Genomic DNA, 131,512 nt, shown 5'->3' with positions numbered 1-131,512 from the left:
AATTTTTGAATTGGTCATGCCCCTTCAAATTTTTATAAGACATAATTAAAGTAATCTGAATATTAAATTTTAACCCTAATTAATTATATTTTTTCTATATTTTCTCTCATTTTTTCCTCACTATTTCTCCCCCTTACTTTTTTTTTGGCCAACCTCTCATTGATTTACTTCCTTATAAATATAGGCATATTCAGGGGAAAAAAGACAAATATTTCTTATTTTTAACCAGTATTAATAGATTTTTTGATTAATGTGGATCATAATCCTAAAGTATTTTCTTTGATATGTCTAGCAATTTAAAGTATTTTATGATATGTTCAACACCTTAAAATATTTTTTCAGTAGCGTCTAATACTCTAAATTATATTTTAGTGCATTCAACACCATAAATTTTTTTTCAGATACCTTTAGCATTTTAATTACTTTTTGATACATTCAATACTTTAAATTGGTAAGTGCAAAGTTGCATTTAAAAATACTTCAAGGTATTACATAGCAAAACAAAACAAAATATTCAGAGTGCTAACTATACTAAAGAATATTTTAAGATATTAAATGTGCCATTAGCTTCACAAAAATCCCAAAAAAAAAACCGTTATTTTTTTTTTAAAAAAAACAACTCTTTATATATTACGGATACCCTAATTTTTTAAAGAGGAATCCACGAAAGTACCAAATGATTGTGGAGAGATGAGTGTCTGGGGAGAGAGAGACAAAGTGACACGCACGAGCGCAATCATGGGCCCACGTGTTGCCAAGTGGCGAATCATGACACGATGCTGCACGTGAAATCTTGCATGTTCCCCACGTGACCCCCTCTCTCCCTTGTCCCCGCAATTCTCTCCCCCCCTCCTTTTCTTCCTTATTATTCCTCACTCACTTTCTCATTTTAATTTTTATCTCCGAATTACTAATATCAATTTTTTTGGTTCCAAAAATAAAAATAAATATAGAAAAAAGAAAAAAAAATGAAGTCACGCCTTGTTTTGGGTATAAAACTATAAATTATCCCAACCATTTATTCTAGCGTTTACGGACAATTCACTGAAATTCTATAGTTTAGACAAGAATCCCCTCATCAGGTTAAAAAAAAAGAGACAAGAATCCTCTCAAATAACATGAGAATATTTGAGGAACGTGATCGGTAATGGTGGCCCACTTGAAGTACAAGTATTAAAAAAAGACGTGGGCCCACAATAATTCCAGGAAAGAATGAAGCGCATACACTCTTAAATACTTTGATAAAATATCAACGGGTAGGGCCTAACCCTACTTCTTTTACTTCTTCGTGAGGGTGTGAATTAATATTCAAATTTTTACTAAAATAAGTATTTATAGTTAGTGTTTGAGAATTATTTTTAATAAAAAATACCTGTACTTACTAAAAATATGTATTGATAAAATTATAAAAAGAATTAATATAATATTTGGCCTTTATATCTTGTTTATCATTTTAGTTTTGGTCCATGTTGATGTGGTTTTCAACTAAAAGTTTTGGCTCTTCAAGTTTTTTTCACAGTTCTTATATTTTAATATAAACATGTATTATTTTAGGAAAATCAAAAAAAGATTTTGGAAATGAAAAAATTGTCAATAAGAAACTGTTACAATATTAATATTGGTTTTGACAAATAATATATGAGCAAATAAGAATATTTTTTGTGAACAGGTATCCATATGCAACTTTTTAATTTTCAAAGCTTTTTTTGAGACTTGTTTTTATTATTTTACCCACTAAGAGACTAGAACTAATAATTTAAAGTCATAAAGAATAAAAAAAAATGAAAGTAAACTATAAAAACTAAATATTATATTAACTCTTATAAAAAAAAAATCAACATATGGAGGTCTCAGTTAATCATCAACTTCTAGCTTGTGCAAGCATAGCTAACGCTAAAGAAGTATAATGTAACTTATAACTCCGTTATTATAAATTTTGACAATAAAAAAACTATAATCTTTGATCTTATGTATAAGAAAATTTTTTTTAGAGATGATAACTTGCCTAAAATTTTTAATACAACTTTTTTCACTTTAATTAATTATTTTTATGTATTTATTATCTTTAATTGATTTTTTTAATCTACGTAATTCAATTTAAGTCTATAAGCATCTAAATTAATAGGTAATTTTTATTTATATTTTCTTTCGTTTTCCATAAATTTCTTTGGATTCTTCACTAAGTAAGGTTACTATTGGCTGGTCAAAAAAAAAAAAAGGTTACTATTGAACTTAAATCCTGTATGATTCATTCCAATTCCAAAGAGACTTTGTCATGAGATGTATTAATTTCTTTGACCTACTTATAGAAAAAGGCAAGAGGAGTAGTGCAAGTAAAGTAAAAGAGAAAGCTGATCCAAGGACAAGGTCACCATAAACATTAAATTTCAGTTCCCGAATTTTGGTAAAGTGACATGTAAAGCGAAGATAAGAGAAAGCTTGGGGGAAAGATTTTTTTTTTTTTTTTAAATAAACTCAAAAAGCTTGGGTCTGCCCTGCAGCACAAAGTACAAAGTATGACAAAATATATTTATATTCATGATAAACGCGACTGATTCTAAATTTTATGATATATAAAAATAGGAAACTAAATATGAAACCTGTAACCCATAAAAAAGTTAATTATTTAGCATTCACTTAGTTAAGAGTTAATTCTAGAACTTCAATTCAATTCAGCTCAATCTTTATAGTTTTCATTTGTTAAAATTTTGTTCTTAAATTTTGACTCAGTGTAACGCATTCATTATAATCTAACAATTTAAAATATTAGTCATTACATTTTAGAAAATAAAATTATATATTTCTTAAAATTTAAAGATAAAACTTTAAATAGTTTAAACTATAGAAATTGAATAACAATAAATTAAAATTTAAAAACTGAGTTACATTGAATCAAAAATTAATTATTAAACTATAACTGAGTTAAAATGATAAACATCAAATAATTAATTTTTTTAAAAAAATCTACCCAAAATTTTATTCCAAGACAAAGCAAGGTGGTCACGAGTTGGACTGAGTTTCCCTCGCCTTATAAACACCATAAGCTATTTTGTTAGGAAAAAACACCATAAGGTATAAAAATTAAAAAAACAATTTAGTTTATAATAAAAATACAATTATTTTAATCCAAAATATATTTCTTTGAGGAATGATATTGGGATCAAAGGTGACATTTTTAACATTTTTAAACAGTACGCCAGAGGTACTCATGAAAAAACACCCAATATTTGAATTTTTTTTTGCTATTATATATTCTAAAAGTTTTATTTTGTAACATTTATGTCCTGAACCTTTATTCGCCGTCAAGTTTGATTATTAAAAATACCGGTTAAACTACATAATTTAACCGTCAAACTTAATAGCAAATAATAATTAGGATATTTTGTTATGAAAATAATTTTTAGGGCATATAAAGAAAATTTTTTTTTAGTATTAGGTGTTCCTTTGTGAATGCTTCAGAGACATTTAAATACTTTATCCCTAAATAAGTATAATAGATTGGACTTAAAGAACGTGAAAATAATGACTACAGAATCATTTTGTTAAAAGAACAATAAGATCAATGAAAAATCATTAAAAAAAAACATTTAAACAATAAGCAAGTGTATATATAACATGTTGGGTCAGGATTATTAGAAATACGGGCTAACTTGCCTCAACCCATAGATACACCCTGATGGTTGGCTAAATACAAACTCGAGATCATCATGACAATTTGGCAGGCCAACCTATTAACCTACCTATTTATTAAATTTTTTTGGTAATAAATGTTAGCTTGCCTATTGTTTTATGCTAAGAGAATCACATACAGTATATTCACATGAGATTTGAGACTACTTAAGCACGACAAACTTATATTAGTGTCACCAACGTAACAAGCGCGTGTTCAAACTAGTAAGGAGTTTGTCTAACTTAACCAACGGTATCATGTTTGATCTCTAGAGATGCAATTGTATGTCCTACAGATGCTAAAACTTGTTGGGAGAGTTCGTTGTCCACTTATAGTCCTACATAACTCAATTCGAATCAATCAATTGTTTAGATACCTTATAATAGAATATAAAAAATGCCAAATACCAGGTGGGCTAAAAAATTACAAAAAAAACACCCATATTATTGTCTTACTTATTTGTTTTGGTAAATTGAAAAAGAAGCACACTAGAAGCAAATGGTTGTCACTAAAAACAGCTTGGTAAAGTTGAAACTTGAAAAGGAGTATTGTGGTAAATTTATTTCTGTAACTTGTCTAATAATTATTCAAGGACACGATTCAAAAAAAAAATTCTTTTGTAAAAATTGACTTTTTTTTTTGGGAAAAAATATTCTTAAAATGTTTAGCTTGAACAATGTGATTTATCTCATGACTTTTTATTTGAGACATATTTGTTAAGAAGGAAGAGAGATATAAGATAAAACGAAAATTATATTAAGAAACGGTAATAAAAGCGGGCTATTCTATCACAGCTTGCATATTAGGTGGTGCGAGCTAGCAAAACGTCAACCCTCGCTCACCACCACCAACCTGTGAATCCAATTCCCATTATCCATATAATGTTGGATTAGATTAAGCTATGCAATGCTTTGGTTCGATATTCCTATATGCTGACTAGTCAAGTGTAGAAGTTTTTTCTTCCAATTTTGGCCTTGCCTGCCTAGCTCAACCCGAAATGATTAGGCAACCTCAAACCAAGTGTAGGCTATTTCTCTAGATGAGCTGGTGGCATGAAGGAATAAGCAAAGCAAAATTCTTACTATATTGAAAAGCCTAAAAGATAAAAATGCTTTTAATATTCTGCTGATGACCACATAGTTTAATTTCTCCCGATATGTTGTGGGAAATACTGAATAGTAAACCTTTTCCAAATAGGTTGTTATTTACAAAAAGACATGGGATTTTTGAACATCCAACAACTACTTGCTTAGTTAAACAATGAGAGCTATTGGCTCTAACACCGGCCTGAATTGATGATGTTAATTGTTAACTATATTTATATGCTATCTTATTTGAGAGTATTCTAATCAAGTCTCAAATAAAAAATTACTAAAAGATCCCAATAATAACCTAAGTGACCTGTAATAACAAGTTTTAAAGTAGAAAATGATAATTTCTGAGACTTGTTTGTAACTTTCTTCTTTTTTGAAACCTTAATGTAATTCTCCCATATCATTTTTTTCTCTCCAGAGCTGTTTGGTACATTGAACTTCAAAACAACGGAAAGGGAAGGAAATTAATGCATTTGGTTGCGTTATTTTTCTCTCATCTAAAACGAGCTTCTTGCATATCCAAGAGAGAAATGAAATTAAAGGATAAAGGTTGATCAAATACCCCTATCCATCTAATGCTGTGAAACTCTTTGCTATGGTTTCAGTCTTCTTCTATTCTCCAACAATTATCTTGCTAATACAGCCACCTGGCTTTAGAGCTCAGTTCATGTATCCAACTGGCAATGAAAATGTTTGCTTCTATTATATTTTTATCGTTGTTTTCTTAATTGGGAAAGCAACAAAATCAAATAATACACGCACCCATACACACGCATATCTCGTGTACTCATTTGTTATATGTATAAGTTTTAGTAAAATGAATTTTAACCATTTAAATAAAAAAAAAATTCTTGAATTCGAGCTTTGGCGAGTATAGAAAACACCTTTTAAAAGAAGTTATTTCAATTAAATTTAATGATACTTGATTTTGAGCTATTAAAAAAGACAAGGAGGCATGGGTATTTTGGTCATAAAAAATCAATCCCATGATTGATTTTTCAGTATAACATCATGGGGACCAGGAATATGTACCCAACATTGCACAATCCTAAGCATTAATTAATGTGTCGTACTGAGCATGTTAAAATGATATGCGCTGCTAACCTCCTATGCGTCATATCAAATAACAAGGCCATAGGTTTTATACTTTTATTCTTGTCCCACTTCTTCTCTTAGGAGTTGTTTGGTATGTTGAATCTCAAAAGAGAAGAGAGCAAATAACAGAAAAATTAGTTTAGTTGCATTGCCTTCCTTTCTTATGGAAAACGTGCTGCTTGCATCCAAGGGGGAAAAATCGGAAAGGATAAGGGTTGAGAAACCCATATCCATTTAATATATGAAACTTCTCGAACTAATATAATATTTAGTATTTACCGTTTGTTTTCATTTTGATTTTGGTTTATATAGTTTTAAATTATAAATTTTGATTCCTTAAGTCTTGTTATTAGTATCTATATATTTTAATGAGGATTTGAATCATTTTGCCATTTAAAAAATCAAAATCCATGATTTAAAATTATAGAGACAAAAAACCAAAATAAATGCAAACTATGTAAAAATCAAATATTATATTAAACCAAACTTCTTTGTTGTGATTTCAATCTTCTGCTATGTCTTGCCGTCTCCACTGATTATCTTGCTGTTACGCCATCTAACTTTACAGCTCAACTCGTATTTCCAGCTGACAATGTCGATAGTGTTTACTTCTGTTCTATTTTTAGTGATACCGCTTCAACTTGGAAAGCGGCAAAAACAAACATGCATGCACGCAAACATATCTTGTATCCTTATTATTTATTGATAAGAAAACTATTTTTGACTAATATGTGGTTTTAGTAGACAAGGTTATAATGCCTTAAAGATGGTAAAAGGTCTAAAATTTGAATTTACTTGGATATAGAAAATGTTTTAAAAAATTATTTTTATTAAACTTGATAGTACTTGAACTTGAGCTGCAAAAAAGAAAGACAATTTACCGACTAGAATGTAAGATGCAAGAAGCATCTTCATATTGAACAAATAAGGGCAGACACACACATATTGAGTACTCATATTCTTAATAATCTATATATTTAGTCAAGAAACAAAAATGGAACTCACTATATTTTGTTATATTTTACTAATAGTTATAGTTAAAAAATATTATTTTCACATTTAGTAATCGTGATAATTATAATAGTTAACAAATCATTTCATTAGTTTTCTTAATATCAAAGTTATTACAGTCATTGACTAGTTATTCTTTTTTATCAAACCAGCCATCTCATCTTACCAAATATAAATTCAACTATCCAATTATTTTCTATTTATTGGGGACTAAATAATTATTATTTCCTCCCTTTTCTTTCCGTTCATTTTTATTAAAATACATTAGTCCCCCAAAGGCACATTCATGCTCAAGCTTTTTTTACTACCTTATCAGATACACTAGTATAACCTGGCTTTATAAAATAGGTTGATGAATGATAATAACTTTCTTACAAAAAAAAAAGGTTGATTTTTCAAGCGAACTTGAGAGTGATTTTAGTGATGCTAAGGGTGTGTTTGTACAAGGGAAATGGAGGAGAACGAAGAAAAGAAAAAATTTGAATGAGATTGTTTTAAAAAATTAGAAAAATATGATTATAAACTTTTAATAAAAAAATATAATATAAAAGAGTAAGAAAAATTAAATAAAAAAAATTTTAATCCAACTTTTTCAAAATTTTAAAATCAGCTCATTAAAATTTTTTTTCTTCTCCCCTCACCTCTATTTTCTCACACCAAATGAAACTTAAAGATATTTTGGATGCCCTTCAAATCAATTAAAACAATATTTTCACGTAACTCAAAATTTTTTATATATATTTATTTCACATCCTATAAAATTACTTATAAAAAAGATTAATCTAAAAGAAAAAGGAGAATGGAGTAATGTGGTTATAGAAATAAAAGTTTAATCTCACGATTCACGAGACATCTCCCCAGGTCTCTCAAACTAGAATCAAAAGTAATGGGGTCCCACTTTGAATGATGGCACGTGAGTCTCTCTCATCATCATGAGGCGATGATCAGGCGCGTCGCATCCTAGGCGCGTGAACTCATTAGTCAACAGTCAACGATTGAAAAAGCCGATTTCTCTCAACCGAACATCATAAAAAACAATCAGCCTTCCCTTTAACCGTGCTTCCTCCTTACGTTCCTGTTTTAAATTGACCGTGTCAGGAAATAAATAAATAAATAAATAAAAGTTGGCCTCTAAAAATATAGTAAACACTACAAATTATAAATTGTTCATGAGAAATTATTCTAAATTAGAGCTCCCTGTATCTAATATAAGACTTTTTTAATTTCCTATAATTTCACATCTTTAATGTTATTTCTCTTAAAAAAGTACTAATTTAAAAGTCTAAGAAAAGTGATTTTTAATTTATACCACAAAATATAAAAGCTAGTGAAATAATTTAAATAGATTAAAAAATTTGTTAAATTAGTTATTTATAATAAATTCATATCGTCTTTTATAGAATATTCTTGTTAATTATATGTATTCATTAGAATTAATATTTGATAGAATTTTTAACATACACAACTATTATAAAGACTACTTAAAAAATAAATATGAGAAAAAATAGATTATAATTTTATGTTTAAAATCAAATTAAAAATTAAATTAACTCTGATATTAATAATTGTGGTGACACTTTTCACATTTCAAATTAGAAAAGTGTTCTTAATTTTTCTAAAAATACTTTATGTACTAAATATGACGGAGAGTGTAGACCTTGTAAAATTCTTTATTGCAAAATATCTACATAATTTATCAAAAAAATTTAAAATATTAAGTTAAATCAGAAATATATTTTATATGCTCGCATCTTTTATTTTTTATTTTTGCAGTAAAATATTATTTTGTTGTACTCACTAGCCCACAAGCCAACAGGCAATGACAGTGGCCAGTGGGTAAATAATGAACTAAACCATGGTTAAAAACAAAGCCGGAAGCACAGTGAGGTAGGCTTTAAGCCTAGGAATAGCCATTTATGTCATCATTGAGCCAATTTCCCAACTCTGACACAAGTCATCATTATCACTCTCTCTTTCTCTTTCATTCTCTCTCTGCCTCTGCCTTCTGTATATATATCTACATATTGTGCCTGTCCTCCATACTTTTACTGTTCTGCAAAAAGCAAAAGAAAGGCTGTGACACCTCCCCACTGCCCCTCTCTCTCCCTTTACTCCGTTTTGCTTTCACCCCAGAAAATTTTTCGGACTCTTCACTCTGTTTGGTTTCCCGGAAAGTGCCTCTGGTTTTTTCCTCTCGCTTTCTCAGAGAAAATGGCGGAGAAAGACGATGGGTTGGGCTTGGGTTTGAGCCTGAGCTTGGGACTGGGAATGAATCCGTCTCAGAGTCTCATGCAGAAGCCTTCTCGGACTCTTCCGAATCAAAGAGCTTCCTGGAACGATATCTTCCAGCTTCCTGGTAAGATTCTTCTCCTTCTTTCTTGATTTTTCTTTTTGTTCATTCACCTTCTTTGAAACTTCTGGATTGATACATGCAAATCATGCAATAAAAAACCCAGGATTTTCTGCAGTTTTCGATTTCAGATCCATCTTCTGTTGTAGTTTTGTGACTCTTTGGCCCAGAAAAAAATGTTGAAAAGTTCTTTACAATCACAAAGGCAAAACCTTTTTTTTTTTTGTTTTCATTTTGATTTCCGAATCGTGAGGGTCCTTTTTAATTACTTGAATGCCATTGGTTTGGAGGACGTGTCTTGGGTCGAGTCCTTATCTCAGATGTGTGACACGTGGCAGATCGGAGCTGCGAGGCGAGAACGTTGCTTCGGGGAGTGGATGTAAATTTGGCGCCGCCGTCAACGGTTGTGGACTGTGACGACGAAAATGGCGTCTCCTCACCGAACAGTACTGTGTCGAGCATCAGCGGAAAGCGGAGCGAGAGAGAGTCTATTGGCGGAGAGCATGAAGCCGAGCGTGCCTCATGTTCTCGAGGAAGCGACGATGATGACGGAGGCGGCGACGGAGGCGGCAGAGATGGAGACGGAGACGGCGACGGCGACGGCGACGGCGACGGAGATACTTCCAGAAAAAAGCTCCGGCTGTCGAAGGAACAATCGATTGTGCTGGAGGAAACGTTCAAGGAGCACAATACCCTCAATCCGGTAAGAACCAGTGGCACTTCTGTAGATTCATTGACGAGTAAGGGTATAGTTGGGATTTCAGGACGGTGGTAAATTAGTAATTTTAACATCTGTCTTTGCCCCCGTTTGGTTATTATTATCTTCAGAAGCAAAAACAGGAATTGGCAAAACGGCTGAATCTGAGGCCGAGACAAGTGGAAGTGTGGTTTCAGAACAGGAGGGCAAGGTGAGGTCATAACAATTACTTCAATACTGACAATTTGCATCTATGAACTTGAATTAATATTTTTTTTTTTGAATGAATTAAATTATCGGATTGTTAACTTATCAAGTTTAAATATAAATAACTCTGGGGTTTGACTTTCCTGTTTTATGTAACATATCCTCTGTAATAAATACTTTAAATGTCATTCATGAATATTGGTAATGCTATTGCCATTCTTCAAACTGTTGAAAAGCAATGAAGAAAACCAAAGCATAACCCCAAAATTAATTATTCTTTTGTAGAATGAATTATGGTTTTGAAACTTCAAAATAGGAGTCAATGACCCAATGATCAAACATGAAAATGGAGTTTATGATAATTAATTTCATGAGAAAACAGAACACAATGAGTACTACCTAGAGAAACCAATTGGCCAATAATAATAATGTGACAATTATTGCTGATGATCTTAATCATTCAGTTAATATTTGAAGTAGGGGTTTGAAAAAAGTGCATCTTTTTCAATGTTAAATCTAAGTATTGTTTTGTTATGTTGTTGTTTGGTTGATTGTGATATGTAAGAACGAGGAATGAATGCTTTGTTTTGTGGTTTTCTTGAATAAATTGAAGGACCAAGCTGAAGCAAACTGAAGTGGATTGTGAGTACTTGAGGAGATGTTGTGAGACTTTGACTGAAGAGAATAGGAGGTTGCAAAAGGAAGTGCAAGAACTGAGGGCATTAAAGCTATCCCCACAATTCTACATGCACATGAACCCTCCAACCACTCTTACAATGTGCCCTTCTTGTGAGCGCGTTGCGGTGTCATCCACATCCTCCTCCTCATCCGCAGCGGCAGCTGTGTCGTCCAACTCAGCCCCATTGAGCTCTACCATTCAAAGGCCGGTGCCCCTCCTCCCCTGGGCGGCTAACTCGAATCGAAACCGCCCGGGTGACAGCTTAAATCCCCGGCCATGAACCCTTCTCTTGTGTTCAAGGTCATGGCAGCTCCCTAATGTAGAAGACAAGGTCATTTTTAGTTACTAGAGAGGCATGGATCAATGTGTTGAAAGAAAAGGTATGGAAAAAGGATACTAAGGCAGTTAGAATGATTTTGAGTCCTCCGTGGTCTTAAGTAATGTAGTTAAGAGAGGAACATGGGAAAATATGTATGGAGCTTATTATTTCTTTCTATGTATACCTTTTCTTTCCCCACCTTCATTTCTTGCTTTTATAATAGTATATGTAGTCGGTTATTGAATGAGACGGTTTGTTAACAATATATCCGAATATTTAATTGTTGATGTAACGTAATGATGCCGTGCAATTCATTTAGTTGTATTTGGTAGAATAAGGTTTGCTATTGTTTTTTTTTTGGGTGTTAAGTGAATGTATCTTTTTATTGAAGGTAATTTTGTTTAATGTATTTTTGGGTACTAAATGTTGATTTTTTTTTTAATGAGATTTAAGTTTTGGTTTGTCATGTTAGGAGAGATTTGCTATTTATTATCTACCACTGAGAATGAATCAAGTTGTGAGGGGTTAGTATTTGTTTTTTTGGTAAAGTATAGGTATCCTTTTATTGGAGGTAATCTTATTCGGGGTATTGTCGGGTACTAAATATAGACACCTCTCTCAGTGGGGATTTAAACCTTGATTCGTCACGTTGTGAAGTATTAGTCCCTTCTGCCAGATCTAATCCTGTTGGTGTTTGTATTTGTTATTTACCAATGAGAATTGAGTATAGGAGGTGCTTGCGTGGGGATTGGGTATGTGACTTTTTGTTGAGCTCTCTTTCAAGTGAGGGCTTACTTCATGATGGGCCAGGAACAAGTTGTAGTCAACTTTAGTGAGAGTGAAAGGAGTAGAAAAGACGATGGTGTTAGATATGTTTAATAGTGGTTTTGACTTTGATGAAGATGACAAGAGAGAATCCAAATCTGATCAAATTCTCTCACATCAGATTGTGATTCCATTTACAAAAGTGAATGGCATAAAAAGTGGACTTCTTGAAACATCGCTTTAATAAATTATTTCCATTATTGCGCCATTGATGGATTTGGATTTTTCTTTTCTTTTTTCTTTTAGAAAATGATTGTGATGTCATGTAATATAGTTTCTCTGTTTCTTTCTTTCTTTACTCTTCTCTTGTAATTCAGTTTTTGAGTCGTTTGAATTAAATATCGATGATAGACTACCTCCGGTCCTTAATATGAGATTTTGTTTGATTTTATTTTGATCCTAAATATAAGACTCTAATCCACCTAGTCTCTCATATTTATACATTTTTTTAAGGTGGTTATTCTAATAATTGTAGTTGTAACTAATATATTTGATTAGTAAGGATATTTAAGGAAAAACAACACCTATTTATTACAAATAATTAACTCAACTTATTTTTTTAATCTTCTCAAATTAGTCAACTGGCTCTTATAATTAGGAGTGGAGGTAGTATTTTGATAATTCAATCATTAATTTTTTCAAAACAGATTGTGTTGTGGACTTTTCATCCATGTATTTTATTGCATGCTTAACAAAAATTATGGTGGTATAGATTTAATTTAAATCGACCCGAACTAATGGAGAAGAAAAAAATGAATATAATATTTTTTTTTGTATTTATATATTTTAAAAAAATAGAGATTATATTTTTGTAAAAAAATTACATTTATTTTATTTGGTAGATGTCATATCTTAGTTTCACTAAGCTCTCAGAATCCAACTCATTTAAATTTTTATGTATAAGAACATAAAAACATCAAGGAATATTCATATGTGAAATGGCATAGATAACTATTCTCAATTGATTTTGACAATGCTCAAATTTAACTTAGTCAAATAGTTATAAAAAAAATAAAGTGCTAAATATTTATGATTTTAAAAGCAAGAAAAGTTATTAATTTGCTTAAATTCATGAATAGAACTGTGTCTACTTTTTGTGATGATTCTCTTTAAACTGTATAGATTACGAATTAAGCAGCACGTGAGCGTGATAATTGGAAAAGAACGATTAGTGGAGAGCCCACTAATCTCATCTCACCCATCAAATTTGGATGCTTGCTTGTGCCTTTTAAAGCTAAAAAGTTATACGTTTTTTTTTTTTTTGTTTTGTTTTGACCGAAAGCAAGAAAAGTTTCAGTGAATTTAAGAAGTGCCCACAGACTGATGAATTTGATGTTCATGATTGAATTTTAGATTTTTGTTGTTCAAGCTTGATTTTCCAGGAAGAGGGGGGAAATTATCTGCAGACATACTTAGAAATTATTTTTGAGAGCAAAAACATACTTAGAAATTACTTGCTAGCGAAATTTTCACATTGATAATAAGACTCAAAAGGAGACTCAATTTAGCCAATACATAACACGCACATATTAAAAGTTTTAAGAATATTGATGAATTTTATAGTTATTTTTAATTAATTCTTAATATTATATGAATATAAAAAATAATTATTAAGCATTCATAATTTTTTTAAAGGAAATACTTTTTTAACGTAATACTCCTCTGATTCTAAATATACGATCCTTTTTGTAGTTAAATTATACTACAAAAAGAGTCTTATATTTAGGACTTAAGGGAGTATTATTGATCAAAAACATCATTTTAGATGAAGGTAATGACATTTCTTTTAATAAATGAAATTAATTTTTTATTTTCTAAGTATAAACCCTTAATTCTCTCTGTCTTTCAAATTTATAGTTGTTTTTCCAAAATATTTCTATTGATTATATATGTTAAGGGGTTTCTACCCAAAGCAATTCCAATGTATATGATTAAAAAAAGTATTTTAAAAAAGATAATATGTATTTATTGTAAATAACTTAACTAATTTTTTTAATACCTACAAATTAGTTATCTAGTGCTTATGTAATGTTTACATTAGATCAAGAATTGGCCAAGCTTGGGCATTGTGAAACGTAAAGTGCATGATAGGGACAGTGTTTCAACTATCAAATTATTAAAATAAAAACAGAGATACTTTAGATTAAGGAAATATTTATTCGTCTTAAATCCAGATATACAGAGTTCATCATTCATCGAATTGATTTTCATCTTATAACAAAAAGGGTGCAAGAATCTTGAACGCCAACCAATCAGGGAAATGAAACCCCCCACATTACAAAGATGAGCCACCCACAAGCTTTTTAAAAGCCACATTCATTCAGAGGGAAGATAATTGTGGCCACTGCCATGTACAATCTAAGCAGTAACTGTACCAAGAAATATTTTTACAGTTCACGTTCCTACCAGAATCAATCATTATTGATTTACAGCACTTATTTTTGACAGAAAACGATATGCTTTTTCTATACAAGAACTGACCACAAGCAACTGTGATGGTATATAAGAGATCAGTGACTCACCAAGTAAACGGTCTTACTGGCCTTGGAATCATATTCAACTGAACTTATCTTTTTTGACCCGATGAAGTGAACTCACCAAGCTTCTTCCTCTGGTATGCGATCATAAATGATAGTCTCTTTACCATTTGGATCAGCATGATATTGGCCATATATTGCATAAACACCAACCATAACAACACTAAGAACGACAAATCTCACCCATGCTTCATGATGTAACTGTAGAAAGGATGTATTTGTCATCGCTTTTGACATATAAATCCATCAACATCAAATTTTTCATAGATATTACTTCATCACAGTTCCAAAGAGAGGTTGCAAACATACCTGTGCAAATAAGAACATGTTGAAGAAGATGCAAATAGCAGGCAGGAAGGGAACCCAAGGGCAAGAAAACCCTGGTGCTTCGTCATAAACCTGTTATGGCCAAGCAGAATTTATACGATATCAAAACTGCCACAATCATGAAATCATCAAGCAAGAGATTAACAGTGTTCCTGGACTCATGAGACAGCATCAACCCTTTGAAAAGCTGACATATGTAGATCAGATTGCCTTTGTTGAACAAGGCAGGGAAGGAAAACAATAGAACAATTCGAGATGGTTTCCTTCTAAAGGACAAGATCCAACTATAATATCAAAGAATTTAGCTACATCTTTCTATCACCAATTATTCAGAACTAATTATTAGGCGCATGAAAGCGAGGGTCCAGCTAATAAAGTTATTTATCTATATAAAGTAGTTCTAGTGGATGTTGGTCTTTAGCTCTAATTTATGCAAAATTATATCAACAAATTCAGTAGTTTTTAGAATGACATAATACACTGCATGAGAATCTGGCTAAACCTAGACAGAAATAAGTTTTAAGCCAGTTTATTTGCATAAATCAACACCATTCCCAGAAACTGATTATCAGATATATTCTCATCCATATTTCAACTGTAGATTCATCTTATACTCAACCTTATCCTTGATGCAATAGCTTTGATGTATCCCAAGCAAGAGGCAATAATATATTGCAGTGTTCCTTAAGGGGGGAAAAAAATGATAGTCACCTGCCGGAACCAGAGAGCAGCAGAAGCAGCGATTGCAACGACTAGGAGGATAATCAGAAAAATAATTGACACATCATAGCGGTATAAGATCCCAGCACCAAATCCACAAATAGCAACAGCAATTAGGCAAATGACTCCTTCCCTCCAAGATGAGACTTGACTGGCTGTCTTACCTCTCCAGCGAAGAGCTACTACACATGCTGAGACAGCTGAATAGCCAGTCTGAAACAAGAAAAATAACATGTAAACAAGACTATTTACAAACAAAGTCCAGTAGTATCTCTGTATAAAACAAAACTTGGCTGTATTAGAAAGTTCTGAGAACCTTAATCAGAAAATGCAATGAAATGCATTGAAAATTGTAAAGATATTGTAGGAGATATTATAAGATATGTAAATATCCTGTAATTAGTATATAGGATATGATGTGATATGATTTCATATTAATGAGCCATTAATACCTAGGCTCCTCTATTGTATATAAATACCCAATCGAAGTATCAATAAAATACACAATTTTCATTCTCTAAATTACATGGCATCAGAGCCAATTTACTAGGGTTAGAAGAAATTTTTTTCCGGCTGCTAGCGTCCGTGCACTGTTCACCAGCATCCGTGCACTGTTCACACGCTACCAGAGGTCCGTTCTCCCGCCATCTACAGTGCACACGCGCCGGTCAGGGGAGGTCGCAGGGTTCCGATCGGCCAACCACCGGAGTCTCGTCGCCGTCCGAGCAGCGCGTGGCCTTCACGCGCCGTCACCCCGTCCGTGCACTGTTCACGCGCCGTCGCGTTTTGCAGTGTTTTCCGGCGTCGTCTGTCATTTTCCGGCGTCCTCTCTCGGTTTCCGGCGTCTTCTGTTGTTCCCCGACCCATCCTTGCTACTTATACTTCGTGGGTCCCACTATTTGTTGTGATTCAGAGCAATTTTTTGGCTTCCTGAGAAAGCGTTGGTGCTCTGGTTTGTGGAATTCTGATCTATTTTTTATTTTGTGGTTCCTAGTGTGATCCATTTGACTGATTAGTGTTGTTGTGATCATTATTATCCTAATGGGTGATAACAAATCTGTTGTTCCTGAGGTGGTTCCAGTAGTCACTAAGATTACTGAACACAAACTAACTTGGAAAAATTACCTGGATTGGAGTAAGACTATTCGTATTTATTTTCGGAGTATTGAGAAGGAAGATCACTTGACTGACAATCCTCCTGATGAAAAGGATGCCTCTCGCAAGTCATGGTTAAGAGATGATGCACGACTTCTGTTACAACTTCGTAACTCTATTGACAGTGAGATCATGCCTTCTATTACTCATTGTGAATTTGTTAAAGAGCTAATGGATTATTTGGCCCTCTTATACTCAGGAAAGAACAACATCTCTCGTATTTACGAGGTCTGCAGATCGTTCTATCGGTCCGAGATGCCCGTTGACCGTTCCCTCACAAACTTCTTTATGGACTTTAAAAGCACCTATGAAGAGCTCAATGTTCTTATGCCTATTTCTGATGACAGGAAAGTTAATGTGTCTCACCGCGAGCAGATGGCCACCATGAGTTTTCTGACTGCACTGCCATCTCAATATGCGGCTGCTCGATCACAAATTTTGTCGGGAGCTGACATCCCCTCTCTTGAAGAAGCTTTCTCTCGTGTACTGAGAACTGAACAAAACCCTTCCTCAGCTCCCATTCCACCTACTAGTGCATTACTCAGTCGAGGCCAGAATGACAATCGAGGGCTCCCTAGTCGAAGTGGTCCGAAACCAGGAGGTGGTAATCAGGAGCCCAAGGAAGTAATATGTTATTACTGCAAGGAACCGGGACATACTAAACGCACATGTCGTAAGCTGCAAAACAAACAACAACGACAGAGCTCTGCCCATGTGGCTACAACAACCAGTGACATGGTTACTATCTCAGCTGCCGAGTATGCTCAATTGAAATCTGCAAATCCCCCCGTGAGCACTGCTAGTGCAACAGGTAATGAGGCTACTGCCCTTGTCTCTTCTTCCAACAAATGGATCATAGACTCTGGTGCTACTGACCACATGACAGGTAACCGTCATCTCTTCTCTAGCTATACTTCTTATGCCAACCCTTCTGCTATCACCATTGCGGATGGTTCCCACTCTCGTGTCCTTGGATCTGGATCTGTTAAACCTACTCCTTCTATTCATTTAAAATCTGTACTCAATGTCCCAAATCTGCTTTTAACCTTTTGTCCCCTAGCAAGCTTACTCGCCAATTAAATTGTTGGGTCTCACTTTTTCCTGACCATTGCTTGATACAGGATCTTTTGACGAAGAAGATTATTGGTAGGGGCTACGAATCTGGCGGGCATTACTTCCTTGATGATCAGGGGTCTCGTGCGGTGGCTTGTACTGGTGGTGTCACTCCATTTGAAGCACATTGTCGTTTGGGTCATTTATCTTTATCCTCTTTAAAAAAGGTTTATCCTCAGTTTCAGCATTTGTCGTCTTTAGATTGTGAGTCGTGTCAGTTTGCTAAACATCATCGTCTACCGTTAGTGTCTAGAGTCAATAAACGGGCTTCGTCCCCTTTTGAGTTAGTGCACTCCGATATTTGGGGTCCGTGTCCAGTTGAGTCCAAAGGTGGTTTTAAATATTTTGTCACATTTGTTGATGATTATTCCCGTACCACTTGGCTATATTTAATGAAAAATCGTTCTGAGCTTTTCTCTCACTTTTGTACTTTTGTTGCCGAAATTAAAACTCAATTCAATACGCTTGTCCACACCTTGCGCAGTGATAATGCTAAAGAATATTTTTCTGAATCCTTTCGCTCTTTTATGCTTCAACATGGCATTCTTCATCAATCTTCCTGTGTGGATACACCGGCTCAAAATGGTGTGGCCGAAAGAAAAAATCGCCACTTATTAGAAGTGGCCCGTGCACTTTTATTTCAAATGCAGGTTCCAAAACCATTCTGGGCAGATGCAGTCTCCACAGCTTGTTTTCTTATTAATCGCATGCCCTCCTCTGTCCTTGATGGTAACATTCCCTACACCACTCTCTTTCCTTCCAAAGCTTTGTTCCCTATTGATCCTAAGATCTTTGGCTGTGTTTGTTTTGTTCGAGATGTGCGTCCCACGGTCTCTAAATTGGACCCCAAGTCTCTTAAATGTGTCTTTCTTGGCTACTCTCGAGTTCAAAAGGGTTATCGATGTTTTTCTCCTACTTTGAATCGTTATTTGGTTTCAGCCGATGTCACTTTTAAGGAATCTGTTGCCTACTTTGCACCTAATGCTTCCGCTGCACCTTCTCCACCGGCGGAGGAGGATACCTTTCTGGTATATTCTGTTAGTCCAAGTTTACCACCAGCACCAGCTCTCGTACTGGCACCTGGTCAACCATCTTTGTCTTGGGTCTACACCAGACGTTTGAAGGAAACTACTCCTACTGTTGCGCCACATTCTGCTCCACCATTATCTGCTTCGTCATCTGATCCTGCAGCAAGCATCATGCACCCTGAGCCTGACCCTGCCCCTGCCCCAGGTCTAGATGCCGATCCCTCAATTGACTCTGAGACACCTCCTGTTCCAGATCCAGATCCCTCTCTTAATTTGCCCATTGCCCTTCGCAAAGGTAAACGTACTTGTGCCCATCCTATTTCTTCTTTTGTTTCATATAACCACCTCCCTTCTGTTTCTCGTGCCTTTGTTGCCTCTTTAGATACTATTTCAGTACCTAAGTCCCTTCATGAAGCCTTGTCCCACCCGGGTTGGCGTACTGCTATGGAAGAAGAGATGGCGGCTCTTCATTGTGCTGGCACATGGACCTTAGTAGATTTACCAGCAGGAAAGAAAGCTATTGGGTGTAAGTGGGTGTTGACCCCTAAAGTTAAGGCGGATGGTACACTTGAACGCCTCAAGGCTCGCCTTGTCGCAAAAGGCTATGCTCAAAAGTATGGTATTGACTACTCTGAGACTTTTTCTCCCGTGGCCAAGCTCTCTTCGGTTCGTCTGTTTATCTCCATGGCCGCTACCTATAGTTGGGATCTCCATCAATTAGATATCAAAAATGCATTCTTGAACGGTGATCTCCTTGAAGAAGTGTATATGGAGCAACCACCAGGTTTTGTTGCTCAGGGGGAGCGTGGGAAGGTGTGTCGCCTTAAGAAATCACTCTATGGCTTAAAACAAAGTCCTCGGGCATGGTTTGACAGATTTAGTACTGTTGTGAAAAACTTTGGCCTGCACCAGAGTAAGTGTGATCATTCTGTGTTCTATCAGCAAACAAGTGCTGGCATGATTCTACTGGTTGTGTATGTCGATGACATTGTGATTACAGGAAACAATGCCTCGGGGATCTCATCTCTCAAGTCGTTCCTTAACTCACATTTCCAAACGAAGGATCTGGGTTCATTGAAGTATTTTCTGGGAATTGAAGTCATGAGGAGCAAGAAAGGCATCTTATTGACTCAGAGAAAGTATGTTCTTGATCTGTTGAAAGAAACTGGGAAACTAGGGGCTGCCCCGACCAGCTTCCCTATGGTCTATAATCCTCTGCTTGATGCTGATGGTAGCATACCATGTGAAAATCCTGATGAGGCTGCTAAGAGCAAGCCATTTGAAAATCCAGAGAGGTATAGGAGACTGATTGGGAAGTTGAATTACCTTACAGTGACCCGTCCTGATATCACCTATCCAGTAAGTGTCCTTAGCCAATTTATGGTTGCGCCAACTGTCCGACAATGGGAAGCCTTAGAGCATGTGTTACACTACTTGAAGGGATCCCCGGGTCGTGGGATATTGTACAAGAATCATGGTCACACAGACATTGAGTGCTTTTGTGATGCTGATCATGGTGGGTCGAAAGCCACGAGACGATCGACTACAGGATACTGTGTTTTTGTAGGAGGCAACTTGGTGTCCTGGAAAAGCAAGAAACAGAATGTGGTGTCACGATCGAGTGCAGAAGCGGAATACAGAGCCATGGCGCAATCTGTATGTGAGATAGTTTGGATACACCAGCTACTAAAAGAGGTTGGTCTTAAAACCTCGTTACCAGCAAAGCTGTGGTGTGATAATAAAGCAGCCCTACACATAGCTTCGAACTCGGTCTTTCATGAACGAACGAAACATATTGAGATTGACTGTCATTTTATTCGAGACAAGCTCAAGGAAAACTTCATCTCTACAGGACATGTCAGATCCAGCGACCAGTTGGGTGATCTTCTCACCAAAGCTCTCAATGGGGTTCGAGTTGAATATCTTTGTAACAAGTTGGGCATGATTGACATCTATGCTCCAACTTGAGGGGGAGTGTAAAGATATTGTAGGAGATATTATAAGATATGTAAATATCCTGTAATTAGTATATAGGATATGATGTGATATGATTTCATATTAATGAGCCATTAATACCTAGGCTCCTCTATTGTATATAAATACCCAATCGAAGTATCAATAAAATACACAATTTTCATTCTCTAAATTACAAAAATCTTGAATTAAAGTACCCAATGTCGCACCATGAAAGAAACACCCCCACTGATCTAGAACCCATCTTCCTTTGATAAGTCATAGACAACATGCGGAGAAGAAACTAAATATATATAGAGATTAGTTGACAGCTTTAATGCCATGAATTGGTATAGGCTCTTACCAATGTACCGACAGAAAGAATGTGTGAGAGCACATGCACGTTGAATAGTCCAGCCAAAACACTAGCAATGGCACCAACCCAGACCTGAGAATGAACAGGAGTGTGGTGCTTGGAGTTTACTTTAGCAAATATTGAAGGCAGTAGACCATCCCTTCCCAGCCCAAGATATAACCGAGACTGCTCATGAGAAACATCCCATTAGCCCATGGTACATGAACTAGGCACATGAAATATCATAAGTTCTCAAGTGTTTAACCTGGACATAAAGACCAACTAGGAGTGTTGTTGTAAGTCCAGCTACAGCACCTATGCTAATCAGAACGGAAACATACTTTAAACCCTTTGATGTAAAAGCTTCAGCCAATGGAGCATCTTCCCCGATAAACTTGTATGGAACCATTCCAGTAATCACTAAACAAACTCCAACGTACAATAAGATACAAACTAACAGGCTTGTGATGATGCCAATTGGCAAATCTCGCTGAAATATTAGAAATAAGAGAAGTAATAGTTAGAAGAAGGTGAATGTATTGATGGGAAGTACCAATGCTATATGTGTATCAGAAAAGAAATACAGTATCCAGCTTTTTAATAAAGCAGTGGAGTGATGTCAACATATCATACCTGTGGTCTTTTAGATTCCTCAGCAGAATTGGCAACTGCATCAAATCCAACATATGCAAAGAATACTACAGTAGCTCCCGTAAATATGCTTTTGACACCATAAGGAGCAAAGGGAGACCAATTGGAAACATCAACCTCAAAAGCTCCAACAAATATGACAAAGATAACAATGACTACCTGCAACAAATAGCAGAATAGCTATATTTCTGTCTTGGTAAAGAGGTTCTTAATATCAGATAGATTAGTGGTAACTTGTAGGAGCGAAAGGAACCTTTGTCACAGTCATAAAAGAATTTACGGCCGATGATTCTCCAACACCCCAACAGAGAATTATAGTCAGAAGTATTAGGAGAATTGGAGCTAAGAGGTTGATTGATAGAACTCCTCCAATGTCTTGACCACGTCCGAACCAAAAGGGAATGTTTTCTTTGAAAACAGGAAAGATCTCAAGAATTGTTATTACATAATTTGCTAAGCTTCTTGCTATGCTGGCTGCCCCAAGATGATAGTCAAGCATTAATTGTGCAAAAACAAGAAAAGCAGTGATTTCATTGAAAGCCGTATATGCATACAGGTATGCCCCTCCAACAACAGCAGGAAAACGAGAAGCTAGTTCAGCATAACAGAGTGCATTGATGACACATGATGCTCCAGCAAGTATAAAACTAATTGTTACTCCTGCATTCAAGAAACAAACCACAAATAAGCCACCAAGTTCAGAATGGTAAGTTGAATGCACAATGAGCATTACACACCCTGACCGTTACTTTAAAACAGAAATAACAAGCAATGGCAGTACTCTACATCTGATTGCAGCATTCGACAATTAAGTTTCAGCTCAATAGAAATCAAAATAGAGAGAAATGACAAGAAAGTGTACGAAACCTGAATAAACTGTTAGAATTGAGTGTAAATAGTAGGATGAATGGCATAATCCTTCGTACCTATTGAATAGTCTTTCCTTTATTACAGATAATAGATATAATACAACCTGAGCTTATCTATTTAAGCTTAAGTAAGTACCCTCTCTTTCTACAGTAACATTGCAAGTTTGTTCCTTCCCAATATTTGCATGTATCTTTTAGATAGCCATATTTCTTATCGAAGAAAATTTGTAGGCATAAAGCTCCATATAATTGGGAATTATAAATTGGGAAAGCATAGAAACTGACAATTGGGAGCAAAAATCAAAAGATTTTGTCTCTCAAGACCTTTTTCAAAACATAGGTTCCGTCCTTAAATCTCAGACAACATCCTGTTTGGTCAAGGTTTTTGGTGAAAGAAGTTGCCTATTATTAAATAAAGTACCCATCCAATTTCTTCAGGTGCTTGGTCATATTATAGGGGGAAAAAACCTAATATAAGTGGAGGTAAAAATAGTTTTTCTGCTGTTGGTTGGAAGTGTAAGATTGGAGTTTTTCTTTGGAATGAGGCAGCAGCAGACCAGAAATCTTATAAGAAAGAAATAATCTTACTCAAAATCATTAACTATCCTTTTAGCCCTAAAAATTTTCTTATCTCGACTTTTTCCAGGTTCATTTCTGTTCTTACTCTAATATGCTGAAATTGATGAATTTCAACATTTATATCTTAAAATTTCATGTTACATGCGTGTCTTTAGATTAAAACGTTATATTCGCACACATATAGTGTTTTTTTTAATATTAAATGAATAAAAAATTATAAACTTTATAAAAATTAAACAAAATGAATATTTAAAATCACCAATTCATTTAAAAGATATTAATTGCAAACTCAGATCTGTACGTTCTATTTTTAGAAAATTTGACCATAAAAAGCAGTATGCATTGAAAAATATTTATCAAACGCAATAATATTGCTAAAAACGCTTGTTAAATGGATTATGCCAAACATAAGCAGAAGTCTAGAGTCATAGTAGCCCCAGATGAAACTGGCCCTGAATCCATATCATCCTCTGTAGATCCACACGACAATATTATTATTAGGAATACCATAAAAATTAAGAAACATAACAATCGGCTTTAGAGAACAAAATCAAATGAATTGATCTTTTAAGGCGTATCCTAGAAAAATACAGAAATATAGCTTCCTAATTGTCGGGTAAATAGTCCATACGATCAACAGAAGATCCATAATGTAAATTAGATTTCATCTCCTAAGTTTACAAAGCAATTTCCAAGATAACACCTAAAACTTTGCAGGTTGAAATGAAAATAAATAAATAAAGGGAGAGCAAGAATGAAACACAACAAAAAATTGATCCTGTGAACTCTAGATATCACAATAAAATGCAAATGCAAAACTTAGACGCTCTATCTTCATTCAATCCTTTTACTAAGAAAGCAAACAATGATCTTAACTTCTCAATTTTCAAACCTCATATTTCATCCGACCAACCAGACCGAAATCCTCTTGAGCTACTAACTAACCCTGAGCAAAAATTTTCTTTTGCAGCATTGAAATTCTATTTCAACAACTCCATTCAGAAAAAAAGGATAAAAACCGGCTAAAAATCGCGAATTTCTAAAAAGGAAAAGAAATAGCGACCGCCAATTCAGCTGGAAATGGGAAGAATAATAGGGGCACGAACCTGGTCCGGTATCTCGAGCGACAGTGCCGGTGATGACGAAGATGCCAGCACCGATGGAGGCGCCAACTCCAATAAGGATGAGGTCAAGCACGCCAAGCCGGCGGGAAAGGCCCTGGCTAGAATTATCACGGGCAGCTTTCTCCGCCGGCGTGGCCAAGCGCTTGGCTCTAAGTGCCGACGACCAGAAGCGACTACAAAACGAAGAAGAAGAAGAGGAAGAAGAAATGACTCCGCCACTCTCATGGATTCCCATGGCTAACAACGGAGATCAGAATAGGAATAGGGATGGCAAGTCAAGATTGTTGAATACGGTCCATTATATGTTGGCTTTGGGGGTAATGCTGCATCTGATTTTCTGACGGGAAATCACAAATTCACAACGTAAATTTCAGATCTTCAGGACTTGCATATTTTGCCGGAAATTCTTAGAAATAGAGGGGACTCACACAAAAATTTAGTATAAAATAAAATAAAAAAATTTTAAAAGGAAAAATTATTGAAAATTTCATTTTGCAATATGTCTTTACTTGTATGTAAATGTCTTTCGTTTTACTCATAATTGAAAATAAGTTGCATATAATTAAAAAAACAAATACAGTTGCCTCAATCTTTAAATAAATTTAAGGTATCTTTTGAGCAATAAACTAATTAATGAGGATTTTTCAACAGTTTTCTCTCGCAAAGACTAAATACTCGATTGAATAGTAATAGGTAATAACAATAGCTATTATAATAATTTTTTTGTTATTGATATTCATTTCCCATACACATTTCACATATATATATTGTTGGATTAAATTTGAATAATTTATAGTTAATATCAAACAATTCATAATTATATTGGAAAGAAGAGTACAAAATTTACCATATAAAATCATAAATTTGAAGCGTTGGAATTTAAATAAATCCATGAACTCAAATAGAAAAATAGAGACAAAATGGAGGCTTGAAAATGTGGAGAGAAACAAAATCCACGTGTTTCCCTAAAGACTAGAAAATTAGAAATTAATCGGCTCTCCAGATGCGAAGGGTGATGAGATGTATTGAGATGCTTTATATGACATGATTCATAGGTGGTATGTATGGGCTAAGCTGCTTGAGCCTAAACCTTTTGATTGGGCCAAACAGGGCAATTTGTCTGGCCCACATAGGTTGGCTGGTAGGCTACTTTTTCTTTTCCGAAAATAGTTATCGCATCCGATATCTTAATACTGCCTCTGAGTCTTTAATATAAAATTTAGTTTGTAATTTGAATTATAAACTATATGTTATATTAAGAATCAAAGATAGCAATTATGAATTTTAAATTTATTGAAAAAGTGGGTTGACCTATTATCTGTCCTTGGTGGGTGGGGTTGAGAAAATTCTGGTCTATAAAAAAAAAAAGGGGCGGCCATATGTATTCGAGAAAATTAGTCCGAGGTTTTAGAGAAGAAAGATAATTACTAAAAAAATTCTAATGATAAGAGAACAGTTGAAACTTATTGCCATTTTTTTCTTTAGAACTTGTTATTATAAACTACTCAGTTGTTCTGGGACCATTTTGTAAAATTTTTTTTGAGATCTTATTGTAATTTTTCCTATATATTTGGACTTTTGATAGGATAGCTTGATTAGTCCAAATTGGGTCATATACATATAGATAGATATATATATATATATGGAACTTAAATGGAAAAATAATTATTCTAATTGTTTTACTAATAAATTGAAAGATTAAAATGAAAAAAACAAAAAAAGCTTGAAAATTGCTTTGTCTCAAATTGGGAATTCTTACAAAAATGTATTGCCATTTATAAGTCAAGTAGTCAAGTAGTATACTCAAAAGTTGTTAAGGCATAGGAAATAAACTTGATTTGAAATATAGTCATTTTTAGGATTTTTTGTCATTTCCCCATAAAAATACTCACATATATTAGATTTGAATGCATAGAAGATATACATGTTAGTACTCAATATCCTGAATGAATATTAAGTTTCAAATTGTGAGACAAAACTGGTAAGAATATATCCAAAACTACTTGCCAAATATAATTCTGTGTGCACATGGATATCTCCATGGATACACTCAAATCTAAAAAGTCAAAAACCAAAACAAATGGCACTAAAGTAACCACTATACGTGGGGGGAAAAAATTCCATCCATTGTCTTATCCATCCTTTCCAAAAACTCTCATTGAATGGCCTTGCTTAATCGAGAAAAAAAAAAAAAAACAAGAAGAAAGAATTGTATTGGGGTAGGTGGGGATTTGGAGACTATTAAATTGAAGTTAATTGCATTAAAATAAATAAATTTCATTTATGCTTTCTCCAATTCTAAATATAGCATTTTTAATTTAGTTATTTTCTTTCTCAAGTTAATTAAAATTACTCAACAACCTCACAATTTTAAAAATCAAAATACAGCAAAGGGAAAAAAAATATCAATTTTCAATGAAGCTATTGGGAAGAACATAAACATCATCGTGAATGAGTTTACACTCTTGAACGTTACTTCTCACATATATAGCAGAAGAAAATCAAAGGTTCTACTCGACACACACGCATATATCCTCATTGTCTGAGAGAGAAAAGTCCATTACATAGGATGATCCATGAAACTAGGTATGTTCTTTCAACAAAATTGACGAAATCCACTGTTATTGTATGCCATTATTGTGCGGAATCTAGGATGGAAGGGCTGATCATATGTGTCACATAGTCTCTTTATTTTCTTGGAGGAAACAGTGTAATGAGTGAAAGAGCACAGGGAAATAATATTACCTCTGGTCTGGAATATAAAACCTCATTTGTAGATTAGAAACGAGGTTTTATAATTAAGATTGGAGTTAGTACATGGCAAGTTTGTTGGCGGGAAAGGTTCTCTGAAGAGTACAAGAAGAAGAGATGAAGAAGAAAATGGTGTACGATGTCTTCAAGGCGTGGGTAGCACTTTTCTTTAGGCTTAATTGGCCCCCATATATTTCTATTTTATAGGGTGTAAGTTAGGATGCTTGGCGAATTTCCTTCAGGATAGAATGAAGACTCTTGAATATAGATTGCAGTTCCAAACTCAAGCAAAGACAATAATGGCTTTCACAAAGTGATAATTTGACTCTGTCTCTGCGTGCACTCAAAGACAAAGGCAATGAGTTTGAACTTAGTGTTTGTGTTGTATTCTCTCCAAATAAAGTGATGGTGAAGGGTTTATATAGAGCATAGAATGATATCTTGAAGAGATACCTTTTAGAATAAAACTTATTAAATAGAAAGTCACGACCATATGTTGGTTTATGAACCAACATAATTTAAATAAATACAATGAATTTAGTATGTAGGTTCATTTAATGTTTTAACTTCCCACATGACCCTTCATATAAATATATTAATTTATATGAAGACACACACTGCCAGGAGAAGTAGTGGAGACGGCAAAAGAAGGGTAGTTTAAATCCCACACACTGCCATGAGTGACTCCAAAACAAGTGTTACTTTCTCCAGTTACAACTTGAAGCAATGAGTCATTGTAAACCTTGTCCACATAGGAAGTTGATGTAGTCGGTTTCATTAGCATCGTATACTAAACCAGGATTTAGTGCCTTGCATGGTTAGATTTATATGGCCAGAACCATATGCAATCTCAGCATCGTTCTTTAGAGATTTCAATGGTGTAGCTGTGATTTAAAAAAGAAAAAGAAAAAAAAATCTGAGTGTAAACGGATCCATGGGAAAACATGTGTTTTGACAGTCCATTACTTTTTCAAAAAGATCTTGTCTTTTTTTCCCCCCCGTGAATTAAAGATCTTGTCTTTTAGTATTGATCTGATGGCTATCATCACACCACTTCATCATCGATCTGCTCAGCAGGCCAAATAATATAGGGAAAAATCATTATTTGGTCTTAAGGAAGAAATGTAATTATCAAAAAGTCTCATAACAAGAGAATGATAAGTTTGTGTAGCAAAATGACAATCACATCGATGCTGATTTGTCATGGTTATATTTTTTTCCTCAGACTTCATAGTGATTTCCCTAATAATATATGCCAAACTTGATCTATTTGCACCCTCGATATGCCATCTACTTACAGCATATTATGTGACATGACAACAACAATGAACCGTCTAATTAAAATGAACAAAGAAGTCTTTTATGAATACTCCATCTAATTTTAAATGTAGGATCTAGATAACTGATTTAATTATAAAAATTACGAAAATTAGTTAAATTAGTTATTTGCAAGAAAAATATGTTTATTTTTCTAAAATACCCCCTTTAATCATTTGCATTAATTGAAAGTTATGCCCGATTGATTCAAATCCCTTTAATATATGCAATTAACATGGATAATTTAAGAAAATCTTGATAATTTGATATACAAAGTTGGATTAGGTCTTAAATTTATTATTGAAACAAACCCCTAAACTAAATCCTACATTTTGGGATCAGATGGAGTACATTAAATTAGATACTATGCAATGGATAACATGGAACCAAAAGAATGGCATAGAAGAAAACTTCTTAGTTGGGCCGAGTCAATTATAAATCAAGCTGGACAAGAGTAATGAATAATCACATACACACACCTGTGGTCATAATAGCAGACTTGATTGCTGCAGGAGACCAAGAAGGATGGAAGGATTTGATGTTAGCAGCTAACGCAGTAACATGAGGGCATGCCATTGATGTCCCTGGATGGAAAAAATATTCTAGTTGTCTTTTGTCTCCTTTCACTTGAGAAGGAGGTGAATTTGGAGACCATGCAGCCAAAATATCAGATCCTGGTGCTGCTATGTCTGGCTATACTTTATTATGATATAATCCAAAATTATTGTTTCAAACCGGCAAGTTAGTCCTCATAGTTATTACATGAATCTATATCACTCAAAAGGTACTTAAAGCAAGTAAAGAAGTCAATTTACTTTGAGAATGTCAAGTGCAATCAGGTTGGAACCCCTGGAGGAAAAAGAGGCTACAAAAGGAGCTAAGTATTGTTGAAATGGCTGCTCTTCAATATGGTTGCAGTTATGTTGTTGCCGTTTCTGTCGTTCGTTTCAAAATTTATGCATATTAGGGTTTGCTAATGGAAAAGAACAAGTGGTCTTTGTCAATCGCTTCAAAAAAATACTTTTGTGCTTTATGAGACAAAAAAGTTTCGCATATGTATCTTGCACCACACGAAGTCAATTAAACGTTCGTTAAACTAAAAAATAATAGGTTTGTGAGATGGTGGAAATTCTGTTACTTCATCTCGGGCATGAGGCGTAAGATATCACCATTCACTAGATTAATGATAGATGCTGGCAAGGCAAAAGCAAAAGTAATATCAGGAAGTTCTCCTTTAAAATTTATTAAGACTCCAGCAGAACCAGACGCAAGTCCAATTTTTTCGGGTAAATAATAGCCATCACAAACAACTATTTTTCCCTTCACTAAATTCTGGTCCATTGAGTCTCCTAAGCAAAGCCTGCGCCAAATATACTTTATTTTAAGTAGTTATGCAGACAAGGGAGAAGAGGCCTTGTGAGATTCAGATCAATGAGTCTGGAGTACCTAGATATAGAGCTATTATACCCTTTAAGGGTGTTAGGCACATGCCCACCATAGACTACAGCATACTGAATATTATTCAAGTCAAAGGTATTTAATGAAGTTCCCTGTAAAAATCACAACAACTGTCACACTCATTGTGAAGTAAACATGAAACTCCTCATCATTTCAAAAATGGGTATTCACATAATGAAAGGTTAAATGACTTAATATTCCTTTAGTTTTATTTGTAAGACATTTTCTACATGTTTGCTCAAAACAAAAAGGGAAAAATGACAAACAATACTTTTGAAAATACTGAATCACAAATGAAGGAGGTTGAATTTCAAAATACTAAATCCAACCCCTTGTGCTATTTTGAAACTTTTGAATGTTGCAAAATGATGCCATTGCACCTACACGATCAGTGATTACTCTTGTTTAGCTATTGACTGTATTTAGTTTCATTATTGACTACTTTTGTTTTTAGAGCTTCGATGACAACTTGTGTTTAGCGATTGGCTATTCTAGTTTTGTTTTTGACTACTTTTGTGTCTAAAGCTCTGGTGACTACTCTTATATATTTGGCTATTTATTACTCTAGTTTTATTATTGACTACTCTTATTTTGCAATAGTAGTAACTAAAGCTCTTAATTCTTTTTTGAATTCTTGGAATAAAAGTAGCCCACAATGATATACAAGAAGTCAATAGCCAAACAAGAGTAATCACTAGATTTGTTGAAACAAAAGTAGTTAATAGCAAAACTAGAGCAATCAATAGCTAAACATGAATAGTTGTCGAATCTTTCCAAACAAACGTAATTAATAATTAAACAAGGATAGTCACTAGAATTAGCTGCCAGAGGAGTAACTGGCGTTGAAGCCCTCACAGTTGGCCTCCTTAGGTGGCATTTTAAGAAAGAAAGGGGGGAAAAACGAAAGTGAGGTGAGTAGCATCATTTCACAACATTTTGAAAATACTAAATTGGTTCAACTATACTAATTTGGCGTGGTATTTTAAAATTCAGCCTCCTAAATTTGGCATTTTGCATTGTTTTAAAGGTTTTTTTTTCCATTAAAAAAAAACCCAAAACCAATTAATTTTGTATTAGAATTTAGTCTCATTTCAACTTTATTTCTATTTAATATACACTTTTAAGAAAATAACAACATATATATAAAAAAACAAATTAATGGGTAAAATTGTGCATTTGTGAAGTGATTTATATTAAGAGCAAAAAAAAAAAAAACCTTTTCTCTCTCTGCTTATAAATAAAACCAGAGGAATATCTTGTATATCGGTGAGAATTAAATATTTTTAAATTTTCTGAAGTTCAAACGCAGGAATAAGAAATCATGTTGGTATCAGACACGGAAAACAAAGGCGATTTAAATTTACCTCAAGAACAATATCATCCCCAAATTTAATCTTGGTGAGGAACTTTCTATCAATGGTAATGGCAGCCACACAAAGAGACCAAGGAGCCACATTACGCATGGTCGTAAGTTTGGGGCCACCGTTGTTCATCGCGTGAAAAGCTCCAATCGCAACAACATCATTGAAATAATGACAAGCTAATTTACTTCCAAGTGAGGCAGAGATTATGTCAACCCCATCAGCGATTGCTTCATCGAAAGCTGCAAGAATGTCTGCATCTCGACATCCATCGGACCAACAAACCTTGTACACTGCTATTCTTGCTGATGGCACACCTTCTCTTGCTGTTCCTAAGCCCAGACCATAGAAGCTTGCTGAGCTCACAGCTCCACCAGCAGCTGTTGATGCAGTGTGTGTTCCATGGCCTCTAGAATCTATTGGAGACATTATATCATTTTTACCAAATTTTTTGTCACTTCGGAAATATTTTGCCCCAGTGATCTTACTGCACACAATTTAATTTCGAAAATAAATACTTAATAGATATGTACCACGAAAATATAATGAAGATGCCTTCTTGTTGAAACATATATATGGTGAGACTCGCGTTATATGTGTGCCCACTCATATTATGTATATATCTTTCTACTTGCAGCAACAAAGAATAGGTCGGTAGAATCCACCTGACATATAAGATCCACCCACTTTTTAATATGTCTTTCTCTCTTCTTGTAGCAACACAAAATTGTTAGCATATATAACGTATACAAGACAAGCAGTTAATGAAAATTCCTTTGTGAGCCAACATGAAAATGCATTTATAGTAATATAAGAAGCTGCCTTGCTGTTCAGGCATAAGGAGAAATTCTGATTCCATCTCTATGTAAGGAGATAGTCATATGTGGTGGGTGAGACTCAACCTAATGTGCAGGCCCATCCGTCTCACATATCTATCTCACTACTTGTAATAATAAAGAATTGGTGGGCGGAGTCCACCCTATCTATACCTCTTCTTACAACACTATGTTGTAACAACAGATAATTAGGGTTCATAAAATTATTAGGCACATATATAGAGTATGAATGAAAATTTCCCAATGATCAGCCAACATGAATATGATATGAGATGAAGAGTTTTCAAATGTAAAGAAATAGATATGGGAAGGTACTTGTTGCAAGTGATATTATAGCAGGATCCCTTCCATTTAGGGGGTGGAGGACCAAATCCAGAGTCATTAAAGCTTGGGTAGTCAGGCCAGATTCCAGAGTCAATTACTCCTGTTATTATATCGCTCTCAGTGCTTGATCTTTCCACTTTTTCTGGAAATCCTATGAAGTCCCATGATCTTGTAGCGTGTAGATGCTTCTTTCCATTTGGGAATATAGCAATCACTCCTTCCATTGCTAACAACTCAGAAAATTGACTATCAGAATCCATTACAGAGAATAAAAATCAAATTACATCCCAGTTTTGATGATGACTCAGTTTGATATTGGACATCACTGGCAATGTTATGAATGCTGGATTAAGTCTCTCTTTTAGTTCTTTAATCAAGCCAACAGATTATGTTTCGAATTAAAGTTTTTGACATATAAATATCTAAATCTAGTTTAATTCACTATGTGATTTTTAGTTACCAGCAAACTTTTTGAACATCTTCTTTCTTGAGCGCCGCAACGAACCCTTTGATAGACCTCTTGTAGCTGTGTACAAGAGCATTTGCTGTTCCATCACTAACACATAACATTTGAAATGTAATGTACAAAAAACCATTTGAAACTTCACTCTTATAAATACGCACACAGATATCCTTCCTTTTGTGGCTGAGGTGAGAATTAGTTGGGGGATAGATTTGGTTGTAAATAGAAAAACTCAATCCATTTTGTCCCTGATATTCATTGCTCGCAAACTAATTTAGTTAATCACTTATAAACTAATGTATAATCTAAAGTTAGTTAGATATTCTTTGGGAGATCAGGTCATGTTTATTATAATTAACTTATTTATCTAATTTATTTAATTTACCTAAATTAGTTAAGTACTTTTTATACTAGGGATCAGAAGGAGTATATTAATTGGTCCATAAATATATTTAAATACATACCTGCCAAGGGCTTGTTGGAGGATCCTCATGTGAAGCATTGACTTGGGGGCATCACGAATTGGAGGACTCCTGACATATACTAGATAACTCTGCATCACCAAATAGATTACTATAAAATTTATAACGACAAGAAAAGTATTCAGATATACTACTAAAAGGAAAAGTGAAACTCATCATATATGTATGTATGTATTGCAAGGATCATCACTTAATTTTTGTTTCTCTCCATGAATAATCTATAGGGAAAATTTTGAAGGAAAAAAACTTGAAGTGTTACTGAATTTACAATGTTATCCTTTTTTGTTAAAAAAAAAAAAGCCTCAGGTCACCCTCTTTGGCCAGCTGGCTGCCAATACCAGAGTTCAGGTGGGTCGCCAATCATAGGAGCTTTGACGATTGGCTGTCGAACCTCCGACAGCCGACAACTATTCTTTTTGAAATTTTGCAACATTTGTAATGTAATTAATAATTTTCATAATGATATTCACAACTTCATTAATATCATTAACCACATGTTTTTCATGTTTTTAAAATGAAATTTTTTCAACATTTATAATATAATTAATAACTGTTATAATAACATTCATAACTCTATTAACGCCATTAATTAACCACATGTTTTTCAAGTTTTTAAACTAAAAATCTTTTTAACATTTGTACATCACATTATTAACAACTTTTATAATAATATTCATAACTCTATTAATGTCGCTAACTACTTTATATGATAGAGTTTTAAATTAATATTATTAATTTAATAAAATAAATGCATATTAAGTACTCCCTCCGTTCCTTATTATAAGAGACAAATAACCGAAATACGTTGATAAAAAAAACAGTTAAAATTAGTTAAGAATAATTAATGTGTAAAAAGTATAATTTATTTTCCAAAAATACCCTCATTAATAAGCAAAGAGAGTAGGAGAGAGAATAATTAAAATATTAAAAGAAAGAGAAGTGGGAGGGAGAGAGAGTGTGAGTTGGAGATAATAAATATGGGTAAAATAGGAAATCAACACAAAAAAGTAGAGACAACTTTTAAGTGTCTCTTATATATAGGAACATACCATAAGCATCAAATGTCTCTTATAATAAGGAACGGAGGGAGTATATCATAGTTTGGCAAGATTCCTATTCTCCTAATTTCCCCTAGTTTAAAAACATATCATGTAAAATGGTTAATAACATTAATAGAGTTGTGAATATTATTATAAAAGTTGTTAATTACATTAAAAATGTTGAAAAAAATATTTTAAAAACCTAAAAACATGTGGTTAATTGAGTTATGAAAATTGTTATATAAGATGTTAATCACATTATGAATATTGAAAAAAGGTTAAAACAAAAGTCACCAGTTGTCAAAGCTCCAACAACCGATCATCAGTCAGCCACCAAAGCTTTGATGCCGACACTAGTTGCTAGCCGGCCAATGAGAGTGACTTGCACGGCTTTAAAAAAATAAATAAAATATTGTAAATTTATCAAAATTTCAAAATTTTGAATTAGTCATTTTGGCTAATTTAGAATTTGTTAAATTCAAGTGATCTTTTCTAGTTTTTGAAATTCAACTATTTTTTTTGGGAATTTTCCCTAATCCATAACTGTCTAGCTAATATGAAAAGCATAAGGATATAGATATAGCAAATGAGTAAGTAAAATCTTAAAAGTGATATATGACAGACATATTTGCCTTTGTGTTTTCCTGAGAATCTGCATCAATTGTGAGAAACATGGCTATGAGGGTAATAAGAAGAATCAACCAACATGGAGACATTGTGCCTGCCATTGAAGAGATCAGATTAAAGCTTGTGGTATAAGGGGAAATATAAATATATATTTATTTATTTGCACACACAGATACCGCCAAATATAAACCTGAAGAGGCAATTTTGACTCCTCAATGTATTAAAAAGACGAACAAGAATGCATTTAGTGAAGACAGTACAGGCATGCGACTCTCTATTTTTATCAAAATATTTGTAATAACTCTTTTACAGATGAAATTTGATGCAAACAAAAGGACACTTTCCTTTGATGAAATATTGAAAAGAATATTTATTTTTGTTTTAGATTCCTGAAAACACGACGGAAAGCTTTCCCTCCATTATTACACTTCTCAGCTATTAGTTGATTTTTGAGTAGTCCAAATTTTATATTTTACAAAATTATAAAAAATAAACAAACCTAAGTTGCTAAAGTTTAATATAAACATTTAGAATTGCAGTGCAAAAAATGTAAAAAATTGATCCCATGATTGAAATATGTAGTAGAAATAAAGGACATGGATGAAAAATAGTTTAAAAAATGAAGATAACTAATACTTTTATTTGGGAGAACTTTTTGAAAAAAGCAATTTTTTTAATGTTTATTTTTTCTTAAAGAGAGAAGCCGAATTGTTTACCAATTACCATGGCACACAACAAGTTGTGATGATTTTGAGTTAAAAGACCAACTTACGACCTTTGGTTCTAGTTAGTTGGTCAAATTGTCCAAGAGGACAAGGTTTTGTTATTATTGTAAGTTTTTCTAATATACACCAAAGGAAATATCCATGTTAATTTAACTTAATTATAAAAAAAAATTCAGCAAGAACAACTACCTCTCTCAACCCCAAACAATAATACTACATTCTTTGTTGTAAGATATAAGGTGATTAGATGCTATAAATACAAAAGATACAATTTATTCTTTAAAATACGCTTGTTTATGAAGAGTGAATAGATCGTTAATGCAATGCACTAGTTAATAATTAATGGAGATAAAAATAAAAATAACACTAAAAATTTTAAATAAGCTATTAATGTCTTTCATGCATAGAGTCAGGGAGAGTAAAAATAAAAAGAGCATGAGAAAGTAATAAGCCAATAGAGAAGAGCTCGACGAAATTAGACTTTTCTCCATTTATTGTTAGCTAGAAGAAAACTTTCATGTGGCAGCCGTACAATGGAATATACTCATCGTTACTTCAAGAAATACATTTCTTATTATTGTGAATATTGTGATAATAATTTTTTCTTCCAAGTTAATTTTGTAATCTCCATGATCTTTGAATTGAATTTACCTTTCATTAAATACAAATTCAAGATGAACAAACATTTTCATTATCCCGAATGAGTTCACAACCTCGAACGTTACTTCTCACAAATAAATTTGCAGAGAAAGAGAAAATTCATTATGTAGACTCCTAAGATCTGTATCTAGCAGTTTGAATTTGCAGATATATAAAATAAAAGCTTCAATTTGATTTTAACACACACACACACACACACACACACAAAAGCAATAATTAACTTTAAGAATAATGTGTGAGGCTAAATAATGTCGTCGCATGGTATCAAAACCGAACGATGGTGACAATAATAAGACAAAAAACCGGTTTCACTACACACACACACACACACAGAGTTGAAAATTAGTGCGCATTTTATGAAGGATCAATTGAAAACTTTCTGTTAATTACCTTGCTGTAACAGAAATAATTTGCATTTTATTTAGGGGAGAAAGCATAGAAAATTTCATTATAAAGAACTCAGAAGAGAAACGATCACTTCTATCACGGATTAATATTGGAGAATTATATGACATCTTGCAGCCATATACTACATATAAAATCACATCAACGTTCGTGGAAAAAATCACAAGACCAATGCACATTAAACCGTAAAATAAACCAAAAGTACACATCGAAGCATCAAATCCTGAAACCTTCAACTTAATTATCATCAACATAATATAAAAACACTGCAATAGGGCTTCTCACTTGGTAGGTGCCATCATTCCAGACCAAAGAAGCAGAAGCTAAGGAAGTTACAAATCCACTGACACTAACAGTAAACGACAGCTTCTGTCCCAAGGAACTGAACGACAACCTTGGAGGGTTCACTTGTATGTCGATTCCTTCTGGAGCACTCACAGTGGCTTCGTATGTGGAAGTTGGTGACCCAACATTGGTGACAGTCCTTGTGAAAACTCGGGTATCGAATTCAGTAGAAGTAGTGGAGACGGCAAAAGAAGGGTAGTTTAAATCCCACACACTGCCATGGGTGACTCCAGAACAAGTTTTGCTTTCTCCGGTTACAACTTGAAGCAATGTGTCATTGTAACCTTGTCCACATAGGAAGTTGATGTAGTCGGTTTCATTAGCATCGTATACCAAACCAGGATTTAGTGCCTTGGTTGGATTTATATGGCCAGATCCATATGCAAACTCAGCATCATTCTTTAGAGACTCCAATGGTGTAGCTGTGATTTTTTTTCAAAAGAAAATTATGAGTCCAAAGGAATCCGTGGGAAAACATGTGTTTTGACAGTCCCTTATTTTTGTCAAAATTAAAGGATCTTGTCTTTCAGTATTGATGTAACGGCTATAATCACCCCACTTTATCATTTGCTCAAGAAGCCTAATAATGTAGGGAAAATCACTATGTAGTTCTAAAGAAGGAATGTAATGATCAAAAAGTCCCATAACAAGTTAATAACAAGTTTGTATAGAAAAATGACAACAAGATCCTTGCTACTCACTTATGATTAAGAATCTTTGGCGGTGACATTTTTTGCTTGGACCTCATAATGATTTCCTCAAAAACATACGCCAAGGCCTATTTAGCTAAGGCTTTGTCTAGCAGGCTAATCTTGATCTACTTTCACCCTTAATATATATGCCATCTAATAACAGCATATTATGTGACATGACAATAACCATCTAATTAAAAACAAATAAGACTATATTGACTACTTCCTCTAATTCTAAATGTAGGATCTAGATAACTAATAAAAATTAGGATAAAATTAGTTAATTAAATCAGTCATTTGTAAGAAAAAACCTGTTGACTTTCCTAAAATACGCGTTTTACCCATTTGCGTTAATTGGAAGTTATCCCCATTAATGTAAACCCCTTTCATATATACAATTAATAGGAATAGTTTACTGAAAATCTTATAGACAAAGTGGATTAGTTCTTAAATTTATGATTGAAACAAACCCTTCAACTACATCCAAGGAGACGGAGTGCATTAAATTAGATACTATACCATCGATAACATGCAACCAAATGAAAGGCATAGAAGAGATCTTCTTAGGTGGGCCAAGTAAATTATAAATCAATGTGAACAAGAGTAATGAATAATTATCTATATACCTGTGGTCATAATTGCAGACTTGACTGCTGCAGGAGACCAAGAAGGGTGGAAGGATTTGATGTAAGCAGCTACCGCAGTAACATGAGGGCATGCCATTGATGTCCCTGAAGCGATAGAATAATCTACTTGTCTTATGTCTCCTTTTACTCCAGAAGGAGGCGAACTTGGAGACCACGCAGCCAAAATATTTGATCCCGGTGCTGCTATATCCGGCTATATATTTATTGATATTATACAAAATTGTTGTTTCAAACCGCAAAGTGTTAGTCCACATAGTTATCGCATCAATCTTTATCACTCAAAAAGTATATCAAGTAGGAAAGAAGTCAATTTACTTTGAGAATGTCAAGTGTAACTAGGTTGGGACCCCTTGAAGAAAAGGAGGCTACAACAGGAGCTAAAGTATTGTTGGCCTGGCTGCTCTTCAATATGGTTGCAGTTATGTTGTGGCCGATTCTGTGATGTGTTTCAAAGTTTGTAAATATTAGGGCTTGCTAATTGAAAAGAATAAGGGGTGTTTGTCAAGCCGTTCAAAATTACTTCTGCGCTTTATAAAACAAAAATCTTTTCACGTATTTACACGAAATCAATTAAAAGTAATGTTAAACTTAAAAATAATAGGTTCGTGAGATGGTAGAAATCTCATTACCTAATCCCAATCATGTGGCGTAAGATGTCACTATTCACTGGATTGACGATGGATGCTGGCAAGGCAAAAGCAAAACTAATATCAGGAAGTTCTCCTTGAAAATTTATTATGACTCCAGTAGAACCAGATGCAAGTCCAATTTTTTTAGGTCCATAATGGCCATCACAAACAACTATTTTCCCTTTCACTAAATTCTGGTCCATTGAGTCTTCTAAGCAAAGCCTGCACCAAATTTAATGTATACTTTATTTCAAGTAATTATAGATAAAAGAGAAGAGGCCTATTAGACTCACAAAAATGAGTAAGAAGTACCTGGATATAGAGCTATTATAGCCTTTAAGGGTGTTTGGTACATCCCCACCATAGACCAGAGGATACTTAGTGTTATTCAAGTCAAAGGTATTTATTGAACTTCCCTGCAAAAATAGCAACTATCGTCACTGTTGTGTTAAAAAAAGAAAAAGAAAAAGAAAAAGGGCATTCACAGAATGAAAAGTTAAATAAATTAATATTCCTTTAGTCTTCTTTATAAAGTATTACCACTTGCAACATGTTTCATCAAGGCAAAAAGAACCTCAAAACTTTGTTCATTTTGCATTAAAATTTAATAAAATTTCAACTTTATCTATATTTACTGTATATACACTTTTTCAAAAAAAATAATAATATACAAAACAATAAATTAGGAATAAAATTGTGCATTCACGAGGTGATTTATATTAAAGACAAAAAAAAAATCTATCTTTGCTTATAAATAGGACCAGGGGAGTGTCTTGCATATGAAAGGGAATTAAATATTTTAAAATTTTCTAAAGTTAAAACACAGGATAAAAAATCATGTTGATATCATAAATGAAAAACAAAAGTCTTTTAAATTTACCTCAAAAACCGTATCATCCCCAAACTGAATTTTGGTGAGGAACTTTCTATCCATGGTAGTGGCAGCCACAGAAAGAGTCCAAGGAGCCACACTAATGGTGGTCGTAAGTTTGGGACCATCGTTGCCGGCAGAAGTGGAGGTCAAGATCCCATTTTTCATAGCATGAAAAGCTCCAATGGCAATTGAATCACTGAAATAATGTTGAATTGATTGACCTCCAAGTGAGACAGAGATTATGTCGACCCCATCAGAGATTGCTTCATCAAAAGCTGCAAGAATGTCTGCGTCTTGACATCCATCGGACCAACAAACCTTGTACGCTGCTATTCTTGCTGATGGCACACCTCCTCTTGCTGTTCCGAATCCCAGACCATAAAAGCTTGCTGAGCTCACTAACCCACCAGCAGCTGTTGACGCAGTGTGTGTTCCATGGCCTTTAGAATCTATTGGCGATATGATATCATTTTCACCAAATGTTCTGTCACTTCGGAAATATTTTGCTCCAATGATTTTACTGCACACATTTTAAGTTTGATCACAAATAGTTATAATAGATATATACCATATTATGAATATGACGTGAGATGATGTGTGAAATATAAGAGTTTCCCAACGTAAAGAAATAGACATGGAAAAGTACTTGTTGCAAGTGATATTATAGCAGGATCCCTTCCATTTGGAGGGTGGGGGACCAAGTCCAGAGTCATTGAAGCTGGGGGAGTCAGGCCAGATTCCAGAGTCAAGTATTCCTATTATTATATCACTTTCTGTTCTTGATCTTTCCACTTTTTCTGGAAATCCTATGAAGTCCCATGATCTTGTAGTGTGCAGATGTTTCTTTCCATTTGGGAACACGGCAACCACTCCTTCCATTGCTGATGACAACCCAAAGGGAGTTGATTATTAGAATACATTACAGAGAATAAAAATTGAACTACATCCTGGTTATTGAACATTTGCAATATTATATATACTGGATTAAGTCTCTGTTTTAGCTCTTGATCAATCAAGCCAACAGATTATGTTTCAAATAAAAGGGGACAACGTGACAAAGTTTTTGACACAAAAGATCTGGATCTAGTTTATTATGTGGTAATTTATTACCAGCAACTTTCTGAACATCTTCTTCCTTGAGCGTCGCAACGAACCCGTTGATACACCTCTTGTAGCTGTGTACAAGAGCATTTGCTGCTCCATCACTGACCGCACACAACATTTGAAATGTAATGTACCCAAAAAAAAAAAAATTTGAATCTTTTCTCTTTACTTCCTCTTGTCGGGAAAATGGGAGTATGTTAATTACTCCATAAATATATTTATATACATATATACCTGCCAAGGGCTTGTTGGAGCATGCTCATGTGAAGCATTGACTTGGGGGCATCACCACTTGAAGGGCTCCTCATATACACTATATAACTCTGCATCAACAAGCAGATTAGTAGAAAATTTATAACGACAAGAAACGTATTCAGATATACTGCTGAAAGAGGCGTATTCGAACCAAATGCATTTGGAATAAACTTGTTTCTTGGTCTCACATAGAAAATTCAGATTCTTTATAATCGCAAATCATTACAGTCAGAAAGGCAAAAAGAGATGGGAAAAGAAACTGATAGATATATATTAGGGGGGTGGGAGTGAAACTTATCATATAAATATACTTGTACAGATCCCTGTACTTCTTTTGTTTCTCTCCTTGAACAATCCATGTAAACGTCTAATTTGCAAAGCACACAGATACAGATCATCTAGCTAATGACGAAGTATAATCTTAAAAGTGATGATAGAGAGATATTTGCCTTTGTGTTTTCCTGAGGATCTGCATCAGTTGTCAGAAGCTTGGCTATGAGGGCAATAATAAGAATCAACCAACATGAAGACATTGTGCCTAACGTTGAAGAGATCTTGGACCAAAACTGGTAGTAAGCATATAGAGTAGTACTGAGGTTGGAAGGACTCGCCAACGTGTGTGTGTGCAGAATTAATATATACGAACGAATATAAACCAGAAGGGGCAATTTTGAGTACTGCAAGTATTGAAAAGGCGTTGAAGATTGCATTTATAATATTAACTTGGTTATGAAACGAAGACAGTACTACACGCATGCGACTATCCATTTTTTTCAAAATATTTGCATTAACTCTTTTACAGATGAAATTTGCTGTTAGCAAAAAGACACTTTCCTGTTTGATATCGATCAGCATTTTGAGAATATTTATATTATGGTTTTAAATTACTAAAACGCAACCGAAAGCTTTCCCTCCATTTCACATATCTCGACCTCTTTGGTTAAATTTTGAGCGGTCTATATTTTATATTTTACAAAATTATTATTATAATATAAATTATAAAAAAAAAAGTAAATCTAAACTGCTGAAACTCCATCTAAACAATTTAAAATTGCAGTAAAATTTTTTTTTTTTAAAGAAAAAGTTGATCCTAGGGTCGAAAAGCGCAGTAGAAAGGAAATGGAGGGGAACTTAAAAATGGAGAGAAGTCAATTCTCTCTAAGATGATAGATGAAAAATAGTCTACGAAATGAAGATAATTAATAATTTTAATTGGGAGAACTTTTTTAAAAAACAATTTTTAATGTTTACTTTTTTTTCCCTTAAAGGAGAAGCCCGAATCATTTGCCATGATACAAGTTATAATGACTTTGATTGAAAAAACGATTTCTGACCTTTAGTTCTAGCTGGTTGGTCAAATTATCAAAAGGACGAGGGATTATTATTATTGAGTTTTTTTTTAAATACACCAAAGGACATATATCCATGTTAATTTAACTTTAAAAAAGGAAAAGTCATCATTATCCTTCTATTGGAAGCAACCATATTCATGTCATTGTTAGATATTAAATGTGAGTAACTCTCTCCTAGTAGATATTCAAACATTTATTAGTCATGTCATAAAGAACTAGCTCCTTCCATCAAATCCAACCTGTTAGTTTTTAGTTAATTTTATAAAACCTTTTAGAATTTAATTTATAACAAGCCGGCTGAATTAATAACTGAAAATTTGCTGCCATTAATGATGATTAATTAAACATCCAATACCCAATCCAAATCCAAACTAAAAGACCTAAAACATATTATTCTATTAACTTCTGTGAGTAGAAACGGACATCATAACTGAAATAAATTCATCTGGTCTCTAATTGAATTCTCCTTTCATTCAATCAGTGACTGCGCAAACCATATCAGTGAATTACTATCAACAAAGCTAACTGTATACATGTATAAATATAAGAACATAATTTAATAATTTAAAATGAGAAAATTTTCATTGACATATTGTTTCTTCGTCAAGTGCAATGCACATGTAAGGATTCTTTAATTAGTAACTACATATAGGCGGTCAAATTAATTAATGTATTTAACTGTTTTCCTAAGAAAAATATATCTATTATGAAAATAAAAGAAAATACTCAGCAAGAGTAAGAAAGAGTTATTATAGAATGGAGAAAAGAATTGGAGAGAGAATAAATGAAAGAGAATACTTTTCATTCACTTTCAAGTATCAATTACATGTACAGGCCTCTATTAAAAAAACAACCATACAATTAATGATGCGTAATATATGAAATATAGTGGGACATAATGAAGATATAAATTGCATGAACGTAAGTAGGGAAATAAATTACAAGACTCCGGGGTTACACATCCTTTGAGGATTTTGAAGAGACGTGGAGAGATGCATATGGACGTCTACGCAAAATATTTTATTCATATTTAGATTGGATGTTCATGACTAAATATGTGCCTCATAAAGAAACCTTAATAGGAAAAACTTAATGGGATAAAAACATAATAATAAACGAGTACACAATACTTCTCTAAGCTGCCTTGTAAAAAAAAAAACAAGAAGAAGAAACAAAATTGCTTAAAAAGCCCATGGGAAACATACGGCATTTCAGGATTAATAGATTCATTAGTTTTAGTACATAATAATGAGCTTAAAAAGAACACTACACTTCTTGTGGTCCCAAAAAAAAAAAAACACTACACTTCGAGTACACATGCTATATTTATAAAACATTATAATATTACTCATTTAAATGAAGGTGGATCTCACAGAAAACTCAGTTGGTTAGGCATTAAATTTCTCTTTCATTTAAGTTGAGCAAGACACAATTGAACTGAAATTGAGTGAATTGAAATGAAAATCAAATAATCAAAGATTTATCAAATTAACTAGAGCAAAAATAAAAAAGGACAACTTAGAGTTATTACTCCCTTACCAGCCTCTCAAAACTTGTTTCCACTTAATTAATTAACTCTAATGTCAATTTTGATAATCTAAAGTTCAGCTAGCTATAAATACCTGTTGGACCACTTATACCCCCACTCAAATATAAAATATTATCTCTAGCGCAATTACCCTAGAGGTTAAACCATTTTATCACGTTTATCAACAATTTTATGGGGTAATTAGATATATTTCTATCATAATTACAAATTAGATGGCAATTCAATCCCATAGTACTTAATCTAGGAGCTTAATTGAAATTTCTGTTGTCAAGTTAAATCTTAATCCTCAATTTCGTACTTATTGGTAGCTAGTCATTAAACGGAGAATAAAGGAATAAGATTAAGTAATCAAAATAACATTAAGCATCCTTGGTCAGTGAAAACAAAATTCAATTAACTAACAAGTTTATAGATCGTCTAGGCTGCAAAAGCAAACTAGCCACACATGCTCAAAATCAAATCTATCTCAACAACAACAGGTTCAGCATCAAAAACCATGGAAAAAGAACAAGAAAAGAGAATCACAACAGTATGATAATCCTTTTTCCTTCCAGCAATCCTTGCTGTCGGTTGAATCAAATTTCCACAGTGACTGACTCGACGAGAATTAGAGAAACAAACACAGCACTCACCCCCAGCTCTCCTCCCATCTTTGCCGAAGAAGAAGAACAGGAAAGCTCAAGGCATCCTCCACCTCTGGTCCAGCCTCCGTCGAACAAGAGACAGAAGAAGGCGTCCTCTCCCTCTAAGATCTCTCTAAGACGATGAACCGGTACCCTTTTCTCTCCTCTCTCCTTGAACCAGTTCGGCGTCTCCTTCCGGCAGAAGAAGAAGTGATGAACAGTTCCCAGCTCGATGAACAGTGAAGCTGCCTCCACTTGATGAGCAGTAACTCGACGGAAAACCATCAGCTCCTCTTCCAATCCAAACGCTGTCGTCTTTGTGGCTGCTGCCTGATTGATTTTGAGGTTCCAAAGACTCCCTCAAACGGTGTCGCCGAAGCTGCTGCGCGGACCGGGGGGGCGGGGGGGAATAAACTGCAAATAAAAGTAAAGGAAATATAATAAAGGGAGAATTACAATCAATTTTTACAGAAGAGAAATAATTATCAAAAAGTCCTAATAACAATTTCAACAGTTTATAATGACAAGTTTTATAGTGAGAATGATAATCTCTAGGACTTGTTTTTTAATTGTTTTCCTTATTTGGGACCTTATTATAATTCTCCTTATAATAAATTGATGTTAAATTTCCAAGGCTACACTACTTTCTCTAATTAACTCTTAAAAACATCTCAATCTGTTTTTGTCCAAAATATAAGACTCCAGTCTACTTTATTTTCATTATTTATTCATTTTGTCTTCAAGTAATTTCTATAGTGGTTACACATGCTAAGTAGTCACTATCAATGGGTATTTCAAGTACACATTATTAATAAGAATATTTTAAGAAAGATAACATCTATGTATTACAAATAATGAACTTAATTAATTTTTTTAATCTTCCTAAATTAATTAATTATGTTTTATATTAAGTACTGGAGATAGTTTATTGATAGCTGTCCAATATATACTCAAAATGGTCTTAAATCTATCAATTGAAAATGGTGAGCTATTATGCATCCTTTTCTTTTGTATCCGGCAACGATCTTTTTGTTTATATCTATTGATGGATTTTTATACAAGATCCTTTGTTTGCAACTTTATCTTTTTATTTCAATTTTTTTTGGGACATACTTTAAATTGAAATCTTTTTATTATTTTAAGGTACTTAAACCTTTTATATAGGGGTCTTACAGACAATTATGTCTTAGTCTCCTCTAGAATTTTGTTCCAACCAACCATCCTCTCATACTGCAGGTACATGTCTTATTTTTATTTATATTGATTGGAGCTTTTTCATATGGAACATGATATTTGAGAGTTCTCATAATTGGTAATTGCTTTTGATGGATATTTTTGCAATATTTTATGAATGCAACATTTCTAATCTACATTTTTAGTTGTGAGTACCTAGTTAAGATAATAATAATGCATTCAATTTATTTTCTTTTCCAGCTAATCTTCCCTTGTGTTGGGAAAATTTATAACAATGACAATCAATTAATTATGCAATATAAATCTTCTAAATTTATTTGTCTCCTTTTAAAAATGTCCTTTTGTTTCATCAAGAGGCAAATAAGAAAACGGGGGATCTTGTTCACCATTTATTCCTAACTTTCTTTGAATACTTATCTACATGGATTGTGTTGGAACAATAAGAACATATACTGTATATTTAAAATTTCAAGATACAAATTATTTGGCTCCTAACCAAAAACCAGTTATAGTTTGGAAAATTTATAATACTTCATTGGCTTGATGCAGTATGTAAGATCATCAATTAACCCAACACTGGAATTAGAATTTTGTTCTCATAAATATTGACATAACTGCACTTACGAAGGCTTTAATAAATAACTCTGTTAAATATGCTTTCACTGAACATGTGGTCATTGAAAAGTTGATGTATAATCCCTAGCAATTTCAAGAGATATCGTCTTGATCACATTATCTGGAGTATGCTTCCCAATGATATAACCACTAGGCCCAATGTTTTTGGGATTCCAATATGGTTTTCCTTCCACCATGTTTTGTGAGGATTTTACAAAGTATACATATTTTAAAAAGGGGTTTACACAAAGCCCTCCTGCTTCCCCTCCATCTTCTACACCGTTAACCCCACCACCAGATCGAAGTCTGCTGCCACCGCCGTCAACGTCACCTCCATCTTCTACCCCGCACTCTCCTCCCTTGATCTGTCATTCTTCAGCTACAGACCTCAGCGCTTTGCCTTCATCATCCACCGATCTCTTCTTCCTCGTCGATGGTGGAGATTATGCTTTGATCTTGTCTCTCCCTCTTCTGTCACTTTCGTCGCTCCCTCCTCCGTAAATTTGGCCTTGTTGATTCTTTAATTGATTTTGTCGGCTTGTAAAAATTTGATGATGCATGATAGCTTGGTTTAAATTTCATCGAGATGATTTTGTTAAGGATGGTTGATTTTGTTGGTTTGTTTTTGCGTTTGAAATAAAAAAAGAACAAAGGGTTGGTAAGAAGACGATAGAAGGGATGCATTTTAGTTTTTTTTTTTTCCTTTTTTTGGTAAAGTACTATTCAGTGGCCTTGTGGCTCATTGTCAATAATATTCTATGTATTATTCAGCATCTTACTGTGTTTACACATAGCATGCAAAACCCTTCTCAATGCAGTTTTTTGGTCCTTATTTGATTTACCCATAAAACAATTTTTAGGGTAGAGTTCATTCTCTCTTTTTATTATTTTCTCTCTCTCATTTTTCATAAATTTCCCCCTCCCTTCTTTCCGTCTCTTTCCTCTTCTCCTAACCTTCTTTCTTTTAGTCATTCATTTTTCTTGTTATCACCCCTTCAGCGATTTGTTCTTAGTATATCACAATATCGGCCAAATTCTCAGAACATCATGGATGACCATCTTTTAGGCACACGAGCAAGGTTTTTCTTTTTCTTAGCATCCTTCTCTTTCTTTTCTTTTTCTTTCTATATAGAAATTCAACCTGGCCAGCTCTTCTCAACCCGCTTCGGTTCTTGTCTGCTTTCCAGTTTGCAGCTTAAAGCGGCTCATTCCGGCCTAACATATTAAAAGGTATAACATTACAAAACAGATCGTCACTCTTGCAAGCGATGGCTGAATCGATCCGACTGTCCTGTCTAGTCCGGCCTCAACAACATTAGGTTTAAGTTTTGATTTAAAAAAAAAAAAGTCCCCTTAAATCTTCAATAATTTATATATTGATAATATAATTTAATTATGGAAATATGAAGTATGTTCCCCACCATTTTGTTAGAAAACAGCCTATTTAACCATCTTTTCGGGTGATAAAGGACTCAAACCAATTTTCTTTTTTTTTTTAATTTAAATTTTGGCTAATCAAGCCAGATTAAATATATGAACTGTTTTTGTCAATTACGTATGTATATGTCCACCTATTTAACCATCTTTTCGGGTGATAAAGGACTCAAACCAATTTTCTTTTTTTTTTTTATTTAAATTTTGGCTAATCAAGCCAGATTAAATATATGAACTGTTTTTGTCAATTACGTATGTATATGTCCAATTTGATGTGGAAAGAAAAAGTCATTCAGACTATAAAGACTTTTCACATGTCGACAAACTACAACTACCCCTCATCATTTGCGTACTTGTAATTCATTTGCTGAGTCGAGATGAGAATCGACATCAACTGTTTTTTTTTTTTTTGTCTCTCAAATCTCATAGTCATGTACCAATTATTCAAAAAACATGTTCAAATAAATTACCAAATGGTCAATGAGACCATCAAAATTGCATGCAATCAATTGTATTATAAATTTTGAAGTAGACCACTAGGAAAAAAAATCAGGTAACCCATTTAGAAATGAAGTTATCCTCTAATAGTTTTTCAATAAAACTAGAAATTTCTCCGCCATGCAATATACAGATTAGCATATTTGATTAGATTTAAAATTTTAATAAATTATATTATCTAAGATAGCTGAAGATTTACTTCTAACAGGAGTATATTTTTTAATTTATTTTAATAGAATTTGAATTAGAGATGCGGAATTTAGGAGGAATAGATGAAAATTTGAAATTAATTATTTATTTATCCATTTAAGCCTCCAATTGACGTACTATTTAATTATGATATTCTTCATTTAATTTAATATATTCAAATTCCAATTAAGATATTATGCAAATTCAAAATTAATTATTAATTTCTTCATTTGAGCCTCCATTTGAAATTGCATTTATTTCTAATGTTTTCCATTTAATTCAATCTATTCAGATCTCAATTAAGATGTTATTTAAATCTCATTAATTGTATATATTCAGATTCCATAATCTCATACCTGATCGATTTTCAAACGAATCGGGTATTACAAGTTTTCAAAAATATGATTTATTTCAATAATTGAGAGTATGTGATTAGAAGTAATAGTTGAGCGCAGGATCATTAATTGTGATTTTTCCTTTCTGTAATTAGGACCGGAGTATATTACCAAAATTATTCAAATAACATCAAAATTCCAATAAATAATTCTGATAAGTTAAACAATTATAAACTCTAAGTACATATTTTCAAATTTCATGGCAAAAAAAAAAAGTAACTAACCTTTTTTTAAAACCATTATCTCTCTCCATCCATATTTTCTCTCTTTCATAAATAAGAGTATTTTAGATAAAAAAAACTTTTAATTTTTTACATATTTATTGTCTTTAACTAATTTTTTAATCTACCTAATGGAGTTGAAGGTTGCTTATAAAATAAAAAAGATGGAGCGAATATAACATTACGAAACAGATAGTCACTCTTGCAAGTCAATGGCCGAATCGATCCGACCGTCGTCCTGTCTAGTCCGGCCTCAACGACGTTGGGTTTAAGTCTTGATTAAAAAAATGTCCCCTTATTTTGTTAGAAAACAGCCGATTGAACCATTTTTTCGGGTGATACAAGGACTCGATCCATTTTTTTAAAAAAATTTTTGGCCAATCAAGCCAGATTAAATATATGAACTGTTTTTGTCAATTATGTATGTATGGGTCCAATCTGATGTGAAACGAAAAGAAAAAGTTATTCAGACTAAGGGGGTGTTTGGCTCTCTCTCCAAACCATGGTTTGGAGAAAAATTTGCCAAACACCTATCAAAAATTTGAAACCATGGTTTTGGGGGAAACCATGGTTTTGGCCCCCCAAAACCTTGGTTTCGAAGAAGGGACGGAGGAGCTGCTTCTAGGCTGATTATTGACTGCTGGTGGGCCCCGCAAATATCAATTGTTTCCTTCCTCTTTTGCTCTACGAGGCTCCATGCTACAGCTTTCACTGGTGATGCTTTGCAAAATATATTACTTGGTGTCTGCGGATCCTACTTCCACAAACATATGTTTTGTTAATCATTTTCTGAAATAATTAATCATATTTTTTGTTGGCAAAGTAAATTATTTTACAAAAAACATATTTACTTATTTTATTAATATATATACGTTTTAATTTTTTTATTTATATTATTTATGTCTTATTTATTATGTTGCCAAAATATATATTATTAACAATAAGCATATATTATGAAATATATCTTATATGTAATTATCATTTAAACTTATGTCCTTTTTAGTAATTTCTACATATAAAAAAGCACTTCTGACAATAAATATCCAAACACTCTCACTTTATCAAAATCACTTTTTCAGACAATCTATTCTTCCAAAATCTATTCTCTCCAAAATCTATTCTCCAGAAGCTATTCTCCAAACCATGGTTTGGCTTCATCCAAACACCCCCTAAAGACTTTTCACATGTCGACAAACTGCAACTACCCCTCATCATTTGTTTACTTACAATTTATTTGCTGAGTCGAGATGAGATTTGACAGCAATTGTTTTTTTGTTTTTATGGTCGCTCAAATTTCATAGTCATATACCAATTATTCAAAAAACACGTTCAAATAAATTACCAAATGGTCTATGAGACCACCAAAATTGCATGCAATCAATTATATTATAAATTTTGAGGTAAACCACTTGGCAAAAAAAAAAAAATCAGGTAACCCATGTAGAAATGAAGTTGTCTTCTAATAGTTTTTCAATAAAATTTCAATAACTGAAAGTTCGTAATTAGAAGTAATGGCTTAGCGGAGGAACATTAATTGTGATTTTCCCTTTCTGTAATTAGGACGGGAGGGAGTATATTACCAAAATTATTCAAATAACATCAAAATTCCAATAAATACAGATAAGTTAAAACAGTATAAACTCTAAGACCATATTTTCAAATTTCATGGAAAAAAAAAGCAAATATTTTCAAATTTATAAGTTATAAAAACCACATTAAAAATTGAATATAAATGTACGGATAATTTTCTCGAGTGAATGCACCTGTCTCCCTCTCATGTAGAAAGGATATGATTGCATCAACTTGGCAATTTAAATTCAACGTAGGCCTATTCTGCCAAATATTAAAAGAGAAAAAACAACAGAGGTTGACCAAGTTTGTGATAAGGTTAGGTTTATAACACAAACACAGTATACTCTTGCTCTGATCCTCTTCCAAACATCCATCGATCTGAGATCTATGAGCCATGGCTCGTTGGCAGCTGGTGGTAAGAAGAACCATTGATTCATTCAGGTCTTTCAGGTTTCTCAGAACAAGAACATTTTCTATCATTTTCTCTAGGCTTGAGGGAGAAGCAGAAAATTTAGCACAGAGATGGGATCAACTTCGTCCCATATACTGCTTAGCGAAGTTAACGATAGAAGCAGCTGGGTTTATGATACCAGATAATGGGCCACGCAGTGGAAGAGTCCGTCGTTGGGTTGAAGCTGTTGATCCCATGGAGCAGGTTATTTACCTTGCTATTGATCTCTTATATTAATTCTTGTGATATCAAATATACTACCTCTGGCTCTAAATATAGGATCTGCACAAAAAATTTACTTCGATTTTAAATATAAAATATCAATCAATTTTATTTCTTAAATTTAGAATTTTGTTTTCAAAATATACCAGTTAATTGCACATAATAAGGAATTTTCTATCAATAACTAATTACAATATACTACCTCCGGTCCTAATTATAAGAGCCAGTTGACTAATTTGAGGAAATTAAGGAAGTAGGTTGAGTTAGTTATTTGTCTTAAATAGGTGTCGTTTTTCCTAAAATATCCTTGTTAATCAAGTGTATTGACTAGAACTCTTATTATTAGAAGGGCTACTTTAGAAAAATATATATAAATATGAGAGACAAAGTGGATTAGGGTCTTATATTTAAGATCAAAATAAAAGTCAAATAGGGTCTTATATTAAGGACCGGAGGTAGTACATGATTAGAAAAGATACATGAAGTAAGCTCGATTGGACTATATTGCTTGGGAGCTCTTACATGTCATACCTCGAAAATCTAGGTGTCGGCGGCTCCATTTAGTACAAAATATCAACCAAGACACGTTTGATTAATATATACACACATATATATAATTCTATAAACAAAAATCTCAACCATGGATAAACCACATGACCACATTCTGAGTGTCTGTTTAGTATGAGGGAGATGGAGGACAGGAAAAAGGAAATTTTAATGAGTTTGATTTCAACAATTAGAGGAAATGAGATAAAAACTTTTAATAAAATTTTCTTACTCTTTTGTCTTATGTATATTATTTATTAAAATTTTATGATCTCACTCCTTCAATTTCCTAAATCAAACTTATCAATTTTTTTTTCTTTCCTCCATTTTTCTTATACCAAATAGACAGTTAGAAACATAAAACACTCATGATTCTGTAAACTCCCGTGTCATGTAAACAATCAATTGCATGCATAATTTCATATAACTGATTAAAGGTGTCAAGCTTTTCTATATTAGAAATTTTCGTTGACTCTCTCTAGATCGATATGAAAATGGTGGCCTGGGCAATATAGACGTTTGAATCTAGAAGCCTCAAACCTCCGAAGCCTTCCCTTTGAAACAACTAATACTTACACATAAAAATATAAGAAACAATCGAATGAGACTTCAAGTCTAATCCTCAGTCCAAGCAATAAATCCCCACCAAGATAAATGTAGTTTATAAAATAAACACACTAAACGAAAACAAGTGGCAATAATTAGTGGTGGTCATCCCGGCCGCTGATAGATTAATGAAATCATGGTCCAGCCATTTTGCTCAAAATTAAAGTCAACACATTAATTTTTGTTTCAAAATACATGAACATGAAAGATTCAGCCCAAAAAGTTATTTGTCAACCATAAAAAGCTTTAGAAAGTGACTTTTTTATTTAAAATATAATTTATTTTAGAAGTTAATAGTTTTAGTATTGATGTTTTTATATATTAATAAACATATAAATATGATAAAAAAACATAAACATATAATTAAAATATGAAATCAGAAGATCTATGAGACCTCACAAATTGAGTCTTAATTAGCTGGACTCTCAGTAACTAAACTGATTATTCCATATGTACTTAAAAAGACAGGATGTAATAATGAGAAAGGATTTCATGTACCATTAGCTTGATATATAATTAATTATCTTAAACTCAAATTTAAAATACACAAATACCAAATGGAATGGGTTTAAACGTTGATCTCCCCCCCCCCTTTTCCCGTACAGGCTATCATGGACATTTTTATGCGCATAGGAATAATTTACAGTCAGGCGGCAAGCTTTTCCGTTATGGGCTGGCACTCGCGCTATTGGCTGGCAAGAAATGTTCTTACGACATATAAGCTCGTAAGAGCTTTGGGAAACAAAATACAAGGGCTTAGTGCTGCTGCCGATAATGATTTTGAGAGGCCACTTCTGCTTGCGAATGAAATGCCTCTACCTGACACTGTAGGCATGGATTCAAAGCTAAAGAAGTTGATAGATTTCACTGGAGAAGACAATTCGGGTATTGTTGGGTTGTACGGCATGGGCGGGTCAGGGAAAACAACACTCATGAGAAAAGTATATAATAGTGTGATCGCTGATGTAACTACCAGACAAGATAATGCTCTGGTGATCTGGATTGACATGGCTGGAGGCTGTGATATAGAAAAAATTATTGATGATCTCCGCGAAAACTGCAAAATTGATAATGTGAATTGGGAGGGCAAAAGTAGAGATTACAAAGCGAAAGAAGTTTTCAATGAGCTGAAAGGGAAAAAATACATTTTATTTCTGGATGGTGCAGGTGGAGCACTAAATCTGGAAGACATTGGCGTTCCGCCTCCAAATGAAGCCAATCGATCAAAAATTTTTATCGCAACACGCTTTGAAAACGTGTGTGACCAAATGAAGGCTGAAAAGTTCAAAGTGGAATGTTTGGAGGAAAAAGATGCTCTTGATTTGTTGTGCAGAAGTGCAGGTATAAACTCAGAATCTGCTCTGGGCATGGTTGCACGTGAACTTAGTCAAGAATGCGAAGGATTCCCGCCTGCATTGGTAGCAGTTGGACAAGATGTGGCTGGCCTAAAGAAACTACAATCATGGAAGCATAACCTGAAGAAGCTCAAGAATTTCCCTTCCAAAGTGAAAGGCATGGAGAAGGATGTGTTCATTACTCTGAAGTCCAGCTACGATAGCCTTCCCACTACCATAGAAAAGAACTGCTTCTTGTATTTTGCTTTGTTCCCAAAGGGTGAAATCGTTTCTGTCCCTGATCTTATACGTCTGTGGATTGGAGAGGGATTACTTGGGAACCATGATAGCATACAAGATGCCATCAATCATGGCGTAGAAGTGGTTGAAAACCTAATGGTAGCATCTTTGTTGGAAGATTATGGAGATAATAGCGTCAAGATGCACAATGTGATTCGACAAATGGCATTATGGTTGGCTCGTGACCAAGATCAGAGGAGAGACAAAGTTCTGGTGCAAGATGAAGCATTGAGATCATCACAGGAATGTGATGGTGAGAAATGGAAGACTGTAGAGAAGATTTCAGTAAGTGACAACCATGCTCAAGAGGTCCTAACTTGGGATGGTCCTGTCTGCCCTAATGCTGAGACCTTAATAGTATGGTGCAACAAGGTACAGATAAAAGATTTCGAGAAGGTGGGATCCATGAGCAAATTAAAAGTTCTAAGTTTGAGGCACATTCAGGGGATAACCACACTGCCCAAAGAAATAGGTCGACTAATTCACTTGGAATATCTGGACTTGTCATATCTCAATATTCAGGAAAATCTTCCGGTAGAGATGATCAACTTGACGAGATTGAGAGTGTTTCTCCTAGAACACGTTCATTTCAGTCTTGAAGTCATCTCTAAAGAGGTTATATCTTGTCTTAAGAGTTTGATGGTGTTCTCGTTTTGGCGAGAGATAAGGTCCTCAGAAACCACAAATGAGGACCCTTCGTCATCCACCTCGTTCACTTCGCCATATTTACAAGAGAAATCATTTCTGGAGCGCTTAGAGCAGCTACCATTCTTGGAGGACATAAGCCTCACCTTAGAGACTCCCTCAGGCATCAACAAATTACTTAGCTCAGACAAGTTGCGGCATTGCATCAGAAATGTTGGATTAATTCATCAACAAAATGAGGAGACTACTGAAACTATCAACGCACCAGTAACACAATCTCTGTCAAAAATGGAACTTTTGGAGGTGATTCATCTGGTTGCATGGCGACACTGGTTGGAAGAGTCGTCCCTTGTTGATCATCAGATTGATATATTTCGGCAGCTTAGTGAGGTCCAAATTTTGGACAGTTTTTCAGTAACTCATTTGACATGGCTCAGGTTTGCTCCAGTCCTTCGTTCTCTCAAATTAGTTAATTGTCTTTCACTCGAAGAAGTGATTATGGAAATCGAAGAAGATGTGGATAGCGTATTTGGAAATTTAGATTCGATGGTTTTGACAAGGCTGCCAAGACTATGGAGCGTCTGCAAGAAAACGTTGCCTTTTCCTAAACTTATTGTCATGGAGATAACTGGATGCAATAATTTGAACAAGCTTCCTCTTGATCGTAACTCTGCAACAAATACTTTGAAGCATATAAGAGGAGAAACACGATGGTGGGACAATTTAGAGTGGGAGGACTCAATGGCAAAGGAATTTTTTCAGGCTAAATTTACTGATATCAACAATTCTTAAAAGGTAATTAATTGCATTTCTAGCTTATTGGACTTTCCATATTTGATCTCACTGTTGTGTATTTGTTGGTATGGTTTTCTCTCAAGGTTTTCATCTGGAAGACAGCTGGTAACGTATCTCTCAATTTATATGACTTGAGCAGTGCTGCCATGGATGAAAGAATTTATCTCATGATTAAATTTTACTTCTCGTTAAGAAGTATTTTAGGAAGGCACTTTTGATTGTCGTGATAACTAAAACATATGTTCATTGGGAAATAAAATTACATGACATTAAAAATATTAAAAATAAATATTTTTTATAATATAGGAATATATGATTTGTTATTTGATAAAAAATTATATATGAGCAAAAGACGAAAATAGTAAGTAACAGAAGTAAAATTAAAATTATATGTTTCAATTAATGTTTTATTTTGTTTAATTATCTTCAAATGAATTTAGAGCCACACATATGTACATTGCTGGTCAACAAGAGCCGTGTGTGTGTGTGTGCTGCCATAAATATTAGGTTGTGTATTTAATTTTCAAATATTATTATATAAATTGGGTTATATTAATTTTTTTGGCCAGGAAATTTTTTTACGTTACTTTGTTTGGTTACTTGGTGGTAATAATTTCAGTGCGTGTTGAATTTTCCTTTTCGGCTGTCGACATGCGAAACTGATTTAATATTTCTCTCTTTTATTGTCTATGTATGACAGAATGCCTATTGAGAGAAAGAGCTTTCATTTTGATTCCTCAGAGGTAAGATTCTCCTACGTGATAACAATACATAGGATTTAATTCCAAACTGTTTTGTAGTAAGTGAATTAATGAATTAGGAATTAAAAAAACAAGATATGAAAGCAAATCCAATCTGAGTATATGGCTCTATATATATTCATCAGATGTCGAAGAAGCGTGCATCATGCGCATGGCAATGTACTAGTCTTTCTGTGGAGAATGAGGCCGCACCGTGGATATGATGGTTTATTGTTTTGTTCTGTTTCGTTTTCAGCTTCTCATTTGCGTGTTTGATATGTTTGTAAAAGAACAAAGACAATATCCCATGCGTGAGGGTAGAATAAGCACGGTTTATCTTGAATCTGCCGGTTGTATGCATTATGGTATTGTTGTGAAGTTGCTGTGATTTGTACGAGGACGATTCGTGTTGCATCTTAAGCTTTGATATTTCCTTTTCCAGTACTACAACCTTATGTGGTCTAATAAACTGGACCAATTTAAGATAGCATGAGTTATGAATTCTTATAATTATAATCTGCTTGTGTTTTAATATAAGCCAAAGTACACATTTGAGACTAATCTTGAGACTAATCTTTGTCAGGTTGGAAACGTTAATGTTAAAATCTCTCCAAAATTACTTATCATCTTAACCAACAATTTGTTAGTAATTATAATCTACTTGTTAACAATAATTGGGTTTTATCATGAACAATAAATTTTGTTAAATTCCTATAAAAATGTTATGAATTCTTACAGACTTCTTTATAGGGTTAATATTACTTTTAGTTCCTGAAGTTTAATTGAGTTTTGGTTTTGTTTCTTGTAATTTTAAATAGTTGGTTTTTGTCCCTTTAGTTTCATAAGGATTTGATTTGATTTGATTTTAACAAGATTAGTATACACTTTTATAACCAGTTTTGATTTTAATTCTTATACCTAAACTTGGATCAAATCCTTATGAAATTATAAAAATCAAAACCATCTTTTGAAACCATGCGAATCAAAATTAAAATTCGATTAAATTGTAAGAACTAAAATCTAGAGTTATTTTAAGAATGCTGAGGTCTTGGGTAATGGGTAGGGCATTCTACTTGGGGATATAGCTCCCGCACCTGGCGACTGAGCTATAACTGCTGAAGGTGGCTCCAATGCCAATGAGGGGGAAGAGGATTTTTACTTGAAAAAAATGGATTAAAATAAATGCACTTTGATTTTTAACTTAGGATAATACTTACGTCAACTTTCTTGTATTCAATATACCTAGTTTTGTAATTACTCAGGACTACGTGTTATACTTTTTGAAATATTAACATTAAATAATACTTAATTATAAATTCATATGAAAAAAACACATGGCTATATGTAATTAAAGAACTTAATAAATGTAAAAAACTTGACTTAAGTATTTTTCTCTTTAAAATTATGATAGGAAAACAATGGCATTTCACCGTTTTATAGGATTTACCGATTTAGTTGTCAATATCCCTCTTCTGGAGGATGACAGTATGCAATAGTGACCCGTCCGATTCAATGTCATAGCATCAAATTTTGCCAATTCAAGTGTTTGGTTGGCAGCATACATTAAAGTTTGTTTTTCTTTTCCCCCCAAGAATACAAACCCAGACTAAAGAATGGAAATTCAAAGAGTCTCCAAAATACAAGAAGTAACAAATAATACCAAAAGATGCATCATTGAGACCAACCATAAGCAGCTTTTCAAGATTCGGAGGTCTCATCACCTAATCAGAAGAACATAACCCTCCAATTAACGAAATCTTAGTACTCCAATATTGGCTACCAAATTTGCTTCCTATACAACAATGATTCCTCACAAAGTTGCTTACAGCAAGGATGTTCTATATCAAAGTATCACATTTTTTTCATTCTGGAGACACACATTGATTCTCTATTTACACACTTGACCAAATTAAAATCTGGTTGTCAATTTCTAACAGCACGTCGCATAGCTAATTAATTATGTAATGCATATGGAAAAGCTTCCGACATTGCCGCATGCAGATTCTGCCATCAACAAGGAATCTATCTTGATGTTAACATGGAAAAACCTTCCAGCAACCAACTATTCGCATCTCTCAACAAGAAGAGCAATCATCGCGAGAGGTATAAAATAACATATTACCTCTGATTCTAATTATAAGACTTCATTTGTAATCTAATTAGGACCAGATGTATTATATATGATTCTTTTCAGCAGCTCTATCCTTCATGCATATGCCATCTATTGGCTTCCCAAAATTGTCTTGCGGTAGTTTCCCCGCTTGAGTAAAGTTATCTAATACAATCCCGATTGTAGCATGACATGTATGTAATCCTCATTACACAACTTTAATAATGTTATGCTGCCTCGTATCCTCTTTTTTAGTTAACAAGCAGAAACTTCATTGATAAAGGAAACAAAGGTCCAACAGCACAAACGGAGCATAATTGAAATAAATCATTAACCAACATTCCTTTTCTGAACTGCAAAATTGTTTCCGTTTGCAAAACACTGATTGTTCTCTCCAGTGCAAATATTAACCTCCAAAATTTGTTGAAGAACATCCCTCTTTTGTCACAAAAACGTGTTTAGTTCTCCCCAAAAGTACTTTTTACACAAGTCGAGATAAAATTCTTCTTACATACTTATTTTATATATTGTAAAATTATTTTTAAAATCATAGTTAGTTTTTATACAACACCTTACAAAATAATCTCAACATACTGCTTTGTGTCCGACAAAGAGAGGATATTTGACAATAAATAAACACACTACCAACTAGGGGCACGTGGTTGAGTGGTAATGACTCATACTCTTTTAACTAAGGTTGGGGGTTCGATTCCCGCTTGGGTATATAAAGTGTTAAATCCCCTGACCAGCTATCCCACCCTCTGAGCTTATAGAATTGGATTCTCTCCACTACTCTTCTCATCCTCTTCCCCTCCATTACCCTCATTTTCTCTTCACAACCATTGGATCAAAACTCCAATGGTTCAGATTTAATATTTTATAACATTTTATAAAAATAAATATTATGATAAAAAATAGATAAATAAATTTAAACTGTTAAAATCTAATCTGAACAGTTCATAACTACAGACTGTTATTATAGAGCAAATTTTTTTCAAATTTTTTTATTATAATTGTGAACTGTTCAGACCAGATTTTAATAGTTTAAATTTATTTATTTATTTTTTTAATAATATTATTTTATAAGATGTTAAATCTGGATCATTAGAATTTTGATCCAATGGTTGTGAAGAAAAAAGGAGGGTAGTGGAGGGGAAGAGGATGGGAAGGGTAGTGGAGAGAATCCAAGTCCCTGAGCTTATCAACTTGATGAGCATCATAAGCTTATCAAATCTAGACGGTCTATATCTGATTTAAATAGTCTAAATTTAAAATTTTCAATTAATTATTTTTAAATAAAAAATTATTTTTTGAAAGAATGATAGTTAAAAGATTATTTTTATTTTAGATTCTATATATATTAAAATAATTATTTTAAACAAATAAAAATAAAAAAGAAATCAAATCTGAACCATCCAAATGAGATATGAACTATCTAAATTTGATAAGCTTAAAATGCTAATCAAAGTAATAGACACCGAAATTGGTTCCCAAACAATATCATACAAAAACCAATTGATTAATTTGAAATAATTAAGAAAGTCTGACAAATTATTTTAATATATTATTTTATCGTCTTCCTTTAAATCAATTTATTGGGCTTATAAACTAATATATAATATGATGATGATACACACACACACATGTATTTTATAAAGATCATATAATACTCCCTCCGTTTTTTATTATAAAAGACATTTGATACTTATAGCATGTTTCCATATATAAGAGACACTTAAAAGTTGTCTATATTTTTTTGTATTGATTTCCTATTTTATCCCTATTTATTTTGTCTCCAACTTATACTCTCACTCCCTCCCACTTCTCTTTCTTTTAATAATTTAATTATTCTCTCTCATACTCTCTCTCCTTATTAATGGAGGTATTGTTGAAAAAAACATTATACTTTTTACACATTAATTGTTCTTAACTAATTTTAACTGTTTTTTTAATCAACGTAATTTAGTTATTTGTCTCTTATAATAAGAAACAGAGGGAGTATATATTACAATTAACTTTTTATTTTTTTTTAATTTATCAAAACTATTCATCTATTAAGTCTTATATTAAGAATGTGGATGATGTAATCCAAAATTACATTAATCAAAATATCGATATACATATATAAATATATACTGCCCACAATCATGGTATCAATATTTATATCTTTAATGAGTCAATTTTTAGACATTTGTAATAGAGTTAAAAAGACCATTTCATGTTTATTTTATTCCAAATAAATACTGTATAATTATTCATTACTACATTACATTCCCTGCTGTTTCAATTTTTTATGATCCTTTGAACCAAACTGCCTCCTTATAATTACCATAGTTTAGGATACTGCTGGCCTATAAAAGGGCTAAAACGCCCTTTAATTTTTTTCCCCTTTTACTGGTCCATTTTATAAAAAAATTACTTTTTTTTTGGCCAAAATTTAAAAAAATTACTTGAAAATCCCTAGGGTTTTAGGAGATAATAATTTGGGGTTTTGAGTTTCTCCTGTTCAGGAATTGGGAAAGTGAAGGCCATATAGGGCCGAAAGCTATCCATGAAATCAAACACTGCCTCGCACCATGACCGACCGCGACCGAGCTCGCGATCGAGACCGAGATCGAGAAAGGAGACGAGACAAGGAAGATCGTGACCGTGAACGAGAACGGGAACGCGAACGCGAGCGAGACCGAGACCGAGACCGAGATCGCGATCGAATACGCAGCAAGAGATCCCGTTCTCGCACACCTGACAGGGGCAGATCCCGCCACACGCGCTCCCGCACGCGTTCTCCTGACCGTTACCGTTCTCACTCCCGTTCACGTTCTCCCGGAGAGCGGTCCCTCCGCCGGCGGCACCATCACCACCGGACACCTTCGCCTGAACCTCACAGGAAGCGTCATCGCAGAGAATCCACTGCTGAAGATAATAGGGATACGAAGAAAGTGGTCTCTGATTTTGTGGATGGAATTGCGAAGGAGCAGCAGCAGAAGCACAAGGATAATGACAGTGGCGGTGATAATGGCGGAGCGGAGGGAGAAAATGGGATGGACGGGGATGAGATGGAGATGATGAAGAAATTAGGGATTCCGATCGGGTTTGATTCGACCAAAGGAAAGCCCGTGCCTGGTGCGGACGTGAGTGGTGTTAGAGCAGTGACCAAGCGGCAGCCTAGGCAGTACATGAACCGGCGAGGAGGTTTTAATCGCCCATTGCCTGCGGAGAGGAATCGGTAGATTAACTCTGTTTTTGAGGTGTGTTGGGTTTCTCTCCTTCCTCCTACTTTCCATTAAATAATGACGTGGATTAGGGATATCTCGTATTTGAAGGGTGGTAATTGCTGTTAGGTTTAGGATATAGTACGACTGAAGCCTCATCGTAGTGCTTCTTTCTTCGACTTTAGCTAAAGTTTGAATTGCTGCGACTGAAGTAATTCTTAGCTGGCTATTTTTAATGCTGAACTCTCCCTCGTTCAGGGATCTATAAATCAATACTCTCGTTTAATTGATTAGTAATCCTGGCCACCTGACTATCTTTTTTCTGATGTAGCTGACACCCCGTTGGTTGTAAAGCTGCATAAGGTGGCTAAATTTTCAAGTTTCATTATTTAACAATGAAACTTATATCCCAGTAAATGAAAAGCAAAATAATACCTCTTCGCCTTTTCGAATTTTTTGAGCGAAAGCATCGCAAGCTTCATCATTCTAATCCAGAGTTTTTTATTGTATTGTATATATATATATATATATATATATATATATTTATATGATGAAATGTAGCTCAATTTAATTGTGGAAAAAATATTGCTTCTAAATTCAAGAGGATTTCCCAGAAGCTGACCCGCCCTGGCTTTTTTTCCATTTCTTCTTGCAGCATTCTGTTATGATATTATTAGCAGTTTTCTGGTTCAGCAAACGTGGGGTTCATCGATTAATGTAAACTCAAAAGAGCCGTCGAAAGTAATAAATGAAACTATTTTTAACAGTAAGTGCACCGTGCGGTTTCAAATTAGGGCTTCTGTATTAGTTGTAAAGTGAAAACAAACAAGGTGTGAAAAACATACATTTAAGTTTCAACGGATCCAACTTCAGAACCCATCAGAAATGCAGCTGCGCTGCAGAAGCGTATATAAGTCATTGCTAAGCTTAATTGTCACAATTGAAGTGTTCATGTCATATTCAATGCTTTCTTGAATGTCTTGGTGATTTGTATTGCTGGAAGGTTGTGGAACTATTGAAAATCTCACAATTTGAATCGTGCCATTTTGATAACTTTTTTCTGATATTTTTTTCTAAGCTTTTCAAAGTATCTTCAGGCTAGTCTTAGCCTTAGTAAAAGCATGAATAACAATGAGGGTTAAGGTTATTATTGCATCTACGGTTTTCATATTGCATGACTAGTGATATTTGGTGGTGACTCTTTATGTTGGTTGCTTGTCTCTTGGCTACAATAGATGAAGAAAATGTTTGTATTATTATCTTGTTACCTGCTGTCTTTTCTAAATCATCTTTATATTTCAATTTGCAGATGGCAAATCCTTCTGGGATGGTTCAATTATGGAGAACCTTTGATGACTGAAACCCTCGTGGGTGCTTGGTAGGAACCAAAAAAGTGTGTAAGAATTTGAGTTGTTCCTGTGGCGCATTTAACATCCTGTCCTACCTTGAGCTTAACGTCCTGTGTAGTTGTTATATGGCATCTGATTTTTTCCCCCATACATTTCCATGCTTGAAAGTGGCACTCAAAATTATTGAATTTTTCAGCGTCTGGGATCAATTGCTTTATATCATAATTATGCGGAGAGATGGGTATGACCAGGAGGTTCTGAAAGTTCATTGGTGCTTATTCACATATAAACCATTTCCTTAGATGTGTAGGTACAATCCTTAGAAATTTAAGGGATTAAATTTTAAATGGAGCTAATTTGTGCTGTTGGTTGATTTCATTTGATATGGAAAGATATCATGAATTGTGCCTATCTTAGAAGAAGCGTAGGCTTGCGTGTATTTGGCTTCTTCCATGTCTATTTTGGTTACATGAGCAAGTTATTGGATCGGGTCTTCTTTTCTCAAATACCGTTAGTTTTACTATTGGAGCTAGCATTCTTTATATCTTTTTATGTTCGAGATATATTACTATCAGCGCATTCAGTGGACTTTACCTTGATCTGGAGTTATCGTTTAGAGTTGTAGAAGTGATGATGGCATTGTATTTGTTGTGGGGTTGAAAGGAACTGTGATGGCAAAGGTGAAAGTAGAGATCCCTTTCTTTTCATCAGACTCTTTACAACGATAAAGTGTTGGGGGGGTGGGGGGGTTGCTAATTTCAACCATATCTATCTATCTTTTATGGTTTGGTTAAGACTTGTAAATAGGAATAGAGGGTATGGTAACTATGGTGATCGTTATGACCCGGTTAATGATAATACTGTGAAAGTCATGGTTGTGGCAGTGATGTTGGCTACAGTGGCGATTAAGTGATGGTAATGGTTGCATTATCAACATTGGTGGTGGCAACCACAGTGGTGGCCGTCCTCATTATGGCAATGGCGGATCAGTGATAAAGAGAAATATTAAGTGTGTTCTGTGGATAGTATCGATAATAATGACCCTGACTGAATCTTAGCAAATGGTAGTAATTTTTTTCTTGGGTGTAAAATTTCATATCATGATTTTGATTGGATTGTATGGCCATAATCGAAATTAAAAAAAAAAATCTTCATATAAACTTATGGAATCCTTTGTGCGTCGCAGTGGAGGGAGAAACGTAACGATATTAATTTATATTATCTTTGACCATTTTCAATGCACCAAATGATGACGTGAATTGTGGGGGGAAAAAAGTCGCATTAATTAATTTATAGTATGCGAAATTTAACAAGCATCGGTGATACAAAAAAAGGGGCAGCCATATTCGACGATGGCTTTGTCAATTACCCTAAGGGCCTGTTTGGTTTGAGGGGAGGGGGAGGGGTAGGGGAGGGAAGGGGAGGTTTCATCCTCACCTTGTTTGGTTTGATTAAGAAGGAGGAGAGGAGAGGGTATTTAATGATCCCTTGTTTAGTTCATGGAGGGGAGGGGAGGGATAGTAATAATCAATTTACTATTTTATTCTTACATATTAGTTTATGTTTTTTATTGATATATTATATAAATTAATTTACATCTTAATTTAAATTATATAATTTAAAAAAAATTCAGTCTTATCATGTTAATATGTGTATTAAAAAATTGGTATAGTAATTTTTTATTCTAATTAATATAATAATATATTTAAAATAATCAAATTAACAAATTTTATATGCTCTAAGAAAAATGAAATTTTATTTTCTTTAGGCTATCTTTTTTTCCAGCTTTAAAATATATTTAATAAATAATATATTTATAAAAAACAATTAATTTTATAATATTATAATTTTTTATTTAAATAATTTTTTATTTTTAAATAATTTTTATAATATATTTTTAATTATAATAATGTACTCCTCCGGTTCTAATTATAAGACCCAATTGACTTATTTGAGGAAATTAAGGAAGTAAGTTAAGTTAGTTATTTATAATAAATAAGTGTTGTTATTCCTAAAATATCCTTGCTAATTAAGTATATTGGCTAAAACTATCATTATTAGAAGGATTATCTTGGAAAAAAATACATAAATATAAGAGAAAAAATGGATTTGATCTTATAATTAGGACCAAATAAAAAGTCAAATTGGGTCTTATAATAAGGACCGGAGGAGTATATATTTTTTATTTTATTTTACTTAGGATAATATATTTTTTATTTAAAATAAATATTATAATAATATATTTTATGGGTAGAAGTGGAATATTAAAAAAACCATAAAAGCATAATGGTCCAAAATTTTGACTCCCCTCCAAAAATCCCCAATTTGGAGGGAGCCAAAATGGAGGAAGAGAGGGGACATTTTAGCTCCCCTCCCCTCCAAAATTTTTAACCAAATGAGGAGAGGGGCTCATTTTCCCTCCTCCCTCCCCTCCCCACCAACCAAACACACTCTAAATTGGGAAAAGACAGAAAGTGAACTTCATATATAAAAACAATTGTTGGGCGTTTTTAATTAGAGAATTAAATAGATCACAAAAGAAATATTTAGAACGAAGTACTATTTTTCCTTAGTGAAATTTTAATTAATCTCTGCAAGTAATTTTCTTTTAATGTGACCTTTGGATTATTAAATTAATTAAAATATGATTTTCATTTAATGTGTACCCAAAGCTTGATAATTTATGAAAGAAAATTAGCAATGCCATTCAACCAAAACCATGAGAAAACTTTATCACTTGAGGACACATTTAATAAACAAACTTTTTTTTTTCTTTTTTATAATACATGAGAAAAAGTAACCAACTTATATTATAGACCAGGTAGAGTATATTTTATACATTAAGGACCGGAAAGACCGAAAGAGTATAAAATTAAAAATATCATCCAGAGTGGCAGATCACACTTCAAGCATTCCATTTGCCTCGCTGTCTCCGTCAAAGACAACTCTCATGAGTTCCTGGGAAAAAGAAGGCTGGAGTTTCAAATACCTAACCCACTAACCCAAGCTTCATTTATGTGAAAGGGGGGGGGGGGTCCAACTTGATGATTACACTAAATTTAAACAACACAAAACTATGGGCTGTTTCACACATCAGCAACATCAAACCACTTCGAAAAGCTAAATCAGATCAGATTTGTAGTCCCCTCCAACGAGTGGAGGCATGGCATGACAAGTTCTTATTCTTCTTCCAGCAAGACCAGTGAACACCAATTATTTTACTTCAACCAACAGGAAAATTAAAAAAAGAAAAAGGAAAATGAAATGAAGGGAAAGATGACCATCAGAATATGGAAGCTCAAGTGGTGGTAGGTCTCTGGATGATGAAGGCCATCGCCTGCATGTGGCGCTTGTTGTCAAATGCCAAACAGCGAATATATGCATTTGGGTATGTCTTCTTACATTCATGGATCTCATTCAGCACTTGAGATGGATCTGTACACCCAAACATTGGTAGTTTCCACAGTGTCCAATACCTTCCATCATAGTACCCTGGCATCTGGCTGTTCTCTCTCCTAATACATCCCACCTTCCATGTTCCAACACAACACAGACTTTCATGTTACGCAGATGTATATAATACAAGTCTTTGAAAATTGAAGCATCAATATCAATATTCATAAAATAGAATGAATATCTTGTTCTCCAGTCCATTCGTGGGGATTCTGCTCAAATTAGTTAAACCATAAAAGCAGAGATCATACGAATAATGAATGAATATTAGGATCACATAAGTTTCCCTTCCACTTTTACAATCATGTAATCCCTCTTTGAATGTTGGACAAATTATTATATAGATCTCTCAAACAGTATATCACACAAGGAAAAATTAAACAGTCGCATGAGCAATCATAATACATCTATTACTTTTAAACTAAAAGAGGATGAGAAGAAATCTGATATATCATCCTTGTTCGTTTGAAACATACCTCATCAAATTCAAGGCAAGGTATCCATCCTTTCTTAAGCATGTAGTCAATCTCCTTTGCCACGGATTCATCGGAGAGTGGAGGGAGGTAGGAGAGGGTTTCGAACTTCTTGTTGTTGATGGGATTCCATGTCTGTTTGAACACACACACAGAATCATATAAGAAAGGAGGGGGAAATTACTAATTCATTTCAGTCTCCTATCAATTACAAGATCGTTCACCGGATCACTTCACCTTCATGCAGTAAGCTTTAGAGCCATTGGAGACAGTTTTCTTTTCCCAGCCAATGGAACCAGTACTCAGACAGAGATTTGAGGAATTAGATTTTAGACCAACAAAGCCAGTCCCAGAAATTGGACCTGTAAAAGTTGCAGAAGACATTTTTCACAAGTGGGTCTTGACAGGGAAGTTGATTGGAAGAGAGAGGGTAGATTCAATTGAAATAAAAGTGATTTGGGTTGATTGAAAGAGAGGATGGGATCAATAGTAGTATAATTCTAATATTACTTGAAGATTTAATCTTGAATGAGGTAGAATCAGTTGGACAAAGCGACAACCGGATTCGGCTAGGGTGATCTAGAATGATAAATGAACTATTTGGTGAGAACGCAGTTTAAGAAAACAATGGGTACTGGGTGGTGGTAGTATTTCAAATTAGATTCATTTACCTAAATCTTAAAAGATACTTCACATCTTCTCTAATAATATTATAGTACAATAAGAAGAAAGCACAAGAATAAAAAGGATATGAAATTATTTCAGTTTTTTATTTCTTTTTTATTTATTTTTTAATCTCTTTCCGATAATATTATATGCATAGAAATAATTGGAATCTAGAAATATGCGTTTTCAAGTTCTGCTAGCAGAACTAACATTTACGATGAATGGAGGGGCCCACCAATCCCTGGTTTCACCGATGAGTTTCCGCCAGCAAGTTGAAAGACAACCTAACCATTTGAATAAAACATAGACAAAGGAGTCCTCCTTTTTATTTTGACTTTGCTGATGCATTTGGCTCAACGTGGACATGCTGATCTCAAACACCTTCTTTACAGTCCAAACAAAGAATGGATTTTTACCGTGCTCAGAAGCCAACCTCATTGCTGAATTCACCAAACCACAAGACATGTTAACTCTTTGAAGGATTGAGCCTTTGTCATCCAAGGAGAAAATTTTAAAGTTTGCCCTGGACATGTCTTGCAGGCATGTGAATTTCCAGTCTGAAACTTTTTGCCCAAAAGACATTGATATTTTAAATAAAACTTGCATCCTCTGCGACACAAAAATCCTCAAGTTCCTTTCCCAATAGACTCAAAACACTATAGATATCCCCTAAACAAGAATGAGACTTATCATCAACTACAAATCTGTGGACAATTTGATCAATCTCTATGAAACTCCAAGCAGAGATTGGTAGTACTCCTCGGTCTTTCATCATTTTCCTCATCTCAGAAACACTCTCCCATTTACCCATACCGGCATACATGTTTGCCAGAAGGACGTATCTTCCACTATGTTGAGGCTCTAATTTAATCAAGAGCTTCCCAACTCTCAGCCCCAACTCAGTATCACCATGTATCAGACACCCATTGAGAATTGACCCCCATATAGCTCCATCAGGTTTCATTGGCATGGTTTTTATCAGTACTTCAGCCTCTTTAGTTCGTCTAGCTCGGGCCAACAGATCAACCATGCATCCGTAGTGCTCAATGGATGGTAATATGCCATAAACTTTATACATACGCCCAAATAATCTCCATGCTTCATCCAACAGAAATTTGTGATTGCAAGCATTAAGAACACCAACGAAAGTCACGGCATTTGGTTTGGGTCCAATCGTTTCCATCTGCGTGAAGAGATCAAGTGCCTGCTGATTCCTTCCATTAATCCCCAAACCCAAGATCATAACACTCCAAGTAGTAACATCTTTCTCCGACAGATTACTAAATATACGTTCTGCTTCTTGAACGCATCCGCATTTTGCAAAGAAATCAATCAATGCAGTACCAATTTCAAGTTCATGTTCAAAACCATTTTCAACAATGTAAGAGTGAATCCATTTACCATCTTCAAAGGCACCTACAGCCGCACAGGCAGTAAGAACACTCACTAAAAGAGACTTATTCGGCTTCAGATTTCCGGAATTCTTTATCTCGCGAAAGAGCTCAATTCCCTCATTGAAGAAAGCATTCTTGACGTATCCAGATACCATTGCACTATAGGAAACATCATTTCTTTGAGGAATTGCGTCAAATAAATTCCGAGCTTCATTGACCAACCCATTGTCACAATAACCACTGATAAGGCTGGTCCAGCAAACCACATTTTTATGAGGACTTTCATCAAACAATTTGCGAGCACCTTGAATTGCTCCTTGTTTAGAATACATATTTAACAAAGAGCTAACAACATGAACATCAGAGAAATTCCCCAACTTTACTATCTGAGTATGAACCTGTTCAAGCAAAGACAAGGAAACGCATGATTTGACCACAAAAGTGAAAGTTCGAGCATTAGGACGTACGCCAAGTCCAGGCATTCGGTTGAAAATAGAGAAAACCTTGTCGAACTCTGAATTACTCGAGAAACCCATTATCATAGAATTAAAATCAAAGACATTGGGCGTCATCATGTGATTGAAAAGCGTCTCCGCATAGGGCAAATCCTTGTGTTCTGATTTAGCACAGAAAGCCAGAATTTTGCTAGCGATATAGGCGAATCGAGCAAGACCGTGGGTAATAGCAGAAGCATGGATTTGCTTCAGCTCTCTCATACCCAGACATTCTTCTAGTAGATGTGGAAACACTGTACTTGCCAATTTTTTGTTCATGAGAGCAGTCTGGAGCTCCCGCGTTTCGGGATTCAAGGCGCCTGCGAAGTACCAGTCAGACACCGTTAGCATTATTCGTCCTTTCTTTTTTTTTTGGGTGAAAAGTTAGCATCATTCGTTCTTGCATGTGTCTATACCGTGCTTATTATTAGGATCTTAAAAGCAATTTTTGATCAACTTATTAATCACTGCATTTCAATTTTACTCTTAATTAATTAAGTTTTAGTTTTAATAAACTTATCAAACTCTATTTCTCTATCCATATCATTTAACTTAGGCTAAACTTGGGGGAAAAAAAAGAATCCAAAACAGATTTAATGTTTTAATTATCATTCCTTGTTAGATAAGAATTACTACCTCCTATCCTTAATATAAGAACTTATTTGACTTTTGTTTTAATTCTAAATATAAGACCCCAATCTACTTTGTCTCCCATATTTAGTTAATTTTTTCCAAAATAACCCTTCTAATAATTATAGTTCTAGTTAATACATTTGATTATCAAGAATATTTTAGGAAAAACAACACCTATTTAGGACAAATAACTAACTCAACTTATTTTTTTAATCTCCTCAAATTAGTCAACTGTTTATAATTAAGAACGAATAGTGCTTGAGAATGCCTGGCTGACTAGAGGAAATATGTTCGCGCGCGCGCGCGCGTATCGCCGCCTGGCATGATGCGTTGGCCTTTGAGAAGATTGCGCACTGAAACCAGAGCACTAGAGTAAAAGGAAACAGTGCTCCATTTGAATGAAACAACAATCGCTCGTGGGAGAAATGCAAAACGCCTTGTCGTTTTTGCGTCTCTGGAAGTGAAAACAAGATCCTTCCTTACTACAGTATTCATAGACTAGAATGAAGATCCAATAAACTCGAAAATGAACGTATTTACAAGTAAAAGGGATGGAAAAATATCAAATTATTATAGGGCTGATGCTCAAATTATTCTAACATAGACGAACAGGATGTTATTTGGATATTAGTCAACTGGGATGTTGTGCAGTCATCTTGAGAGAAATATTCAAGCATGGAGAAAAGGGATAGAAAGATATCAAATTCATGCTATGGATACTCAAAAAAATGCATCAATCTCCTTTGCAACGTTGTGCAAAATCTTCGTTTCCAGTGGGATTGAAGTCCTTGTAAAGTCATTGGCAGAGCCAAGACCCATTGCCAAATGGGGCACATAATTTTTTCCCCCCAAAAGACTTGGTAGCACTGGATTTCTTAGAAAATTGCATATTGAAGAGGACCCAAAACGTTCCCACTTTGTCAGCCTTCATGAAGCCAACCCTTGTTTCAATACTGACCAGCCGGCCTGACCAAGCGTGAGATGCCGCGTCAGCATGTGCTGAACTAGGCTGTGGGTCAAAAATGCTAACCCAGTGGTGTTTCAGGCTGGGCAGAAGGCAAAGCTAATGCTGCCCAAACCGGCCTACCCTGCTTATAGTCTAGAGATGGAGTTGTTTGATACAAATTATTCAAGTCATCTACCAACATTTCAACATTCATATAAATGCTAGTTAATTCACAAATTGAAACTGTAACCGTTCTCAAAGAGTGAATATATCATCTTTACATCATCATATGAATGACCATGGTAAAATACAGGCAACTGTTCAAAAGAAAAATATTGATGATCTAAAGAATTACTGCAGCACAAGCCAGTTGGGGCTTAATCATCAAGCAAGTAGCAGGACCTACAAAATATGGTCAATGCCAGAGCTTCATGCAGAACCCAGCTGGCACAACAGATGGTCTCTTGTTTGATATGCATTCTGAGAAGGTGTCCACAAGCTGCTCAGCAAGAGAAGGTGGATCATCAAGAAATGTATCAATATATACTTTCACAATCTTTACTTCCTGTGGCGTGGCTCTCAAGCTGTACCAAGTCAAAAATTTCTGTCTGAAGTTCTTTTCTATGTGTCCTTCACACTCAAGCCATCTGATCACTTTCACGTAATACTCAAAATCCCGATCCGAATACCCATTGGCAACAAAAACCTCATCTTGCCTCTGTTCAGCTCTCTTCTTAGATGTGCTTCCATCCTGAGGACCCTCTCTCTTCCCGGAACCATTCTCTTGATCCTTGCCTGAGGACTTGGATCTACCACTTCTTCCTGGCCCGTCCTTAAGTATTTCCAACTTGCAAGGAGTAATAGGCAAGCTTGCTTCCGAGCTACGCACCAGTGGCACACATTCCCTCCCAATCTGAACAGGGGAATTCAACCCATCGTCAGTGCTCAAGTCCTCAGTGATTTGTCCCTCTGGTGAATGGTTGTTTTCAAGCTTTAGCATTTCAGAACCAGGTATGGTTACAGCCAAGCCTCTGCCACGTTGCTTTTCTGACAGAGAATCTGCATCAGCAGGCAGTCCACCTCCAACGGTGTTGGAACATTTAATAACATCATTGGATAAATTTTCAGAAGCAAGCTTGTCAGCATCCTTGCTATAAGCAAGATAATTATCTGCCCGATCATCGGTCTGATCACTAAATGGATTGCTGTTGTTGGTTTCATCTTCCACTGATGAAGGATTGGAATGGCTGCTACAGTTGGTTACTGGGCTCTGACTTCTTTCCGTTGCTGAACAGTTAGGAACTTCATACTCGCCAGGCTCTGTTGAGATTTGTACCTCACACGTACCCATCTCCCTTGTGCCATTATAGGAAACAACTTTGAAACTATATTTTGTAGCTGGAATTAAACTCCTTATATTGAAACTTCGGTCAGGTAGAACCAAAGTACAAGTAGGTTCAACTGGATATTCCACATCAAGAGCCTTGCGATGCCAAAGGGAATAGCCACTGATATTTTCTTCCAAAGGATCTTCAGAACCCAAAATCACAGTCAGGGATGTATCTCTGACATCTTCGAATCTCACCATATTTGTTGCAATCAAATTTGCATCTGAAAAGGTCAAATGCAATCACAGAAAGCCAAATAAATACGAATTTAATTTCAAGAATCCCTATCCAAGGGAAAAGAATTACCTTATAATTGTAACGTGCTTTGCTATACTGTATTCATGTCAATAGAAATAAATACAAGAGTTTCAAATAAAGTACTGTCTGATATAAATCATTGTAGAAAATAAATGAAAATAAGAACTTACAAACAACACATTTAGTATGTTAATAAGCACATCACCATCTTATCAGTAGGTGAATTTTTTCTCACACACATATATTACGGTATGCATGAGGATTATACTCCACTGGCTACAAAGGTTATTCTCCCCCAAGATACTAAGGAAACAGAGTAGACCCCTCCCAACAATGTTTATTAAAAAAAGGTCAACATACCCTCACTTGGGCACACAAAATAAAAAGATGAGTGATAACCTTGAGTTGTTGGATTAGGTGATGGAGGCACAACCCCTTTAGAAAGAAAAGAATCTAATGATTCCAAAGCCAAACCACATAGTTTCTGAACCTCTGGCCCTGACGAAAGTCTGTTCACAATGCCCCTACCAATCTTCACTGGTGAACTAGTTAATGGGCCTAATTCAGGTTCAAGTTTCCTCACCGCCTCGTTAACAATTTCATAAAGTTTTTTATACTTTTCAGTCCCTTGTAAAATTCTTTGGCTCAAGGAAACACGGTAGCATAGTATGTCAACACGTCTAGTATCCTTTGCCACCATCAGTTGCTTTCTCCAGCATCTAAATGCATTTTAAAAACAAAACACAGGTGAGATTGATCTTACACTAGACATTTAGAAACATTTCATCCAGAAAAGTGTAACAGATATTCCGTCTATCTTAAAAACAATCACAATATATTTAATGTATTATTGACTGGTATTCAACAGAGCAAACAATCCTGGATATATGTCCCCAATCCCCCACAAACGCCTCCCCCCCAAAAAACAAAGGAAAAAAATGAGAAGTTTCGATGGATCCAGACGCCCTCAACTAATGCACAACAAATTTCACTGATAGTAGTAGCATACTGTGAACCACCAAATAACACCACAACTCTATTCGCAATCATACTTAAAAGTTGTTGAACTCAAAAGAAATAAAAAAGGAATAGATGGACAAATGAGTCCAGTACTCGGTCACTAGGCTTTAAAACAGCTATTTCAACCCAAAAGCTTAGGCAGTCAGGAGAAGGCCTTGAAGACAGTTTTGACATATGTGCATGCACACGTGCTTATGTAGGTTTGAATGTGCATATTGGATGGTGTATGTACACATAATTTATGAAGTCCATAGAATCTCAAGAGTCTCAAGGGAGATCCTGAAAACAGCTTACCATAAATAAATAAATAAACAAATAAAAATCATCATTCATATCAATTGACTTGCTTAAGAACATTTAATGAAGAACTCCTGCACACAAGGATTAAAAGAGAAACAGAAGAGCAGCAGCAAATTTTTCAAATGGAGAGCATATGTAATCTAAGAAACTGAAAAACATACATGTTAAACATACACTATTACCCGAGCAAATCATTCACTTTCCCACATGAGATGCAGTAGAAGCTTCCATCAAGCTTGGGACGTTTTCCATCTTTGGCAATGCCAGAATTATCATGCTTTAAAGCACACTCAAGATGACATGACAAGCCACAAGAAACACCAAGAAATGGAGGCTCAGAGCCACATATTAACCAAAGGCTAGGATCTTTGTTGTCATCATATTTATGACAAATGCAGCATGAGCATCTTTTACAAAACACATCTGCTTCACTTAAGGCGGCTTTGCAAGCTGTGTTTTTGCAGTACGAAATACTAGTTACATCTCCAACTCCATTGTTGACAGAAACGTCATTTACTGGAACAGGTAATCGAGACGGATTCTCATTTTTCCTTTGCCTTTTAGCAGGTTTCTGACCATGTGAAGTAGAAGAATGTGGTTCAAGGTCTGTTGCAATTTCCTGGCCTCCAGATTTCTTTTCAGAAACAATTTTCAGAAGGTTTTCTATAATTTTCACCTTTGTTAATCCAGTATACTTCCTCTCTTTCCCCATCTCAGCACAAAGGATTTGTAAGATCTCTTGACGGCTCCACGACTGTAGCATTTCCAATGCATCATTTGGCCACTTAGATATTTCGTATACAAGTTCTCTTTTTTCCTCCATACTCAACTTACTGCATTTAGCAGGATCAAGTGTGAAACCTAGAAACAGTAATAGGAAAAACATATATTAGTGCGTTAGCTATCTAACTTTCCATGTGGTGCTGTAAGCTGAGATTACTTCTCCACGCTGATTTGCTTCCCCCCCTTTCTAGTTGTATGACCAGGCAACATATGTGGGGAAACAACACTAAAATCAGACCAACCACGAAATTTGTATAAACAATGCTGTGTGCTAGACGGGTCTTGATAAAATAAATAAATAAACTGAAAATCAATTAGGAATCTTGGATCAATTACATTACATGCAGCTACTGTGCCATCATCTTATCCTCACTAAGAATCTGTCAGTCAGGTAAGCATATGAGAAGTTTTGAACTATGCTTAACTGAATACAGTGAAATTAAGAACAAACTACAGTATTGAACATAACCAATTTTCTGGCTCTAGTGAGAAGGATGTCTTAACCACATAAATCTGAGTAGGACTGGGAATACAGGGGAGCTCTAGTAAGGGACCAATAAAGTCAAACAAACAAACAACTGACGTTAACTTCCTTTGACTTTTATATACAACTCCGTTCTCTCCCGAGACACATCACAAAGACCACTAATTTAGACCTTTCCGCCTGACGCACCAACCTATTATCACATAATAAGAGCTTAATTATCTAGTACCCCCTATAATGCACCAATATTTTATTTTGTCGAGTACAGGCACTGCCAGTTATGAATTAACTGGCCAAAAGCAGGAGACAGCATGGGAATCAACACTATAGTATAGTTTAAATGAAAGCTGCAGTCCCAAATTCAACAAAAGAGACAGAGTTGGTAGACCTTTATGTGGCCAAAAATAAAAAAAATAAAAGAAATTAAATATTAGCCAAGATTCAGAAAGCAATCAAAGGAAGACGGGAAAAGTAAAAAGCAAATCAATAACCCATGAAACCATTCATGGCACAATGCCCCAGCAGCAGCAATCAACTCAAAAACATTAGAGACGAATCAACCGCTGGACAGTTCAATTAGGAAGCACGTTATATCCCTGCAACTTGACTCTCACGGGAATAACAAAACCCAATTCAGTGACTAATTTCAAAAGACCGACTTGGAATCGGAGAAAATTTGAATGAAATCAGACACAAAGAAGTAAGGCGTTACCCTCGAGAGACGAATCCGCTGCCATAGCTGTTCAGCAATAAGAAACCATCCACCCCACCATATCAGAACCTAAATCCCAAACCTTTACAAATCTGGACAAAGTGATATCTGCGTCAGAAGATGCTATACATGGCAACAAAAATAGAAGCAACAAAAGGGGTTAAATTTATGGAACAAAGAAAATGACCCAAAACAGAAATAGAAGAAAAGGGGCGAGGGAGATTGAAAGGGAGTGAAAATGCGGAATAACATAGAGCAAGAAAGGACACTTGCCGCAAGCAGCGAATCCATGAATTCGCAGTCACACCCACCGTCTTCCTCTGTGCGTTGGCTATACTTCCCCCGTGAGAGAGAGAGATAGAGAGAATTGGTAGGAGAAGAGAGAGAAAGCTTGCAAGTTGTCAAGAGAAAGAGGAAGAAAAGCGTTGGTGTATGAAATAAATAAGGCTTCTGATGATGCTAATCGCCGGGACAAAAGCGGCTGCATGCTCACTCAACAATGCTTGCTTTCACCTTTCTGTTAGCTAGGATGGGCCCGGGCTCAAATTACCAAAATAACCTTCTTCCAACACTTATATTTATTGATTCATTGGGAGAATAACATTATGGTGATAAGAAGAAAAATAATTGCTAAAAAATTTCAATAATAATCTAAGTGACTGTAATGACAAGTTTTAAAATAAAAAATAATAATTTGTTATATTTATTTTATACTCTTTCAGTTCTACATATAAGATATAGTATAAATTACACTACAAAATAAGTCTTATATTTAGGATTGGAAGGCCAATTGTTTTTTTTTTCCTTGAGATATTATTGTAACTCTCCCTTGTTCATTTAGATATAAAAATTCGCATAATGCACGAGGTTTAGGAAATTCTGGCCAAAAAAGTGTTTAGGAAATTAAATATGAATTTTCTTTATTTGGAGAGGTAGGTAGGTATTAATAATCAGAACATAAAATTATAAATAAAACATAGAATATACAAATTTTTATATTAAAATGAAATTTTACATGATTTTAAACACTTGAAACCTCTGAATTAATTTATTTATCAGAAAAAAATCTATCTAAGCTCGATAAATTAAAAAAATTTTCTACATATTTTTGTTCATATTGCATAAATATTATTGTTTTAATACTTAACACAAATGTATTACCGACTAGAATGATATAGGTGTTGTTTATATTTTTAACCCTTATATTGTCTTTTTTGAAAACAGAGAGATTAAAGTAAAAACAATTAAAGAATTCACAATTCATGGGAAAATAAAAGAGTGCATTTACAGTACACCCAAAAAAAAAAATCTACAATACGGGTAAGGGAACATATATGTGTTTAATTTACTACTCTCTCCGTTTATTTTTATAAGCAATTTTGAATTTCATCATGTAAATCAAAAAGTTAGTTAAAAATAATAAATATGTAAAAATTAGAAGTTCTTTTTTCAAAATACCCTTATTTATAAAAGAGAGAGAATGTGAATAGAGAGATGATGGTTTGAGAAATGAAATGATAAATATATTAAGCATTAAAATAAGTAATTAATGGGGTCAAAATAAAAAATTTGTTACAAAAATTTAAGACAACTTACAAATATTACTTATATTTAAAGATAAGATGATAATGATAGTTGTTACTTATAAAAAGAGAATGCAGAATATTTAGTTGTGTAGGAAATCCATTTAATTTTATACTCAATAAAAATAGTTGTGTAGTTTATTTTATTCTTCAACTAATGCTCATTGATTTAATTATGTGAAGGGCAATAAGACATCTTTATTATAATTATCTTCATTTCGGATGTAGTTCAACGTATTCAAATTAGTCGGAATTCATCTACAAAAAAAATAGTCGGAATTCAAAGTAACTTTAAATACTAAAAGATTTTAGGAAAATGTATTAATAATCCAAACTAAAAATTAAAAAAGCTAGAATACTTCAAGTAATTGTCTTATCTAATTCCATTCATGTCAAACTTACGTCTGTTTTTTAATATAAAAACTAGTTAGATGATCAATTTGATTCTAAATATAATACATCAATCTATTTTATTTTTAATGTTTATTTATTTTTCGCTCCCAAATAAATAATCTCTATGATAATTGTACATGTTAGAATAAATTCAATATACATAATTGATATAAGTAGTTTAGGAAAAACAACGTTAATTTATTACAAATAACTAATTTAACTAATTTTTTAAATATTCTTAAATTGGTTAACTCTAAGATAGTATCTAGTTTAACTCAAAATTAAGAGAATAAATATTATATTTATAGGGACAAAAATTTTTGGCAAATGATGGATGTAATATCTATCCATATTTTATGGGTGGAGACGATGCGTGAAATAGGAAGCGGTGGCGAGCTATCCACACGTCCTATCTCATCCACAGCTTATTTCGGCATTTGCACATGCCTTTCAATTCCAAATATCCATTTCTTTTTCTTTTCTTTTTTGAGTAAATATCCATTTCCAATCATTATTTTTAAAAAAAAAACAAGATCATAAAACCAAGCATTTTAGGAAAAATTACACCCAAATTCCAAAACGAGAAATTTAATTATCTTAAAGTTCATCGATGAGTGAAAAGTAAATAATTATAAGTTCTATAATAGAAAATAACAACATATTCAGATTGGTTACTTTTTAATAGAATTTTTTGGTAATTAAATTTCTTCTTTAAAAACAAAAATCTGAAATGAGGAAATATATAAGAATTTGTGTATATAGAGTATCTAACATCTTTCAACACTTATTCTTTAAAAACTTTAAAATGAGGAGATTTTTATTTTATTTTAATATATTCTTGAGTACAATTCATTGCCAATTAAATTTATATTATATGTATTGTCATACACTCAACTGCTCATGTTTCATGAAATAGCCTGTAATTAACAAAAATAATTCTGGCCAAAAAAATAACAATAAAAGTCGGCATTTAATCGCCCCAAATTTCTCATCAAATCAATCAATGATCTTAAATACTCTAATTCCCCAGAAGTGAAGGCGCAGTGAGAAGCAGGGGCATAATAGTCAATGTACTGAGATATAATGCATTGGATATTAAATATTGGTCACCGCCATGATCTGGAGATACGAACACGGGCAGCGTCGAGATTTTAGGAAAGAAATAAAAATAAATAGAAAGGACAAGATGGTCAATTCTCAAGGGGCCCCTCAACCTCAAGCTACTGTCTGATAAAACAAAAAAGTTGAAAGTTACTGTACATATTCGCATGAAATTTCTGATGCAGTTATTCACCAATCTTGTCTTAGCACGGGATGTAAGAAAAACAAAAAAATTATTATATTATTTATGATAATTTAATTTATTATAAATTTTTAGAAAATCAATATACGTGTTTAGATGAAAACAACTTAATATATTGATTTTTTTTAATGAAATAGTCAAATTATATTATATGTAAAAAGAGAAGTAACAACAACGCACAAGACACTCACTTAAAAAATGGTTTAGAGGATATAACATAAAATTTTTTAAATATAACTATTAAAACCTCCCAAACTAATGGTTAAACTTAAATTAAAGTCTAAAATAAATTAAGGGAGAAAAAGATATTATGATCAGCTTTCAGTAGCATGAGCAAGACCATGGCAATAAACTCAGGCGAAGAGGCATGTTGTAAAATTAAAAAATAATAATATACTGGCTATTATTGTAGTGGAGAGTATTTTTAATGAAGTAATTAGAATATTGGGAATAATTAATATTTTTCATAATATAATATTTTTCATAAAAACAAAAGTTGTGGGTCCTTTACCCCTGCTACCTACCGATTGGGCATGTCCCTTTAAGCATCATCATAGATCAATTCAAATTGATGGCGTTATTATTAAATATTTCTTATTTGATTTTAAAATATTTTTTATTTATAATTTATCTAAAAATTTGATATTTAATAGAACTTAATAGGCTCGTGCGATCTATATTATTAATAGCGAAAAATACAATAGGACTTTGTTGTTGTACCTTCTTCTCCTGGAATGAGTCTATTATTGGCTTCATATTAGATGGTATCCAAACATGTTATTAACAATGTTTCTCTCTAGTATCAATTTCGTGAAAAAGAAAAAATCAATAACAATCCTAAACTAGTTGGTCGTTATAAATATAAGACCTCAATCTATTTTGTTTTTCAAATTTATAATATTTTCTAAAAAATATCATTATAATTGTAAAATATTTTCACTCAAGTATAGTTTCAATGCACATAATTAAATAAAAATAATTTAAGAAAGTCAATATACATTTGCTATAAATAACTAATTTAACTAATTTTCTTATTAAGATCTGGAAGTAGTAATTAATTACAACTGTACCTACTAAAATGTTATGTTCAATAACATCTCACTCAATATATAATTTCAATAAATTAAGTAATTAGTTATGCTAATTTATACGAACCTTACTTATATTGTAGCTGATCCTCCTTCTAGTTTAGAAAGCATATATAATTGCTTCCTTAAACACACACACACACACACCACGCAAGCATAAATTTCTCTTCAATTTCTTTTTATTAAAAAAATACCATATACTGGAAGCTATTTTTAATAAAACAGTGAATGCAATAAAATTATACTAAGCAATATTGTATTTTATATTAAAAAAATTTAACACTAACTTCAATGGATAAAAGTTAGAAGTAATTTTATGAAGGAAAGTCAAGTCAAAATTTTGGTGTTGATGAAAATGACATAATGCTATTAGACCGAAGACATTATAATTTAAGGAATATTTACTGATAAACAATGGATGGATAGAAATGAGAATAGAGATCAGGTGGCTGCACTAATTGGCGCCCAAAAAATGATAAATTGGGTGAAAGCTTACATATGAACATAGCACTCTTGCTCTCTCTTTCTTGAGGGGGAAAAAAAAACATTTTTCATTAGCTTATTTAAATCTCGTCATTAGGGGACGTGGACTTTTAAATCATATTAACAAATAAGTTCGGTTTTTTCATCCGCATAACCCGTTTTTATTTGATTAGCTTTTTTTTAGTAATTATTTAATACTTTCTATTTTGTTTTCTAAATTTACATGCTTTTTAATTTATTTTTATCGATTACATATATTAAAGAAGGGTTTTTACACCAGTTTACTTTTCATTATGGTAATATATATATTTTGGGCAATGATGTATCAAAAACTTGATGTAAGAAAGCCAGAAACTTTTTAAGGACGTATTTAATACGGACCAAGTATTTTCTCAGCTTCTTATTATTTGGTACTTCAAATTATGGAAATGCAATTAAGTCATTAAAATTATTTTATAATGAAATAAAACTTCAAATCTATTTTTATTTAAAATCATAAATTAGTTCAAAAGAAAAATTATACCAAATTTTAAATAGTGACCATATTGGAAAAATGTAATTAACACCACCTAATGATTTATAATAAATACTACTCATTCCTTTTAGAAGCTATCTTATTATAGGATTGGAGGTAGTAGGAAACTCTTTTAATTTTTAGACCTAGTGTATGAATTTCTTAATTTTTATGAAAAATGTTGGAAGTAATATATAGATAAAATCGGGAGGAGTATATTTCTCTTACATTAATTACCTCTATTTAATATTGTTATAGCTTTTCAAATTTAAATGATTTGAGTCTAAATAATGACATAGTATTGAATTTTTATTATTTTTAAATTTTTTTAACTTAAATGATGATGCTGGAAAAATGATTTATAAAAGAGAATAGGTGGAGGAATAAATAAATAATAAAAATCATGACAACATTAATAGCACCACATCATTCATTGGTACAATTACCAAACTGCCCTCCATGGGATTGAAAAGAATATTTATGATGGCAATATATATATGTAGACGGAGACCCCCACACACACATATAAATATAATACTGCACATATGGCCATTATTGATTGATTGAAGGGGGATAATGTAATTAATTAATTAAGAGCGTAATTAATTAGTTTTGGATGGTTGTTCCAAAAAGATTCTCCGATTAATAATATATTATCATGAATCTGCGGTGGTCCTTGGTCTCTTTGTTTCATATTATATTGTGTGGTTTTCAGGTGGTCCTTCTTCTTCCTCCTTCTCCTTCTCCTCCTCCTCTCTCAATCATGACATTGAAAATCATTGCACCGCTTCTGCCTCTCTTAAGTCTTTAACTAGTATCTTCCCTTTTACCAAGTTGCTTTTATGGCAAGCTTGATTCAACAGTTAGAATAATGACTTTTCTTATAAATATAATTATAATTGGTTTTGTATTGCCAAAAATATGATAAATAAATAATTATAAGATGTATTAGTAGACTATCTAACCAAACTTTTGAGTATCCTTTTTTATTTTTGTCCCCATTAATTATTGGTTAATTTGGTTGTGTTAGTTAATTACTTACATGTGAGTCGTTGAAGAATTATTTACTCACCCTCTTTTCATAAATAAGGATGTTTTTTAAAAATAAATGGCATTTTTGACATATTTGTTATTTTAACCATTTGTTTTTAATTTACTTAATATTTTATAAATAGGATTTAAGGAAGCATTGTGTCTAAAGTATAATAATGTAACTTATTATAAAATTTATACTGTATTCAATCTTAAATATAAGTCAAGGTATTGAGAGAAAAAAAGATTACAAGCATTTGGACACTTTAAATTTATCGCAAATTGAATATATTTTTAAAATATGTCTCCAATTTAATGATAATGAGATTTTATTTGGTTCAAAAATTACACAGCTTCCTAAAAAATATGATGAAAAAATTACTTCTCCCTGGAAGGTTAACCTCTCAGATAATTGTATATAATTAAAACAACAAGCAAGGCCTTAATTGACATCTCTTCTTATTTTCCACTCATTATATTTTGTCTTCCAAATTAATCAACGAAAGGTACGAGAAGAATAAGGAAAAAGTAATTTGAAGGTGCTTATAGTTTATTCTCATTTTGAATGAAGTTCTTAAATTTTTTTTCTTTTTTACTAACTTCTTTAAATTTGCAACATCATGTTCGTTAATTCTTTTTCTCTACGTTGCTTTTATTTAAAGAGGTAGGCAATAACAACGTGAGATTACGAGCTAAATCAAACACGCAACTTCCCATTATAAGGACAGCTTACATGTTATTAGTCTACAATAAATTAAGAAAACAAAAAGGCACCCATTGATAATTACTCTATCATAAGAAAAAATGAACAAACAACCAAAAAATTACAGCAAACATTCTAAACTCAAAACTCAGTTTAGTTGCTCCTCACAGCATTTCTCCTATAATATTCCCTTCTTCAGCAGGTTGGTGTTTTGATTTTCCAAACATGAAGGTGGACATATTTTTCAAGTTAAAAAAGAACATATTTTTTATTTTAAGAAAACTTAAATTTTATATTTATTTCTGGTATCTATAACCTTATTTTCCACATTCTTTTTTTAATATATAATTTAGAGTACCTTCAAATCACTTTAAACTTGAGAATAATCTCTGTTAGGTTGGGAGTGTAACGTTAAAACTCTCCCAACAATGGTACTTTTCAAAATTTAAACTTGTATTCTCATTCTTACAGGAGGTGAAATCACTTACTATCTCAACTAACGATTTGTTAGTCGAAAAAAAATATTCTAAAGTCAAACTTTCAGCCAAAGGAAGAAAAGGAAAGTAATAATTTCTAATCATGCGTGGAATTATGTGTATAATTACTTTAACATCTAAGACTTGATTTTTTATAATCAAATGTCAATTTTATTCAACAGCAAAACCCAACATAAGATAAAGGTTAATTTACATTTAGCATTCTAAAATATTTTTTCTTAGCAACACTCAATATCTTAAACTAATTTTTAGTACACTGAGCACTCTAAATATTTTTTCAGTAGCACCAATATCCCAAATTAAATAGCAACAATAGCATCCTAAATTTAAAATATGAGTGCCCTGCAAATATACTTGAAAGTATTGGATGAAAAAAAATTATTTTAAGATGCTCAGTGTTCTTGGAAAAAAATAGGCTGGAGTAGTGCTGTCAAAAATTAATTTGGGAAGCTAAATACTACTGTAAAAATATTTTAGGGCAGTGATGCTGCTTAAGATCCATTTGTAATGACTTATAAATAGTTTTTCAATCATGATTTAAAGAACACGAGACAAGTATGTAAAAAGAGTTTTATCTCGATTTACATAAAATATACTTATAAGTGATTTTAAACGGGTTTTAATCCTAACATCAAAGCTTCGGAATTTAACACGAGAACTTCCATTTAGTCAAAAAAAAAAAAAAAAAAGAGGATATGATTTCTATCTTTGAGTGTAAAAGCAGCAAAGGTGCCAGCGAATTCAAAGTTAGATTTTGGGATTATTTAATTATTGCCTATTCAAACTTTTTATATCCTATTTCTAATTTTTTTTAATTCAACTTTATAGGAAATTCCCACTTGTAATTTTGAGGGTCCATAATCATTGAGTTGTTACTGCTTTTAATAATGGTCAAAATCATATGTCTTTAACACGTCTCATATTTATTGAAAACAATAAATTAATATCGAAAGTATATTGCATGCATCATGCAAAACCAAAACCTTTAGCTGGAATGCACAACCACAACAAGGTTCATGTCTATATCTGTCATATTTTGAAGTAAATAATTTGTAATATTTTTCTTGAGTAAATTACATATATTTCTCATAAATTTTCTTAACATAATATATATGTGCCTTAGATGTTATACTACCTCCGGTTCTTAATATAAGACCTTATTTGACTTTTATTTTAGTCCTAAATATAAGACTCCAATCCACTTTGTCTCTCATATTTACTCAATTTTTTCCAAGATAGTCTCTCTAATAATTATAATTCTAATCAATATATTTGATTAACAATGATATTTTAGGAAAAACAACACCTATTTAGGACAAATAACTAACTCAACTTACTTCTTTAATCTTCTCAAATTAGTCAACTGACTATTATAATTAGGACCGAAGGTAGCATATGATATGGAATTTAAATAGTGAGCTGCACTATTTATTATTTATTTAAATGTGGCCATTTGAGGCAAATTTTGATGACAAATGTAAGACGGAGGTAGAGATTAATTTAGTAAAAAAAATTCTTTAATTTTTATTAAAATTTTTGCAAATAGTTACTCTACTTTTAAAAATACGCAAGTTCTCCTAATGAAGAGGAAATTATACAAAAGAATCACTATTTTGTTTGATCTGAATTACTCAAAATAATTCCCTTTTATTTTTAAAACACACATACTTTTTCTAAAAATAAAAAGAAAAGCGAGCTTCTAGAACTTAACTCGTGAAATATTTTCTTTGCCTTAATATAGAATGATAGGTATGTTTCATTCTTATATAAATTTTGAAAATAGAAAAGGTTGTTTATGAAATTTTAGCAAAAACCATCATATCGAAGTCTATATATTTATTATTTGCAACGTTAATCTGAGTATGTTTTGGAAATAAGAAAAAGGCGGTCAATAAAATATCAAAAAAGTAATGAGAATATCTGTAATTGATTTTTCTGATTTGATTTTGATTTGAAATAGAATTTGAATATTTCAAATCCAGTAAATACTCGTGTTTTTAATACCAATGAACCAAATCAAATTGATAACTTCATGGTAATTTAACAACATATATTTGATTCTACTTATATATAAATTAATTAAAGTGGATCAAATCAAAGTTCAGGATGAGATATAGTGTTCAAACATCCTGTGGATAACTCTTTCTATTTTTTCCACTGTTTTATATTGATGATAACGATTATATGTTTGAAGCTCTTGTTCTCTTATATTTTAATAATTCAAAAATTATTAGAAGATAAATAAAATTCAAAACGTATTGTGTATTGGGAAGTTTTACTATTGAACTAATTAAACTTTTGAAGAAAAGGAAGGCAGCCAGAGAATCCCATGTGGAGAAAAATTGGCACTTTTGACTCTTCAACATTTAAATAGTTAAGAATGCCACAAAATAGTCTTTAAAATAAATTATGCATGCATGCATTCACATTGTATTGACTCTAACAAATTCAAAAGTTCATTCCGGTAGCTTCATTCTTTATTACATGCCAATTTGGATTCGTCCAGGAAAACACTTTCACAGATAATAAGCAAAATGACTTTTGTCTCATAAAGTATTAAAATAATAAAATATAAATAATCTACGAAAAAATAACATAAAAATACTTGTTGAATTTCACGATGACAAATATATGATTTTGATTGATTTTGAGTAATAAAAATCATTACAAGTATAGTCAAAAATATTACAAAAGCGATCGTAATGACTCACTTATCTTTTTAAATTTTAATAGGTGTTTTCTGTCTTCCCCCCCCCCCCCAATCTAACCTAACTTGAATTGTTTAGGCGTTGAAAGTTTTTAGTTTAACTTTTTTAAACAATGACAAATAAAAATTATCTCCATTTTAAATAAATTCTGCATTTATTTTTTTGAAATAAAAACATTAACTATATACAAATAATAAAAATTGAATATGAATTTTCTAAATTGTAAATTTAGACAATTGAATATTTATTATGTCTAATTCTCTAATAACATTTTTTCATATGTCTTTTTTTTCCCCATATCATAATTTAATGCAAAACACACATGAAACAATATATAAAAAAAAAAAAAAAAAGAAGAGAGAGACTGATGGTAAAATATGATTAAAAAACTTCACATCAGAATTATAAGAAACTTAGACTTAAGTTTGTATCCAAGGGGGAAAAAAAAAACTTAGACTTAAGTTTTGTCCCAAGATCTAATGCCTTCATCATAGCTGAACTTATTCTAATTGAGAATTATTCCAGCAAACTTAAAAATTTAGGAGTTTTTTATTGGAGTTTTAGAAGTTGAAATTTCAAAACACTACCTACAAATTTTCAGAATTTAGGATGATGGTGAACGAGAAACAGTTGAAATTGAGCTGGATGACCCTCTCTTTATGTCTATCTATGATCTATCTATTTACAAACACATATGTTTTGATTATTTTAGTATATATGATTTGATTAGGTAAACTACTTTTCGAGAGATCACCGTCAAGGGATCAACTCGTGACATATTAGAAAGTGACGTGTGTAAAATTAGTGTTGCTTGCGTGCAAGTATTGCCAACCAAATTAATGATGAAATATGATTAATTAACATTAATAGTAAAACCAATAGAGATTAGACAGAGACGGCAATAATGGAGGCATCATGTAATTATAAACAATTTAAAAGGGCACCCAATTATTGCTCATGACCAGTAACATGCTGCAACTGTTGAAGAACCACCCAATTAAATTTTGGAAGGAGGACGAATCTGTGAATATTTCTGTACTTACGTACTTTTCAAGTCCTACGCTTGCCTTAATTTTGATAAGCTTCTCACACTCAACGGACCTGGATTTTACACGTATGAAGGTGACCGATTTTGTCTAAATAAAAACAATACATAAGTTAAAACAGGGTTAATGGTTGTTATGTTTGATTTCAAGATATTCACCAAAGTTTTGGCCAAAAAAAATATTTCACCAAAGAATTATGGTATAAATATATGGAATTTTCTTTCACCAACAAAAAAATATATGTAAAGTTTTTTTTAATTTCAATGTCATCTTGAAAATTTTAAAAAAATAATATTGTTTTAACCACGTTGACCGTGAATATTTTTAATGACGAAGACGGTATTGCTTCTCTTTTAATACTTTCAAGTTGATATTGAATTCAAAAAACAATTTTTTTTTTTGGATAGCCACAATTTCTTTTTAAATACTTCCAAAACAAAGTGAACTTTAGCTCATAAAGACAAAAAGATACAACATAACAAACCCCATTGTATAACATGGGGTATCAAAGTTTGAAAAGAAAGAATTATGGTTCGATATATATATATATATATATATATATACCAGAAAAAATAACTAGTCAACGCAATATCTCAATGACATTTAAATGGATAAGAGATAGCTTGTTATGGCAAGGAACCTTTTTGAACCAATATCACTTTTACCAAATCCCTTGGCAAATTCCTCCAAAAGTTATAATTCATTATCCAAATCAATCAAGATAACTCGCAGAAATAAGAGGTAAAAATCCTAATTCTACGCATATTCATTAACACAGCCAGAAGGTGAGCTGTACAAAGTATATTTTGATATCAAACTCATGTTTGTGAAACAGAAAGTTGCAGAATCTTCGACTCACATAATTCACATTCCCAGTGCACAACTTCTTGTAGATCCACTGACCAAGGGCCAACACAAAGAAGTTTTTGAAATCATGTACTCCTCCTGTTCTTAATATAAGATCCGTTTGATACTGTAATTTGTACTATAAAGTGAGTCTTATGATAAAACCAGAGGGAATAGCTTATATGGGCCTTGCGAATTCCTTTGACGCTCTGTTTTAGTGGGAATTTGAGAACTGTTTGGTATAATTCATTATTTGCCTTTGCATTATCTGCAAGTTTAGTTATTAAGTCAGTTTGACTCGTTTATATCGTTTGTATCTCCCAGAGGATTCTATGATTTTGCTACGATACGCCTTTTGTTTCCTCGTAGGAATCAGTGATCCTGTATTGTTTTCTTACAATGAACTGAGTTTAGAATAAAGCTATGCATTCTGTTTTATTGAGATTATGAAACATTATTATATTTGTGTCTAATATCACTTTTGAGAGGCTTGATGATAGTGTCATTTAGTATTGAGTATGACCTAAGTTCCATATTTCAAGAAGTGAAATAAATTTTAAGTAAAGACATTTTTTCATCAAGACAAACAATAATATTTGAATATTTGTAAAATTGTTAGTGTGCAACATAAAGTAAAAAGAAGATTGTTTGCTATGAGGGAACTCATTATAGGGAGGTAATATCTCCTATATTATTGAATAGTACTTTCCATATTTTTATGATGCTAATGTCTATATTGAGTTGAAATATTATTAGAATATTTTGATTTTGATATAAGGAGAGAGATATATAAATTAGTAAAAGAAGTCAAATAGCTGATGTAGGAAGAATTTAGTCCATGAGCAAGTCTCACATTAATATCAAGTTGAGAATATCATGATCTTATTTGTATTACTTGATTAGTGGGAGTTGGGTCATCTATAATTTGCATGTGGGTGATCCCTAGACATTGCTGATGTTTAATGACTCAAAATATTATAAATGACAAGAAAGTCATTGCTCAAAAGCTGTGATATAATTGGCATAAAAGGAGTTTTTTTTTTAGAATACATAAATAGAGTATTCTCAAGGTAATTAAGATTATCATGAGTAACACATAATCACAAAAACTTGAACATTTATGAATAGATGACATTTATCATGTATAACACACTTGATATAAGGATATTATCAAATTGTCCATGTGTCTCTAATATGATCATCACGTAAAGAAGATAATCAATATTCCTTCTAATTTAATTGTTAAAGCATGGTCTTATTTGAATGTGCACATAATGGGCAATGCCATTGTACTTTATTGTAGGAGGATTTTCAAGAAAATTAATGCTTAAATGATAACTAAAAAGTTGTAAATTGTGTAGTACATTGCTTGAATGATTGAGTTTGTTTAGTTTAGCTAGATAAGTTAGCAACAAATTGTTAACATTATGAGACACATTCATGCTTACTAAACAAGTGTATCGTGAAAGAGTGCATGATTGCTAAATAGTTATTGATTGTTCATTTCCACCATGGAATGTCTCTTTTTAACCATTCATCATAGGGTTTTAAGTTATTGAATTACTTTCAAACCCATTAAAGGTGTTCTATGACTATGGAGTTAATTTGTCATAAATCACATAAATCATAGATCTTTTGAGTAAAGAAGCATGCTATTAGAAAGATTAAATTATCAATATCTTATCAGAGATAGATCACATTTTGGTGATCTAAACAAGGCATTCTCAAGTGATGAAATTCAAATTATGGTTTGTTGTCTCCAGTTTAGTACCTGAATTAGGTGAGATTAGCAAACATTCAAGTTGGAATCAAATAAACATTTAAGATTTATTCATAAAGTTATAACCCATTAACTAAGAATGTTACTTATAATCCATAAAAGGTAACACTCGACTTAGGAGGACTTACCGTCATAATTGTACTAGCATAGCCTTAATTAACCTTGATATGTCAACTGACATATAATGTACAGGCCAAGTGAGAGAATGTAAGCTATTTTAATTATATATATTATTTTATATTTTATTTTAATTAAAATATCCTTAGTGTAACCCATTAGTCAATTAGACATAGTTTGGGTAGGGTTTTAGACTCAATCTTTTTTAGTCATTTTATAACATTGATGATAGATTATGTTTTTTACGGTCCACTAAGTGACCATTTAAGAAAACCTAATATATGGCTCTTAAGGTTCCCTAATTGGTGACGGTTCCTTTTAATTCTATCATTGTGCCTACCTCCCAGTCAGAAAAAAAATTTTGCCATCTTTTTTTGCTAACAGGCTTTTATGTTTTTAGTTATTCGAATCTAGGTAGATCGAGAGTATTCTAGATTGCTCCTTCAGATCATCTATCACAACAAGAGGTATTTATAAGTTTTTTGTCACTACTTTGATGATTATAGAATTTTCTGGATAAATATATTTTTTTATATGGTTTGTTCTAACATTATTATCTTTGTGTCTGATATCACTTTTAAGAGGCTTGAAGATTGAATTTGCTTAATTAATGCAATCTAATTGGGGGAATGTTAGAAGATTTTGTAAATTGTGGATTTGCATTAATGGGTTTGAAGGTTAAGCATACTAGTTAATTAGTCCATAACACACTGGCCACTGTGATTTTGTGTGGACTGCGATAGATGGACCACGCAAGTAAACCCATTGAGTAGAGGCCTAACCTATAAGTCTTCAGCGGTCAGTTAGTCCGTTATCTTCCTACTTGGGATGATCTTTTGCATGCACTATAGGAGATGGTTGGTTAGACTAGTAACCTACCTAACTTGAGCTAGCTTTGGTGTCTGTTATAGTGAAATACTCAGTATTCTTTGAGATCTGCATTGTTTAAATATGATTCAAATTTAAAATTTTTAACTAATAATTTTTAAATAAAAAATTATTTTTTTGAAATATTGACTTTTTTGTTTTATATTTTGTACACATTAAAACATTTTTAAAAAAAATAAAAAAAACTGAAATTCTCTTTTTTGGATACTCATCACCTTTGCATAGAAACCACTTTCCCCAACTTATACATTTTATCTTGGGAAAATCCCAAAAAAATGATGGTTGAATTTCAAAATTCCAAATCAGTATTGGTTACTACACTCACAAAGAAAATGACTATATTTAAAAAGCAAATGACAACATTCTAAGAATTTTGAAATTCAATAATATTTTTTTTTTAGATTTTCCCTTTGCTCTTTGCTTTTGTTTAAATTTTTGTAGAGTTAAAAAGGCTTGTGTTTATTTGGACCTGGTTTATGTTAAGTACGCATGGACATATTTACGTAAACCAAAACTATTTATCTCATATTCTATAGTTAGTGAATTGTCTGCTGTTGAGGTGATCAGAATACTTTCAGCAATATATAGTTTAATTTAACTATTTTCCGTACTACATCACCATCGAGGGTTTTATCACTTAATTAAAGAGAAAAGATGTTCATTAATTTTCGGTAGCTTCCAACTGTCGCCAAATTTAAATTATAAAAAAATATAATGGTCTCCAACTTGACGCCAATATATATTCAAATTGCTAATTCCTGCATCGAATGGAGTTTGATGACATTCAAAAGCCACATGTCACTTCAACTTGCCGACCACCAAATTTACAAAAGCCGATTGATATTTATTTAGTACAGTCCCCATCAAAATATCAACTTGACCCACAAAAGTCTCCCTCTCACACACACAACACACACACACGTGTTCTTTTTTTTTTTTTAATTCTCCACTACTGTGGGATTGGACTTAGGATCAGGTTGTGTGTGGAATTTCACCACAAGAAAATGTGCTGAGAGATTTTTGGGTGCAGATTTTATACTGCCACTGTACATTCTATTAATGGAAAATGGGGAGGACAAAAAAAATAAGAAGAAGACATTCTGGTCAGCCTTATTATTCTTTATTGATGCGCACCATCTGACTACTTGCCTTGGCCTTTTGAAATTCCTCATATTGCATACAATCTTATAATTATAAACTAGGATCAATTTTTTTTTTTTTTGGATATAAATTCTTGTCATTTTCTGAACCGTACTCAATTTTGTGGTTGATTAAGATGATTGATTCATAAATCGGGGAAAGAAAAATAATCTGACATGACCCCAAAAGGGACTCTCATAGATTTGGCAAATTATTTGACAAGATGTCTGAGTTTGTACTCAAGCAATATGCAAGTGGAGATCGCCCACTATTGAAGGGAATTATTGCTGCTTATTGATCATCTAATTATAGTATTCTAAGAAAATGATCCAATTGTATTAAACCTTAAATTGTCTCCGTTTCCAAACGCAATCAAGAATATACCTTCTCAATACTCTAAAAATTTTCAGGTAATTTTAGCTCTCGTCATTAAAAAGAAAAGTAAGATTTGGGGGAATCATTTCTACTCAATGGAAAGGGTTTCAGCTTCAACTGTTTGGACAGAATGGGTCGTCCTTTTCTTAACCGGTTGTTATGTGATTTATTCATAGCAGATTGTAATGTGGGCTAGAATTCCTATTAGGCCCCAGTACTAGCGCCCATTAAATGAATCCAATATGGCATTCTAAGCCCACAATTTCAACGTTTTGTTGTCATGGTGGACAAGGTTGCACGGGGCAATTGATAGCTGAAATCGGCAAAAACGTCCAATGTTTTTTTCTTTTTAAAAGGTAATTGAATTGATGTGCAGAGATATTGGGAGTTCTAAAAGGTTGGAAACATTAATTTATCGCCACATCACAAATCTATATTTATTACTCGTAACGTCCCCTTGGTTGTCTAACGGTGGCGCTAAATTTCTTCCTATCTCAATCCATGCAAAACAAACTTGTCAATATTATTAAAGAATCAAGCATTTTATATCATATTTTTGCCAAAAATCTCGTAACACATAGGAACAACCAAAAACTAATCTTATTCGTGAGTTGTATGAAATAGCAAGGCATCTCAGCGCTATGCGTAGGATTCAATTTTAACATAACCCGAATCGATGCCTGCAAATGGATTTTACCAATAACGTTCTTTCAGAATTCCTCTAGCAATCCATTCAGCTTCTATAGGCTCAAAAAGTACTTCGGCTTCTCACTACATAATATAGTTGCAAGATAACTACCGGTCCCCCAAACAAAAGCCCCTCAACAAAGGTCCTATCATTCATGACAAACCCCTTTACAAGGCAGGTTAATTACATATCATTTAATCTGTACTAACTCATACCATCATTAGTTAGCGAGTAAAAAGAACACTAGAAACAGTAACATCAAGGTCTGGTACTAAGAAGGTTTAGCTTCTCTCCGTATTTAACGCAGCTGCTCCGATGATACGGGGTTAAGCAGAGTCAACTATCCAATGGATAATCATTACCAGACCGGCTCAGATAAGGATCAAAGTCGTTGACAAGATGTCAACCATTGATGATTGACTTGTAATGATCAGCTATAGCTTCATATATGGCGCCTTCCTCAATAAGATTTTTTATGGATAACCTGCAAAACCAGAACCTGCGTCAACATAGTCCTGCTAAGCAACATGAGAAGGGGAAGGAGGGAGGATAAGTAGACAGACATGAGCTTATCCAAAGGAAGTCCAAGATGCTGTGCAATAAGATCCCGAGAGACACCCTCCTCTTTTGCCCTGAAGCAACAGAAAGATAAAGTTGAGTAATGGACCAAGTTTTGCAAGTGAAAATTTTAACAAAAACTATATGTGCATAATAGGATAATAACACAGAATATAATGATAAGGAAATTTTGAAAACCATAAAATGTCACAACCGTATGCACCATAGGAAGCACTGGAGGGCACACTTCAATTTTGAGCAAAGCTTATGCAGATCAAACTTGCAATATATGATAAAATGTATTGCCTCACAGCTTACTTCTAATTCTTGTCTAACCCGATGTAATTCTCATGAGTTGATATTATATGCCATTGTCATTTTTCTTTTGTTTGATTCGAAAGGAAGATTTAAATTATTTTTAAGCAGTCACACGGAAAAGCCTACAATCTAGAGATTAGTCTTTTTGTTCTCTCTCTTTTTTTTCTTTTCTTTTTTACCATAATAAGAAACAAAATCAAGGATAAATCCATCCACCCAGGAGGCACCAGAGTTGGCCACATGTTCCATAAGATTAACTACTAAACATACACAAATCACATTCTAGAATTACCTGTTCGAGGGAAGATGCAAGATATCCAAGACCATATCTTCAACACTCTTCTGACCATTGTTGTGCTGACCAGAGAACTAGGAAGGACAAAAAAAAAAAAGATTACACCAAATAAGATATTAATAAAGTGGTCAAAAATAAACTTATCATTTATAAATAGTCCTCTCACTTGAGTTGAAGGGGCAGCTTGATAACCTCTTGTGGGATTAATAGGTAAGGAATTGTTCATAGATTGCTGATTCGGCACACTATTCTGTCAATTTTATGGTGTACGATAAGATAATTTAAAAATAAAAATAGCGGACAGCACAATCTTGCAAGAATCATATATGCACATTTATGTCATGTCAAACCCAGATATAATTTGCAATATTCTAAACTATTACCCGTATCCTGGTATTATAGAGATGGACGTATATACAATCGATGAAGTGACTTGCAATCTCGTTAAAGTCGCTCAAAGGCCTGGAAACAACACCAGAGCAGATTTCAAAAGTGACAAATATGGAACAAACAAATACAAGCAAATACGATAGGACTTTGCTAATGTGAAAAAACTAGCAATCAACCCATTATAAAAGTATTCATGGAGAATCAATGATAACCCAGGAAATTCATTCAAATAAACCTTTCCATATCAAACAAATGTCAATAACTGGAATTTCGAATGAACCGGGGGGGAAAAAGAATGCATAGAGAAATCTGGGGAAGTGATTCGAATGAAGATTAAACTATTAACAAAATAACAGCTTGATCTCATCGTTTACTTGATGACATGATCATTAGCCCACTTACGCTTATAATAATAGGACTAGTCATCCAAGTCACATAATTTTGTAGACTTCAAGCAGAGGGCAAAGTGACATAAACAAGGTGTATTGATTGGACTATTCATCCTACCCAATTTATTACTGCTGTAAAGAATTGTTCCAAAAAGAAAAAAGGGTAGAAATAGGGAACTAGAGCTGAAACCAATAAACTGGCCAATTGTACAAGAGTCTAATGCATGAAGGGTCAGAGGGTGGTTGAGGAAGCGGCTGGAAGACACTATTTAAGAAGGAAACCTGACATGGGAAAACGGGGAAGAGAACCTTTAAGATAAAAGTTAGGTAGTGAGCTAGACTTTCGAATGCTAGCACTGGTCTTGTGTATTAATTTCTTCTCTTGTTCTGTCTGCTCTTAATAGTGGAGATTGTTCTGCTATGTTACTAATTTCTCGTGCTGAATGAAGGAATCTTGCCAGCTCCTATTTTAGTTTCTGGTTTGCATTTGTGATTGGTCTGGAGGTGTGTAACTGAAGTGTGTGCTTGGTCAGTTGCGTTTTACTGAATCTTGTTGGCACTGGCATGTGTCTGTGTGAGACAGTGAATTGGTTTCTGTAACCTGTCCAAGGAGTACTTCTGCTTCAATATCAAATATAGGTGTCTTGCAGTGTTCTTTGTGTTATTCTAGCAGAATTTAGCAAGGTTCCTATTGTATGCATTTCTCAAAACCCAACCATCTTCACTTATAGGCTGGCACTCTGACGGTAATACATATAGAAGAAAATAAAAAAATATTGAACTGCTAAACTTGAATAACTAGACTTGATATTAATGACACACCTAAAAGAGAATACGTTTAAGGTCCTTTTTCCCTGAAAACCTTTCAAGTGTCCATGTAAGCGCACATACATTCCATCCCTGAAACCAAAAAAAGAAAAGGAGTTACTATATTTCATGGAACGAAATAAACGATACGTTCAAAAAGAGTTGGCTACTAGAAACATTAACTTTATAAACCATCTCACTGCAGAATGGCAAATAATGTTTGGACACGTAATGTTCTGAAATTCTGATTAGCAAGAAAATTACCAACTCATAAATCCATATTCTTTGTGTCAAGTTACAACGCTAGAAAGTTTGATCGCAATGATCACATAACCGAGAAAAGTTTTTGTTTAAAGAGAAGACTAATGAAAGAAATTAAAAAGGTTATGAAACTAAGAAATCATTAAAAAATAGATCACCAAGGGAATACAGCACTAGACATAAGCAGCAAAATTACCTGAGACCCTCCGCTTCATTGGCGTCTACATCTTCCTGGAGCCTGCAGATGCAAAATTACCTGTCACTGTGAACATGTAAAAGACCAGAAAAAGTAAACTCAAAAAAAAAAAAGAAAAGGCAAAACACCAACAAATAAAAAAGAAGAAGGAATTCACCATTTACTGCACTCAATTCTTCCAGTCCCATCATCTAGTACAAATGTAACATCAGTAATCCTTCCAGCTTTGTTGCACACCCTTCCTACAAGAGTGACCTAGATACGATTTTAACTCAAACTATCAGAACAAGAGAAAAGAAGACCACAGCCAGTGCAATTCAAAAAAAACTCACATTATTCACATCCACGCCGTCGATAATCATATTAGACTTATCATCACTTGACTGAAAAGCATCATTTATCTGCTTGACCGTCAGAGGAAGCAATGATTGAGCATCACGATTCTGCAAAAGCGAAGTATTAAGTCGGTTCAGAAGTTAACTTTCAACACTAACAAAGATAACTCAGCCTATAATTTTCACCAATATTCCAATATATAATCAAGCCAAAACGCAGCAAAATTACGTGGTTGCTAATTGCTCGGAGAAATTTAAAATAAATAAAAATAAAAAGAATAGAGTGAATCAACTATCGCAGTTCAGTTATTAGCAAACCAAAGCAGTAATCGCACTTGCTAGAACATAAAATGAGAGAGCAAGCGAGAGAGAGAGAGAGAGAGAGAGAGAGAGAGAGAGGTATGCGAAAGATATGGACCTTGGAATAGGAGAAGGAAGGTTCATGGCCTTGAGTTGCCTGAGACGGCATAAAGCCACCACCGGAGAAGGCTGCGGCGCCGTCGAACTCGCTCGAATGCATGCTTGTTCTCGCTCTGTGTGCAGTTCAGAAATCTTAACCCTAATAGCAGAGAGCAGCGAAACAGAACGCACTATTCCAGAGATTTGAAACTGAAATTCTGCAGAGCATCTATGACTGGCGTGGTTTCAAATTTTCCGGTACGAAAATGAATTAGTTTCGCGCCATTCTTCTTCCACTATCCTCTAGGCTCTAGCCTGAACTTGCCCCGCTTGGTCTTACATTTTCGTCTCTCTTATTTGGTTGAATTTTTTTTTTTCAAAAAAGGATTAAAAAATTAAAATGAGTTTTTTGTTTTGGTGTTTTTATTACAGTGGTACAAGTAATATGCATATTGATATTTTGAATCCTCTTATTGTAAGCTCAAATTCTCTAAATTAACTTTTTATTTTATAGTATTTTATTTTAGCCTTAATTCTGAATCAATTAAACTCAATCTCTAATATAATTTATATATATTGTTATCATATTTTACTTTTTTCTTTTTATTTCAAATTTTATAACTTTCACCTTTTTTTTTTTAACTTAGCTCCCACATCATTGTCATTGTTTCTATTATATTTATTTTCTTTTTATGGCAAATTCTAACTCAGTTAAAAGTTAAAACTATAGGCTACTTTAGAAAAAATATGAAACTATTTTAATGACAAAAATGGTCATACTGAATAGTTGATGCTCGTATCACAGATTTATGAGGTGGAAATAAAACTAGCAAGTACACCCTTAATTAAATATTTCCTTTCAACCTTTCAAAACTAGCTTTTCTGAACGTTTCTAAGCAATTTCACTTGAATTTTTTTTTGTGTGAATTTTTTTAATAAAGCTAAACAAGTTAATCATAAAAAGCATTTTAATTAGCGCAGTTTAAATGGCCAATGACCAGTTAAGAACTATTAATATTTGGTTAACTCAGCACAAATAAGTGTCATGGCCATCTTTATAATATATATATATATATTAATTTTTCATTTTTTAACAAGTAATAACTTAATTTTCATGAATCAAAATCCCTGAATTTCAACACAATAAAGTGTGAAAAGACCTTAGTCTTGGGATTTGCATGATGATCTGGATATTGAGAATATTTCAACACTAGAACCCATCTTTCAAATATATATGTGTGTGTAGTGAGCCCCCCATATATATTGCAAGAAATAAATTCAATTAGATTTGTAATCCAAATCTGATGAGTTATGTAACTGAATTTTGATTAAAAAAATAAAAATAATTAAAAAGTAGTACATTTATCAAAATCAAATACTAATACAGTATGGATTTTTTTTTTAAGATAACCTAAGAAACATTATAAACAGAAAAAGATAAAAAAATTAATGATAAATAAAAAAGATAAAATAAGCATTCAATCATTTATTGTCTATGCGCTATGACACCACTTTACTGGATTCTCGAGCTAGAAGTAGAAATAAGCCAAGCGACTTGCCAGAGACTATAACTTGGCTTGCATTTGGCTTGACCTGTTTGGCGAAAGAAGCAGGCTCAGATTTGTTTGAAGGTGTGTTTAACTTAACAAGTTAGGTTTAGGCTCTTGAAAAGCCTATAAAGTTTGTTAGATCAACCTAAGCTTGTTATAAATTTATAATTATAATATATGAAAAAATTAGTTAATAATACTATTGTTAATATGCTCTTTTAATTTATTTTTAAATTTTAATACATAGTTAATGACTTAATACTTCCTTGGATTTTGAAGTTTAGTTAATAAGTAAAGATAAAAATACAATTTAAAACAATAATATCAATAAATAATGTGATCTTTAAATTTTAAAAATATAAATAGAAAAGAAAAGAAAAATTTTGTTCCAAGAATAATAAATTAATTAACCTATGTGTTATATTAATTAAATTATGATTCCCTCTTTATTTATTGTAAACTTAATAGTTTTTTCTCTTTATTTATTTGCCTTGATTTTAATTTTCATTTTGTACTTCAACGTACTCTTATTCATAATTTTAACATATAATTATAACTAGTTTTTAATAATATTTTTGTAAATTGTAATTAAGATATAAAATAATACTTATGACACTAAAATTTAAATAAAAGACAAGACTAAAAAATTAATTATTATGTACGTTTTTTTAATCTTAACTTTTTTTAAAATATCATTATGTAATTTGATTTTTTTTTAAAATACAAACCTTTTCACAAGCTTCAGGCCAGACCAGGCCTTTATACAGACCAGACTCAAACTGAAAAATAAGCCTATAACAGGTCACAGGCCAGGTTCAGGCTTATAAGCTACAAAATAAGCCTAATTTGTTAAGAGCAAAACCTGACCTATTTCCACCCTTATCTGGAGCTTTGCTGCTTCTCCTTCCCAAAGCAAAGGTTTCTAAAAGGTTGTTCATGTTTTTTGTTTTTTTATTCCCAAAACAATTTTATAAAATTGTTTTTTAAAACAAGTATTGAGAATAAAAAAAATATGTTTACATAGTTATTTTAAAAATATCACACTTGAAATAAAAAAAATTTAAAAAATCATATTTGACAAGTGGTGACCATCACCAGTGATGATATGTGGCGAGCGGTCAGTAAAAAAAGAAAAAGATTTCTTTAATTTTTTAAAACAAAAAATAAAACAATATAAATACCAAAAGAATCTAAAAATTGTCTTGGGTCTTATTTTTTAAAAACATATTGCTGTTTTTACCAAAAAAAACATATTGCTGTTTTTTTAAAACAATCAACTAAAAACAAATTATCAAACAAATATTTTTGTTTTTTTGTTTTTGAAAATGAAAAACTGTTTTTGAAAATGTGGGGATCCTAACGACAATATAGATATTTATTTGACTCTTAAAATCTCTTAAACAATAATACAAATTATGCAATGGCAAAATAAGGAATTAAAAAGAAAAGAACTACTAAAGAATTACTAATTAATCTTTTGTCGCTTCCTCCTTCTAACATAAGTCTGCATGTTCTTCTTCTCAACTTCTCTACCTACGAAAACAGAGAAGCAAAACTGTTAACCTTGAAATCTTTCTAAAGAACAAGGTAACTAAAATTAACAATAATCTATTAACTCTTTTCCCCGCTTGAAACAAAAACTGTAATCGAATTTAACTCTTAAAAATTGTGCGAAATAAGATAGTTTCAAGAAGCTAATAATACTTGGTAATGGTGGATGCTCTATCTGTTCATCAAATGACTCGTCGTATTTTAAGTAGATTGTTGTCCTTTTCACAGTGAATCCATTACCAAAAACTACCATCACCTCCACTTGGTCATCTGAGTCTAGATTTGATATTATTTTCTTCCACTCAGCTTCTTCAAATGAAGTCAGTGAATCTTGCCTGTAGCACAGAGTGGTTGTCTTTGTATAATTTATGATCATTACACTAACACAAGATTCACATGCCTTCTTACTCAAATCACTTGAAGGGAAATATGCACAGCAAATAATCATCCCTTTCAAATCATGACCGCTAATCCGAGGCACTTTAAACTTCACAGAAGCTCTTTCACCCTTAAAACATTGCCAATAGGGGTAATTGTCGCCAGGAAGGACATATGCATCACTATAATTCCTGGGAGTCAATCCCTGGTTGATAACACAAGTAGCAACTTAGTTCAACTATATAGCAAGGCAAGCAGAAAGGTCATTTCCAATGTTATTAAAGAATTGCATATAATAGGAATGAATATTCTTTTAAACCAAAAAATAAAGAAAGAAAAAAGACGAATGAAAAAGAGAACCTGTGAGATATTCTCCAGAAGAGTAGCAGTGACTTGGTCATTCTTTCCAATTTGAATTAGAAGATGCCTCAAAAAATTTTCTGATCTTGAGATGTGAACCTGACTATGATGACCAGTTAACACAGAAGATTCAATCTCAAAGATTTTTGAAGTATTTGGTATTGTTGCCATGTCCATGCAAATTCTGGCATGAAAGGATTCCCAAATTTTTGCAGCACCTCGAATTACTTCAGGGTCATTCTCTGATATGATTCCCAACAAAAGGCTTCGTAGCTTTGCGAGGTTATTATAGACAGATGAAGGACTAGGGACATTGCTATTCAATATATCCAAGGAAATTGGCATGACCACATATGATGGAATAAGAGATAAAGGATTATTTACTGGGGACATCCGTGACCAAATGAGAGAAGGAAACACATCACGTGATAATCCCCTGTAGCCACAAAGAGATATATATCCAACACTTTTTAGCCTCACTAAAGATAAAGGCACTTCTGTTATTGCAGTGTTGTCAGCAATCAGAGTTGTCAAGGAATCCATTTGCTCTATATCTTCTTCTAATTTTTCAATCCTCGCACAACCAGACAGAATAAGAGTTTTCAGTGATTTTAAATTATAAATACTTCTTGGGAGAGTGCGAAGGCTAGTACAATCCTTCAAATTTATTAAAATGAGTTTATTGGCATGACTGATGGTAGGATGAACCTTGGACAAATTTGGACAATTTTTAAGAATCAACTTTTCAAGATTCGGTAGTTTTGAGAAGTCAGGAGTCTGCACCAAAAAAAGGGAGTGACTCAAATTAAGGATTTTTAGCCTCTCCAATAACTGCAAGAAAAGAAAATTCAAGGGAAAATTAGTGAATAAACCCATAAATAAAGTAAATCAACAACCATCAATTTTGGTATCACTATTAAAGGCTAATTCTAAAGCCTAGCATTAGAGTAAAAATAAGTGTGCATGCACTTAATGTTTGGCAGGTCTCATAAAAATAGCGTTTTACATCTTGTAAAAGAATGAACCAATCAGAAAACGGTAAGTAAAACATTGAGTGCTACTTCTTTATTTTATGGGTTTATAATACAATTAGGTATACAGTAACATGATTTTGACATGCCAGTAACGAGTTTGATCAACTTCTATAAACTTTGATTAACCGCTTTGTAAAATTTTCCATCTCAGAAAAAAGAATGATCTCCAAAACACTACACTTGGAATGATAGCTTTAATTAGCTAGATATAAAGTCCTGACAGCGAAAAAATAAGTAGTTATGATGGTGGGAAGGCTTCTATCTATAGCAACGAATTTAAATAAGAAAGTAAATTGAAGAAAAATTCAGCAGCTATATTCAAGATTAGTGATGAAAGTAGCTTCATCCAAAGCTATTATAAGAAAAGTCTTAAATAAAGACCCATCTAGAAGTTATGCAGTGAAATAAAATCTAATGACTAATACTTTCTTCCTGATGCCAAAAAAGTATACATACCTGGGGCTCCCTCCAAACTTGTTTAAGGCTACTGTACTTCAACTCAATAGAAACTAAATTTTTCTGATAAAAGTTGGCAGGGATGTATTTCAAAGGAAAGCCAAGCCAATAAAGCCATCTGAGATCTCTGCTCATGTATTTAAAGTCTCCATCAAGTTCCACATTACCAAGGCGGAGTAATCTAAGTGTCTTCATCTGCTTAAACGCCTTGGTAGAAAAATAATCTCTATCAGTTTGTGACAAACTCAAAGCTAGCCCCTCGACAAATTCTGTACCCTGCAAATAAAAAGCATATAAAATTTGAAGTGCGTACCTCTGTTATTCCTTTACTGAAGGGCAAAACGTAAACCTGTCACAAGCAAGTTTCTAGAGCAAGTGACAAACAATGAGTTTTAAAAATACATAATTTCTGCCCCAGGAGTGAAATTAACTATAAATATACCTACATGCTCAATTCATTCATGTTCAATTGGCTTTCCATGCCATTTTACTTTTTCGAAAGAATGATGAATATAAGATAGGAAAGTCCTTACAGTATGTTTTGATAATACATCAAATGCATCTTCATGGAACCATAACCTAGTACGCTTTCCAAGCTCCTTTGGTGATTGTTCTCGGATGATCTCTCTCCCCATATCTCGCAGCAAATCATGCATGCCAAGCTTGTTCTTCTCATCAACAGTTACTAGGCTTCGCTCCACAAGGACACTTATTCCAATGTGCGGAAAAAGTCCACTACCATCCAATATCTGCGTGACATCACTCCTATCCATCCCAATAAAGAAGCAAGATATATCAAGGAAGATTTCTTTCACCGTATCATCGCTTAAACCATCAAAGCTTATTTTTAGCTTCTTTTGTATCTCATTTTCGGGGATTCTTTTTAGTTTCTCTAGTACACTTCTCCACTCTTCCTCTTTCCTATCAAATAAATAGGAGCCGAGGATTTCAAGGGCTAGTGGTAGTCCTCCAGAATAAGCAACTATATTTCTAGAAAAGTCAATGAATCCCTTTTTAGGACTTGGTTGCTTAAATGCATGCCAACTAAAAAGCTCAATAGATTCTATTTTGTCCATGTTCTTTATTTCATATACATGATCCACTCTAAGGAGTTTGAGCATATGCTTATCTCTAGTAGTGATAATTATTCTGCTTCCCGGACCAAAGCATTCACGACTTCCAAATAAAGCATTTAGTTGTGCAACTTCATTCACATCATCAAGTACAACAAGTGCTCTCTTATGGCAAAGATATTCCTTTAATATGATTTTTCCTGAATCAATGCTAGGTATCACCATCATTGTTGTTCTACAGATTTCTGAAAGAAGCTGTTGCTGTAAGTTAACTGGACCAGAATCTTGCTCCCAAACTTCCCTAATGTTTGACAAAAAACTTCTGCTCTCAAATTTTCGACCAATTTCATTATAAATGGCTTTGGCAATGGTTGTTTTACCGATGCCCCCCATCCCCCATATCCCTAGCAGGAGAACATCATTAATTGAATAGCTTTCTGATATTTTAATCAAATCTTTCAAACGAGAGTCCACTCCAACAGGATGGTTAGCAATAAACAAGTCTTTCTTGTCCAATATTTTACAAACATGCTTAACGATATTCTTGATATCCTCACTTTCATCCCTGAATTACAATCAAATATAATATAACATGAGCACCAATAACATATGCATGAGTAGAAAAAAATTTGTCAAGCTATTAAAGGAAACATGCATCAGAGTTAGAACATGCATTATGAATAATCTACATAGAAACCATATTGGAAACTATGACACCGCAATACCCTTGGAACTAGAAGTGCCATTATCAAACCTTAAGTAGCAAAACTAAAAAGACAATATCGAATGAAAGTTTACCATATAATTTAAAAACTTAACAGCTTTGAGATGATTAAAGACAAATATATTTCAAAGACCACGCGTTTAGATAAAGTTGAAAATTTACACAACAGAACATTGAATCAGGCCTACATGGAAAAGAACTTTCGAAACACTTAAACAAACAATTGAACTCAAAGGAAGAGGGGCCACCAAAAAAACAAAAAAAAGGAAATCATAAGAGAAAACTCCCTCCCTTGAACACACTAAGAGTTATTTTCAACAAAGCCACTTTCAGTCTGCCAAATATGGTCAAAATACTTTCTCTCACCTTCTCCCTTTTTTAAACTAACTTTTCCATGGACCAATTACCAAACGCACCTTAAATTTTATAGGGAACAAATTGAATGGAGTAATTTGTCCTGAACTAAAAATACATTTTATCTCTTGCTTTTACCGGTGAAGGCATTTGCAATACCTTAACAATTAATTAAAAGCGTCATAAGAATAAAAGACATGTCAATTTGACCAACTTCAAAGCAATAATTTAAAAGAAAACATAACATCACTTGTGCTTGTTAAATCGCCATACTTGGGGGAAAAAAATGTAAAACAAATTTTTGGCTAACTAATAATACACTCAATATTTGACTTCAAAACTTTCAGTCGCTTGTGAGAATTCCACCCCAGCAAATTGTATGTATGTATATGTATGTATGTATGCATGCATATATGCAATATTACTTGCAAAAAATTACAAGTGACTACTTGGTGCACGTTGCAGCAAGAATCTACTGTGTATGTTTGTTTAGGCTCAGCAAAATTGAAAAGAAAGAAAAAAAATGAAATATTTGAAAATTACTTGGAGTTGAGCACAACAAACCCTGCAATGCCCCCAGCTTCACGGAGATCTGTCCTCCACCTCGACACTTCATCTTCTGTGGGTGAACTTCTTTGTATAAGCTCACGAAATGCATCTCCAAAACTGGAGCTTTGATTACGAACTTGGGTCGGATCTACGCCATAGAACACAGGCAGAGCTACCCGACCCTGTGCTCTGTGAAGCTCCATGATTTTTGAGAGCTCGTTGAGGCACCATCTAGAACCAGCATAATCTTTGGAGAAGATAATGATCGAAATTGTAGAACATTCAATTCCAAGCGGCAATTCGACTGAGATACTATTACCCCTAGGAAGGTTTGCATCATCTTTGAAAACAACAATTCCAGCATTGCTAAAAAAGGAGTAGAGATGAGAAATGAAAGATGACCGAGTATCTTTCCCTCTGAAACTCAAGAACACATCGTACCGAGCCCTATCACGGACAACACTGAGTAATAATTCAAAAGAAATATTAGTTAGATATTTTAAAATATTTTTCTAACACAATCTAATATTTTAAAATAATTTTAATACTACATCCGATTCTCATTATAAGAGCAGTTGACTAATTTAAAGAGATTAAGGAAGTAAATTGAGTTAGTTATTTATTCTAAATAGGTGTTGTCTTTCTTAAAATATCTTTGCTAATCAAGTGTATTAACTAGAACTATAATTATTAAAAGGATTATTTTGAAAAAAGTTAAGTAAATATGAGAGACAAAGTGAATTGGGATCTTATATTTACGACCAAAATAAAAGTCAAATAGTGTCTTATATTAAAAACTGAAGGTAGTATAATTTTATTTAAATATTTTTTATTAGCAACTAACACCTTAAATTTAAAATGTTAAATGAGGGATGTTCACATTTGCCGAACAGGACAAAAAACAGAAAACAGGGATGTGGGCAAGACTCGGAGCATTGTGGCTCAACCTGCCCTGGATATATTTTTAAAATTTTTTCCATAATATTAATATATATTGCATAATATTAATACATAATATTGGGTACTAATAAATAAATATTTTAGACTGTTAGATGCATAAAAATTATTTTAAAATACTAATACTATTGGAAAAATACCTTAGACGATAGATGGAGCAAAAATTAGTCTACGAACTACTGAAAAAAAAATAATTTAGGGTATTTTTTTCCCTAATGAATTTAGGGTATTAAATGATATTGAACATTGAAATATTTGTTGACGAAGGACACATAACCTAACTAACTCTGAAACACAAATGTAACAGCTGTTATTTATTCACTTAACTCAAAATGGCACCGGTCAGCAAAGTGAGGAAAATAAACATCCAAGTCTAGGAGTAAATTTATATGTCGAACAAATATTTATACTAAAATAATGTGAATCTACAAGTGGAATAATATTTATATCATTTTTGCCAACATCATTATTTATCATTTAAGCAGTACAAATTCATAATCGTTACATGTTTTTAGCAACAATAAACCTCTAAATTTAAATCTTGGAATAAATTTTCATTAAAAAATATTTTTTAAAAAAAATTAATATTTATTTACTTGGCGAAAAATAAAAGCACTAACCCAGCTCTAACCAGAAACTCCTCCAAGCCCATGCTTCCTAATGAATTTGCCCTCTCGTTACTTCCTAATGAATTTGCCTTCTTGTTACTCGCTAACCCGTCTTCAACTAGAAACTCCTCCAAGCTCATCTCGTTATCAGTTTTTGCTGATGATTGAGGCGCCCTCTGGTTTTTCGCTGATGATCCGTGCGGCCTCTCGTTCCTTGCTACCCCAGCTTTTACCAGAAACTCCTCCAAGCTCATCTCGTCATTAATTGCTAATGATTGAAGCGCCCCCTCGGGGCGAGACGTCATATGGTCTTCACTCGTCGGAGAGGATCCCGTCGCCGGCCACCGAGGTGAAGATGCTGGTCGATCCGTACGGTCCATTTTCTGTCACAAGCCACAATGATCAGAAGAAGAAGAAGAAAGAGATATAAGAAGCTTTTGCTGCTTCTAAATCTCACCTCGCAAGAATTTTCTCAGCAAATGAAGGTGTGATGAAGGCTTGGTGAAAGTAGCCACCCCGCCAGCCGAGTAGGCTTTTCGCCTTTTTCTTTAGAAGCCTAGCGAGTTTGGAAAAGGAGCCGATGGAGAAGATAAGGGGAAATGAATTACGTTTCTTTTGAGACAGAAGGGCAAGGCGAACCAAAGCCTCGTGATAACAAATAAAAATATTTTTAAAATAGCCTGTAAGAGTCGGGTCCGACTCGTCGCAAACGGGAACGCAAGGCGCTTTCCCTACCATGTCATGGACTCGATACCTGCGAGTGCATCTGAGATTAGTCTGGCCAGTTATGCTGGGATACCCTGAGGCAGCGATACCATCCTATTCAAAAAAAAATATTTTTAAAATACCTGGGTTTGCTTCTCTTAGAAAATTAAGATTCATGTACTAATCAAGTTCAAGCTTGTAACATAGCTTCAATGCATATAAAAATTAATCGTAGAAAATTAAGGTTCATGTACTAATCAAGTTCACATTTTTAATATCCCCGATCACGTAAGATCTAATTAATTGATTTAAATAGATTAAAAATATTAATTAAATTAGTTAATATGATATATATTTTCTAAAACACAATAAACATCTTTTTAAATTAATTTTCCCTTCCTCTTCTACTTGATTATTACTAAAAAAATATCAATAAGATTAATTTAAAAAATATATAAATTTATAAAATAAATGTTATATATAAGACTAATATTAATTTTCTAATTACATTCTATATTAATAACCACATGAGTATTTAAAGTCCAAAGTAAGAAGTAGTAACAATACTCTAATAATTGCCCTCACAAAAGTGATAGTGCTCTTTGCTTTTCTCATCTTTATTCCTGTCACGTGATGTAGACATCTACTGTATCATCCCGGTCAACAACAAAAAAATCCAAAGTATCATCGTGCTCGTTAAAAAAAAATTACGTTGAAGACCATGATTAAATTAAATTATCTTCATGATGGCGCGTAATTGATGCTGATCATCTCTTTGAATCTCATACTCCCTCTTGTTCTTACTGCAAGAAATTCTCACGTATAAATAAAAAAGACAATTAAAAATCTGTCTTAAATTAATAATTTATTTCAACTTAAATAATAAGAAAACTTAATTTGGAAGCCCTTATAGTTTTTATCTATTTTGAATTAGGTCCTTATATATATTTTTTATTAAATCCTTTAATTTTTTTTACTGTTAGATTAGTTAATCCTTACTGTTAATTGTTAAATGACTATTAATGCTGTTAAAATCTCTGTTAGGACGTCTGAGACATCTCCTTCGCCATTTAGCCTGATCCGTTTCCTCCAGCTATCTCTTGTCCAGTTGATATCACCTCCACTCTCTTCCGTTCACACTACCCCACTATCTCTCTCTCCTCTTTCGGTGCCAAAAAGTTGAGTCCTTAGTCTGAAATTCTGGCACAGAAGTTTACACCGATGAGGATGTTGGATGACTTGACATAACCATGAACTATGCTTTGTGCAACCACTTCATGCAAATACTCAAACCCTCCTTGTGCTCCTGTCGCGATTTTCAACCTCTTCATCTTATCCAAAAGCGAAGCCCACTTGTGTTTGATGCAGATACAGTTACAGGCTTACCCAATTCACTCACTGTGATTCTCTCGTCGGCTTCTTCTGAGAAACCCATGATGGGAACTATGTTGGGGTGTTGTGCTAATGAAAGCTGTTTTATCATAGAAAAGAACACAAAGTTCTGCGTTGCTCAGAACAAGTCAAGGGTGAATCCTTTTGACTGCTACGAGCTTGTCTTTGTCTGAGTAATCTTGCGTACACAATTTCGAGTCAGACCTTGTCGACGATTCTCCGGTGGTTGAAGCCTCTGTTTTGGCGTCGATGTTGCTAGGTATGAACAAGCACAGATTTTTACAGGGAGTGCTTCTTTGGATTCTGCTGCAGTTTCTTTTTGCAAGCAAGGAATAGGATTATGGCGAGGATGACAATGGATATTGACAGACTAAGCAAAGACCAAATCATAATCAATATGGTTAGGAGTAAGAAGATTCATTTTTGTGAATTGTTGAAGAAGAAAATGGAGAGAGAAGGAAAGGAGGTGGAAAACGCAGTGGGTTGGTCAAAGAGGCAAGAAAAAGTGGAGTATCTATATATGAGAGTTTAACAAAAGTTGGTGTGAGATTGAGGCTTTGAATTTGAAGACAACAGAACACCACTTGTCTCGGTTCAAAGCACAACAGTGGAGATGTTCAGACGTCCAAGCAAAAATTTTAACGGCGTTAACAATCGTTTAAGTGCAGGGACTAATGGATCTAACGGTAGAAAAGTTGACAAACAAATTTAACAAACTTTTTTTGGGTTAAAAAAAGAAGGTAACATCTTGATGCAATTATAAGTGAGACCTGCTATTGGGGATTAAAAAACACAAAGCCACTGCTAAGAATAGCTATTAAATGTGCACCAAAGAAATAAGTTCAAGAAAAACAGGCTGAGAATAAAAACAAATGGTACATAAAATGGACAGCCTGGATTTTATAGTTTTATTATATAATTTAGGGAAAATTTCGATTGAGGACCGCTGATGGGAATTAATTTCAAATAGCTCCAAAAAAAATCTGAAATTTCAGTTAAGGATTCTGAAACTTCACTGAATAACCCAGGGGACAAACTAAAATTAATTGCTGAAGCCATTTTACTGAAATGCCATACGAACTGCATCTGTTGAAAAAGAAGAAGAAAGAGGGAAAAAGAAGAGCTTGGTGAGTGGGGTAAATCATTTTTCCCAAAATTTTCGTTCTATTGAGCATAGCTGGGTTGTGATAGTTGAATAATGTAGAAATGAGTGTTTAAATGTATGGGTAAGTAAGTAGTAAGTGAGAAAAAATCTAATATAGCTTTTAAGTTTAGAGAGAGATTATTATCTTCTTCTTCTTTGAAGTTAATAAACATAAGGTGTTAGTGATTTTTGAAAAGTGGGTGAAAATAAGTGAACACTGACTGTAATACGTTGTTAAAGGAACTTAGGAAGGGAGAACTGAAAGAAAAATGGGTGAATGTGCTGAAATGGGTGATATGAAAATGAAATGTGCATAAAAATAGTAACTTGTAGTTGTGAAAATATGTATTCGGATTGTAAATTTGCAAATTGGAGTTGTGCAGGAAAATGGCAATTTAATGTTATGAAAACCGGTATTTCTATTGTAAACCCACAAATTCCTGTTGTTAACGCATACTGTCTATTATTATTGAAAGTTGATTGAAATTGATAGTTGAATGATGTGCAATAACGGATTATAAATGGTTACTAGTGGCGGGAAACAACTATTTTGCAGAAGTATGAATTGATTAAGTGCTTATCTATGAATGCATTATTTTTAGATTTCAATCTTGTACTCCACTGTGTCCCTTATTTGATGGTTCTTAATGTTATACAATAGAAAGAACTCAGTTCCCTAAGGTCAAACTTGCTGTGATGACTCATTACTCATGCAAGAAATACACGGTTGGCAGCTGTTGTACAACTACTTGCAAAAATACAGACACAACCAAGAGAAAATTGAAGAGGGATCTGTCAACTCAAGATGTCTTTTATGTTAGCAAAGGATGTGTCAATTTTTATGCGTAAGGATTACCCAAAATTTCATTTTCAATGCAATGAACTATATATTATGTGTTTATTACATGTCTACTAATGATAATGTATTTCCCCCCACAAATTTCATACTTTGAGTGTAAATGTTAACTACTGGAATTAAGGAATTTGCAACAATAATAGCTAAGTTTACAACAGGGGCTCCTGTTTTTGCAAGTGGTTTTTTAAAATATAACTGAACCATCACGCTAGAGTTTGTCAAGTGTGTTCACGATTAGGTTTAGACAATTTGCAAAAAGCGTTGCGAAATTTAGAACAGGAACTCGTGTATTCGTAAATGGACTTACGTAATTGGCAACAGGAGTTAGGGAATGTGCTAAAATGATACATGCATTACAACAGGAATTAGAGAATTTGCAAAAACAATACATTAATTAACAACAGAAATACATTCATTCACAAATGGACAAAATCTTTCATACATTTATAATTTTACCAGCCAATTTTAGCACAGAATTTGGGATAGCTTGTTGTCACGTACAGTCAAGAAATATTTCAACTATCAATTCATTATACGAAAAAGATTACAACCCACCACCAAATATGTCCACTTACTCTCGTGCACTGTCCAACTGTGATGCTTGTCTCAAGTCTTTCTCATTGTTGCAAACATAAACATGCCAACTATTATCGTTGTACTTAATTAATTGTCCTACTTCAATATCATCGATAAGGTCCAAAAATGTTTTCCTGTTCAAACTAACTGTATACTTCATTTTATATTGACCACTGCTTAGCCAAACATCATTTGCTACCATGCTTTGTAGTTCTTCATACATTATCCTTTTTTGATCAATCTTATACTTATAATACTCCTTTCATATACTAATTTTCCTTCTAAGGTCTTCACAAATTCCCCTCTCATATCGAAGATGCAAAATAGTTGTTTCCCGCCACCAGTAGCCATTTATAATCAGTTGCTGCATATCATTCAACTATCAATTTCAATCAACTTTCTATAATAATAGACAGTATGCGTTAACAACAGGAATTTACAGGTTTACAACAAAAATACCGGTTTTCATAACATTAAATTGCCATTTTCCTGCACAACTCCAATTTGCAAATTTACAATCCGAATACATATTTTCACAACTGCAAGTTACCATTTTTCTGCACATTTCATTTTCATATCACCCATTTCAGCACATTGACCTATTTTTCTTTCAATTCTCCCTTCCTAAGTTCCTTCAACAACGTATTACAGTCAGTGTTCACCCATTCTCACCCACTTTTCAAAAATCACTAACACCTCATGTTTATTATCTTTAAAGAAGAAGAAGATAACAATCTCTCTCTAAAGAAAAAGAAGATAACAATCTCTCTCTAAACTTAAAAGCTGTATCAGATATTTTCTCCCTTACTACCTACTTACCCATGTATTTAAACACTCATTTCTACATTATTCAACTATCACAACCCAATTATGCTCAACAGAACGAAAATTTTGGGGAAAACGATTTATCTCACACACCAAGCTCTTCTTTTTTCCTCTTTCTTCTTCCTTTTTAGTAGATGCAGTTCACAGGGCATTTCAGTAAAATGGCTTTAGTAATTAATTTCAGTTTGCCTCCTAGTCCTTCAGTGAAATTTCAGAATCCTTAACTGAAATTTCAGATTTTTTTGGGGGACTGTTTGAAATTAATTCCCATCTACGGTCCTTAATTGAAATTTTCCATATAATTTATATAACTAATTTTGATTACGAAATATACTAATTATTGATAAAAAATAATAAAGACAATTTATCAAAATCATACACAAAGATAGTATGGAGTTTTTCAAGACCAAATAATCTAAGAAATGTTATAAAACAAAAAAGATGAAAATACAAAGACAAAAATAAGAAAAGATAAACATTGAATCACTGCTAGTCCTACCTCCTGCCCCAATTCTCCTATCTGAAGCTTAGGTTCTGAGAGCTTAAAATCATGGTTTTTTTCTTGTCTTCTGCAAGCTTTTCTCTACCTACTGATATAGAAGTAAAAATGTTAAACTGAAACTCGCCTAAAGAACAAGGTAATTTAAAATTAACAATAATGAACTCTTCTTCCCCCTTGAAACTAAAATGTTAATAAAATATAATTCTTAAAAAGTTAAAGAGAAAATTAATCTTTTGGTCTTGTAAGTTTTAACTCAGTTGTGACTCAATCTTTTAATTATGACTCGGTGTAACTAAATCCCTAAACTTGTAACTAGCTTAAAACTCAATCTTTAATATTTACTGCATTTAAACATTATATCACCTATAAGTCAAACTGAGTCATCCAACCTGTCATGAATAAGCTGCCATATAAGAGCCACATCAGCATAAGGAGAGAAGGGGGAAAAGCCTGGGCAATCAACGATGCCAAAGAAAAGGCCAGTGCTGGAGAAGACAACCCAATTCTGACACCAAAACAGTTGTCCTCAATGACACACTCACCAAATACATGAGTCTCGAGTACATTAACAAAATCATTAATTCGTTTTCTCTAACTGAATTCCATCTTCCGTGCTTGATGCTTAAAATCACACTGTGCCCACCCATTGTATAGAAAACAAGTGACCCACAGATTGAAAATACGTGCTTCAAAGTCACTCCATATAAGGACAGCTATTTTACTGAATTACATTCTAAACATTTTTTTCGTTACTCATTCATCCTATGACTATGCAAAACAATAGAAAAAAAAAACAAGAAAAGGGCCGAGATAGTGGAGGAGGAGGATTCTTATTAGTGAGCTATTGTGTTCAAGGGAAAATTGCACCAAAGTCCCACCCAAGAGCATTAAATACAAAAAAGTTCTTTGAAATTATTAAATTATTCTGAAGTCTCAAAGGACCTTATTACAAAATAATTCATTTGTTTAATTACCAAATTGCTCTTTTTTTTTTTAAGTTTGCATTGATAACTAAAAGAATAGTTATTGACAATTTAAGGTGTAAAGATTGACAACTATCGCTGTAGGTATTGACAACTTATGCATTATATTTTGTGATATGGTGAGAAAATATATTGTCAATACCTGTTGCGATAGTTGTCAATCCTTACACCTTAAGTTATCAATGACTGTTCTTTTAATTGTCAATGCAAACTTAATAAAAAAAAAAAGGGCAAGTTAGTAATTAAATAAATAAAATTTATTACAATGAGATCTCTTGAGACTTTAAAATAATTTAATGATTTTAAGATATTTTTTATATTTAATTTCCTTGAGTGAGACTTTATTACGATTTTCCCTATGTTCAATTTCAATTGTTCTTATATCTAAAGCATCATTAAAGGATGGATGTTGTCACAACAGAGAACGTCTATGCATGTGAAGTCCCACATCGGCTGGAGAGGGGAATGAAGCATACCTTATAAGAGTGCGGATACCTCTCCCTCGCAGACGCGTTTTTTGGGTGGTTACGGCTTCACCCAGGGGAACAAAACTGTGAGGTGGCTACGGCTACACCAAAACAGATAATATCTACGAGCGACACCCTAGGGTGGCTACAGCTGCACTCCAGGACCTATGGATGTTACAATGTAGGCGGAAAAAGTAAACATATTCTTAGATCCCAGTGCCTAGGCTTTTTAATGAGTGGTCATTGAGGATAACTGTTTTAATATCGGAATTGGGTTGTCTTCCCTGGCAACGGCCTCTTTTTGGGATCGTTGATTACCCAGGCTTTTCCCCCTTCTCTCCTTATACTGATGTGGCTCTTATATGGCAGCTCATTCATGCCATGTTGGATGACTCATTTTGAGTTATAGGTGATAAGGATATAATTTTTAAATGGAGTAAATATTAAGTACTAGATTTTAAGCGAGTTAAAAGTTCAGGGACTGATTTATACCGAGTCATAATGAAGGAACTGAGTCACATCTGAGTTAAAACTTAATCTTATTACAAATAACTAATTTAATTAATTTTTTTAATATTCATAAATTAATTATTTAGTTTCTATATGAGTAGGATAGTATTAAGGATGAATACAAAATTCAGAAAAGAAAAAGGGGAGTTTAAAAAAAAAAAAAGAGACACTAAAACTTGAGGATAATTCGTCCTCACTTTGGCAAGGAGACTTTTTATCATCTTCACTCATCAGAGAGCGTTCTATCGCCCGCCGCTGAGGCGATGATGCCGGCCGATCCGTACGGTCCATTTTCTGTCAGCTGCCACCGCAACTGTTTGAATCTTTATGCCTGCAAATGAGAGGCGTATTGAGTTATGCAATCATCCATTTTGGGGCAAATCCAACATAAAGATGAAAGCAAGAGATTTGAGAGGAAGTTAATTACCTGTGTGTCGAGGTGGGAAGGATGAGAGATTAATCTTATTTACCAAGGTGATCGGAAGAAGAAAGACATATAAGAGGCTTTTGCTGCTTCTAGATCTCACCCCTTCAGAATTTTCTTCAGAAATTAATGATCCTGTGAAGAAGGCTTGGTGAAAAGTAGCTACCCGGCTGGGCAAGTAGGCTGAGAAAAAAATGTTCAACCCAATCCAAAGAAAAAAAATCGACTTGAAAAAATGGATATTTTTGAGTTGGGCTAAACATAGGCATGACAAGGCCATGGGCAAGATATGCCGCCCCTTACCTATTCGGCTTAGCCCAAAAAATATGTATTATAATGTATAATATATTATGATATTGTATTTAACCATTGTTTTGGACCAAAAACACAATTATGTTCCCTGCACGCCTTGAAATTGTCTTAATAACGGTTTTTAAGTTCTGACTAAAACGGTGAATTACTCATAAGATAGTCTGCAGCGGAAATTAATATACTCCTCCGGTCTTTAATATAAGACCCATTTAACTAATTTGATTAGATTAAGGAAGTTAGGTAAGTTAGTTAATTATAAGGAAAGTGATACATTTTTCCTAAAATACCATAATCATTTTTCTTAATACCACCTCTCCCTCTTCTACTTGATTATAATTGAGGAAGTATCCATAGGAGTAATTTAGAGAAAATTGATAAATATGAGAAATGGGTCTTATATTTAGGACCAAAACCAACTCAAGAATTGGGTCCTATATTAAGGACCGGAGGAGTACTAACGTATCAATCGAATTAGAAAATTGGGATTTTAGTGGCTGGGTAAATGATGGATATTGTTGCTGGCCAAAAAAAAGAACGATACATATTGTTGATTTTTTTTGTTTCTTTGAAGCAAGACAATGTCAGCAATAAATATATAGCAAAAAAATATTACTACCTTCAATTCTTAATATAAGAGCTTGTTTGATTTTTATTTTGGTCCTAAATATAATATTTTAGTCTATTTTGTCTCTCATATTCATTTTTTTTCAAGAAAGTATTTGTAATAATGGTAGTTCTAGCCAATATATTTCATTAATAAGGATATTTTAGAAAAAACAACACCTATTTATTATAAATAACTAACTTAACTAGTATTTTTAATTTATCCAAATTAGTCAATTAACTTTTATATTAAGGATTGGAGGTAGTATATTATAAGCATGGAATATATTTTTCAGGTATTATTAGAAACTGTTTTCTTCATATGATATATCAAAGTGTTACTACTTGGGGAAGGAAGCCCATCTCATTCAGCCCGCTTTTGCCCAATCCAAAATGTTTAGGACTTCTATGTGCAGGGCTAGATAACAAGTTACAAAATGCAGCTTGCTCATCTTTTAGACTAGGCATCAAGCAACGGTTCAATGTTATTGTATTGAGACATTTGATAGGTCAGTGAGGGATGATCTTATGCGCTATAATTATCCTTTTAGAGGCAAGCATGTTTTGATGGCTATTGACTTTTGTCAAATCCTTCTAGTTATTCCTAAAGGCTCACGAGCCAATGTTGTTAATGCATGTATTAACTCTTCATATTTATGAGATTATTGCATCATATTTCAATTGACACAGAATATGCGATTGCCGTTAAATCAACAAATTAAATGAAGATTGTAGTTAGTTATAACATTTTGAACAATGGTTTTTGGATGTTGGTGATGGTAAGTTAGGCATGCCCCATGATGACACAATAGAGATAGAAATGCTTCGTGAATTATTGTTGCAAAATTACACAAATCCCGTGGCTGCAACTATATATCCCAATTTGTTGGAGAATTTGACTAATAGTGATTATTTTAATGACAGAGCTATTCTATCTCTAACAATTGAAGTTGTTAGTCACATGAACGAATTTATGTGTTCTATAATTCCTAGTGTTATGTTGAATATTTTAACTGTGACTTTGTTTGTAAATCATCGCAGGATAGTGATGGTTTTGCAAACCTTCATATAACAGAGTTCTTGAGTACCATTTCCAGCTCTGGGTTACCCAGACATAAGTTGACATTGAAAGTTGGAGCACTTGTCATGTCGTCGAGGAATATTGATCAAACCTCTGGACTATGCAATGGGACAAGATTAATGATAACTCATTTAACATTGAATGGTTCAAAGCCAATGAGAAGGTTCTAATTCATCATATGGACATGAATTCTTCTTATAGTCTTTTGCCATTTCGAATGAATAAATATAGGAGGTAGTTCCCAATTGCATTATCATTTACAGTGGCTATAAATAAAAGTTAGGACTAATTATTACGCTTTGTAGGTTTATACCTACCAAAGCCTGTGTTCACACATGGTCAACCATATACTGCTCTTTCAATTGACATTCTAAAGATTCCGTTGCATGACAGTCAAAACAAAAATGCGCAAACAACCACCAATGTTGTTTATAGGAAGGTTTTTCGAAATGTTATCGTGGGAGTTTGAGTTGTTATCATTTGGTGAATTGTTCGAAGTGGAATTTTTTTTTTTTAAACTTATGACACACATTTATTGTTGCTACGTATCCACTCATTTATTTGGATTGCTCTTTTTAATTGTTAAGTGAACTATTATAACTGAGTTGTGTTTATTTTTCAGCTTTAGAAATGTGAAGCTAACGCATTCTGCGCATCATCTGGGTTAGCACATTAGTTTCTCAAACAGTTTGATCGAAGACCTTCATAAAATCCACGAAGGATCCACAAAGATTATTCCGAAATGAAGCAGATCAAAGAGACTAGGATGTCGTGGATCTGAAATGGTTCTGAAGGTGGGTTTAAAGCTCGATTGTCACACTATCAGTGAATCACGCCGAAGTGTCGAACTGTCGAAGCTTGAAGGAAGGAAGCACAGAGGAGTTGAGGATGTTACCAACTATGTGATGACAGTGCGAGAGCAAGAAGTCTGAAGAGGCAAGGAACGACCGAGCTCAGCAGGAAAGAAATGGAAAAGATAAAGGTCATTCTTGGGTAGTTGAAGATGGAGGTTGGTAGCCGCCGCCGCCTCCCTCTTTGCCGTTGGTCTTGTTCTTGACACCGCCACCAGGTGAGTGCTCACTCTCAGTAAGGCTCCGCATAGCGGCGATAGTGGTGGGGTGTGAACTGGCTGGAAGAAAAGAATGGAAGGGCAAAAATGGGTCAGGATGGCATGGAATTGATTTCTTTGGGGGTAAGATGGAAATCATTTCCATCCATTTTGATGGGGTTGGAATTGAAATATTTTTCAATTCCATCGTAACAAATAAATATTGGGATGGAAATTAATTCCATTTTTATTTCCGCAACCCCTTTAATTCTATCGTACCAAACGTGACAACAAAATTTATGGTAGGTAATTTTACTCTTATAAGGAAAAAAATACAAGTTTAAATCTCGAGAAACGAATTTATTGTGAGAGTTTTAACCTTAACACTCTTGACCGATAGAGCTTAATCTTAAACTCAAAGTGATTGTTATTTAAAAAAAAAGAAAGAATGATTTTGCCCACGTTTCCAAGATTGCTAGCTTGACCGCTTGTTTACTCGTGTGAAAAAATCAATCATAGAAAATTAAGGATTATGCACTAACCAAGTTCACACACAAACAAACACACATTTCCAATAAATAATAGTAACAATACTTTAATGATTTCTTGAACTAAAGTAATACTAATTGCTTGTCTCCTCTTTATGCCTACTATCCTTGTCATGCGATGCAGACATCCAACAAACCATCATGTTCATTAAAAAAATATTATTCTGAAGATTGTGATTAAATTATCTTCTTAATTGCCCGTGATTAACGCTGATGATCTCTTTAATAAATCTGAAAGAGTTGTTAGACAAATTTATCAAACTCTCTTTTTCCTTTTGGTGGTCAAAAAAGCCAACATCTTTGTGCAATTATAAACGGGACGCGTTATGGGGACTTAAAAAAGAAAAGAAAAAGGAAGTGCTCATCTGACTCAGATTCAAAGCACATATAAAAGCAAATTAAATTAGAAAAATAAAAAATTGAAATTACCAAATGACAAATCAGATTTGGTTTTCACATTGTAATAGGTTTTCTTATTTTCACATTGTAATAGGTTTTGACAATACTTAATTTATAAATAACAACATATTTTTATAAGAATTTTTTATTTGAGATTTGTAAATAACAATATATTTTTATCAGCAGTATGGAAAACACAACGGTTAGTATAGGCTGAGAGATCTTTCTTTGAACTTAACATTAATTTTTTATTTTATTTTGCATAATAGTAAAGTATAATTTTAGTCATTTAATTTTACATAATGTTCCAATTTAATTCTTTAACTTTAAAAAATATATTTTTAGCCTTTTAACCTTAAAACTATTAACAAAACATGACGATATAAAGATCCTAAATGTTTTTTTAATACAATATAAAGATCCTAAATGTTAAAAAAACATTCTCAATTCTAGTTTATGTTGTTCTTCTATTATTGTACTTTGAACTTTTATTTTTTACTTAATATCATTTTGCCTTTATTTCAAATAAAAAAAAGCCTTTGCCCAAAGAAAAAAAGCCACCGACACGAAGATTTTACCTTATCCAATCGAACTCCTTTTTTTATCCTGAATTGAATCTTTTTTATATTGTTTTTGAGTAGTTTGATCCTGTGAGGGAATGGAAATGAGTTGTTTTTAACGTCATCTTCACTCTACACAATATCTGAACTTCTCATATCGAGTTCTACATACAAGATCTGATTAATTAATTTTTTTAAATTAATTAAGTCAGTCATGCATTATAAAAGTTGTGATCCACGTTTTCTAAATATCCTTATTTTTGGTCACCACGCGTGGGGCCCCATTCAGAACGCGAAACGGGGAAACTCCTTTCGTAGCAATCGATGACGTTGATTTGACTCCGCTTTAATTGCCATAATTAAAATGGAACTGCGTTGTGGGATCGGTAATTTGCTGGTGAATTAATTAGCCATGGCGTCGTGTTTGGCTTCTGCGTCCTCCAAATTCAAATACGACGTGTTCATAACTCTGAGAGATCCCAAGGGTTGTGTAAAAGGCTATGTCGTGAACAAATTGAGAGATGCTGGAATCAGAGCTTTCGTCGACGACGAAGAAGAAGAAGTGTTTTCCGTACAGGAGGCCGTATCAGGGTCAATGATTGTCATGGTTTTGTTCACGCCGGAGTTCCTCACGTCGAAGAAGTGTCTCAAGAGACTGGTGGCCAGGACTATGTGGTGGAATGACAACGCGATGCCTGTATTCTGTGGAGTAAGCCGGCGGCAAGTGCATGACGAGATGGTGGCTTTGGCTCCCAGATTTGACCTCACGGGAGTTGCTTCCCGACCTGGCTTCAAACTCTCCGTTGATTCCGGGTAATAAATTATCCCCTTTTGCTCCTCCATTTTTTCCCTTTCATCAATTTTTTTTATAAGAAATACTAATTATTAAAATTACGTAGTTTAAAGAGAAAGCTAATTTAAAAATCCTTATAGCAGCGAGGTTCAGAGTGAGAATTGTTTCTTATCGAACTCATAGCAGTAGTTAGAGCACACTGCCTTGCAGTTATGCACTCATCACCCTTTAAGTGAGAACTGCTGGGTTGTCATTGAAGTTCTGAGCCAGAGCACTCACCGCCCGTTCTTAATGGAGGCTCTGTTTTTTGTGTTGGAAACAGAGCCAAACAGAGTAGTCTATTAAAAAAAGTACTTGTCTCACATTGAAGATGAAAACTTGAGTTTGCAGAAGCACGAGTTTGGCTTTGTGATTAGGGAAAGGGAAGGTGGTATGGAGAGATGGGAGGGAATCGTGAGCCACTTACATGTCGGGAGAATGTTGGGGATGGAGTGGAGTTGATGGTCAGCAATGGTTAAAGAGAGAGGAGAGCTTTAGAGTGGTCAACGGAAATTTTTAGCACTGTTAGTTTATACTCCTCCGGTCCTAATTATAAGACCCAATTGACTTATTTGAGGAGATTAAGGAAGTAAGTTAAGTTGGTTATTTATAATAAATAAGTGTTGTCATTCCTAAAATATCCTTGCTAATTAAGTATATTGACTAAAATTATCATTATTAAAAGGATTATCTTGGAAAAAAATGCATAAATATAAGAGATAAAATGGATTGGGGTCTTATAATTAGGACCAAATAAAAAGTCAAATTGGGTCTTATAATAAGGACCGGAGGAGTATTTAACAGGAAAGATTAATGGATGTAACGATGAAAAGTTAAAGGACCCAATAAAAATAGAAAAAAATTGAGCAACTTGGCTCAAAATCAAAGAAAACTATAAATTTCTTCAAATTAATTTTTCATAGTTTAAATTTAATCAAAAATAATAAATATATAAGGTATATATATATTTTTTCAATTATACCTCCATATATAAAAAGATTGATAAATAATGAGTAAAAATTTATTGTAAAGAAATAATAGTTGACATATATTTAATAGGGTAAAAATGAAAAAAACAGTTTAAAATTTTAAACAAAAAGATTTGTTTCTTGTATTTAGAAATATTATTATAAGAGATATTAAATACTTCTCTGGTTTAATATAAAACTCATTTAACTAATTTAACTAGATTAAGGAAATTAGATAAATTAGTTAATTATAAAAAATGTGACACATTTTTTCTAAAATACCATTATCATCTTTTTTAATACCATATCTTCCTCTTTTACTTGATTATAGTTGATGACGTATCTACAGGGATAATTTAAAGAAAATGGATAAACATGAGAAATGGGTCTTATATTTAGGATCAAAACCAACTCAATAATTGGGTTCTATATTAAGGACCGAAAGAGTATCAAGTAGCTTGGAAGCACTCTCTCTCAGTAATATACTTTGTATTTTTCCCGTTCTTGGACGTTAAGCAAGCTACCTAAAATTAATCTACCCCCACGGTCTTCCTTTTAGTGTTCTATTTGTGCTCCCCATAGCTTTCAAACTTGAAGATGAAAGCATTCTACTCTACCTCTGTATCTAGACATTCCTGCCAATGCTAATCCTTGTTAACTATCAATATTGTCATTGCTCTATCTATGATTTTATCAGTCATGATATCCTTCTTAAATGTGTAGGTCAATTAGTTATAGTGTTCTATAAATATTACCAAATAGCGAAGTTGATTTCTTGATCAGTTTGCTAAATCAAGAAGCAATAGATAGAGTAAGGAGTGAAGAGTGACAAAAAATTTATCGTGATTTGATCCACCGCTTCTCTGTCCAGTCCCCTTACAACTAAAAGTTTCTCGTTCTAACCTGCAGCACAATGTTAGATCTCTAGCTAACATCAAAATATAGGAATTTCATAGCTCACTTACAACTAGCTAACTCAAATCTCATAGGCAATCAAAGCCTGACAATAGCAGCAACAACAAGCTCTCTTGTCCAGGGGGTTTAAGCAAGCTAACCCATTACACAGAGCACTGTAAGTATTTTCAATAAAGCTTTGACACAAACCCTAACTTGGATTGTGTTACCAAGAAAGCTTAAATGCAGAACACTTTTGGTCACTCATTAAAGCCCATAGGGTCTTCTATATGATTCTTCATATCTTCATGCACTTAACCCTCACACATGATTAGATCTCACTAGGGAGATGATCAAGTCGCAGCTCTCACTAGAGGGAGAAACCTTCTCAAAAAAATAATTCAAATATAGAAGGCCAACATTTCTTTTACACACACGCATAGTTTCATAACACATACCTCTATGTGCTTTTAATCTAATGTTACCCTGCCAATTGTGACAGGAATGAATTCAGTAGCTGCATGTCAAACTTGGGTTTTTCCATGTTGCACGATGAGTCATTTCATGACCTTCCATGCTATCAAGTAGGGTTACCACTTCGTGTGAGAGAATTGCTTAATATTTTGGGGTTGAAATACATTTTGTCGGATGATACAATCATAGTTGGAATCTGGGGAGATGGAGGTATTGGTAAAACAACGATTGCCAAAGCTATTTATGATAGAATCGGTGGCAATTTTGATGGTAAAAGTTTCCTTTCAAATATTAAGGATGTGTGGAAGGAAGGTAACGGTGAAATTCTCCTAAAAAATCAACTTATTTCAGATATTTCTGAAACTAAACTTGATAAGACAGATGATGTTGTGATGCATGAACTAATGATGCAAGAACTCAGTGGAAGAAGAGTCTTAGTGGTACTTGATGATGTCAATTGTGAATTTCAACTCAAGGAATTGTGCGGAAATGTGAAGTGGTGTGGTAAAGGGAGCTTGATATTCATTACAGCAAGAAATAAGGCTATCTTAGATGCCTTTGCTGACATATCATATGAAATGAAAAGGTTAAACAGAAAGGAGTCTCTTAAACTTTTTTGCTTGCATGCATTTAAGAAATTTACTCCAACAAATGATTTTGAGGATTTTTCAGAGCAAGTCATTGGATACTGTGAAGGACTACCCTTGGCTCTCGAAGTCTTTGGCTCTCTTTTGCATAATAGGACGAAAAACGAGTGGGAAAAAATGATGAATAACATGGGAGGAATTTCTTGTGGTCCAATGCAAAAGAAGCTCAAAATTAGTTGTGAGTTATTAACTGATATAGAGAAAGATATATTTTTTAATATAGCTTCTTTTTATGTGGGTCAGAGTAAACACCATGTTACACAATTGTTAAAAAGCTCAAGACTTCCTGCCGAAACGGGAATGTCAGTAATCATTGAGCGTAATCTTGTAAAGGTCATGAATGACAAGCTTTATGTTCATGATTTGCTACAAGAGATGGGAAAGGAAATCAGTCATAGTAAGCCGAAGTTCATATATAACTATGACGTATTCTTAAGTTTTAGAGGTGACGACACACGCAAATCTTTCACTTCTCATCTTTGCAGTGCTTTAAAGCAAGCAGGTATTGAGGTCTACATGGATGAGGAAAGAATTGAAAAGGGAGAAAATATTTCATCTTCATTATTGGAAGCAATTGAAAGTTCAAGAATTTCAATTATTATATTCTCAAAGAATTATGCTGGCTCTAGTTGGTGCTTACAAGAATTAGAGAAAGTCATGGAGTGTTACAAAACAACTCATCAAGAGGTTTTACCTATATTTTTTGATGTGCGACCTTTTGAAGTTCGTAAACAACAAAACGCTTTTGGAAAAGCATGGGAAAGACTTATTAAGAGAACTTCAAGTGGCAAAATGAAGAAATTGACAACCAATGTAAAAAGAGCCCTTACAGAAGCTGCCAATTTATCTGGGTGGGACATGCATAACTACAGGTATTTTTAATCTTTTTACTCATTGCTATTTATAATGGTCGAATTCCTTAAGTTCCTTTTTTACTTTTTCATAGCAAGTTTGAGTTCCTTTTGGTGATATGAGTTTCATCTAAAATAGTCTCGTATTATGCGTGTGTATAGAAAGGGGGAGGGGAACTATATGGTTTCAACATGGGAATTATAAACCACAATGATGAAACTGCTTTTACTTATCTATCTCCAAATAATTAAAAATCACAAGAGCATCGCATAAAATATCCCAGGGAAAATTAGCTACCACTACGTCACAAGCTTTTGTATAACTTTGTTTTTTGTTCAAATCGGTAATTTGTTGAAAACAAATGCCTCTATAACGATTTTGATTTAATAATCATAAATCAGGTGGAATTATCATCAGCATTTATACTTGAGTAATTCGTCAACAACAGTATATGAAAGAAAAATTGGAATAATCCTGTAATACAATATTTACTTAACGTAGGTTGTTGTATGTTAATTGACATAGATAAGTGGCCAACCACAGGGCCTGCCAATACACAGGCTTATCCTTTTATAATCAAATGCTTTTTTTTTTTTGTTAAATATATTCTATGCAACCAAATTTTCTTTAATTTGTAAAGGTAAAATCAAATTCTTTGACGAAGTTTGGTTCATGTCAGACTTGTAATATTTTCTAATTAAAATTATATAGACCATATCAACACTGTCTTATTTTGGCTTCAGTGTTATCTAACTTCTTATTGTTGCCAGAACTGAAGTCGAATTAATTGGCCATGTTACTGAAACTGTTAGAATGAAGATAGGTGACAACAAATGCCTGTTTGTTGCTCACCATCCAGTGGGATTGAAGTCTCGCGTGCAAGATATCATCCAATTGCTAAGTAGTAAATCAAATGAGGTTATCATTTCAGGGATTTGGGGAATGGGGGGTGTTGGCAAGACAACAATTGCTAAAGCCATCTATAATGAAGTTGGTCAAAGTTTTGACGGAAAGTGCTTCCTTGCAAATGTTAGGGAAGTTTGGAAGCAAGATAATGGTCCGGTTTACTTGCAAGAACAACTTCTTTCAAGTATCTTAAAATCAAGAAGGATGACACTACCTGATGTAGAAATGGGAAAAACTCTAGTAAAGGAAATCCTTTGTAAGAAAAAAGTGATTGTTGTACTTGATGATATGAACAATGAAGACCAACTAAAAGCTCTGTGCGGAAGTCTTGAGTGGTTTGGTCAAGGTAGTAGAATCATTATCACTACTAGAGATCAACATTTACTTAACGTCTTAAGAGTGATTCATGTATATAGTGTGAAAGAATTGGATGACAACGAATCTCTTGAACTTTTTAGTTGGCATGCATTTAAGCAAGCAATACCTGAACAAGATTTCATTGAACTTTCAAGAAGGATAGTTTCTTACTCTGGAGGGTTGCCCCTAGCTCTTGAAATCCTTGGCTCCTATTTATATGATAGAGAAATATTGATTTGGAGAAGTGTTTTGGAGAGATTACAACAAATTCCAAATGATCAAATCCATGAGAAGCTTAAAATAAGCTATGATGGTTTGAGCGATGATATAGAGAAAGAAATATTTCTTGATATATGTTGTTTCTTTATTGGGAAGAACAAGAGCGATGTGACACAAATATTGAATGGTTGTGGACTTCATGCAGATATTGGAATTAGTCGCTTGATTGAACGAAGCCTTGTAAGAGTTGGCAACAAAAATAAGCTTGAAATGCATGACTTATTGCGTGACATGGGAAGAGAAATTATTCGTCAGCAGTCATTAGAGGAGCCTGAGAAACGTACTAGATTATGGTTTCATGACAATGTGTTGGATGTGTTAAGAGATAAAACTGTAAGAATATTTCTGAATGACTTAATTGAATTATTTCCTTATGTTTCTTATTATTCAATATGCTCTTATCTTTTTCTTGCCAATTGTAAACCTTTATCTTAATGATTTAATCACCAAAAGATTTTGTTTTTTGTTTGTTTTTATTTGGCAGGGAACAATGTCCATCAAAGGACTGGCTTTAAACTTGTCAATGAACAATTCATTGTACTTGAGTGCCAAAACATTTAAGAATATGAGGAGGCTTCGTTTGCTTCAACTTGATAATGTACAACTTATTGGAGATTATAGTTATCTATCAACAAATTTGAGATGGCTTTGTTGGCATGGGTTTCCCTTAGAAAGCTTGCCAATGAACTTCAATCTAGAGAAGATAGTTGCCATTGACTTAAAGTGGAGTAATCTTGTGAAAGTTTGGGAGAAGAGCCAGGTACTTACATTGAGTTCTTGGAATGAAACACTAATGACAGTATTTCTATTTGTTTCCATCTGTTATTTCCCTTTTATTATTATTTTTATTTTAAACTATCTGCTTTTCACAGTTGCTGGAGGGGTTGAAAATTCTCAACCTTAGTCATTCTCATTGCTTAATAGAGACACCTGACTTTTCAAAGATACCATATCTTGAAAAGTTAATACTCAAAGATTGTCCTCGTTTGTCTATAATTCACCATTCCATTGGTGATCTTCAATATATTGTTCTGTTAAATTTAAAGGACTGTAAAAGCCTCAGCCACCTCCCGAGAAGTGTATATCAATTGAAATCCTTGAAGACCCTCAATCTCTCTGGTTGTTCAAAGTTTGAAAAGCTAGAAGAAGACATTGAACAAATGGAATCTTTAACAACTTTGATGGCAAATCAAACTTCTATGGCTCAAGTTCCTTTCTCATTGTTGAGACTGAAAAGTATTAAATATGTGTCTCTGTGTGGCTATGAAGGATTATCACGTGATGTATTTCCATCTCTTTCTTTGTCTTGGATGTCACCATCAACACATTATTCAAAGTCATTGTCGCAAGCATTTTGGTCCATGCCAGCTTTAATTAGGGGTCTATCACATCCTTTATTTTCAAGAAGATATGAAACATCAGAAGCAAGACCGAGCACATCTCAGGTTTCATGCCAAAATGCTCCGGCATTACTTGAATTTCATGATCAAGTTCACAGAGAAAGGTCAGAAACATTGATGAGTTCTTTGATTATTCCAGTAGGGCAGTTCAACAAAATTACAGATGCCCTTCTAAAGAGTATTTCAAAGGTATTTCTCTCTATCTTAATTAATTCTCTCCTATCTCATATGCATAATCTTTTCAATACCGGGAGGGCACGTTTCTGCCATACATGTTTAACTATCTATGAGTAAATGTTCGAGAGTTGAAGGTACAACAATATAAAATGCGCTTTTATCGGTATTATATTTTTATAGTAATGCTAGATCATACTTTTAGTAAATATGTTGTTTTTGTGTGCGTAAATGTACGTGGCATAGTTAACACTATATTTACCATTTATCCCTGTGACAAACCTGTTTGCCATGTATTAAACATTGAGGTTTTTGATTTGCTTAGAGTGTCAACTATTCTTGTGAATATTATTTTCCATATTTTCTAGATTGATTGAATGGGAAGACTCTTTCCTTGTGTTCTTGGAATAGGGAAGGAATGGAGGGCTTCACTATTGTCCTCCTAAAGAAAATTATCCTGATTGGTTAGTTTTTGAACATGAGGGATCTTCAGTGTCATTTGAAGTTCCTGAAGTTTCTGGTCATAGCTTAAAGGGAATGGTCCTCAGCGTTATCTATTCATCTCTTCAAGGTAGCATGGTATCTGTAAACTCTATTGGTCTCATGATAAAGAATTTCACAAAGGCTACCATGCATTTCTACGAGCAAGAAGTCACAATAATTACTTCTGCCAATGAAGAATGGCAGAACATAGTATCTAATTTGGAGCCTGGAAATGAGGTGGAAATTGAAATCAAGTTTGCATACAAACATATTGTGATGAAGAAGACTGCAGTTTATCTTTTATATGTTGAAGAAACTGACAAGCTGATCCCTCTAGATGGCATTCAATCATAAGGTTAAGGTACATTTGTTATCTTTTAGTTAATTGGGATTGTTATGATATAAGATTCTCTTACTTATTTTTTAAATCTAGTATGACTTTTTTTAGTTTTGTTTGAAGGATAGTGCTTCAAGCTCAAGGGTTCATTTAAATAAAACGCAAGTGTTCTCCCAAAAAAAAATTAAGTGAAGAGTGATAGGTTTAAAGGTTTTCTTATTTATGTTTTTCATCTTTTATGTCATTTGTTGCAGAAAGCAAAGAAACACACGTCTTGTCCTTTTCCATCTCTTATATCATACATAATACTCTCTTTATCACTTTCATCCTGTGTTATGAATATCTATTTACATAGTTCATGATAATTATAACAGTGCAATTACATGCTGACTTTGCGTAGTTCCATGTTGCTGACTTGATATTAAAATGGCGATATGCTGGTGACCAATTTTGCTACCTCAAATGAAGCTCTTTGTTTGAAAATGTTTGAAGATGACCATGTCAGAATTTCACACTGGTTTCTACTAAACATATCCAGTCTTGAGCCCCTATTTGTCTCTAACGAAATTCTTTCAAGGAGGTATTGTATTCCAAGGTGAAAGACTATAGATCAGAAAAGCCAATTTGAAATGAGAAAATGACACAAAATTTTGATAATGGGTTGCATAAAACACCATCATCTATGTAATGTAGGTAGGATTCCAAACGGACAAAATGTTGGAGGTTTTTGAATATTTGTAATTGAAAATATTGTTCAAATTTCTTTTTTTTTTTTTTAATTTCTTTTTCCTTCTTTTTTGGTGACTTTTATGGTTGATTTATTGAATCACCTCTTCAACAGCATGAGGGGACTGTAGTCTTTTTGAGCAACTGGGGCAGAAAAGGGACACGAGACTGGAGATGCAATTCCATTCGACGCCTTAGGAATTTTAAAGCTAGCTAGAACTATAATATTTCTTAAGGATCAAAATATTTTGCTCTAGGAAGTTCTCAAAAATTTGCATTATTAGTCAAAGCTTTAGTAAGGTGGTCTTTGAGAATGAAGATGTTAGAGATGGCTTTAGTAAGATATTCTTCATTGAGTTTCCGCTACTAATTTTGGTTCTTAAAATTTAAAATTAAATTCAGGTGCTGATTTGAACTTGTCGAATAATTGCCTATTCAAATCCTAAAATCTTTACCTGCTGATTTTCCTCCTTTGTTTCGTTCTACTATTGTTTCTACTCTTGAACATTGAGGTCCTCGATCTGTTTTATTTGCTTCTAGCCAGTTTCTTGATTAAATACTGGTGTACAGTACACAAAAGACTACGTTGTTCTCTCTCTTCTTTTCTGGGTTACCATAAAATTCTTATATGCTCATCCCTGTTACTGATCACAAATAGGAGAATTTGTTAAATTTTGGAGTACATCTTCTGTAGGTGAATTATCTTTAGAAGAAAACCACTACCATAAAAAAGAACTTGTTTCCCAGCCAGTTAAAGGACCAAGCACTTCAACAATGGAAGCCTAAAGTGAAGCATTTCCTCTGGCAGCCTAAAGTGAAGCATTTCCTCTGGCATGCCTGTCACAATAGAGAACTGGTGCTCTACTAGAAGGTCTGTATGTTCTCAATTGTGGCTCAGGTATGGAAAATTTTGAAATTATTTTCTCTTATGCAACTGGTTGAACTATACTTGGTGTAATACTCAGCTAGGGATCGTCTTCTCCAATGTGCTGGTATATTTAGAAACTACCTTGTTCTGGGCGTAATGATCTAAACCAACTGACCCCATGTGGACTTTATGTGCGGCCAGTGATAGTTTGAACGACGTATTGATTATTCAAGTGATTTGAAAGCTATTTTATGGTGAATTAAGAGGGTTATCTAACTTTTGAGGTTGACTTTGTTGTAAACAGTGGTTTTTTAAAGCATTTTTCTAGTTGTTCATTTTGTGTTTGTGTGACTCTAGGTGACCCTGAGCAGTGCACGGATGCTACCAGACGATGACTCATGGATAGCTCAATTCTGTGTTTCCTTCTAACACAAGTACTGTAGATGCGAAGTGGCCTCTTTCTTGGCCTGTGAGCTCAAACTGAATACTTATGCAGCATTTGGCTTTAGTTATCTCAAAGCGTGAAGCTGCTTTCTGCTATATATGCTGCGGCACTTGCTTTTAGGACTAAACCAAATAATTTGGTCTGTGATAAAGCTTTAGTTGAAACTGATTGTAGTTTTCTAGTTGATTTTGTAAAGGGTCATATTACAGGGCCAGGTTTTATCTTAGTTCATTAGGCCCCAATGTAGCAATTTGGCAGCAGATTGATCAGAAGAGAAGGCAAAGGGGATGTGAATTTTGGGTGAATGAATCTGTTTTATGAACCAGTTAATCATGCGCTATTCTATCATCTTACACAATAATGGACTTTAATTCATATTGCTTGTTTTTTATTAGAAGTCATGTTCATGTGAGTTTGTTTGGATGGGGAGAAAAGTTGGGGTGGGGGGGGGGGAATGTAAGGATAGAAAATGGTGAGAGAAAAAAATTAGGGAAATAATGTTCACTGCCTGTAGTTTTTTTTTTTGGTCAAACTGCCTGCAGTTTGATTGACAGGGTAAAAATGTCACAATGATAACATCTTTGCAATAGGATATATTATGTGTCATGTTATCTCTGGCAAAGTAAGTTAAAGGTAAAAATCGTATTAAAACTAATACCATAAAATAATTTTAAATCTAGTGCACAAAAAATTTAAATTCAATTTATTTGTCATGAACACATTTTTCTACCGAAAAATCAAAATGGATAATTTTTAAATAAAATATAATAACTTAAAATAATCAAACCAAATGTCATCTAAAGATGTCAGTAAAACAAGACGGGATGAAAGACAATTTGACCAAAAAAAAAAAAGAAAGAAAGTGATAGGTCCTGTCTATTATTTTCTCTCCTGATTTTT

The 131,512-nt window shown here is 33.4% G+C and overlaps 10 protein-coding genes and 1 pseudogene across 12 annotated transcripts; 4 read left to right on the top strand and 7 right to left on the bottom strand.

Moving 5' to 3' along the window:
- The first annotated feature begins 9,131 nt into the window (after positions 1-9,131).
- Positions 9,132-11,382, top strand: LOC114711080 (homeobox-leucine zipper protein HAT3-like). Its single transcript, XM_028895432.1, has 4 exons — positions 9,132-9,226; positions 9,559-9,923; positions 10,049-10,128; positions 10,738-11,382. Exons 1-4 carry the CDS (start codon positions 9,139-9,141, stop codon positions 11,081-11,083), a joined length of 879 nt encoding a protein of 292 aa, XP_028751265.1. The 5' UTR covers positions 9,132-9,138; the 3' UTR covers positions 11,084-11,382.
- A 2,865-nt stretch (positions 11,383-14,247) lies between these two features.
- Positions 14,248-24,652, bottom strand: LOC114711079 (cationic amino acid transporter 9, chloroplastic-like). The gene is made up of 8 exons (XM_028895431.1): positions 24,341-24,652; positions 22,040-22,446; positions 21,769-21,945; positions 21,401-21,625; positions 21,145-21,321; positions 15,523-15,744; positions 14,794-14,883; positions 14,248-14,685 (listed from the first exon to the last, which is right to left on the bottom strand). The coding sequence occupies exons 1-8, from the start codon at positions 24,591-24,593 to the stop codon at positions 14,542-14,544; spliced, it is 1,695 nt and encodes a 564-aa protein (XP_028751264.1). The 5' UTR covers positions 24,594-24,652; the 3' UTR covers positions 14,248-14,541.
- Positions 24,653-29,560: 4,908 nt separating this feature from the next.
- Positions 29,561-41,427, bottom strand: LOC114711115 (cucumisin-like). Its single transcript, XM_028895465.1, has 15 exons — positions 41,333-41,427; positions 41,105-41,199; positions 40,641-40,875; positions 40,001-40,514; positions 39,433-39,536; positions 39,132-39,342; positions 38,807-38,929; positions 38,471-38,684; positions 37,075-37,574; positions 33,333-33,421; positions 32,866-32,961; positions 32,397-32,651; positions 31,249-31,732; positions 29,873-29,976; positions 29,561-29,786 (listed from the first exon to the last, which is right to left on the bottom strand). The coding sequence occupies exons 1-15, from the start codon at positions 41,425-41,427 to the stop codon at positions 29,561-29,563; spliced, it is 3,345 nt and encodes a 1,114-aa protein (XP_028751298.1).
- A 12,061-nt stretch (positions 41,428-53,488) lies between these two features.
- On the top strand, positions 53,489-55,891 carry LOC114711114 (probable disease resistance protein At1g61300). The gene has a single exon (XM_028895463.1). The coding sequence runs from the start codon at positions 53,489-53,491 to the stop codon at positions 55,889-55,891; it is 2,403 nt and encodes an 800-aa protein (XP_028751296.1).
- A 5,351-nt stretch (positions 55,892-61,242) lies between these two features.
- Positions 61,243-63,811, top strand: LOC114711061 (U4/U6.U5 small nuclear ribonucleoprotein 27 kDa protein pseudogene; annotated as a pseudogene).
- Positions 63,812-66,384: 2,573 nt separating this feature from the next.
- Positions 66,385-67,830, bottom strand: LOC114711062 (ribulose bisphosphate carboxylase small chain clone 512-like). Its single transcript, XM_028895415.1, has 3 exons — positions 67,469-67,830; positions 67,235-67,366; positions 66,385-66,834 (listed from the first exon to the last, which is right to left on the bottom strand). The coding sequence occupies exons 1-3, from the start codon at positions 67,613-67,615 to the stop codon at positions 66,604-66,606; spliced, it is 510 nt and encodes a 169-aa protein (XP_028751248.1). The 5' UTR covers positions 67,616-67,830; the 3' UTR covers positions 66,385-66,603.
- A 656-nt stretch (positions 67,831-68,486) lies between these two features.
- LOC114711113 (pentatricopeptide repeat-containing protein At5g66520-like) lies at positions 68,487-70,026 on the bottom strand. The gene has a single exon (XM_028895462.1). The coding sequence runs from the start codon at positions 70,005-70,007 to the stop codon at positions 68,487-68,489; it is 1,521 nt and encodes a 506-aa protein (XP_028751295.1). The 5' UTR covers positions 70,008-70,026.
- A 1,515-nt stretch (positions 70,027-71,541) lies between these two features.
- On the bottom strand, positions 71,542-76,715 carry LOC114711060 (VIN3-like protein 2). The gene is made up of 5 exons (XM_028895414.1): positions 76,583-76,715; positions 76,310-76,401; positions 74,513-75,191; positions 73,410-73,729; positions 71,542-72,975 (listed from the first exon to the last, which is right to left on the bottom strand). Exons 2-5 carry the CDS (start codon positions 76,332-76,334, stop codon positions 71,780-71,782), a joined length of 2,220 nt encoding a protein of 739 aa, XP_028751247.1. The 5' UTR covers positions 76,335-76,401; positions 76,583-76,715; the 3' UTR covers positions 71,542-71,779.
- A 16,798-nt stretch (positions 76,716-93,513) lies between these two features.
- Positions 93,514-97,729, bottom strand: LOC114711070 (replication protein A 32 kDa subunit B). The gene is made up of 10 exons (XM_028895421.1): positions 97,461-97,729; positions 97,040-97,150; positions 96,865-96,962; positions 96,708-96,749; positions 96,266-96,343; positions 95,048-95,126; positions 94,831-94,914; positions 94,662-94,738; positions 94,057-94,125; positions 93,514-93,977 (listed from the first exon to the last, which is right to left on the bottom strand). The coding sequence occupies exons 1-10, from the start codon at positions 97,560-97,562 to the stop codon at positions 93,896-93,898; spliced, it is 822 nt and encodes a 273-aa protein (XP_028751254.1). The 5' UTR covers positions 97,563-97,729; the 3' UTR covers positions 93,514-93,895.
- A 2,619-nt stretch (positions 97,730-100,348) lies between these two features.
- LOC114711069 (TMV resistance protein N) lies at positions 100,349-107,304 on the bottom strand. The gene is made up of 7 exons (XM_028895420.1): positions 107,048-107,304; positions 105,465-105,932; positions 103,304-104,408; positions 102,771-103,046; positions 101,281-102,111; positions 100,696-101,125; positions 100,349-100,524 (listed from the first exon to the last, which is right to left on the bottom strand). Exons 1-7 carry the CDS (start codon positions 107,287-107,289, stop codon positions 100,457-100,459), a joined length of 3,420 nt encoding a protein of 1,139 aa, XP_028751253.1. The 5' UTR covers positions 107,290-107,304; the 3' UTR covers positions 100,349-100,456.
- A 13,072-nt stretch (positions 107,305-120,376) lies between these two features.
- Positions 120,377-130,072, top strand: LOC114711068 (TMV resistance protein N-like). Of its 3 annotated transcripts, none has more exons than XM_028895418.1 (7): positions 120,377-120,783; positions 123,167-124,657; positions 125,408-126,512; positions 126,664-126,939; positions 127,052-127,768; positions 128,165-128,591; positions 129,994-130,072. In XM_028895418.1, exons 1-6 carry the CDS (start codon positions 120,383-120,385, stop codon positions 128,588-128,590), a joined length of 4,416 nt encoding a protein of 1,471 aa, XP_028751251.1. In that variant the 5' UTR covers positions 120,377-120,382; the 3' UTR covers position 128,591; positions 129,994-130,072. The 3 variants fall into 3 exon arrangements, with proteins under 3 accessions (XP_028751251.1, XP_028751250.1, XP_028751252.1); XM_028895417.1 differs by having other exon boundaries at positions 128,165-128,597; XM_028895419.1 differs by lacking the exon at positions 129,994-130,072 and having other exon boundaries at positions 128,122-128,190.
- Positions 130,073-131,512: the final 1,440 nt, after the last annotated feature.

The sequence above is a fragment of the Neltuma alba genome, unplaced genomic scaffold (genome assembly GCF_004799145.2).
Source record: "Neltuma alba isolate B1F8T4 unplaced genomic scaffold, ASM479914v2 tig00011277_pilon, whole genome shotgun sequence".
In the NCBI taxonomy this organism is placed as follows: domain Eukaryota; kingdom Viridiplantae; phylum Streptophyta; class Magnoliopsida; order Fabales; family Fabaceae; genus Neltuma; species Neltuma alba.
Note: the sequence above shows the minus strand (reverse complement) of the source record. Positions and strands in the feature narration are given on the sequence as shown.

Excerpts from the sequence above, each read along its gene's own strand:
- LOC114711060 (XM_028895414.1), bottom strand. The coding sequence starts at position 76,334 with ATGGCAGCGGATTCGTCTCTCGAGG. Across the intron at positions 75,192-76,309 it reads AGCGGATTCGTCTCTCGAGG|GTTTCACACTTGATCCTGCT; the intron begins GTAACGCCTTAC and ends TACTGTTTCTAG. Across the intron at positions 72,976-73,409 it reads ACCTAATCCAACAACTCAAG|ATGCAAATTTGATTGCAACA; the intron begins GTTATCACTCAT and ends TGACCTTTTCAG.
- LOC114711062 (XM_028895415.1), bottom strand. The coding sequence starts at position 67,615 with ATGTCTTCTGCAACTTTTACAGGTCCAATTTCTGGGACTGGCTTTGTT. Across the intron at positions 67,367-67,468 it reads CTAAAGCTTACTGCATGAAG|ACATGGAATCCCATCAACAA; the intron begins GTGAAGTGATCC and ends GTGTTCAAACAG. Across the intron at positions 66,835-67,234 it reads CTTGCCTTGAATTTGATGAG|GTGGGATGTATTAGGAGAGA; the intron begins GTATGTTTCAAA and ends GGAACATGGAAG.
- LOC114711114 (XM_028895463.1), top strand. The coding sequence starts at position 53,489 with ATGGGCTGGCACTCGCGCTATTGGCTGGCAAGAAATGTTCTTACGACA.
- LOC114711113 (XM_028895462.1), bottom strand. The coding sequence starts at position 70,007 with ATGAGAGAGCTGAAGCAAATCCATGCTTCTGCTATTACCCACGGTCTT.
- LOC114711068 (XM_028895418.1), top strand. The coding sequence starts at position 120,383 with ATGGCGTCGTGTTTGGCTTCTGCGTCCTCCAAATTCAAATACGACGTG. Across the intron at positions 126,513-126,663 it reads ATGTGTTAAGAGATAAAACT|GGAACAATGTCCATCAAAGG; the intron begins GTAAGAATATTT and ends TTTATTTGGCAG. Across the intron at positions 126,940-127,051 it reads AAGTTTGGGAGAAGAGCCAG|TTGCTGGAGGGGTTGAAAAT; the intron begins GTACTTACATTG and ends TGCTTTTCACAG.
- LOC114711079 (XM_028895431.1), bottom strand. The coding sequence starts at position 24,593 with ATGGGAATCCATGAGAGTGGCGGAGTCATTTCTTCTTCCTCTTCTTCT. Across the intron at positions 21,946-22,039 it reads CTTTTATGACTGTGACAAAG|GTAGTCATTGTTATCTTTGT; the intron begins GTTCCTTTCGCT and ends TATTTGTTGCAG. Across the intron at positions 15,745-21,144 it reads TTCTTTCTGTCGGTACATTG|ACTGGCTATTCAGCTGTCTC; the intron begins GTAAGAGCCTAT and ends TTCTTGTTTCAG.
- LOC114711080 (XM_028895432.1), top strand. The coding sequence starts at position 9,139 with ATGAATCCGTCTCAGAGTCTCATGCAGAAGCCTTCTCGGACTCTTCCG. Across the intron at positions 9,227-9,558 it reads CGATATCTTCCAGCTTCCTG|ATCGGAGCTGCGAGGCGAGA; the intron begins GTAAGATTCTTC and ends GACACGTGGCAG. Across the intron at positions 9,924-10,048 it reads AGCACAATACCCTCAATCCG|AAGCAAAAACAGGAATTGGC; the intron begins GTAAGAACCAGT and ends TATTATCTTCAG.
- LOC114711070 (XM_028895421.1), bottom strand. The coding sequence starts at position 97,562 with ATGCATTCGAGCGAGTTCGACGGCGCCGCAGCCTTCTCCGGTGGTGGC. Across the intron at positions 96,963-97,039 it reads ACGGCGTGGATGTGAATAAT|GTCACTCTTGTAGGAAGGGT; the intron begins GTGAGTTTTTTT and ends AATCGTATCTAG. Across the intron at positions 95,127-96,265 it reads TTAAACGTATTCTCTTTTAG|GCCTTTGAGCGACTTTAACG; the intron begins GTGTGTCATTAA and ends TGTTGTTTCCAG.
- LOC114711115 (XM_028895465.1), bottom strand. The coding sequence starts at position 41,427 with ATGCAGAGTTATATAGTGTATATGAGGAGCCCTTCAAGTGGTGATGCC. Across the intron at positions 41,200-41,332 it reads CTCCAACAAGCCCTTGGCAG|TGATGGAGCAGCAAATGCTC; the intron begins GTATATATGTAT and ends GTGTGCGGTCAG. Across the intron at positions 37,575-38,470 it reads GTCTGCAATTATGACCACAG|CTACACCATTGGAGTCTCTA; the intron begins GTATATAGATAA and ends AAAAAATCACAG.
- LOC114711069 (XM_028895420.1), bottom strand. The coding sequence starts at position 107,289 with ATGAGCTTGGAGGAGTTTCTGGTAAAAGCTGGGGTAGCAAGGAACGAG. Across the intron at positions 105,933-107,047 it reads GAGTTTCTGGTTAGAGCTGG|TGTTGTCCGTGATAGGGCTC; the intron begins GTTAGTGCTTTT and ends ATTATTACTCAG. Across the intron at positions 102,112-102,770 it reads AAGTTTGGAGGGAGCCCCAG|TTATTGGAGAGGCTAAAAAT; the intron begins GTATGTATACTT and ends CTTTTCTTGCAG.